This window comes from Ammodytes marinus (genome assembly GCF_949987685.1).
Source record: "Ammodytes marinus genome assembly, chromosome: 3".
NCBI classification, from domain to species: Eukaryota; Metazoa; Chordata; class Actinopteri; order Uranoscopiformes; family Ammodytidae; genus Ammodytes; species Ammodytes marinus.
Genome location: NC_137232.1, coordinates 24297915 through 24442093, shown reverse-complemented (window position 1 = coordinate 24442093; position 144179 = coordinate 24297915). Strand labels below are relative to the sequence as shown.

At 41.3% G+C, this 144179-nt stretch overlaps 5 protein-coding genes across 8 annotated transcripts in view; 3 read left to right on the top strand and 2 right to left on the bottom strand.

Moving 5' to 3' along the window:
• kmt2a (lysine (K)-specific methyltransferase 2A) overlaps positions 1-20201 on the top strand; it is a gene marked incomplete at its 5' end in the record, with an annotated part of 47035 nt that extends 26834 nt beyond the window's left edge. The window contains 15 exons of the mRNA XM_080025260.1: positions 1-34; positions 158-269; positions 369-447; positions 614-774; positions 1000-1146; positions 1283-3998; positions 4439-6970; positions 12587-12658; positions 12751-12977; positions 13327-13401; positions 13923-14097; positions 14585-14692; positions 14863-14943; positions 15199-15328; positions 15445-20201. The exon at positions 1-34 is cut by the window's left edge and continues 125 nt beyond it. Coding sequence (XP_079881386.1) covers positions 1-34; positions 158-269; positions 369-447; positions 614-774; positions 1000-1146; positions 1283-3998; positions 4439-6970; positions 12587-12658; positions 12751-12977; positions 13327-13401; positions 13923-14097; positions 14585-14692; positions 14863-14943; positions 15199-15328; positions 15445-15720 — 6925 coding nt within the window. The 3' untranslated portion in view covers positions 15721-20201. The remainder of the gene's footprint in view (positions 35-157; positions 270-368; positions 448-613; positions 775-999; positions 1147-1282; positions 3999-4438; positions 6971-12586; positions 12659-12750; positions 12978-13326; positions 13402-13922; positions 14098-14584; positions 14693-14862; positions 14944-15198; positions 15329-15444) is intronic.
• Positions 20202-23018: 2817 nt separating this feature from the next.
• On the top strand, positions 23019-28462 carry c1qtnf5 (C1q and TNF related 5). Its single transcript, XM_080024985.1, has 3 exons — positions 23019-23124; positions 26189-26436; positions 26810-28462. Exons 2-3 carry the CDS (start codon positions 26202-26204, stop codon positions 27331-27333), a joined length of 759 nt encoding a protein of 252 aa, XP_079881111.1. The 5' UTR covers positions 23019-23124; positions 26189-26201; the 3' UTR covers positions 27334-28462.
• Positions 28463-36817: 8355 nt separating this feature from the next.
• On the bottom strand, positions 36818-40424 carry rnf26 (ring finger protein 26). The gene has a single exon (XM_080053545.1). It carries the CDS (start codon positions 40013-40015, stop codon positions 38663-38665), a length of 1353 nt encoding a protein of 450 aa, XP_079909671.1. The 5' UTR covers positions 40016-40424; the 3' UTR covers positions 36818-38662.
• A 15260-nt stretch (positions 40425-55684) lies between these two features.
• On the top strand, positions 55685-87531 carry mcamb (melanoma cell adhesion molecule b). 4 transcript variants are annotated; one of them, XM_080053946.1, is made up of 17 exons: positions 55685-55822; positions 77308-77432; positions 77536-77764; positions 78199-78269; positions 78390-78474; positions 78592-78771; positions 78939-79066; positions 79286-79415; positions 79522-79634; positions 80166-80307; positions 80612-80739; positions 81201-81342; positions 81691-81774; positions 84361-84402; positions 84881-85004; positions 85509-85620; positions 85792-87531. In XM_080053946.1, exons 1-17 carry the CDS (start codon positions 55756-55758, stop codon positions 85819-85821), a joined length of 1932 nt encoding a protein of 643 aa, XP_079910072.1. In that variant the 5' UTR covers positions 55685-55755; the 3' UTR covers positions 85822-87531. The 4 variants fall into 4 exon arrangements, with proteins under 4 accessions (XP_079910072.1, XP_079910073.1, XP_079910074.1 ...); XM_080053947.1 differs by having other exon boundaries at positions 85787-87531; XM_080053948.1 differs by lacking the exon at positions 81691-81774.
• Positions 87532-92721: 5190 nt separating this feature from the next.
• cbl (Cbl proto-oncogene, E3 ubiquitin protein ligase) lies at positions 92722-128237 on the bottom strand. Its single transcript, XM_080053463.1, has 16 exons — positions 127541-128237; positions 121550-121797; positions 108481-108627; positions 108054-108210; positions 104339-104460; positions 102413-102550; positions 101577-101664; positions 100528-100659; positions 100107-100325; positions 98487-98618; positions 97269-97706; positions 96558-96646; positions 96178-96384; positions 95591-95679; positions 94912-95154; positions 92722-93848 (listed from the first exon to the last, which is right to left on the bottom strand). Exons 1-16 carry the CDS (start codon positions 127685-127687, stop codon positions 93556-93558), a joined length of 2889 nt encoding a protein of 962 aa, XP_079909589.1. The 5' UTR covers positions 127688-128237; the 3' UTR covers positions 92722-93555.
• Positions 128238-144179: the final 15942 nt, after the last annotated feature.

Here is a 144179-nt window from a genome sequence, read left to right as displayed (position 1 = left end):
TTGTCCAAAGCACAGGGACCTCATCAAGGGAGAAGTAAGAACATATATTCACTACATATTGGAGAGTTTAATAATACATTAAGATGGTCGCACACAAATAAATCTCCTTGTATATATGAACCATGTCTAGCAAGCTTGTGTATTTGTTTTTCTGTAGGTGGTGTCTGGGTTTGAGGTGACCCGCAGGATCCTGGTGGATCTGGAGGGCATTAGTTTCAAGAGGAAGTGGCTGGCAGGACTGGAGCCTGAAAATGTCCACATGAAAATAGGTACGACCCGATTGCTGGTAAATGTTGGTGGATGGACCATTTTCTTTTGACATACTCCAAGTGTCTTTTGAATGCTGATTTTTAACCCTATCAATGCAGGCTCCATGACAATTGATTGTTTGGGGATACTGACTGAACTCTCAGACTGCAAACGCAAACTCTTCCCTGTTGGATACCAGTAAGTTATTTATTTATTTATTTATTTATTTTTTACCTTTCTATTATCTCAAAGTCTTCTATTGCAATTTTAAGCAGCACCATTACAATTGAATTAAAATACACCTTACTTGCTGGATGAAATTTAATTATTTGAGTCAAGCTTAATCGATTAATTTTCTTTTCAGGTGTTCAAGGATGTACTGGAGTACGCTGGATGCTCGAAAGCGCTGTGTGTATACCTGTAGGATCCTAGTCTGTCATCCCCTTGTGGAAGAATTTGACCTAAAGAACATGATGGCTCCTGAGGAAAATCGCACCATAGTACACAACCCACCTTCCATAGCAGGTAACCTACAGACTACAAAGTCTATATATAGTTCATGTTTACTACTACTTGTTTGATTTGATTTATTGGGATCTCCATCAGCTGGGGCCGAAGCCACAGCTGTTCTTCCTGGAACCCAACACCTGTGCATCTATACATTGCAGTGTGTAATCACATTTAACAACAATCACATAACAACATTAAACTGTGATTTTTTTTGTCAATCTCTCCTTTTTCCATGTTTAGACTTTCCTGATCCATTTGAATCCCCAAGGCGCTCTGACACCCTTTCCCCCACCAACACCTCCAAGCTCAGGGTTTACACCAGGAACAGACACCCTAGCTACCCCCCATGTCAGCGCTCACTAGGCCCTAGGCCCATGCCCTCTCCAGGTACACAAAAATGCATTTATTTTTCAAATTTAAAAATAATTTGTCTATACATTTGATTTAGCTATTTAATTGCTGAAAGGAATAGTAGTCCACGAAGAAGTCACAACTTCAATTTATATTTCTTTTTCTTTTGCAGGAGGTACCTCTCAGCCCCAAAGCCATGAGATCGTGACAGTAGGAGACTCCCTGGTCAGCCCCAGCATGCGGAACATTGACTCGCGTCGTCACAGCTCCCCTTCTCTCTCTCCTCCACCCCACCTGCTGAACAGACAGAGAGGGGTGACCTGCCCGCCCCACATCTTGTCACGGCCCCTTACCTCCCCCCCTCCGCTCATCCCCTCACCCGCCAAAGATCCGGAAAAGTCCAAACACTTCAGCAAAGATTCAGCTAAGAGTTCGGTCCAGAGAGATGACGAACGAAGCAGAGCGTTCTCCACGGACAGAAACAGGCAGCAACCAACCAGAGACCAAGAGTCGAGAGACGCTGACAAGGGGAGGGCCTCGAGTCAAGACCAAGCTTCTAAGGATTCGGACAAGAACAGATCGTCCAGAGAAATCGGTCAAAAGGACTCTGACAACAAGGGTGAAATGCCAGCCAAAGAGCCAGAAAGGAGGAGACAGCTGAGTAAAGACCCGGGTGTGAAGGAATCCGAGAGGGGGAGACCTATCAGTCGAGATCCCTTAAGAGATCCGGACAAGGGGAGACAAGTCAACAGAGACTCTGAGAAGGGGAGACAGGCAAGCAAAGATTCAAGCAATAGAGACACAGACAGGAGCAAATCATCCTCTAGAGATCCCGCCTGTAAGGATGTGGAAAAAGCTCGGCTAGTCATTAGAGACGCAGGGTTAAGGGAGTCTGAGAAGCATAGACAATACAACAGGGAAACAGGAAAAGATGCAGGCCAAGGTAAAGAGAGATTGTCTAGCAGAGACTCTGACAAGGGGAGACCTGCCTCTAGAGATTCCAGTTATAGAAGCACAGAGAAAAACAAAGACTTTGGCTCAGCGAAAGATAATAACCAAGGCAGTCAATCCAAACAGGCCGGAGGTGAGAGTAAGAGCCCCAGACTGGCCCCTGCTGCAGCCTCAGGCCAGTCCTCCCCTCCAATGGTCACTGCAGTTCTAACGGGTCAGCAGCAGCTGAGAGGGGCCAACAACACCAAGCAAGGGAAACACGGAGGAGGAGGCAAAGATCAGGAAATGTCCACAGGTGTGTTGCCTCGTCAGCGGTCCACCCCCGCCTCTAGTGTCACCCAGTCGAAGGACAAGCTCAGCTCAGGGAAGGAGAGTAGTAGTAGTAGTAGTAGTAGTGGCACTGGAAATGTAACACCCACTTCCCTCCAGAGGGACCCTGTTCTTGGGAAATCTGGCTCGCCGCAGACTTCATTTCAGAAGTCCAACGCGCGGAAATCAAACGATTACTCATCGGGTCTAGCCACAGCAGCAGCTACGAAGCCTCTGTGGTCGTCAAGGACAACAGCAGCAGAAGATGAAGTGGTCAAGCGGGGACCCCTGCACTTGGCCTCCCAAGCTGCCAAAGAGAAACAGCCCAAAGTTAAGACGCCAGGCAGCAGAGAGGCCTCCAAAGACCGTGACAGAGAGAAGAGTCTCCAGGACAGCAACAACAGCAGCAGCACTAGCAACAAGATTCCCCTTCTTCTCAACAATAACACGAAAGCTACCGGCAGCTCTAACACGCACGCTCTCAACTCCAGCTCTCAAAATAGCAGCAATAGCAACAAGGCTACGGTGCTCGGGAACAGCACCAAAGCCCACGGGAAGGCTCAGGGGGAGAAGCTCGACAACCAGGGAGGGGACAGGTCATCCTCAAAGAGCAGGGAAAGTTACTCCACCGGTCCCGAGAGGAAGAACAGCTCAAGCGTGGACAACTTACAGCAGCTACAACATGGCGCCTTAGCTCCAGAGAAAGGAGTGAAGACCTCGTCCCAGTCTCACCAAAACAAACCGACAACTAACCAACTTCCGTTGTCTGCCTCTAGAGAGAAAAAGAGATCGGTCAAACTACCTACTGTAACTCCATTAAAGACTGATATCAATTCTGACCCCAATGGGACCAGCAATGTTGGTGGTGGTATTGCTTCCTCCTCCTGTCCCACCCCGACCACTACCGCCACTGTGGGTTGTCCTGTGGGCCAGGGAGCGTCCCGTCACTCGTCCCGCTCCGCTCTCTTCTCCTCTCCCTCCGCCAGCAGCAGCGAGGCCAGCTCAGAATCAGACGGCCACACTCCCATGGAAGAAGAAGAACGTTTGCACAAGGAGTGCTCACGAGGCGGCGAGCTCCGAGACCACCGTGGCCTCCTGGCTCCGGGCACGGAGGACGAGGGAGACGAGCACGACAGAGGCCTGGAGGACAAACACCAGGAGGACGACAGCGACGGCTCGGGGTCGGCCAAGCGGCGCTACCCGCGACGCAGCGCCCGCGCACGCTCCAACATGTTCTTCGGCCTCACGCCTTTCTACGGGGTTCGCTCGTACGGAGAAGAGGACCTTCCCTTCTACGGCAGCGGGGATGGGGCCGTGGTCAAGAGGAGGAGCGGGGGACGCAGGAAATCAGCCGAGGGCCAGGTGGACGGAGCGGACGATATGAGCACCTCCTCCTCGTCGGGGGACAGCGAGGACGATGACGACAGCGGATTGAAACAGAGGGGTAAAGACCCGTACTACTACAACTTCAGCCGGACGATAATTAACCCCGGTGAGGGCCTGCCGTCTATAGAGGGGATCGACCAGTGTCTGGGAAGGGGATCCCAGCTTCAGAGATTTCTCAAAGACGAGGAGCAGCAACAACAGAGGGCTCAAGGAAAAGCCGAAGAGGAAATGCTGAGCGCTTTGTAAGTAAACACAATTATTATGATAAAATAATTGTCTGGAGTGGAGCCAGTGATTCTGGATAATACTAGTTGTCATTTTTTTTTTATCAAATCAGTAATTGTCTCAGTATGTGCTACCTGTCTAAACTGTGTGCGCTGAAAAAAAATCTGGTGTTAATACACAGCCTTTGCTCTGTAAACTGGTATGTAAAGAAAGAGTATGTAAAGAAAGAGGCCCACTGTAGCTGGCCTGGCAACATATCAGTTTACAGAGCCTAGGATATGTATTAGCATTGGAATTGTGTGTGCGCTGGGAAAATATTTCAAACACATGAAGATACAGTATATTCACTCAATTTTACAAAAAGTTATTTTGACTGACTCCCCCTTTTTAAATGTATTTGTGTTTTTTTTCTGTTGTTGCTAACAGTTCAACTTGTTGTCTTTGCTGTGTATAACAGAACCATTGGCAAGCAGCATATTGGCCAGCTCGACGGCGTTGATGATGGCTCGGGGAGCGATACCAGTATCTGCACCACCAGCACTACAACCACCACAGCCACCTCCTCTTCCACCCCACATAAGAGCACTCCTAGGAGAAGGGCCAGAGAAAGGCACACTGAGAAACCTGACTCGCATGACTCAAGCAAGGACGCTGACAACAGTGGTGGAGCAGTAAGCGGCAACACACGAGAAAGCAGAAAGAACCAGAAAGAAAACTGTCTACCTATAGGAGGCGGGGTCAAGTCCCAGCCGCAGAGTCAGGGTCAGGATCCTCTCGAGGCTCAACTATCCCTCAGCACAGACCTGCTCAAGTCAGACTCTGACAACAACAACAGTGATGACTGTGGTAACATTTTGCCATCAGACATCATGGAGTTTGTCCTCAACACGCCTTCCATGTCAATGCAGGCTCTGGGTCAGCAGTCTGAGCCGTCCTCCTCAGAGCTGCTGCTCGATGAGAGCTATGTCGGAGTGGATGGCAACCGGCGCAAGGACATTTTGTTTGATGATTTTTCCCAGCCGCTGTCCAGCGCTGAGAGTGGAGGTGTAGTGGAGAGTAATGTGAATAGCTCCATATCTGTAGAGGAGCCATATCTTCCTCTTGAGCTGCCTTCTGACCTCTCTGTCCTCACCACACGCAGCCCTTCTGTCAGCAGCGGTCAGAATACCTCAGATCGCAGCATGCTGGGCTTGACCTCTGACCCTGAGACAATCAGTGGAGAAAAGAGTGGGGAAAAGAAAAGAACAGGGCCGGGTGTGTCACCGTCAGAGAATCAGCCCGATGCTGCAACTACACAAGTCACAGAAGGTCACATGACTCCTGAACAGTTCATTCCCAGCCCTGCCATTGGCCAGGTGGTTGAACCATCAGGTAACCAGGATGCTCCCAGGAGTTCTGGAACCCCTGGTTTGCCAAGTTCTCCCTCCCTGCCTCTTCAGGGTCAGAAGTATCTTGCGGCTGCAGCTGCAGGCATCCCCAATCCAGGTCCTGGCCCAGGGCCCTTGCAGGCCCAGGTGTCCAGCCCAGCAGTCATCAAACCAGGCCCTGACAAGCTCATTGTGGTCAATCAGCAGTTTCAGCCTCTCTACGTTCTTCAGACCGTCCCTAATGGCGTCACCCAAAAAATCACTGCTACAGGAGTCATGGACACTAGCTCTTCTGCAGTGTTGAGCTCTATGACACTTACCACAGGGCTGAACACCGGTTTATCCACGGCCCAGCCGATATTTCCTGCTGGCAAAGTCATAGGAACCATGGCTCACCCTTCTCAGATTCACACCTTTACAGGAGCGACACAGACGGGCTTCCAGACAGGAATCCCAAGCACCACCTCGGGGCTTCTGATTGGTTTGCCTCACGACCAGTCCCAGATACTGGTGTCGGAGGCCGGTCGAGCGTTGGGTCCCAGCGTCACTATAGTGTCTAGCCCGTCCTCTCTCGCTTCCTCTCCGACTATAATCGCCTCTGCTCATGGAAAGAAAAGGCCCATCTCTCGTCTCCAGCCGAGAAAAACCAAAAAGTTGGCCCGCTCCCGTAGCCAGCCCACTCTGGCCCCATCCGAGGTGGGCCCTCCCAACATGACCCTCATCAACTTGTCTTCCCCTCAGCTCACTGCCAGCATCCCCGGCCAACCTGGCAGCCTGGTCTCCACCTCTCAGCGAAAGGTCCCAAATATTATAAAGAGACCAAAATCAGGTAGTGTGATGTATTTGGATCCCACTACTCTCCTTCCGCAGAGGATTTCTCGCCCTGCCCACCAGCCTGGTCTCCTGGGTCACGATTCCTCCACTCACCTTCTACCGTGCACAGTCTCCGGTCTCAACCCCAGTCAGTCAGTGTTGAATGTTGTGTCTATGCCCCCTAGTGGCGCTACCGGCCTTCTGGCACCAGGATCGGTCTCCCTCTCCACCCCTGTCCTCAGCTCTACTGAGATCACGGGGCCAATTGGCAGCCTCCTGTTTAAAGCAAGTCCCCATGGCTTGGGCCTATCAGATCAGCCAATGGTCCTCCAATCAGCGGGAGGAGCCCCTCTCATGTCACAGCTCAGCTCCTCTGTGCAGACATGTATAGCCAGCAGCATCTGCGTCCTGCCCTCCCAACAGACTTTCACCATGGCGGTCAGCCATCAAGTGGAGACAGAAGCCAGTAACGTCCACCTTCAGCATCAGTCTCAGAGAGGCCAGATTATGGACTCTACTGTGACTTTAGCCCAAGTCCCAGCCAGCCCTATCAGCCCCGCCAAAGGACGTGTCGTTGGCGTGTTTACCCAAACCTCTTCTCGCGCCAAGAGCAGTAGAACAACTCCCATTTCTAGATCGTCAGAACAAAGGACGCCTAACTCCACCACAGTGTCAGGAGCAGAAAAGGGAAAACAGAAAACAAAACGGAGCAGGCAGACTGTAGACGTAATCAGCGGGAAGAAGCTCAAGACCTCTCGGACGGAAGATCCTCACAACAATCCGGCAGGACGACTTCACCCAAACCCAAGGTGAGATAGTTAGCATTTTGGCTTCTTTTAGATGTATGTGACATTTTTTGGGTTTATATAGCCATTTATTGATGATTAATTTCAACAGATTTTTATATTTTCTGTGGTGCTGTACAGTCACTGTAATGAGCATTATAATTCTGAATGCAAGAAGGGTTTGTTAGTTTATGCTTTATTCTTTAGATGCTCCTATCATAAACTGTACACACTGGCCCTCATTTATCAATCTTGCGTAGACCAGAAAAATGGGTGTACGTACATTTCCACGCAAATCTCGGCATTTATCAATATGGACGTGAGCGTAGGGTACGCTCAAATCCCACGCCAGCTCTCAGCTCGTGTACGCAAATTTGAAAACAGCTTGGACTCGCAGTGCAGGCTGTGCCGGGTAGCCGATGACTTTGTTGGACAATTATTAGAAGATAATACAAATGCAGTGCAAATAAGACCGAAATAAAGATATTAATCACTTAAAAATGAGCAGCTTATGGTGTGCAACTGAGTAGGAGAGCTGATTCAATAGTGTGCACACCGGCCACTTAGGAGGGCTGCATGGGACTGCGTAAGGGCAGTTGTCTCCGTCTTGGAGCAGCTGAGGGGACACTGAGGCACGGGGGCTGCATTCATTCAAAATGTTAGCCTAAGTATTAAATATGTAGTAGACATACACTGCTCTTTATGATACAAAAAAATACACGGCACAACATTCAGCTTAACATTTTATTTATTTGACGCACTTTGTAGATGTTAGTTCCTCTTTTAATGTGTCATTAATGCTAAAGCGAGCGATTTATTTCCACCGTTAACCGGCACGTTGTTCCTATCTGCTGGTGGAGCAGGACGGTGGGCGCTCTCACAGCTGACGGCCGGGCTGACCACTCGTGCCAAGCGCATGCTGTCATACAGTAAAACGCTAAATGTGTTATTTTTAGTTTTTAAAACCCTTTTGAATAGTGCTATCTAAAAGGGCCAATACATTCTAATCATTCAAATCTCTGCAGACGTGTATTTATTTTATGGGGACCATTATCGGACAGTTGGTGCGTCTTTTTCTCCTCCACCACTTATATTATGCCCGCAGCCCCGCACCCCCAGTTGGTTGCATTTCAGAACAGCAACACGCTTTTTTTAGTGGCGATTTTGAGTCACCAACGCTGTTGACCGCAGCAGTTATTTCCTTCCTAACTGCTGCCTTCTGTCGTTCTTTGATGCTGCTTGTAGGCTAATGCTCCGAAATGAAACTCTTTTTTTTTCTACTTTCGCTGTTATTCTGTCAATTTCTACTTCAGGGAAGTGCCGTATTGCGCATATCCATGTCGTAAAACCTCTGGGCGAGGCCTCTAAACTGAGAAAATATAGGGGCGTGATACGCTAGTTTTCATCCGCCGCATTTATCAATAATGGCCTGGCGTACGCTGAGATTGGCGAGATAGGGAGGTATTTGCGCCAGAATCTGCACCAGTTTCCAGGTGCGCCGAGATCGTTTTCCGGCATTTGGCCAGTGTCACGGCGACCACTGCCATACCATGGCTTGAGCCGTTCAGTAACGGTAAATGCCAGTCCAAAAGTGGTATTTTGCGACCGGCACGCCCCGCCTCCCCCCTATAATTTCACGACAGGTATTGCCTTTACGGCAGAGGCAGGTAAAGCTAAATATAGTTGGTCGTTATTGACACTATATCACAACATAACACCGTAAATAAATAGATTTATTCATGTCTCTGGTCCTTTCCGTTGTAAGGATATGTGCGATCTGTTTGTTGTTGCTTTTCAAATGACAGATGCTTTATAAAATAGTCGGACTTGCTCCGGTGACGGTAGTTAGCATAGCCTCCTGAGCAGGTTTGACTAATCGATGACAGAGAATTAGCCTTTAAGCCTTCGGGCTTTTTTGTGTCTATCCCTGGCTATTTTATGTATTTTAATGTGTGACAGAATGCTGTTCATGTTTTAATATCAAAATGGTCAAATAAAATCATTCATTCAAATCATTCATTCATTCATTCAGCCCTATATAGCGTTGGGTACAGCGGTAGGTTTATATATCTAGCAGGGGGTAACTTTGTTACCTAAGACTCCTTTAGCTCAGCTGGTAAGACAGTGTCTTATGGAACAGGCGACCGGAGTTCGCGTCCCGCCTGGGTTGATTCTTTAAAATGACTGTACTGTTTCCGAAAGGTCTTTACCGGTCTTTGAAATGGCTTTTACCTTTTGACAATGGTCTCTACCGGTCCATAAAATGGCTTTTACCTTTTGATAATGGTCTCTACCGGTCCATAAAATGGCTTTTACCTTTTGATAATGGTTTCTACCGGTCCATAAAATGGTTTTTACCTTTTGATAAAGGTCTCTACCAGTCCATAAAATGGTGTTTACCTTTTGCCAATGGTTTCAACCATTTCTACACTGACATGCCACTCATATCCTGTGGTATTTGCCGGTTCATACTGGCATAGCACTCGTGATCCAGCAGCAGAATCATTTTGATAACAACAAATATATGATTGGCAATAGGCTTACATGATGGAAACATAAATTAACAATGTCAAAAGTGTGAAAAATAAAATGCAAATTAAATAAGTCAGAAACAATTGAATAAAGAACTGTGTGAACAGATTTGTGTGCAGGTTAGAATGAGGGTTGTAAGATAGAATAGCCTATGTGATGGATCCAAATGTGTGGCAACAATCACTACTGAGTGTCCGATCAGAACACTAATAATGTTCAGGTGAAAGAAATAAAGGATGGAGCCCAGGTTTCCGTTTAAACTCTTTAGTGAGAGAATGTGAACATGTGTGTGGTTTTGTATCACGGACGCACACTCCAATATCAGTCCGGCGGAGGAGAGAATGGAAACAAAAGAGTTTTCCATTTCAGACACATTTCACAGCCACGTTCAAGGTACACTAACAGTGTAGGAAAAGCAGTACTAACATGAAAATCACTTAAACAACAAAACTAAAGGGGGAAAACAGAAACCGTTTTAACACGTATCAAACAAAGTACAAAGTGCTTTACAGTAAGACAATTAAGTAAAAACCACAGAGAAATTATATACATGTTGAACTCTGGTGCTCATGTTTATTAATGTGCACTATCACTTATACAAAAAATAAAATAAAAATCTTAATAGAAGTAGGCCTATAGAATGGACAATAAAATAACCATAAACCTGATTAAAAAATTATGAATTAAATTATCCACATTTAATTCTTAATTTACTTGCAATCGAAGCGGTGCAATTTAGGCCTTCACTGGATCCATGCGCGCTCACTTGTGGAATGAGGAACTGCTTTATTTTTGGGGGATGGTTGGGAGTACAGAGGGCGATGGTGAATGTGGCGGGCAGGCTGCTGGGTCTTCTTTTGTGAGACGGAAGTTCTACGATGATGAAAAACATAACATTACTATGTCTGAATTTACTGATTCAAAATTATCTATGCAAAAAGTTTGATAAGGCTGACCTCAACATTCACGCCTTTAATCATCTTCGATGAGTGGTGTCTCCTCAGAATCCCACAATCATCGATGGTCAAAGGTTCCCTGCTGACCTCCCGTTTTACTATCTCATTCTCTGCTGCCTTTTTGGGGGGTAATAACATAATAGTCACATAAGAAGCAGTTATTTATTTTTCTTATTGTGTGTAAGTAGTGAAAGTTTATACTACAGTTTTACAAATTTACTTACTGAGCACACAAAAATGCCACAGTTATCAGTTATCGAAGTCTGTCAGTGTAGAAATGTCAGTGTAGAAATGGTTGAAACCATTGGCAAAAGGTAAACACCATTTTATGGACTGGTAGAGACCTTTATCAAAAGGTAAAAACCATTTTATGGACCGGTAGAAACCATTATCAAAAGGTAAAAGCCATTTTATGGACCGGTAGAGACCATTGTCAAAAGGTAAAAGCCATTTTAAGGACCGGTAAAGACCTTTCGGAAACAGTACAGTCATTTTAAAGAATCAACCCGGGCGGGACGCGAGCTTAACTCCGATCTACTGTTCCATAAGACACTTTCTTACCGGCTGAGCTATAGGAGCCTTAGGTACAACTGTCACCCCCTGCTAGATATGTCAACCTGCCGCTGTACCCAAAGCTAGGGCTAATTCTCTGTTATCAATTAGTCAAACCTGCTCAGGAGGCTATGCTAACTACCATCACCGGAGCAAGTCCGACTGTTTTATAAAGCATCTGTCATTTGAAAAGCAACAACAAACAGATCGCACATATCCTTACAACGGAAAGGACCAGAGACATGAATAAATCCATTTATTTACGGTGTTATGTTGTGATATAGCGCCAATAAAGACCAACCCTCATTCTAACCTGCACACAAATCTGTTCACACAGTTCTTTATTCAATTGTTTCTGACTTATTTAATTAGCATTTTATTTTTCACACTTTTGACATTGTTAATTTATGTTTCCATCATGTAGGCCTATTGCCAATCATATATTTGTTGTTATCAAAATGATTCTGCAGCTGGATCACGAGTGCTATGCCAGTATGAACCGGCAAATACCACAGGATATGAGTGGCATGTCCGTGTAGAAATGGTTGAGACCATTGGCAAAAGGTAAACACCATTTTATGGACTGGTAGAGACCTTTATCAAAAGGTAAAAACCATTTTATGGACCGGTAGAAACCATTATCAAAAGGTAAAAGCCATTTTATGGACCGGTAGAGACCATTATCAAAAGGTAAAAGCCATTTTATGGACCGGTAGAGACCATTGTCAAAAGGTAAAAGCCATTTTAAGGACCGGTAAAGACCTTTCGGAAACAGTACAGTCATTATAAAGAATCAATCTAAGCGGGACGCGAACTCCGGTCGACTGTTCCATAAGACACTGTCTTACCAGCTGAGCTATAGGAGTATTAGTTAACAATGGTACCCCCTGCTAGATATATTAACCTGCCGCTGTACCCAACGCTATATAGGGCTGAATGAATGAATGATTTGAATGAATGATTTTATTTGACCATTTTGATATTAAAACATGAACAGCATTCTGTCACACATTAAAATACATAAAATAGCCAGGGATAGACACAAAAAAGCCCGAAGGCTTAAAGGCTAATTCTCTGTCATCGATTAGTCAAACCTGCTCAGGAGGCTATGCTAACTACCGTCACCGGAGCAAGTCCGACTATTTTATAAAGCATCTGTCATTTGAAAAGCAACAACAAACAGATCGCACATATCCTTACAACGGAAAGGACCAGAGACATGAATAAATCTATTTATTTACGGTGTTATGTTGTGATATAGTGTCAATAACGACCAACTATATTTAGCTTTACCTGCCTCTGCCGTAAAGGCAATACCTGTCGTGAAATTATAGGGGGGAGGCGGGGCGTGCCGGTCGCAGAATACCACTTTTGGACTGGCATTTACCGTTACTGAACGGCTCAAGCCATGGTATGGCAGTGGTCGCCGTGACACTGGCCAAATGCCGGAAAACGATCTCGGTGTCTCTCCCAGTTTCCACGCAAAATTGATAAATGAGGGCCATTATGTTTTCAGTTGCTGTGTTTGGTTCATACAGAGAACTGGAATAGAATCAAATATATATTCCCATTTTGAGCTTGTTTTATTTATCTTTGTTAGCAGTTCCAAAGAGTTGATCTCCCCTGAACCTATGGACACAGGCAAGCCCGCAGACAAGGCAACCAGCAAGAGGTATACAGTCATCCAGGCTAGGTTGCCATTTATTATTTTTGAATACAGACCATAGAAAAAGAGTTCTAATGCTTGCCACCGATATTTTACAGTGTGCTTGGTAAAAAGAAGACATCTGAAGGGGCTGTTTTACCCGGGAAAGTAGTAGGGAAAGACAAACCACCTGCAGCTGGGGGATTAGGGACTGTTGCTGTGGCTTCACCACCGGACCCGGACGGCAACAGCAGAGACACCGGCTTGGATAGCAAACCCAAGAAGGGCATCATCTTTGAAATCCGCAGTGAGGACGGCTTCCACATCCGCTGCGAGAGTATTGAAGGTGAGAGAAAACAACCTTACCATGACCACATTTGTTATGTAATAATGTTAATCTAATGGCTTTGGGAAGTAGTCTTATGATGCGTTTGTAGTAGAGCTGAAATTAGATGCTTGTTGTGCATATATTGCACAGGGCTGCTTGCAATTGCAAAGAAAAAAAATTCTAGGATTTTAGACAACACAACTCATTACTTTACATTTGCCATTGCCTGAGAGCATAGGCAGTGTTATTTTAACATACACCATGGTTACTTGAACAATTATTGTTTCACTTATACTCTATATACTCTATATACACTCATGAAAAGTTTATGAAATACTGACTGGCTGTCCTAACTGTCCCTCTGCAGAGGCGTGGAAGTCCCTGACTGATAAGGTGCAGGAAGCTCGCTCCAATGCACGACTCAAAACGCTCTCTTTTGAAGGTGAGGAATCACTCTTGACTGCATCAAAATAACAAAGATGAACAGATTATATATTTTTAGAATGTGCGTTACAGTGCCCACTGTTAACGTATTCTGCCCCTTGAATGGAAAAGTACAAAATGATTCATGGCGGATGTAGCGTCTTTCCATTAAGCCACTATGTTGCATGTCGGCTGGTTGTCCTGACGCGTGCCGTAGCACTAGATAACAAGCTCAAATTTAGAGAATGTCCACTCGTTCCTCAAGGGTTTATAATGCTTAGTTTATTTACACACACGCACACTGAACGTAAGACTTGAACATATAACTATTCACCGTTAAACTGGGCGAGCTCTGCGGACAAGGTCGAAAACATGTAAACACACCTGGCATCCCTGCTATGCCTGATAAGTAGACTTGCATCCGGTTTACAGTACTGCCACCAGGCGGTCAAATTGCGAATTAACAAACAATGAAAAGAAAGAAAGAAAGAAAGGGATAAATGGCTCTTACAGTGGATGTCTTCCTTTGCTCTGACCCAGGTGTGAATGGATTGCGGATGCTGGGAGTGGTCCATGAGGCAGTGGTCTTCCTGCTGGAGCAGCTGTACGGCTCCAGACACTGTCGGAGCTACCGCTTCCGCTTCCACAAACCAGAGGAAACTGATGAACCTCCCATCAACCCCCACGGATCGGCTCGGGCAGAGGTCCTCCACAGGTTAGAAAGGGAACCCGCACACACTCTTATGCACCGTTACAAAAGTGTTGGGTCGTGGTTGGTGTTCCAAAACGCTCCTGCATTCACCCCATTTCATTGCAGGGGTTGGATGCGCGGGTGGACGGGGGTAGTACGCTATCCACCAAAAAAATGTTGCAAACAGACGCATCATACGTTTTTTTTGTTTCTATATCTCAATCATTTAATCGAAGCACCAAAGCCCATAGGATTGATCGCACATATCCAATAAATACTGCTTACTTATTTTTTACTGTACATATTGTTAATGCACAATGAGAGAAATATAAGCATCACCCTGGGATAACTTTGGTTAATCATTCATCAGATATCAGGATAGCCAGGAACCTTCTTCCTTGTAACCATAGCTGTTCTGAATCTGGATCATGATTTCTGTAGGTCTAATGAAGTAATCATCTTGTTTAGTTGTGTTTTTGATTGATGTCCATCCCATCTGTTTGCCTTTCAGGAGGTCTGTATTTGACATGTTCAATTTCTTGGCTTCAAAACACCGACAGCCACCTGAGTACAGGGCGCAGGCAGATGATGATGACGAAGGGCAGCTCAGGACTGCCAGGTCAGTCACAACCAACACAAAATCCCATAAAAGAATCATCCTATTTTGTTGTATCTTCTATCCAAAATTGAGAGAGTTAACACTGTTCTAAGATATACATTTTGTCAAATGGTCCACTAAGTGTTTGAAGAAGTCACCATAACATTTTGTTTTTCATGCTGTTGTTGCAGGCGTGCCTCCATGGAGCTACCATTGGCAGTGAGATTCAAACAGCTCAAAGCCACCTCTAAGGAAACTGTTGGAGTGTACAGGTTAGATCACCAGGCGCCTAAACTGTTTATCTATTTTTTATGTAGATGATGCATGCTGGGACATTAACAGTTGGATATCCATGCTCACAGAGACCAGTTGCAATCAGCTTGGTCTTTATTGTTTTGTAATGTTGTTAACTATCGACCATTGTGGCTGTCCGTGATCAAGTTACAATTGAACCCAAAGGGAAAGTTTTGATCAACATCTACAAACACAGATTTAAATGACATCCCTGTGCATTTACCCCCCTGCAGGTCTCCTATTCATGGCCGAGGTCTGTTCTGCAAGAAAACCATCGATGCAGGGGAGATGCTCATTGAATACTCTGGAAATGTAATTCGGTCTGTGCTCACTGACAAACGGGAGAAATATTATGACGGAAAGGTGAAGTGGACTTGTCATTGAACTTTGAGTTTGAAGTGTATACATTATTTGCACAACTTGACTCAAAAAGTGTTGGTAGCATCAAACCTAAAGCTCTGTCTTTTCTCTCCTCTTAGGGGATTGGCTGTTACATGTTTCGTATTGATGACTACGAGGTGGTTGATGCCACGGTGCACGGCAACGCTGCCCGCTTCATCAACCACTCCTGTGAGCCCAACTGTTACTCTCGGGTCATCACCGTGGACGGCCAGAAGCACATTGTCATCTTTGCCTCTCGCCGCATCTACTGCGGAGAGGAGCTCACCTATGACTACAAGTTCCCTATTGAGGATGCCAGCAACAAGCTACCCTGCAACTGCAGTGCAAAGAAGTGCCGCAAGTTCCTCAACTGATACCTCTATCTTTACAATTTAAAGAGGTCTGCAAGTCCGCTGGGGGTTTTCTCTGGCGTATTACCGATTATGCGATTCCAGTCCACATAGGACCAAAGCTGCCAACAGGGCACAAGCTCTGTTAGTGTTTCTGCTGCCAGTGTGGGCAAAAACACAGCAGAGACGATGGTCGTGGGTCTTACTGTACATACAGGAAGAGCCATTTATGGAGGAGGGGCCATTTGTAGAAATTCCAACATAATGTGCCTCCTTTTGTCTCATTCTTATTTGGCATGGGAAGTTTCACCTTCAAAGGTGAGCAATGAAACGGTTTGAGCCTTCAAAACCTTGCAATATTAAACATTTGATTTATTTATAAAGTTACCCCTTCATAATATTTTTTACATTGGCCCATCCTCCTTAATTTTTCTAGATAATGTTATGGTCCACTGACGCTGAGATGTGAACATGGAAGAAAATACAAAATCAAAGAACTTGGTTCCGTTTTACACCAAAGTGCAATTTGTTAAAGGGACTTGGAAGAATAATTTTACTAGAAAGAGAAATTAGAACCTTGTTAGAATTTATTTTTTATTTTATTTAATTTTTTGATAAATCTCAGTGTCAGCTGTAATTGATGCACATATCCCTGTCTGAATGTGCCCTGATGTCTTCAGAACCGTTTTGATTTAGTGGAACGTTCCCCTAACTGGGCTTTTTTTTAAAAAGCTTTTAACAGTGTAAATAGGAGCTGCTGGTGTGTAGCAGCCTGATAAGAGCTGTACAGGTGGGGGCACTAGGGGGAGCAGTGGCCACAGAGAGAAAAAGAGACGAGAGGAGGTAGAAATGTAGATTTGTAAAAAATAATAAAAAAATAAACAAAAGAGCAATGGTTATTTTTGGCAGTTTGCGTAAAGGGTGATATCCGAGATCGATACCATCCGTTGTACTTCAATTGACTTGTAGTCTGACTGCATGTAGACTGATGAGTGGACTAGACGTTATTGATGGGATTAAGCTTCTGGCCTGAGAGAGTGAGGCAGCTAGAGATTCTGGTGGACTGACAGCCAAGGGACTGGAGAACCCTACAGATGTGCTTTAGTAGACATATTTATAATTGATTATTGATTGGGAGCTGTGATCCGTATACATCTGTGGATCTCACAGAAACACACAGACGGATGGGTTGCAAGTTTGTGCGTGCTGTTGTTTTCATCCGAGTTGCTTCTTTTGGTTATTGTATAAGCTCAGCATTTGAATCACGTTCCAAAATTACAGCAGCAAAAAGAACCAAACATCACGCCCTTGAATTGACTTTTCTTCTTGGCCTGTTGTGATAACCATTACTATTTTTTTTTCTTTTTTTTTGTATTAAGTCTTTTAAAGTCTTGTCTGTTATCTGTCTTTTTATTATGGGCGGAGAAATATCATGCTTGCTTTTAAAAAACAAATGTAAATAATGTATATTTTTCTACAAAAAGACTTTAAAAGCACTCACTAGTGAATAGCACTTAATGATGGTATTTATATTTTTTTAAAATCTTATTTATTTTATTGCCATTTTTGTAGGAAATAGAGGTTTACAAACACTAATGCTTGTTCTCTATGTTTTGTATTCCGCTGCCTTCTCAAAGTTGTTTTTTGTTGAAACTTTATTTTTAATTTGTAGCCTGAATGTTTTCTTTGATTCCAAAGACTGACACTGGTCTGTGGCTTGGTCCCCTTTTTTAGTTCAGTCCACCAGTAACTCTTTTTATTTATCCCAGGCCATTTGGGTCAGAGCTGATAGGTTCATTGTCGTTGTTCCAGTTATAGCTGGCAGTATGGCAGTTCACGCAAACGATTATTATGCACTTCAGAGAGTTCAGATTTGTTGATCCATAGCAGATATCTCCTCTCTCCAGCCTTATTGTCTCCACACCGCATCACACGAGAATCAATTCCACTTGTCACGCTGAAAGGATTTGTTTGTTCTTCCCACTGATCAATATTGAGTCGACAGCCAAATTTGGCACATGTGTAAAATCCAACAAGATTTCCTTCAGAATAAACAGTTATGTCCCTCTGCAGACTGGGTCTATAATAAAGAGGTGCCTTTAGTTTGGTGCGACCAACAGCATTCACTGTACCCCCGTTGAGCTGATCCGTTTTATCAACAACAAAAATAATTATCCTGGTTACCACACCAGCCTCTGTCCTGGGCTGAATATTTAATGACTCTTTAGACTAACTGGTCCCAATATGTGACTACAGTCACAGTTTTTGGTCTTTTTTTTAAATTAATTTATTGTTGTCCGCTGTTCATGCTGACTTTATCACCTAAAGGCCGTTAGCAGTTAACTCCAGCGCTGCTCCTTGTTGTTGAACTGAAACAGAAACACGACCCACACATGGTTTGCACTTTAGCTGCGACACAGGCACTGAATAGACATAGGAAAACTCTGCTCTTTCTCCAGACAGAACCGCTGAAAACCGCAAACACAGATAGTCGCTGAGGATACTTTTGAGTTTGTGTCAGGCCCTGATCTAAGAAGAAAACGATAGGATCTTGGTCAACTTGGCTTGGTCTTAAGGAGTCCTGAAAGTGGCGTTTGAGACTTAGCAAAGTGCACTTGACTGTTTTTTTTCTGCAACAAAGTGAAGGCAGGGACCACACCAGCAGCCCTTTCCTTCCTTGAAGATGTGGTGTGTACAGCCCCCCAGCTGTGCTTTTCCTTTTTAGGGCCTTGAGATCAGGCCCTCCTTACCCTTACTTACAGGCCAGTAAGTAACAGGCCAGTAAGTAACTTACAGGCTAGCTGCACCTACATTGGGCTAGCTGGGTTCTGCTGCTAAGGTCAACAATGAATGTATATTATAATCCTCTGCATCGTTACACTTCTTGAAGATGTTAATGACTTCCGTGGGCTGCATTTGTTTTCAGTTCTTGTGTCACCTGCCCTGGTAGATATGGAAGATGTGTAGAGCAGCAGCAGTTTAAGCACCAGGAATAATCCTGAAGTGTGAACAGTGGCGTCGTTTCAGTCTGCAGGACAACAGGTTCTCACTGGGTTAGCGCCTTCACGCTAGCATCGGCCATAACACGTTTACTGATGCCAAGGGCTCTGTCTGCCACTCTCACTTCCCAAGATCCACTTTCTAAACATGTTGAGGGTCAGAGGGTTTCAGTGAACAATAAGTCATTTATTTAACTGTTTAATAGCTTATATACAATAAGGAAATGGTCTCTGTTGTTTCTTTGGACATTTTACCACGCCACACCAGTGGCCCTTCTGTAATTATAGTATAAATACATAACAATATTATACAGAAAACATGCATAGTAATTTCTTGTACTTTAGTATCTATACAATATATGGAATGGACAGACAAACTTAGTTACAGTAGCAAAACAGCAGATTTATAATGGTTAATAGCAATGTTTCAATGTACTCTATAATGGTTTTGTGTTACAGTACTATCAGATGAAACTAACGTGCATCATTCTCTTTGTATATTGATATCCAGTACCAATTTTTCTGTGCCTGTATGTGTTCCTTCGTCAGCAAGGAAGGGTCACAGCTTTTCTTTTACATTTTCTTTATGGAAAGGAACTTTATCTTTTGTTTTTTATGTGATATGAAATGTAACTGTATTAATGTGGTTGTGAACATCTTTTTTTTTAGTTTTTCTCCCCCGGTTGTTGTAGTGAACGTTCCTCCGTCTATGTTTTGTTTGTTTTTTCTTTGTATGTTTTAACAGGGAATTTTATCTTTAATTTTTTAGACAGCTTACTTGATGTGGTATAAATGAAAGAGTTTGGTTTTGTGGAGACTGGCCAGGAGTTTTTAAAGATCCCCACCAAAATGTGTGTTTTATCATTTTGGCAATCTCTTGTGTCTCCCTGACCACCTCTCTTTCTCCTCCGAAGCTTTTGGTTGTACTTATCATGTACTGTTTTTATAGAAAAAAAAGTCATAATGCTGAGATAATGCTGACGTTGAAAACATTTAATTTATTTATTTTGTGGCAACATCCACCCTGAATTGTTCTTTTTACAAGTCAAGGTTTGGGAGCGAAGCGGATGAGTACGTAACATGTATTTGTAATTTTTTTAATTATTTCTTGTGTATAGAGGTTATCAGCCTGGGATGGATGTGGTGTCACAGAGGGAGCGGATGGTGGGACGTTCAAAAGAAAGAGAGATAGGGATCATGGGTCATGAACAGGCTCGTTTCTTATGCCTTGAATATACCTTTGTCTTATCAATATGCCTCCTGCTCTCTGTAATAATGGTATCCATAAGTTCAACAGTTACATATTTCTCCCGTTTTAACAGTGTTCTTTCAATACACAGCAACAAAATGAAGGAAAAAAAAACCACCACAGTGAAAATGAACCACAAACTACTTGGTTGAATGTATAATTAGGAAACAAAAGTTGTACATACGTGTAAAAAGAAAAGTTTCTAATCATGTTTATTTTCTATGCACTTTTTTTATTTAAGTGATAGTTTAAATAATAAACATGTCTCCTTTACTCTTTTTTGTCTCTTGCCTCGTTTAACTGTTTGAACTGACAGATTACATAAAAGCTTAAAGGAACACACTAGTCTTTTGGAAAATAATCTCACTACGAAGTTGCCTGTGAAGGTGGTGTGATGATCGAAGGCTCCGCGGCAAGTACTGAACACAACTCAAATACTGTTTCCAGTTTCAACAATTAACCTTGAACTTCACCGAATCTCATATTATTTACACCACAGCTAACAACTTTGCAATACAAGCCATTATGTTGTAAACTGTTGAGATGTTTTACTGGGAGTTAGGGAGCAATGATGCAATCTCTGTTCTAGAAGAATGCAATAATTACAGAATTGCTTCTTGCATCACATTTGATTTTTAATTTATGTATTTGCATCTCAATTTTTTTGAAAGTTCAGTGCCCTCCATGCTGCGCACACACACACACACACACACACACAGAAAATACATATATTTATCAATAGAACAAAGCATGTAAAAGTAGCACTAAATGTAAATTATATTAATATATTTGGCATTGTTTAGCCTATTTAATGTCATTTTAAACTCTTTAGTCTGTTACTTCTGGTTTTGGGCACAACAATGCGTTGTTTTTGAGCTCAAAACAGCTTTTTTCTCTCACCAGGAATAGACATTGTGGGAATTAAATGAATAATTGGATTGCAGCCTCTTTTTTTTAAGCAAAACATCTGTGTTTACAGCTTCTCCGTCCCTGATGTCTGCGTTTTTACTCTGAAAACCACTTAACTGTTTCTGGAACAGAGACTGAGATCAACTGCATTGTTATTCTACTAGCCAAATAACAATTTTTCTACAACTCCACCACCACCCACTGGAAATGAGCTCAAATTGTTACTTTTTTGAAAGTGTTCCAAATGACCCAGTAAATCCTCCAGGGAGCAGCAGCTTATGGGTTCTTAGTGCAGTAGACCTAAAATGTGCAGATTCTGGTGCCACTAATTAAAAACACGTCTCAGTCCAGTTATAGCTGGCTGCCTCCACAGGACCCGACTGGAGCCACTCCTCACGATTCCGATTCAAAGGAAAATCAGTTGCTTCAAAGAGCTGCTGCAAAGACCCTCCTCCCATCGCCATTCCCATAAAACCAGTGTTTCAGCGTTAAAGCGCTAAGCAGACCCATGTGCTCAGTCCGAAAGGCCGTGCATGACACAGCAAAAATGCTTTATTACTTTCTTTTCACTTTGCACATCACATGTTTACACATCTGGTTATTACACTACTATGTTATTGAATTTTCTGAATGTAAGGCGACCTTGAGAGCTTTTGAAAGGCGCCTCGAAATAAAATGTATTATTATTATTATTATTACTACTATACTAACATTTGCTTTTTAGTGCTAAACACAAAGTATAGCAGCTGCTGATTTGAACGTCATAAGTTTTGCAGGTATAGAATCCTAAATCCTTGTGTTAAACAATATAAAAAAAGTTTTGATCTGAAAATGATGGGCCATAATATAATTGCCATTCATCCTGAGGGGAACAGGACCATGTGTGTAGGCTACCAAATCCATCCATTAGTCAATGAGATATTCACTACAAAAAAACACAAACCATTTTTTTACTGGATACCACCATTAAAAAGTAACAAGATAAACAGGAACAATAAGCACACAGGTCAAAACTGGCCCATGGTTGAATGTAACCGCTAATTACAGTCCCTGCCTATCTTTCTGTTTTCTCTTCTCCCACTGAGATTAGACTCAATGGACCGTGCTCTCAAACTCCTCCACCATTTCCATTTTTTGGCACAGTCCTGGTCCATGATAACAGTGTAAACATGTTTTCATTGGCCTGATTTCCCTTGAGGTGGGAACTTTAACCAGCTCAAGTTTTGCCACCTTGCCAAAAAATATATTAAAAAACTCTATCTTTATCAATGTAACACTGCCATTGAAGGATTACAGGCATAGGGGAGGATTAACTGTCGGAGTCGCAGGAAGATGCTATCTGAACGGAGCAAATTGCCTCATCTCTGAGGCAGGTAATGAAACTCACAGCATAGAGAGAAGGATACGAGAACATCTGTTTGCCTTTATAGCGGTTGATATCTGTATTTGTCTTTGCTTTCCCATTCTTTTCTGTCCTTTTAAAGCTATAGTGCGTAACTTTTTCATACAAATGAATGTCGTTTACATTCATGACATCGACAAACAAGTTGAGACAAACTTGATTAAGCCTATCACCTCCACAGAACTCTCTGTATTTCTCAGTATGGCAACGTTAACAAACTGGTGTAAACCCCTGACACTGGCACAGGAGCTCAGCAAAATCCCAAGAAGCGCCTAATAAATGGTTCAGTTGTTGATTCTACTGCTAAGAAAAAACCTGGATGTTCAGCAGAAGGTAATAAATGCGATCACCGCAGGCTTTCAGCATGTAGATGAGCCAACAGTGTTATTGTTATTACTCAAAATTACTCATGGGCAATGCACTGTAGCTTTAAGCGGAAGTTTTCCTGCTTCAAAAAGAGAGGAGGACACTTATCTGTGGTTGTGTGTTGCAGTTTCCCAAAAACTGTCATGCAATCACCCAAAGCATTCCTACACCCTCGCCCCACACCCATCCACCCAAAAAAATCCCTCGCATATTTTGTTTATTTAGTAGTTAGTATATGTCTCTTTAATTTATGCTGATGGTAAACTTCAAATATTTCCCTCCGTCTCCCTCCCTGTTCTCTCTCTCTCTCCTCCACCCTCTGTTCCTCCTCTCCCACCCACTTTCTAATTGGATTTCATTTACCATTTCCTTTCAGTTTTTCCCCCAGTCAGACTTTGTGGCTGGCTAAAGGAAACAGCTTTCACTGGATACTCTTGTCCACATTCTCCAAGCATCAGCAACAGGAGCAGCAGCAGATCTCAGACACTTTACTACATCTTCTAGTAAGTCAAATTTCAGATTTTTTTTGTTCACCCTTGAACTGTGAATGTAATCTGCACGTGTCAGGGTGCAGGGCTGAGATATGTCCGTTGGCTTTTGTGTGGTCGTCACTTTTCAGATCCATTACTAAAGTAAAAGCAGCAATTACCAAAATCAAAGTCCTGCATTGGAAATCAGAAGTAAAAGTGATCATTATGCAACAGAATGGTGATAACTGAATTAATTTAAATAGATTTCATCAATTATTTATTAATTCAAGTTAAAGCAGTATTATAATGTTGTAGCTGTCTAACTAGGAAATGTAAATCTGTGAAATAAATCCTCACTATAGCTGTCAGATGAAAATGAGCAGAAATAATAAAAAAAAGTTCAAGAAATTGTACAGAAGTTGAGTAGTTGACCAACAAATAAGGGCATTACTCAGCAAAGACATAGGGCTGGAATAAACTGGGCAGCTTTGCTTTTAACAGCCTGCTACTGAGTTACAGTAAATGTGGATAATATCAGTCCTCTCCAGCTGGTCTCGAGGCAATAGCCAAACTCTTCCAAAAGGCAGCTGGGGCTTTGTACAGAGAAAACAGCGTGTAAACTAAACATTCATTCACCTCAATCATCCAGGTGGTATTAAAGCAAAGAAGATTCATCCAAATTGGCAGCACTAATTGCAATCAAATCTCCTATCCAGTGAGCGTTGAATTCATTACAGCAACCAAAGACAAAGGGCTGTTTTGGCAGTATTTACAACTGATATGCAGTTGTGCTGTAGTTCATGTTAGTTGATCAACAAAGAGGGTGATTCATCTGTTTTGCAGCTCCTACTCATCTGTGGGCTACAGAGGAGTTATGGTAGACAGCTGTTCAGACGATGCAGTATTTGTCCTCTTGTCTGCTCTCCTCTTCTGCCAAGAACGCTGACATGCGCTTTCCCCTCTCCCTTCTTCTTTTCCTATCAGTGTTTCTCTCTTTCTTTCTGTTTGCAGTCCACCACTCCTGAACTGCTACATTCTTTTTTTTACATATTCTTTTTTTTAAATGTAAGCTCTCACTTCCAATTAGGGGACCATTCATATCTAAGTGACACAAACATTCAAGGCTTTTCTCATCAGTGTTGCACACACCACATGCAGCAAGTTCTCATTAGTCAGCCACAAACATCTGTGTCCACAACTGTTAGACTAGAGTCCTGCTGCTGCTCAGCTCATCAGTGCACTTTATAGTCCCGTGACGCCTGCTCCGTCCTGCCCACAGAACGGGGCAGCACTGGAGACATGCTGGTTGGTCTCTTGGCACAAAAAAACTCCAAAAAGGAAACACACAGTGAGCAAGCTGCATGCTGTAATTCAAACATTTACAGATTTTGTATCCAGCCTCAGCAGAGGACTGAGCCTTCACGCACAAACAGGAAACAGAAAGCAGACGGGACGAGAGAGAGAGAGAGAGAGAGAGAGAGAGAGAGAGAGAGAGAGAGAGAAAGAGAGAGAAATGAACCTTTCAACTTTGAGGTGTGACTGTGAAGAGTGAAGGATAGGAGTAGGCCGTCTGGTATTCAGCATCTCCTTTTGCTTTTTTATTAGAAACGTGTGTTAAGAACCCATGCCATGTGCCATGTTTTGTTTCTGAAAATATGATTCATCAGTAGCTCAGAGACTATTTTCCTCTTTTCCCATCATTCTGAATTGACAAAAAATAGATTTTGTGATGGCCAGGACTGCGTGTCCCTCACAGAAACACTAGTAGCAATCATATAAATAGTCTACTAAAAACACACGGGTTTTATGTGAAATAATGCCAATGTATAATTTAAATCAGAGGGACGTTATTGAACCAAAAGAAAGAACGTTGTTTCGATGTTATATCAGTTTTGGACGTTGTTGGTTGTAGAATCTGCTTTTATTTAGTTAACATCTCTTACAGCCATGTGCCTGCCCCGAAGCAGAGCATGCTGTTCTTTGCTGTCATAACACTCCACACATTATTTCAGGAAGCTGATTCACCAGTTGGAACCAAAACATGCACCTGTGTTAATAAACGCCAGCCCCCTCAAGGGTGTAGTTAAAGTCATAAAATCTCCACTATCGTCTGTTCTGAATTTCTGGTTATAATTTTACCCTTTTGGCAATACCAATATCATATGACTGATGCCAATTAGGTGATGTAATACAGTTACTTCAGTTTAACTTTGGGAATAACAGGAAAGGAGAGGTATTATCATGTCTGTAAATACACTTAAAGTGCACGATTCAATAGATTTAAACGCTATGACATTTTGGTTAAAGAATTTTTATTGACAAATGTGTTTTTTTGTTTTGATTTTCATTCTACTACTTCTGGGACTAAAAGTCAGAGTCCTCGACTCCTTCACTCAGAAATATAGCAACAACTTCAGCTAGTCATAATTCTAACAAATTGTAGCCAATCACGGTCCAGTATTATAACAAGTCATTCACTATAACCCTTGTGTAGTCTTAGCACCTTGTTCTAAGGGTAGAAAATAAACCGCTTTGTAAAACATTTCTGGATTTCTCCTCTTTGCAGTGCAGAAAGACTGCATTCAGTCAGTGGACACACATGTCATAATGAGGTTCTTTAGTGTGAACTACAGGTTTATTATTATACCTTTATAGTGTCCGACTACAATATCCATTCTAGACAATGCTTTGAAGAACGTTTTCTATTGTCTGGGAGCTTGTGCCATGTTTGAGGTTGTGGAGGGAGATGCTGTACATGCAAAAAAAGATCAAAGAAATTCAAAAAGCTCAATCATTGGCACATACACATACTCTTGATCTTGTGTGTGTGTGTGTGTGTGTGTGTGTGTGTGTGTGTGTGTGTGTGTGTGTGTGTGTGTGTGTGTGTGTGTGTGTGTGTGTGTGTGTGTGTGTGTGTGTGGCATTTGTGTATTATCCCATCGCTTGCAGCCGGCCATGCAGTTGGAGCTTCGGTGTTATTCCTCCTCCACAGACTTGTTTATAAGACGTAATGTTTCCAATCCACGCATACTTTCCTTAATCTTTGCTAAATCTGGAGCTTGTTCTGTTTTGTCTCTCTCTTTTGTCTCCTCCTCAGCCCTGACACTGCAATGGCCTGGAGCCAGCTGTTGCCCTTTCTGCACACACTCTTTCTGGTCCTGCAGGTCCACTTCTCCTGCCAGTTAGAGGACAACAAGATCCCTGCCAGCCTGTGCTCGGGTCACCCTGGTATCCCCGGCTCTCCTGGAGGACACGGCAGCCCTGGTCACCCGGGCAGAGACGGGAGGGATGGGAGAGATGCTGCCCCTGGGGAGAGGGGAGAGAAAGGGGACGGGGGAAACCAAGGTATAGGCCTACTCTATCTTAGCAGTTGATGTTTATGATAAATGTGCAATATTTTAAATAATTTTTTAATATTTTTGTTTTGTTTGTCTTCAAGCATTTATTTTGTTTAGAATAATTAAATTATTGTTATCATACAAGTTTAATAATGTTCAGAATATTCTATAGGCCTACATTTAAAAAAAAGATTATTGTGTTCAGGCGGGAAGAAAATTGTAACACATTTGAGAGCTGTAATCGCAATACCGTGAAACCGTGGTATTTTTGCTCTAGGTTATCATGCCGTCAAAATATCATACCGGCCCATGCCTAAAATGTATATAAACCTGACCTTGACCTGGACCATATTGCCTGTGCTATTCTTCCTCTCCCAAAGGTGTGACAGGTTTGCGTGGCCTGACCGGGGACAGTGGGGACCAAGGAGTTAAAGGGGCGATGGGGCCGCCTGGAGAGTGCGCTGTTGCCCCTAAATCAGCCTTCAGTGCCAAGCTGACGGAGGGCCAGACTGTACCGCTCACTGTGGGTGGCGCAGTCCTGTTCGGCAAGGTCACGCTCAACGAGCAGGGGGATTACAACGCGGAGACGGGCCGCTTCACCTGCAAAGTCCCCGGCGTTTACTACTTCGCCGTGCACGCCACAGTCTACCGCGCCAGCCTCCAGTTTGAGCTGATGAAAAATGGACAGACGGTGGCATCTTATTTCCAGTACTATGGAAACTGGCCCAAGCCGGCGTCTCTGTCGGGTGGCTCCCTGCTCCACCTCATCCCCGGTGACCAGGTGTGGGTCCAGATGGCTGTGTCAGAGTACAATGGATTTTACTCCAGCACCAAGACAGACAGCACCTTCTCCGGCTTCCTGGTCTACTCGGACTGGAAAAACTCAGCTGTGTTTGCAATATGAACCAACAAAAAGTCAAATCCCCACTTTGGGACATGAACAACAACCTTTTTTTTTTACAATATTCTTTTCTTTTGCCTATTTCTTATTCAGAAGTTGTGGATGAAGTCAGGGGGATAAGATGTGCCGCGGTATCTGTATTTGTGTAATAAGTATGAAAACACAGCAGACAATGTTACTTTGCACATACTGGTGAAGTGTGAGGCACATCCACAAGAGCAGGGATGTTTATTCAGTGTCTTTATTTCTGTTGCAGCCTTTAAACTGTTGTGTGACACGTAATTCTTGTAGCAGATGTTGCGACAACAGCCTTCAGCCAACTCCAGCTTTCGTGCTAGGCTATATTGCACTTTGTTTGCCATCCCTTTCTGCACAGCGAACATGATAACAAAACAATAAATCCATGTAGTTTTTCAAACACACTGGAATGACTGGAATATTTTGGGCCATAATATCCATTCATACTAGGTACTGACACATGTAAGGGGATCAGTTTTACTAATGGTTTTAATAAGTAATATTTTCACTTTTAACTTAAAAAAATCAGTGAATATCTTCTCATGATCTGCTACCTGTCTGTACTGTGTGGGCTGCAAAAAATCCAGGGTTTATACTAGGGCCCGACCGATATATCGGCCGGCCGATTTAATCGGCCGATTATAGCACATCTCCGAAAAATCGGCAATTGGCAATCGGCAAAATGTCCGCCGATTTTTTTTTATTTTTTTTTATTCCAGCAATCATGTTGAGTGAGATGCATTGCTGCCCCAGAGGTAGCCTTATAGCCTATTAACAGCAGCAGCAGGTGTGTTGTAATACATTGGATTAATTCACACTTGACAGTTCCCCCTGACACCAATAGTAGAGTCATTGGTCATCTCTTGACTGTTAATAGTAGTTGATATTACTATAGTTATTATATAGAATTTATATAGTGCTTTATTGGAGGTAATCCAAAGACATTTTACATCAAACATATAGAAAATCATACTTATAGAAAAAGAAAACAAAATACAGACAAATTAAAGATAAGGTTTGGAGTGGATTCAGGTGTAATTATGCTTTCTTAAAGAGGTGAGTTTTGAGTTGACTTTTAAATGAGTTTATTCAGTCTGAGATGCTGATGTTTGGAGGGAGGGAGTTCCAGAGGGTTGGGTGCAGTTACATAAAATGCTTAATGTCTGAGTTTAAAAATGTGTCATGTCACTTTAGACATATTTGTAACACTTTTTTTTTTAGATAATGCATATTTCAATAAATAAAAAGTTCCTGTACACCTATCGACAGTAACAAGTATTTATATATATTTAAGGGTTCAAAAAAGTAAATTTTTTCAATATATATTTATGTTTTTTTTTTTTTATAATCGGCTGATTTAATCGTTATCGTAATTTTTCTCTGAAAATAATCGGCATCGGCACCCAAAAATCCATATCAGTCGGGCCCTAGTTTATACACAGCCTAGGGTCCCTTTTGTTTACATACCATTTGTTTATATAACTGTTTACAGAGCCTAGGCTATGTATTTACACAAGATTTTATAGAGGTAGAGTATCGTGAGGAGATATTCACTGAATGAAGTGATTTTGTCAACAAGTACTCTCCAGAATTGCTGACTCCACCTTTTAAATTAAACCATGAGCCTATACATAAAAAACACGACAAGGGGTCAATGTTTTTCAGTAAGGGGTCACGTGCCAAAAAAATTAAGAAACAAGCACTAAGTTAATTATTACCGAGTTACTTTTCCCCACTGCCTGAATGATCAACATTAACATGGCATTACTATTATATTAAATTCAACACCCATATCTCTGGTTTTCATCCCAAAAAGGCAAAGCACTACACTAGTAAATACCACAGTTAAAAAAAGGCTGGAAAATAACCATTTTCCACTGGAGTTACTCTGTTTACCCTAATGATTTCACCAAACGCTGTAAGTGCCCTGACTCATTTCAACACTGAGTGAGCTTGTTGATGCGCGTCCTCTCCATCTTCCTGTTGCTGGTGATCATTTAACAAAAACATAAATTATTTTACAGAGCTGGGCCCAATCAATGTCCTCTCTTCACGTTTATTTTTTAAGGATGATTTATTCATTTGGGCAAACAAACATTGACAAGACAGGAAATCCAAAGAAAGGCTTGCTGTACATGTATACTGCACACATGAGGAGATGTTATAATCCCTTCGCTCCCCTACACATCATTAGGCTTTAAATATCTCCTCATAACTTTCCCCTTAGGGTGGAATGGGAGAAGCAGGGAGTTAATCAATCTTCCCTTGCCACGAATGAGTTATTTCCATTAGTTCACTGTTAATCGCTCTCTCAACATGCTTTAAGGCGATGGCCAGGCAGACAGTGACATTACCCTGAAATTAGGATGTCTCATTGGTGGACAGCTGTCTCTTGAAGGAACGAGTTTGACATCTGGATTGAAGGGTTGAAGTGTGTGAAGATACAGAGTCGTTAAGATAGTGAGACCATACAAATGTGTACATACACTGTAGGCCTATGGAAAAAAGGGCCATAGCAAGGATTTTTCTTAAGAAAAATCATCAAAATTCCTTCACTGACTCATATGTTTGACTATACCCACCAATAATGTCTGTAAAGCTCAATTTAATTTGTTTATTTAAGTGGCATTATCAGGGGTACTACAGGTTAAGGTGAATAAGATTTAAGACTGCTTTTTTCTATCTTTCTTTCAAAGGTTTTTTTATTCAACAAACGATTTGTGAAGGAATTACAGTACAATGATTAAGTTTTTTCCCCTTTTTTCTTCCCCCGAACACACCCCGCCCATATCCCACCCCCACACCCAACTACAAACAATCCTGCATCAAAAAATCAGCACAAAAAACAATACACAATGTTAAAAATGACATAAACAAAATACACGCTACAAGAAACAAAAATAAACAATCAATATGAAAAAACAAAACAAAAAAAAAACATAAAGAAATAAAATTAAATCAAATAAAAGAGGGGAGGAGGTAGCTACTCTTCTATTGTTGTTGTTGGTTTTTTTAAATAATTTAGGAAGGGGCGCCAAATTCTGTCAAATGTATTCTCGGATCCCTGGGTAGTACAACGTATTTTCTCTAAATTCATACATGACATAATGTCTCTAATCCAATGTGAGTGGGAAGGAGGAGCAGGATCTTTACACTTGAGTAAGATAACCCTACGAGCAAGTAATGAGGTGAAGGCCAGTACCTTCAGCTTCACTTTAGGCAAGCCCGGATTTGGAGCAAGACTGCTTTTTTAAATTAAAAACCATTTTCACAACAACAAAAACTGTGGAGAAAAACAACATCAAATGCTTTGAAATTATTTGAAAAGTTAATGTGGGGATTTTTTATTTCTTTAGAACTATGAGACATATTTCACCCAAATCTCACACACGCACACACATACACACGCCCATGCATGCACACACACACACACACACACACACACACACACACACACACACACCCCACACACACACACACACACAAACACACACACACACACACACAGTTGCAAGTGTTATGACTTTTGACGGGAACCATTTATGTTCCCTTGGGAAAACTCCACCCACATTCAGTGGACACTCAAAAGGGGAGGGGCAAAACATATAAAATATTCTCTGCATGGGAGTCCTACCAACATTACACTCTGTCAGGCAGACCTTTACAAAATGAGCAGCAGAAACAAAGGGATGACAGTTCAGGAGGCTCTGGAAGTCATCATTGATCATGACAGTGAAATAGAGGAGGATGTGTCTAAATTCTGATTCTAATGATTCTGAATTTGAACCAGATGAGGGAATTGCTATTCCTATTCCTCAGCAAGACATTCATGTCAAAAAATTGTGAAATTCATCCCCAAATATGCGTCAGGCAAACCTGTCTGCAGAAAGCATACAGGTGAAACTCATATAATTAGAATATCATAAAAAATTAACTGGAATTGAGGCAATAAGTCATGCAAAATGGACCCAAACCAAGTACTGAGTACACATGCATGATTATACTTTATAGAGGGCTGATATTTCTGTATTAAAAATCCCTTTTTTTATTGATTTCATGTAATATTCAAATTTTCTGATATTTTAAATTTGGGGTTTTCATAAACTGTGTAAACCATAATAATCTAAATTATAACAAATAAAGGCTTTGAATATCTCACCTTTCATGTAATGGGTTTATATAATATATCACTTTTGCACGATATTCTAATTTTTCGGGTTTCACCTTAAAGATCCACTAGGATGGCACTGACTCGTGTGACTGACATCAAGTCAGCTTTTGAGCTGGTCATGCCAGATTCAATACAGAAAATCATTCTGGAAATGACTAATCTAGAAGGGAGGTGTGTTTTTGGGGAAAAGTGGAAGGAGCTGGACAAAACACATTTAGATGCGTATTTGGGGCTCCTCATCCTGGCTGCCTGGGGTCGAAGGATGAATCGATAGCCAGTCTGTGGGATGCAGAGACAGGCAGGGCTATATTTCAAGCCACAATGTCTCTGGAGACTTTTCACATTTTCTCCAGTGTTTCAAAAGTAATAAAGTGGTAAAACATTACAAAAAAAGTTTGAACATGTATTTTTTAAATTAAAAACAAGTGAATTATCCTTATTGAACCATTACCTGTTAGAGGTATGGAACACCACACTGCACTAAATATTGATAGAATAGTTAGTAATGGAGTTGGTGATGACATGTTCACACTGCTTGTTAGGATTTTTTTCGGTTTAGGCTTTTGGAGATTTAAACATGCACCGGGTCAAATTGACCCGGAACACCATTGCTGTTCCTGACAAATGAACATAACAGGAGGGTTAAAAGACATTTAGTCACTCTAAGGAAACAACAGAATCACCCATCAAAATCCACCATGTTTGATTTGAGTGTGATTGTAGAAACTTATTCTCAGGTCGTCAAAATCCACAAAAATGATCAGAAAAATTATACACTGTCTATAAACGAAAAAACATGACCTCGATTGGCGTCTATAAATTAAAATTAAAATGTGTGTAGGCGTGAACTGGATTCTGTCTCTATTTAAATAAAAATAAAAATATATATATGAAGACAAAGCCAAGGGTGCAGCTTGTATTCTTGACAGTGATTTGTAATAACAAAGATGTTTAAGCTGTAGAGCGAGTTGACACTCTGTCCAGAAGGGGGCAGTGTTGTATCATCGTTCAACTGCTGAAAACACTGCATAGCAGAGTATCAAGTATCATCACTTAGTGCTTCAGATTATCTGTTCACCTCAAGCAACTGTATCAACAGTCTCTGAGTCCTGAGGTGCCTTACTGATTACTGATGTGTGCAGCAGAGGCTGTGCACACAGAAATGAGGAAACATTAACATCTGTTCAACATATCAACATCTGTTCCAGTAGCTACTTGATGTCACAAAGAGGCCCCACTATTTATTGATCATGCTCTTCCTTTAACAGAATTTGCGGGCAAGAAATTAAATTAGTGTTTTTTTCCAGAATCAGATATTCACCATTTAAAATTTTAGACTTGCTCCCGAGAAATTATTAACACGAATTGAAAGGCAGTTATGCATATTAAAATCATAGATGAATAACTTAAATAACGGCCTTGACTGTCAAAATGTTGGACCTTACGTGGATGGCATTCTCTATTCAAGAAACAGTACATTCTAAACCAGAGGGCTTGTTTGCATGAAATATAGCTAGGGAGAAGCAGGAGACGGATCAATAATTAACTGAAAAGTCAGCGCACAGCTTACATCCGTTATATTAGAAACCACACCCCAAGCCAGAAATATTGGTGTTGTCGTAGACTCCGACTTGAATTTCAAGAAACACATTAAATCAATTAATAAATCAGCCTACTACCACCTAAAAAACATATCAAGAATTAAAGGGCTTATGTCTCAGCAAGATTTAGAAAAACTTGTCCATGCATTTATCTTTAGTAGACTTGACTACTGTAACAGTGTCCTTGCAGGCCTTCCAAAAAAATCTATCAGACAGCTTCAGCTAATTCAGAAAGCTGCTGCTCGAGTCCTCACTAGGACCAAAAAGGTGGATCACATTACCCAAGTTCTGAGGTCTTTACTCTGGCTTCCTGTCACTCAAAGAATTGATTTCAAAATACTGATGTTGGTTTATAAAGCACTAAATGGTTTAGGGCCAAAATACATTACTGATCTGCTGATACGTTATGAACCGTACAGAGCCCTTAGGTCGTCTGGGACAGGTCTACTTACAGTCCCTGGAGTTAGGACTAAACAAGGAGAAGCAGCTTTTAGTTATTATGCACCAAATATCTGGAACAAACTCCCAGCAAACTTGAGGTCTGCTGCAACTCTCAGTTCTTTTAAATCGAGTCTGAAGACTTTTTTGTTTCCATTTTAACCTGCAATTTTTATTTTATTTGCTTCTTTTATTCGCTTTTAAATGTTTTATAATGTGTTTTATGTATTCTAATCTTGCCCCTGTAAAGCACTTTGAGTGGCCTTGTGTCTGAATTGTGCTATATAAATAAACTTGCCTTGATCCGCCCTGTTCTTCTTCTATTCATTACAAATGTATGAAAGCTGCTGGTGCAACATTCAGACAGTTATTGTAAAATCTGTGAATTCTAAATGGAGTTTTTTACTACCTGCAGATGGGCATGCAATATAAATGACTCAATATTCACTGACGTGTGAGAAAGGTTTTATTTTATTGAACTCAAACATATTCTCATTTATTTGTCCCTTTAGGGGTTTTACAATAAAATGGGTTTACACATTTTCCAATGATGTTCTTAAGAGTAGTAACTAAGGATTACAATACCTAACTGTATATAAAGCAGTTATTTCTGTTTATCAGGATCAACAAAGCCAGATCCCTTTGATTCTCTGTTTTAAAACAAAGAAAAAGGGGCTGCACATATATTTTAGTCCCTGTATTTAAAAAAAGAAAAATCAAAAACAATGCATCTCTGTGTGTAGTATTGAAGCACTGGTCCATCCTTGTTTTAGTGTAGTAACAATGACACATTTCAGTACAAAGGTGAAAGTTCAAGTACCAAGGGTTGGGGTGGGGTGTGTGGGGAACTCTGACCTGATGTTATCATCATCCAGCCTCCTACTTCAGGAGTCACCAGCTTTAATCTCTGCATGGCTCATACACACACACACACACACACACACACACACACACACACACACACACACACACACACACACACACACACACACACACACACACACACACACACACACACACACACACACTCTCTCTCTCTCACAATGCATTTATTTAGGGTTATCAGGATTATCTGGATCAATTACAACACCCATCGTAATTATGTTGAGTCAGGGTTGGGTGAATGCCAGGACTGACAGAGTTGCCTGTCAAAGTGGCTTTAATTCAGTGACACTGTTATGGTGTTTTGGTCTCTTTTTTACCAACTGTATTTGCCTTATAGCATCACGTCATTATTAGGGATTGAAAACATGTCCAACAATGCAGCGACATTCTCTCATTGAATGAGATTAATGAGCTCCCCATAGGGAGGTCAGAGGTCAGGGTCCAATCCAAATATCAGCTCTGTTCTTAGCTGCTGTATAAATTTTTTAATTCTTGACATTTTAGCAGGGTAGATGAGGGCTTAAGGCAAACAAATAAGACATGATGGACAAATGAAGTGTCAGAGTACGGGAACGCAGACAGCGATCACAAAAAAATAAAAAAGTTTGGCGGGTAAGGGGAGCGCACTAAAGTCTGACATTTTCCCACACTGCTCCCCGGCCAGGACCACCAGGGGTCAAAAGGAAAGAGGTCGAATCCCCCGAGTCTAAAGTTCTCCTTGGTTTACTCTTCCCTGCTCTTCCCCTGACATTAAACTTCCTCTCCTCTGTTAGCACCATCCTCATTTACAACTAACACATAAACACTGCTGAGGCCAGAAGACAACAAACGACCCCTGGATTTGTTTTCTGATCTCTGACAGAGTTGCTTACTTTAAGGGTCACCCAGTAGGAAAAACCTGCGCACACCTTCATTTACTTAAACAGATGAGAAGATGTCACGCCCTCTATTGAGTCACAGACGGCTTCAGCAGCACAGATGAACCTACGAGAGGATCAATCCATAATGAATGATGTCAAGAAATTCATAAATAACGTCAAACTTAAAATTTTACTGCAAAAAAAAAATACACCAAATTTAAAACATTCTGCGGATTCAATGTCATTGAGTGCATTCTTTTATCTTAGCAGACGCCTGGTATGGGGCTGGGGATATTTTTAGAGGGGAACATTGGGAACGGGATTGTAGCTGTAAACCACAAAGCTCTGGTGGCGGGGAAGTGGTCCCATATGACCATTAGGGCCCCATACTCCTTTAACCCTGCGTCCCATCTGTATCCCCATGAAACCATCCTTATATCATAACAGATGTAGAGAAAGAAAAATGAGCTAAATCCCTAAACTCAACTGCTGCATTAGTTCTAGTTTCATATGCAATGTTGAGATGTAAAAAAAGGAATCTGTAATAATCCCAAGTGTCCAGCCCCCTACAGGGAAACACTGCACCACTGCATCGCCATCTACATTTGAAAGTCCAGGGGGGCGGGCTGCAAGCTTTTAGATAGCGTCATGAACAGATGGTAAAATAATTCAAACAAATTTGGTAAAATATGCAGCCATTTTTAGTAAAATATGTTGGTAGGAATGTCAAATGGAAATGTGGCTCTGTAATCGTTTTTACATAACCAATGCCGTCTACAATGGATTCTTGTACACAGTCGACATTTTGCCCTGTCATGGTAAGAACAGCACAGGGGTTAAGAATAACATTTATTATTCTGTTCAATTGTCCCAGTGAGCCAGGAGAGGTCAGGTCAATGCCCAAACTCCTGAAGGTGAAACAGGTCATTGGAATTCAGCCAACAACATTTTTTATTATATAATATATACTCCTGTGGTTCTCCTACTGTGACATTACAAAATGTCAATTAAAAGGGCCTTTTGTGATGGTCTTCCCTCTTTCCCCACAAATTCCATATATAAACTTGGCAAATCTGAATCTGTTTCAGACCACAAATGATTTTTTGTGGTCTGAAACACAAATACACTTTTTTTGATAAGCTGAGCTTTCACCTCTATTTTTTCATAGTGTTTTTATTGTACTACGACAATGATTCTACTCATTTATAAACAGAAAATTGTTTCGGCAACAACTCTGCTAAAGGTTTTTTGCAATTTGCTGACATTCTACAGTATAAATGATGAGGTAATCAATCAAGAAAATAATCTGCATTTTACTGCTAGTTCCAACCCAAACTGAGTTTATATAAATGTACCAGTTGATGGACCCATGTATTTCCAGTTTTTGATGGCAGACTGTGAATCCGGCTGTGACGTTAATAAGGATTGTGTTTTACTGAGAAAACAAGAGACAAGAGATTTTGGCGATTGTTTTATTATGAAGCTTTTAAAAAAAGTTACATTCATGTCTTCAAACCAACATCGTCCCACACTGTCTGGGCCAGACAAACTGCAGATAGCAACAGATAATGGAGCTGTTCTCAGTTCACAACAATCTTTAGCTGCTTACCTTTAAGGGAGAAGTCTATAAAGATTTAAGTCTGACCTTAAGAGATCATTAACAACCTTATCAAAAACCGATATTCAAACCACATCAATGAATGATATCTGTGTAATGCTGTGTCATTAGCTGCAGTCACAAAATCCAATGCAGAAATGTAATTTCTTCAAATAAAAGAAATGAATGAACACATCAAAAAGCCCAAATGACCCTGCACCACTCACCATGGATAATAATAATACATTAAGTGCTGTCCCATGATGCCCTGTAAACTTCACACATCGATCAAAATCAACACCTTCAGCTGCGACAGAAACAAATGAAAAAAACAAAACAAAAGCAAATTCAATTGAAAAGCCTTATTCATTTATGGTCCTTTTATACAACAAAATTCTATGTTTTATTACAAGGACAAAGGAAATGGAAAACCTTTTATGGATTACATGAGTGCATTACACCTCTGATGGAAGACCGGAATGAGGCCTTACAATAGAACAAATAGATGGAATAAAGCTGTGTTTTATCACACCTCCACTGGAATTATATACTTTGTAAAGCTTGTCTTTCTCTTGACATGGCTCTGAGTGATGCGGTCATCTTTTATAGAAGTACATTTAAACGGTAAAAGCTTTTATAAAGGAAGAAAAGGTTGTGGCATGTGTGTGTGTGGAATCCTGTCGTATATTCATGCATTAATGCACAGTGGAAGTTTTATCTTTTCACAGCTTGGCCCACTGAAAAACACAACATTTTTAAGACATGAGCGGTGGTAAACAATTCAGCATGAGGGAGGGCACTGACAGGGTTACCATGGCTATGAGACCTGAGACTTGATGGGGCAATATTCAAACATCTTAGTGGCAAAACAGAGGTTGTAAAACTGTGTCCCAAATCCACACTACAGAGAATAAAATATTACTTAAAGCAGTCACAAAAATGCATTCATAAAAAAAAATATTTTTGAGTGTACTATATTGATGCACAGTATTCTCCCACAATGCAATGCACAAGCATGGAAGAGCTGCTGACAGCTGAAAGATTGTGAAACAGTAGAGGAAAAACATTTTGCTGTCTCCTTATTTCCTAGTGGCATTTGTTGTAGTCTGATTTGACTGTACAAGTATTACATTAATTCCTGGTGTTTGAAACAGTTTAAGTATTTTGATTTCTTGTTTACTCATACTCACTCAAAAACAATGTACTATAAAGATTAGTATATAGTACATTCTGTATACAGTTTGTGTCTGTAGTATGGTATTGGGACACACAGCATGTGTTTTCTTAAGTATTTCTTTTCTCACAAAGTGCACATATCTGAAACCAAATGTTTATAGATAAGTCTGCTGATATCCTCTATTTTTTGGTTATTGTCAATAAACCACATAAATTCAAAAGCAACAAAGAAAGAATTGCTAAATAACAAGCACCGTCTGACAAGTCTTTTTTTTGGTTTGGTAACATTTGTTTAAAAACATCAGAGCCGAATCTCTTTTTTTTTTACATATTTGTAAGCATTATTCATAAAGGATGAACAACTTCAGGGGAAATGAATAGACTTGTGTCCATCAAGGTGCTTGACAGACTGAGGCGATGTCACTTTTGGTTTTATTGTGGAAAATGTAGAATATTACCAGACTTATCCTTTACCACAAACTACTAGTAAGAACACCTGTCATGACACAACATGACACAACATGACGTCAGTGGTGGTAAAACCTAAAGCGTAGAAACTGATAGACCCACTTCTTCCCTTGGTCCCTCAAAGATACACGTCCATAGTGTTGAGGATCATGTGGCGACAGAGAGGGCAGTTCTGTTGGTAGATGGGCTGCCTCAAAAGGATGTTGGTGCATTCTCTACACAGGCAGAGGTGCCTGCATGGCAGCAGCACCACCGTCTTGGTGCAGTCCTGACAGATGACACACTTCTTCCTCTCCTCCTGCTCCTTCAGTAGAGTCAGCAGGTTGTCAGCAGGTGGAGCTTTACCGTCTTTGCCCGCAGGCGTTTGCTTCTGCAGCGGTCTGTCTGTACTGGACGAGGGTAACACTACATCCATCAGCTCCTGGGGGGCTCCGTCTCCTGCTCTACCATCTGGTGGGTCCCTCCTCTCCTCTCCAGGGTCTCCGTCAGCGTTCCCTCTGTTGTTATCATGTTCCCTGTGGATCTGAGTCCTCAGCGCCAGGCCCAGCTGGCTGCTGACTCGAGGGAGATACTGCCACAGTCTTCTCTCTAACAGGTAGAGGTGATGGAGTATCCTGAGCAGGCGCTGCATGGCCATGCGTGCAAAATGCGGGGCGCGTCGCAACGCCAGAGTTTGTCTATGCACAGCCCAACACAGCCTGCGCAGGGCAGGGAAAGAGTTGACGTAATCCACAGTTCGTGCAGCGGCATGCCGGGTCAGCTCCGGGTTCAGGTAAGCGGTGGTTGTCAGGGCGATAGTGACGGTGAGCAGCAGGCCGTAGATGTTCAGGATGAAGATGCTGATGAACATGTGAACCAGCGAGAAGAGGAAGTTCAACAGCAGTTTACATGGTGACAGAAGGAACGCAGAGGTCCCCACCAGACTGCTGTACAGGAAGGTGAAGGAGGTCAGGGCCAGCTCCAGCACCTTCTGCAGCGGGCTGGACACTGTCTGCCACACGCCCACCAGAGCCACGTAAAGGTTCTGGGTGGCGATGAGCGCATAGTTGACCACGGTGTTGGTGAAATAGACCACCAGGCTGACGGCGATGCCACAGCCTTCCATCACCGACAGCAGACCCCGGCACAGGTGCTCTTTGCCCCGCAGCAGGACATGCATGGACAGGTAACCCACCATCTTCAGGCTCTCCAGCAGCCCCTGCAGCGCTAGCACCAAGCTCCCCAGCATGGTGACGGTGCCCTGGGCTACAGTTGTGGTCGCCTCTGCCATGGACACCAAACTAAACACCATCAAGTTGCCCATCTCCACCACTGAGTTGAGGAGAAGGACGGGCAGGCTGGTTATAAAGGTGATGACCGCCAGCAGAGTCTGCACCACAGAGTGGACGATGAGAAAATTCAGGTCCAGCAATAAGCAGAGTGCGTCCAGGCATTTTCCAAACGTGGAGAATACAAAGTTCAACAACCCCATGGTACAGTATGTGTCAGTATTTACCTCTCCACGTCAAAGTCCATGTTTATTTGTTCAGGATGAGAACAAAAACACGTCCAGTTACATCTTGTTCCGACTGTGGGGTTGTCCTTTGTGTCCCGTTAAATGTGTGTCTTATGTTTTCCTCATATTTGCTCGGTAACACGGTAAACACACATGCGCTACAGCCATGGGGCTACAGCGGCGGATGTTTAGGTTCAAAACGAGAGGCGGACACTTCCGCTTGTTTTCCTAGTTTCGTTTTATCTCTTCATCAGATAATAGGTCCAGAAAATAAACTTGACAAGTTACGCAGCCACTTTACAACCTGTGTGATCTGTAAAACCGGCAGGCGAATTCCAGAGAGACGAAGAAAAAACAAAGCGTCGATATGTTCACCAACCGTACTGTGTCCGCCATTTTTGTTTTGGTCGTGTCAGCTGACCTCTCCTCTCCTCTTCCTTCCGGTGAGTGCAGCAACGTAACTCCTGTTAGGATTTAATAAGAAAAAATAATAAGAAAGACATAGGCTATATAGCCCAATAAGATATATAAGAGATGAATATATAAATCAGTAAAATAAAATAATGTAAATAAATATAATATAGTCTGCATTTACGAAAATACAAATTAAATAAGCGTAGCATTTAGAGTATTTATAAAAAAAAATGTTTTCGGTTTTTACAATTTTGGTGAAAAATAAGGAGAACTGAGACTATGCATGATCTTTTTTTCTTTATCATATAAAATAACAAGTATTTAGGAAAATGTGCATACAAAATAAAAGCATAGCCTATAAATATAATTTCAAGTAAAGTAGCCTGATCTATAAAAGTGCAGAAATGTTATGGAAATATGTTTGCCTTCAAGATGGATAACTGTTGTTATTGTTGTTGTTACTATTGTTATTATAGTAATGTTTTTAATATTGTTTATTTGTTTAGCATTATACACATACTATTATGTATATTTTTTAAACATAGCATTTAGAGTAATTTATGCTTAGGCTTTTAAAATGTTGGTAAATAACTAACTGGATTAATAATAATAATAATAATTATTATTATAATATAATAATTGTAGCTATATATATATATATATATATATAGAGAGAGAGAGAGAGAGAGAGAGAGAGAGAGAGAGAGTGAGAGAGGACCAAGAAGAAAAGTAAAAAATTAAAAGGGCTGAACTGTTTTTCCCCCAGATTGGTTCATAAAAAGGGAAAACATGTTCTATGTTGTTAGATTTCTGTGTCTGTGTGAGAGAGACAAGTGAAAAGGACTGCAGTCGATACTCATCATTGTGATCTTCCAAGCATCACCAGGGTTTTCCAATTTCCTGAGACCCATTCAATTTACATTAGCACAATCCCACTCGTAAAGCCGCCCTCTCCCATTACCTCAACCACTTTACTGACAATGAAACACAAAAGCTTTGCAATCCTGAACAATATCAACAGAATTTCCTTCCTTGTCTTGTGCCTCATCCTCCCCATCTGAGCTGCAATGCTGAGCCTCTTTTTTCCCTTTTTTTCTTGCAAAGGGGAAACTGTCAGATACGATCATGGGAAATCCTGTTCCGGACCTTTTGACACTTGACAAACAGCATTTGTTAAAGCATTTAATGATACAACAGGGATACGTAGGCAGTGCAAGTAGCTATAAAAGGTCTTGTGCAGTTCTTTGTCTCTTGCAGAGAGCCTCTGGTCCTGCTCCTTTTATGGTATACCCCTCCCTTTGGTCCTACAGCAGACCAGTATTCAGCTTCCTTTGTTTGTTTTCTGGTCAACCCAATCCTTCCTCTCTAAATTATGTGATGCTTGCTTTCATCTGTATCCTTAAGCAGTGTTTCTTTAAGTGTCCTTAATGGATGCTACACCATTTTGTTTGTGGTTAGCTTGACCGCTTCTGTTTAAGACTAGGTAAATTACCTTCAAGGTATACAAATTTCCTTCACATAAATATATTTTTTAATGTGGCCATGCAAAGTCGATTGAGGCTCTATGGAATCAGGATAACTTGTCCCTTTAAACTATTGATCTGCTGAAGTACAACATGCAATCCTCATTTCATCTCAGAAAAACATTGGTTTCAACATCTGCCATTCGTCAATGATGACAAGTCTTTCAAATCAATTTTCTTCTTCAGGAAGCTGTCTCTTTAGAGCAACACAGTGTCAAAAATAAAGGGCAGAAAAAAGTCACACAGTGGCACCAACATGGGAAACGAGATGCTCGCACAGGATGAAACGGAGACAGCAGGAAAAACCAACCCCTTGACGTCTTTCCTACAAGGAGCTGAGGGCCCACTGTGGCAATTGGGCTTCACACCCGCTGGGTCATTTCCACCTTTTAAAGAAATATAAGTATCTGACCCAGCCTTGCACCTCTTTGTCTGCTGTTTCCACTCACCAGAAACAACATGTTTACCACTCTGTGTCAGTAAAGCTACCATACTGAGCGTACTCACTGTACACGTTCAAAGCTCCTTTTTAAGGAAACAGCTAGCCTGTGTTCAGAAATATCAGACTTTTAAAGGATTGACTTAAATTAAAACTAAATTGTGTTAATTGTTTATTAACACAATACAAAATAATTTAAAAAAAAATTACCTTGTCATCATTACAATATAACCCTATCATCAGAGAGCTTAGAAATTCTGCATGCCGGCAAACAGTACAGACTGCAGTTAGACTTTTGTTCTAAGTCTTGTCGGTTAATTTATGCTGTGCAGTTATGAGAGGGATATTGATCTTCCCAATTAACTCTCGGCAAGAAAGCAAATAAGAACATTTGGTAAGATGTTGAACTACTCTCTCACAGTCTCCTTAACACAGCGGTGGTCATTCTTGTTTATATAATTAAATTATATACTTTGGTCACCTTCATGAAGATCTTATGCTTTCGGATTCTATTTGAAATATTGGTTGAAGTTCAGGTTTTTCAAGATTAGTTTGAATATGTTTAATACGACAGGACGTAGCCTATATTAATGGTAAGCAGCAAACTCCAACAGACTACATGTTAGTGTTGTCAACTGTCCATAGTGATCAGCCTCCCCGCAATCAGGAACATCTGACCTTGTAGTTGTAAATATACATTTTGTGATGTGTTCCCAGATTTTGGTCGTTTATTTTGGGGACTTGAGAGGTCACATTCTCTAATTTAATGATGACTTTGGCTGCTAGCCAGTACACTGGACTCACATAAATTTACATTAAAAACACATCTCTGATTGTTCACGGACAAGAAGCATGTCTGGGAAAACACAAACTCCAAACAGTAGAAAATCACCGGAGTGCAGACTCTGGTTGAGACCCGGATCAGGACCCCTGCATTCCACAGAAACCCTCAAGCCCGCTGCCACCGCACTGAGAGAGGGAGGCGGTGGGGAGTGGGGACAAAAGGTGTAGAAATGATGAACGGGACAAAGGACTCAGTACTACAGATAAAGACACAGTGATGATGAGATAGGAATGGGATGACTAAGGCCATGGGGGTCCCTCAGCGTGACATTCCTGCTCTCTGACTTGTCTTCTCAGGCCCTTGTCTGTGCATCTGCAGGATGTCCATGAGTGTGTGCAGGCAGCAGAAGCAGCTTCCTGCTTCATGAGTCATCGGTTTTAAATAAAAAGAAGAAAAAAAGAAGCAAACTGAGATCTTTTTTTAAATCTCCAATCGAGATGTTTAAAGTTAACATAAGGTACATGTTTAAAAGTGTTAACTCACTTTGTCCATCAGCCAAAACCCACAAAAAACATTTTAAATTAAAGGTGAAGTAAGCGGTTTATTTATGTTAATAGAAGTGTTTAATCGCTCTTTATTCATACAGTGATCACTTACATAATGTGCGCGTTTCATAAAGCCGATCTCTCAGTCAGCTGCTTTGCATGTAATCGGCAAATAAACTTATTGGAGGATCCCGAAATTCTTATCCGATCACAAGAGAGAACGCTACAAACCGACACCCGTGTCACTCATGGTCTCACTGCCGGTGCACGCCAGAGCAACAGATGGGTGAATGTTTATGTGCCTACAATGGCGGAGCAGGTAAAAATCCTACCCAATGTCTGTTTTGATGGTTTTTATCATGTTTTATCACACTTATGGATCTGAGATGATGCTAGATAACTCGCTGCTTGAAGACCGCAGAGATATAAAGGGCAACGTCTTCAAAATATTTTCCTGGAAATAGTCAGTGACCTTTCTTATTTGACAAAGACAAGCCACAAATTCTCACACTGAACATTTGGCAGTTGAGCTTGAAAAATGTCTAGAAAAATTAATTAGTTAAAAAAATTGTTATAGATAGATTAACTTTCTGTGTTCTTCAACTAATCTATTAATTGAAAATACATTATTTAGCTACACATGCTTTTTTTAAGAATAAAAGCTGCACAACAAAAATGTACTTACAACAATCAATGCGCCTCTTTTTTCTTCTGAAACTAACTGAAAAAGTGTTGGAACAATTGATCTATTTTTTTCTAATACAAACCATCATTCAGACACTTTATTCAATAAAATAAGATCATTTCCATTGAAAACGGGTTGAAACAATCCCTCTGCTCTGACATTTTGTTTCACTTGTTAAAAGAACCCCAAGCGTTCTATTCATCTTCTTTTTTGTCTTCTCATCAAACTCTTCTCAGGCTGAAACACTGAAGAAACATGTCGGTGGGTGGATTTAATATGATTAATGCCCTCTATTACATTAATCACCATGGAGAAGCGATGTTCATTTCTTGGCCCATGTCTCAATCAAAGTGTCTCTTTGTCACAATCACTGTTGCTGTGACGTAGTTCGGCAGAAATTCAAATTTCTCTCCTACTCTTCCCCCGAGCCCCCTCACCATACCAGTATACACTCAGAAAGCCCCCCGTCCTCCAGCCACTCGGACAATAGCCGTCTCTCATGCCGGGCAGACTAAACCCCAAATCAACTTGCTCTCGGGTCTGGCCTCGGAAAGAATGACTTCTTTTCCTCCCTTTCCTTCCTTCAGGCTTGCATTAGCCCTTGAACACAGCACTGGGAGCCCTGGTGAGATAAACAGAAGTCGTGTACAGTCATCAATCACAAACAGGCACACACAGGGGTTCATGGTCAAGACGCTCAGGTCAGTGGAAATCTTAATGGAGCCAAGTTGAAAGGAAACCTATGACTTTTAGGTGTTTGCCTGACGGGCCCGAGGTTGAACCTCAAATGACATACTTCTTTATGAAGAACAGTTTGTGTGCAACTGCTCATTCTATTTTAAAGAAATAGTTTGACATTCAGTAAATATGCTTCTTCATTTTCTTGCAAAGAGTTAGATGAAAAGAGGAATACCACTCTCTTATCTGTATAATAAGCATAGAGCCACAGCCATCTTAGCATTAAGACTGGAATTAGAGGTAAAAAGCTAGCCTGGCAGTGTCAAAGGTTAAATAAACCTGACTAACAGCACCTCTAAAGCTGCTTATTGATGGCAGTAGATGGTCTCCATTTACTGCTCACTTTAGGCCGGGTTAACTAGATAGGAATTAGAGACACAGTGCAAGAAGCTATTGCTCTCAGCCAAGAAATAGTTTCATAAATAACTTCCCATTAAACAGCAATTTAATGTTTTTACACTTCTGTTCTTGATTAGATGAAAAGGTCTAACATTTCAATGAGTGAGCTTTGGTTGATAAAATTCAGATTTTGATAGATGGAGCCTTATCTATCTTTCCCCATGAATCAAATAAGTGTATTTCCCAAAACGTTTTATTTAAAGGAGCTTAGTGCAAGGGTAAAATCAAGTAGAAATACTCCCAATACAGATAAAGCACTACTACTTGTTTATATTGGAACTCATAAATCAATTGAACCATTTAGAGAAAAAAAAGGTAACAGATTTTGATGGTGGTTGATTAGGGCTGTTTTGCGGTTGATTGCTGAAGGTTTTTACCTTGTCAGCAGGTTGTAAAACATGCTCTCATGAAATGTTTCAGGGCTTTGCAGTGCCTGGGAACTCTGTGGGGAAGGGGGTGTTGCTTTTCCTGCTTCTGTTTTTCTTTTTCAGTCTCATTCCCAAACCATTGCCCCCTGATATTCCCAAACGCCCTATCCAGGATGTATCATATTAAATAAAGGGTGAAAAGGGGACATTCCTGACAAAAATTGTCCTCAAGGAATTTTTGAGAGGGATCTTGAAAAAAATTAAGGAAAAAAAGGAGTTGTACTGTATATGTTGAAATATGAACCCATTCACCTTGTGCCACGCCAAGTCACATGGCAGCCTTAAAGATTTGGTAACTATTCACTGACTTTGAGTGGCTGAAAAATGCTGTTTTGAGAAGAGCTAGTGCTCTGCTATCGCTACAAACCATAAGGACTTTGTCCGACCCCAAAGGAAATGAATGCATCAACCGAATGATTTCACATTGACCAGCATCTCTGCTGTTTTGCTGTCTGTCACATGTTAGTTTACTGATACGCAGTGTAATCTAGTTAGGAAATGATAATGCACATATCACAGGAAACTTCTCTGTATAAACTACATTGTCAGGGGGTCAAACAATAGCATTTTCCCCTTCTGTGGCAGCATTAAACCAGTCCAGAGAGGACAATGTGTTCATTTGTATTCAACATCAGAACCATTTACCTCAGAGGGAAGAGACAGATGTTAGGATGTGTTATCAGTCGGCCTCACATTTCCATCAAAACAGAGTCTCTGATCGCTTCTGGATGGAAGGATAAACAGTGATACACCAGAGGAAGTTTCAAATAAAAGCAGCCATAAAAGCAGACACACTTTCTTTCTGACTTGCTGTTTATACTGCTCACATGCTCTGAACAAGTGGAAACCACAGAGATGTAATGTGAATGTAATTATTTTAAATGATTAATTAAAGGAATAGGTTTACAATTTTCAGGAAGTACGCTTATTTGGTTGCTTTTAGGATAGTTAGATGAGAAGAATAAAACCGCATTCATGTTGGTAAAGTTAATGCACGGCTATAGCCATAGTTGGTTAACTCAGCTTAGTATATTAGATATATAAGATATAAAGATGTATATAGATTTTGTTACTTTTGGACATTTTTACGAATGATTGCTGTATACTGTATATGTGCTCTAAGTGATATCCCTGTATTTATGCTTTTGACTATTCTTTGACTAAAATAAAAATAATTTTCAAGACAGGAACAATTAAAATGCGGTTGATTCCGAGATGAGACCAAGACCAGTCTAGAATACTACAACACTGCTATTTCTGTAGACATTAAGTAAGTCTGTCAAACATGTTAACATTTTAAGCTCACGGTGAAGCTTTTCACCAACTTTATGTTCAATTATTTTTTATAAATTTTTGCTTGTATGTTTTAAAAATCAATATAAAAATTCCATCCTTCAAACTTTCATAAAGCCCCATGCAAAGCATTTCAGTAGCCTATGTGGAGAAATGTAAAGTTTGACAGAGTTGTCGTTCTTAGAAATAATTGCTAAGGTAATAGTAGATATAGATAATATACCTAGTGTCACACGGAATTCTTGGCACAACTTTTCGAGCAAACAATTCTATGAATAAATTACCACTAGGAGAAACTAAAGACGTTGCCCTTTTCTCCACAGTTAAACAATAACATGTTCCTCCCTCTTGATAACTTTTCGGGCCACCTTCCTCTACAACATGTTGTATGAACCACATCTTCTTTGGTATATTCTGTTGGTATGTGCGTGGACTCACGAAAACGAGCTTGTAGTGTTGCGATTGCTCTTTTTTCACCATTAAAAGAAATTGAGCAAACCATTAATCTCTGTCCTCCAAGGCCTTTTGCAGGACAAAGACTGTGGATCAGGCTGTGATTCTTAATTAATTTAGAAACATGGCTGTCAGTGTGTTTTTGCCTGATACACCCCAGACTTCTCTACCTCACACAGAGGGCTTTCACATTCACCATGCAACAGTTTGGCAGAGAAATACGCAGAGAAAAGCTCCCTGACGGTCTCTCACGGCCTCTTTATTTGGTCACCACCAAATGAAAATAAAGAAACAACATCTTAAAATAGAGCGAGAGTAACCTTGACTAAATGCCATGATCCGACCAGAAAAGCCCATAGAGTATAACCATTGCGTGCTGGCCAGTGTCCTATTGGCCTTCCTTTTTTCCCCGACACTCAACACCACAACAAGGTGGAAAAGGCTTGAACAAAACCAACTATAACCGCTCCATCCTTGAGAAGACATGCCTCCTCCTCTGAGAATTGTTTTCACATTCCAGCTGTCTGTGCACTGCTGTCACAAGCGGTCCTCGTCTACTTTGTACACAAGGTCTGGAGTGAATTTTGTATCATTGCCTGCTCCTTCCTATGTGGCTCTGACCTGCGCTCAGAGGCAGTCCACTTGGCAGGCAGCGATGGCAGACAGTGGCTTTTTCCATTAGGGAAGTTCACAGAGATGAGTGGACATGACATGATGTCCCACTGCTCTTTGGTCTTCACAGTCTTTGATTGTTCACACGGGATCAAATAATGCTACGATTAAACCACTGTTGTAACTGTACAGACAGTATTTATCACTGTCTGCGCAAAAGTTTGGGGAAATGATGTGACATTTTCTGCACACACAGTAGGCCTTCTGTGTATTTTTGCTACTGCAGCACCAGAAAGAGGATCAACCCACATTAAATATGTTTGATCATTTGCCATATCAAAATCATCAAAGACTTATTGGGCCGGTTTCACAGACAAGGCTTAAGCCTAGTCCGAGAATGCCTGTCTAAGCTGGATTAATTCAAAGCTACTTGCACAGACTCAGTTTAAAATAGTCCTAGATTAAAACTATTCTGAATTAAACTAAGACAATTGCAATACGGACAACTAGAGCTACTCAAGGTCTAAAATTGATCTTAAATTAATCCTCCAAAGAGGCAGGTTTAACTTCAGTTTAGTGGTGTTTGTGAGAGAGCATGGACTATTTGGAATATCTAAATGAAGACCAACTCCCACTGCAGAGGCCAGCTAGAGAAGTACTTGTGGATAGGTCTTATCCAAAACATTTATTTACTGAACTTACATTTCGAGACCGCTTTCGATATGGAAATGCACTGAAAATAACAACTTTGCTTGAGTTTATTAGATGGATGCATTTAAATTGAAGATCAGTATTCAGCATAATAAAATTAGTGTCTAAAACAATTCTGTTTTCAATGTGGTTGTTGTGATTTAAAATACTGACACACATGAATAATAAAATGACAAACACAACATGAACACCTTTTATTTTCTACTTATATCTTCACTGTGATTAGTAATCACAGTTGTCTCAGTACTGTATCTTGTTTGAATCATAGCTCTCTCTTCCAACTTCATTTCCAATTCCACCTGTAGAATTTTCATTTTCATGTCATACTTCCTTCAGGTATTGCATTTTTTGTTCATGGAATTATCAGGCTAACTTTCATGCAACGTCATCTTTTTTGTCCTTTGTTGAAAGGTTGTGGCACGCTCTTCTTAAAGTGAGATTTGGGTTTTTCTACAGAGTCTATCAGTGCAGATATCATTAAATATAATGTCAAAATTATAAATGAGAAAGATGTGAAATACCGATAATAATGAAGATAACCTGAAGTTGGTGTATTGTTCTCTTAGTAACATTTTCATTAGTATTGAATTTGTTGCAAATTGCGGCCCAACTATTTATTTGCTCAGTCTCAGCAGTATGGCTTTTAGATTCAATAACCGGATGGTTTCAAACTATTTTTTTCTTTCAAAGGTTTTTTTATTAAATCGCAAAGTAGCAAAGCAACTGCAGTACAATGGATTACAACTTTTTTCCCCTTTTTTCCCCCCCCGAACATACCCCACCCATATCCCACCCTCACACCCAATCACAAACAATCCTGCATTAAAAAATTAGTACAAAAAATAATACATAATGTTAAAAATAGCAGAAACGAAACAGAAACACACACTTCAAGAAACAAAAACAAACAACCAATATGAAACAAAAAACAAAGAAATAAAATTTAATCAAACTAAAGAGGGGAGGGGGTAGCTACTCTTCAACTATTGTGGTCGGTTTCTTAAAATAGTCTAGGAAGGGGCGCCATATTTTATGAAATTTAGTCTCAGATCCCTGGGTAGTGCAACAAATTTTCTCCAGATTCATACATGACATAATGTCTCTAATCCAATGTGAGTGGGAAGGAGGAGCAGGATCTTTCCATTTAAGAAAGATAGCCCTACGAGCAAGTAAAGAGGTGAAGGCCAGTACCTTTAGCTTCACTTTAGGCAAGCCTGAATTGGGAGCAATGCCAAAAATTGCAGTGAAAGGGTTCGGCTCAATTTGATGCTGAAGTACTTCAGAAATTGTTTGAAAAACTGATGTCCAGAACTCAGTCAAGGTGGGACACAACCAGTACATGTGAAAGAGTGATGCCGGTGCGCTCTTACAGCTATCACAGGTCGGGTCTACATCAGGGAACATGCGAGCTAATTTAGTTTTAGATACAGTATGTGGATACGATGTACTACTTTAAATTGCACAAGAGCATGTCGGGCGCACATGGAGGTAGAGTGTATTCGATCCAGGACTGAATCCCACATGTGATCTGTGAAGGCAGAACCTAGGTCCTGCTCCCACAGGGTTCTTATAGCTGCTAAAGAGGGGCTATGCAAATTTGAAATGAGGTTGAAAAACACAGAAATTGAGCCTTTTAATGTGGGGTTTACAGAAAGAAACAAATCGACATGATTGGCTGGTGGTTTATAAGGAAATTGGGGACTTCTGCGTAAAATGCCTGATTTGCAGAAATCGGAAAAAATTAGTCTTTTCGATACCAAAATGTTTTGTCAATTGAGAAAAACTAGCAAATAGATCATTAATAAATAAATCACCGATGCATTTGAATGCACCATCCGAGGGAGTAAACAAATGATTAGCTGCAATTGGGCTGAAAAGTGAAAAATTCTGCATTCCGAAATTCTTCCTAAATTGGGTCCAAATTCGAAGGGAGTGCTTAATCACGGAACTACTGTTGGGAATAGCCGAAGAGAGTGGAAGTGCGGCGCTTAAGAGGGCAGATGGAGACAATGGGCTAATAGCGCTGGACTCCATTGTTACCCAGACTGGGGCTGAGTCGTCAAGGTGAAAATGCACCCAATACACTAAAGAACGGATATTAGCAGCCTAGTAATAGTATTGGAAATTAGGGAGGGCCATTCCACCTGTTTGTTTGGGTCTTTGAAGAAAAGCTTTCCGTAACCGAGGGTGTTTACCATTCCAAATATAATTTATCATTAACGAGTCAAGGGCCTGAAAAAAGGATTTGGGGAGAAAGATGGGGAGACATTGGAATAGATATAGGAACTTTGGGAGTAATGTCATTTTAATTGAATTTATTCTACCTATGAGAGAGAAAGCCAGAGGAGACCACTTCGATAATATTTGCTTCGCCTGATCCAATAATTTGAGGAAGTTCGATTTAAATAGGTTTTTCAAATTTCTGGTAAAATATACCCCAAGGTAACTCAGCTGATCTGTCACCACTTTGAGTGGGAGAGCCGTATAATCAAGTTTAAGAGCTTCTTTATTAATCGGAAAGAGTTCGCTCTTACTCAGGTTAAGTTTATAGCCAGAAAACTGACTAAAGACCTCCAACACAGGAAGTGCCTCTGGTAAAGAGGTGGCTGGCTTGGCGACAAACAAAAGTAAATCATCGGCGTATAATGATACCTTATGTTCAATTCCTCCTCTCCATATCCCCTGAATCTGTTTGTTACCTCTGATGGCAATCGCAAGTGGTTCGATTGCAATAGCAAAAAGGAGCGGGCTCAAAGGACAACCCTGTCGGGTCCCACGGTGCAGATCAAAACTACTTGAGTAACGGCTGTTTGTTAATACTGAGGCAGAAGGGCATGCATATAATAATTTAACCCAAGAAGTGAAAACAGGACCCAAACCGAATTTTTCAAGGGTGAAAAACAAATAATTCCATTCTACTCTATCAAATGCTTTTTCAGCATCCATAGAAGCGAGGCATTCTGATTCAATATTTCTGGGGGAATATAAAATGTTCATTAGCAGGCGTATATTATAAAATGATTGGCGTCCCTTTATAAACCCAGTTTGGTCGGGGGATATGATAGAGGGGAGAACATCCTCCAATCTGTGGGCGAGAATTTTAACAAGTATCTTCACATCTGTATTTAATAGTGAAATTGGTCGGTATGATGCACAATCTAGAGGATCTTTATCCTTTTTTAACAACAGGGAAATACAGGCCTGATAGAACGAAGACGGGAGTTTACCTGAGTCAAATGAGTCTGAGAATACTGAGCATAAAAAAGGCGACAATTCGGCTGAAAATTCCTTAAAAAAGTCAGATGGAAGTCTGTCTGGACCAGGAGATTTGCCTGATTGCATAGATGTTATTACTGCAATTATTTCCTTCTGAGTAATAGGTGCCTCAAGGCTATGTCTCAGGTCTTGAGAAAGGGAAGGCATGTTTAGGTTACTGAAAAAGGTTTCCATCACCGTTGCGTCTACTGTACAATCAGAACTATACAAATTTTAATAGAATGTTTTGAACTTTTCGTTTATCAATTTCTGATCTGATGTTGTACACCCACTGTCTGTCCGTATTCCAGGGATGAGTTGCTTCGCTCTAAATCCGCGCAGTTGATTGGCCAGGAGTTTACCAATCTTGTCACCATGCTCGTAAAAAGTACTTCTGCTCCTAAGCAACTGGTCTGCAACCTGACGAGAGGAAAGAAGGTTGAATTCTGTCTGAAGTTTTAAACATTCTTTGTAAAGTTCAGATGAAGGTGAATTAGCATATTGTCTGTCTATGTTCCGAATCTGATCAGCAATTTCAGTTTGTTTCTGTTTTGTACACTTATTTTTGTATAATAAATACAAATAGGCTTTCAGGGCTTCCCAAATTGTTGCATTGGACACATCTGGTGTTTTATTTATACTCAAAAAAGTGTTAATATGTGTAGAGATGTGTGAAAGAAAACTCTCATCTGTGAGCAACAATGGATCCAGTCTCCACTGCCTTTTTGTATACTCAACGTCAGGGAAAGCCAGTTGAAGGAGCAGAGGAGCGTGATCTGAGATCACAATACTTTCATAACTGCATGACTTAAGGTCTGACATCAATGAATTATCAACAAAAAAATAATCAATCCCCTCTCTCTTTCCCCGCCTGCTTTTGCTGAGATGCAATATTAGGTTACAATAATAACTTTCTACTTAGATTCTTATCTTGACACCTGCTTATACAGGATGCTGCCAGCTTCCTGTGCCGTGCCCTGTCACCTGAACGCTTGACAGCACTTGTCTGACTATACTTCCTGTGTCGTACTCTGTCACTTAAACACTTGAGAGTACTTGTCTGACTATACTTCTAACATAAGGACACATCATAGTACTTCTAAATCATATTATTCATTAATACATCAATCAACCATTTCATGGTAACAACATAATTCATTACATTTTTACTTCATAGCTTTAGCTTGCATGCGGTTACATATGGTTATATTCTCTGTGTTTACATAGCATGATTATATACTACCTTTAAGTTGCTTGGTATATTCAGAGCCTTGTCCCGGGCCTTAGAAAGAGGCCTACTGGTAAGAAAGCATTATTATGGCTTTCTCCCAGAGGTGCTGAGGAGCAGTTAGGGATTCAGATTACTTGACAGCAGGTGTTAACAATCAGGTTTACTTACCTTACTCCAGGACTTCATAGTCTCAGACTAACTAAACCAAACTTAAGCCATATCCATGAAAGTGACTTAAACGTCCCAGTTTAACTAGTCCACATTAAGGTCTACTCCTGGCTTAATCTAGGCCCTGTCTGTGAAACCGGCCCATTAAAGGCTAAATTAAACTCTTTTCTTTCCAGTGTCTTTGTTTTTTTGTGTCTATTTAATTTGTCTACAGTTCCGTTTGGCTGTTTCTCATGTCTACATGTCGGGCAAAAAAGAAGAAATACATTACTTAAGCATTTAGTAATTCAGAAAAAGTACCTTATGAATTTTTTTTTACATATTATGGTCACAAGTCTTATCATCAGAATTTTGGTTTGAGTGACATGTCTGTTAAAAAAACAAATATTGGTAGATGAATTTTTGTTACTCTCAAATGTAAATAACAGCCTACTTTCTGTCATTATTCCCCTCTTGAGAAAGTTGAATTCATGTAAAATGTTTACTGTGTTTATGTGTTATTCTCCAGTCTGGGCAGACTAAATATTGAAATTATGTTGACTTGTGATGGAGCAAGTCACAAAGCCTGGTATCTGACCAGAGTGTCAACAGCTCAGCATATCATGTCATTTTCCTGCCGCCCTTTGCTACTCGGATAATTTGTTGACATTACGTACATCCTAATAATATGTGGGAGCTGTCTTAGTCTTACAGTTTGGCAAACACTGCAGATGACTATCAGAGACTCGCGTCCTGCAACCAGAGTGCAGGATGTGATAGATGATAGATGTCCTCTAGCAGGCATCGTGGTTTGACATGGTTTGTTTAGGTAATCTGTCTGATTCAACTCCCTATTATGTACATATTAAGCTTGGCAACAAGCACAGAGAGGGAGTCGTATGAACGGTTTTTACATGGGGTCTGGATGTAGATAAAGATTATCTTTGTAACAGTTGTTGATGGAGAACACATTCAGCTGCGGGGCACTGATGTGTGTTATATCATGAGTGAGCTGATCGGTTCTTATTGAACTGTTTCAAAGTCATTTAAAACTTTAAAATATTGGGGCGCCCTTAGCTCAGTTGGTAGGGCGTCCCCCCCATGGGCCTCGGCCAGCAGCGGATCCGGGTTCGATTCCAGCCCGCGGTCGTTCTCTGCATGTCACTCCCCTCTAACCCCCCCCCCCCAAAAAAAAAACACCTGACATCACCCTGATCCAATTCATCTCGGTGAAATAATAATAACAATAATAATAATATATGGTATTTATAAAGTGCTAATCTTGTAGTGAGTTGGAGGTTGAAGATGCACTGCAGCCGGAGCAGTTCGAGGTTTGGTCCAGCAAGTTAAGTTTAATTCTCCAGCCTCAGCACCATCCAACTCACTACTGTAAGATTGCACACACGGACACACACACACGCACACACACACTCAGAGGGAGAGGAGAGGAGAGACAGAACTGATAGGCCTAAATATCATATGACTTTTCATGTCATGCCCAACTTGTTTTCACCAGTTTCCTATACTGTGAAAACACAAGTGATATTAATGCAGTCTTGGGAACATCATAGAAAGCTGTAAATCATAACTTTCCACTTTTAACCTAGGCTATTTCACATCGACCAGACCACCGCCCTCGCACTTCTTTCACTCAAGTTCCTCCTTGTTTTTTTGCACACTGCAAAAAATATCCCTCTCGATTATCCATTTTGGACTCATGTCCTGAACTCCTGTAAGTCTATTTGTTCACATATACAAGCAAACAAAAGAGCAGGGGCCGAGTCCTTTGAAGCAAACCGTATGTCGAGAAATTTGGCGCATTTTAGAGCGACTGTGCGAACGAAAACTCGTAGGAACTGACATTTTTTGCAGAGGGCAGGACCGTCCGTCTGTGCGTGCCCCTGCCCCTCGTGCATCATTTGCCTCCCCGCGCTGCACCGCCGCTCCTCCCCGGCTCTCTCACACAGGACCAGTCCCTGTCGCGTTCCCTTTGCACTTACACACACACACTCTCACACACCAGCGCGGACAGCTGCAGTAGCCTATCGAGCAACAAACCATGGCTGTAGTACGGGACTGTGCCTCTCTGCTCATCGGACTTCTGGTCTTCTTTCACACATGGGGAGGTGAGTGTCCGAGGAAACATTTGGTACTCGGGTGGGTTGGACCGTTGTTGTTTGGGATGTAGATTACAGGAGATGTAACAAACTTGGTCTGTGTGGAGAAAGTTTGTAAATGAAAGTAGGAGTGATGCAAAGTGTGTAATGTGGGAACAGTTCGGACTGGTTTCTATAATGGAAATTGTACTTTTCATCATTAATGTGGGGTCCAGGAACCATTCAGGACTAAATAATTCCCAGGTGTTGCCTCAATATAAATTCTACCTCATCTTGGCTTTGGTGCAGCTCCTTTGCACTACATGTGAAACTACACAGTCCTTCCCTTGCTTACATAACTTTTTCAGTAAAAACTTTTGTACCCAGGGCAGTAAAGCCATCCAGCCATTTCCATACCATATGATGATGTAAACAATCATGCACTTGTTTTCTTATATACCCTCCCTGTCTTTTGAAATTCCTCACAGGAAGTGGATTTTTTGAATTATGAGACTTTTATCAATCAAAAATGTACTTTTTTCAGCCCTTCTTTCTTAATTCGATTGTTATGTCCTCATAGACTGAATGTAAACTCTCTCCAGTGTAAAAGATGGAAGGATTTGAGGCAATCACATTGCAGCGTTGTTGTTCACACTATAACTAAACTTTGTCAGGATTGTTGAAAAGAATTCCAATAGAATGGATTGTAACAAGACAAAATACTTTTTAAAATTCCTTGGTGTTTGAAGTTAGTCATGGTTGGTTTTGAATAGCTGCCTGGCTGCATGTATTTTTAGCCACTGACGTCCACAGAGGTCCGGTTGTAGTCGCTGATCTCTCTCTCTCTCTCTCTCTGCTTTCTGTCAACTCTCTCTCGTCTCCTCGGTGAGCGTGTTTCTATCACACACACAAACACACTCAGTTCAACACATTCCCACAGATAAACAGCTCCCCCTGCACAGGTTTACAGCAGGGATCTCTGTCGGGTAGTGTTTCTGTGTGAAGCCAATGGAAAGAAGAGAAAATGTGTAGTTTTTATCGTCTCGTTTATTGTTAATCAGAACACCTCTTAAAATCGGCGCTGTGAGAGACTATAATAAAACAAAGTTGGATGGCAACTCACTGGTGAGGTGCAGATGAGTGCTTATTTTTAGACAGGAGCGTGTGAGCGTATGGTTTTATATGTTTGGTGAGAAGGGCACGCATTCTCAATCTCAGCTGAGGACTTTTCATTATGTGTAGCAGTGCTCTTACATGTTTATACAAGACAGGTCCTCCCCATGCCTTTCTCTTCAGGAGCCCCTCTTTCCTCCCTGCTCTTCACCTTTCTCCTCCTACCTTTCATTAGCCTTGTTTGTCCTCCACCGCATGAACCTTCCCTGTCCGCCCCAGTATTGTGCTGATCTCCTGTTTTGAGTTCAGCCTTTACCACTGTCCGTGATGTCACTCCCAGCCCTCTCTGCTCTTATCAGGGTCCACTTCCTGTGCTTCTCCTTCTTTGGCTTTCTTCTTGTCTGTGCTGCTGCTGACCCTCCAATCCATATCTACCCTGCCCTCCATCATATTTCATCTTTTATCACTTAAGTCTTAAGGCATTAGAGCTTTCCTATTAGAGCTTTTTTGCAGTGTATTGGGTTTCAAAATTGTGAAATTAATACATTGATTAGTCTGTCAAACATGGGAAAGCTCTCCACCTGTCACCTATAGGGGAAGAATTGTTTGTTGATTTCCAAAAAGATGAATATGTGAACATTTGAGAAGCTGGAACCATAAAATCATCGGTTTATAAATGACCATATATAGATGATCAAGTGCTGCATATTAACTTTTGGTCCATGTATTAATTGACCAATCATTTCCATTCTTAGTGTTTTCAGAAATACTATTCATTTGAGTTAAACTCAAAAGAAACAAACCAGATTACTAGTTCACTGTAGCATTGAGTTGGTGGTCAGTTGTTCGCCCCCTCCAAATCTTTTTAATGGTTGCCATCTCAAGCATTTGATGATGTTGGTTAACACCCACTCGGTCCCGCTGCCTGCACACATATGTGCACGATGAGCACGAATGAGCACTACTGTGTCTGTGCCAGATCTCTGGCTCCGGGCCCTCGTTGACTTCTGATGGAAAGACGGACGTGCTCTCAAACTGCAAGGGCGACCCCCTGATAAGGATACCATTCACTTCCTGTGACATGCCGTAATCAAGCCAGGCCAAAGAGCAGAAACATTAGACCTCGATCATTTAAAGGTCATCACTGTCTTCTGAGACCGGCAGTGCAGTTTCATATGCTCAAAGCAACTGCTGCTCTTCAGAAAAATGGAGTTGGTCGCAGACAATAAATGCCCTTGTTTTGTCTCCACCGCAGCATAAAAAATTGAGGCCCAGTAATCTGGCAGAGAATCAGCAGAGCAGAGCGGGGTTTGAAATATAAGTCCCTTAATTCAGACTTCTCTTCCGGCGCATATTCACACTGAGAGGACTGTGTCATGTCAATGCATATGATATGAGCAGCTGTTTGTGGTGCAAGTTGGAGCAATTCTTGGAGTTTTTAGCTCTTGCTTCTTATTTTTGTCTTTTTAACTGTTTATACCTACATTTCTTCAATGCTGGAAATGTTTCTCTTGATTTGACTCACATAATAACTATGTCGCAAATACCAGCTCCCTGTCATGGGCACATGGTGTCTTATCTTGGTTTCCTGAAATAAAACCTTGAGCTGTTTGAGCGCTATGTTTATGTGTTCCCATGCAACAGAATACTCAGGACGCCACACAGAAAAGGAGCAGTCCGCCACTGTTTTTGATCTGGGCCGTGACAGTGCAACATCAATCTGGAGGATGTCTACTGTCTACTATTGTTTTGGCGAATTCATGGTTGTTAGGATTAGTGTAACATAATCCAGATCCCCAGTGAAACCTGGAAAGGAAACAGTATGTAGAGCGAATATCAGTCTTGTCCCATAGGAACTCAAAAGTGCAATGGAATTGAATAGAAAGGCGAAGGAAAATAAATCTCAAACAACAGGAAATCCTATGCACATATCTTGACAATTGCTCGGGAACATAGAATTCTAGGTTTAAGAGGCATGCTTTTCTCCCTCTTACTTTTAAAGAACTCAGACTAGGGGGCGCCCTTAGCTCAGTTGGTAGGGCGTCCCCCCATGGGCCTTGGCCAGCAGCGGACCCGGGTTCGATTCCAGCCCGCGGTCGTGCTCTGCATGTCACTCCCCTCTCTGCCCCATTTCAACTCTGTCTCTACACTAACAATAAAAGCATAAAAATGCCAAAAAAAATATATATTTTTTGTACTCTATCTATAACTATTTAACTGTCTAACAAGTCATTAAGGTAACCTTACAAATGCTTTTAAAAATAGACCCTCCGCAACTCGAAGAAAATGCATCAATGTTTTTTCAGAGATTTAAGCAAATCTCAGACTACGATTTAGCTCCTCACATAAACATTTCGGTGGTTAAAAACCTCACTTAAAGACCTATTTGGTCTGGTTTGACCCGCTCTGAGCCAGGATGGCAAATGAAACCATCCGGCGACTGCCCTTAAGAATACAGGGACATTTAGCGAGCCATTATCCGGTAATCCATACAGTAATTACCATTTGTGGCCACAGCTGTTGCAGTTCAGCAAAACATACATTTGAAACAGCTTTGAAAGATTACTGTGAGATTATTACTGTAATTCTGTAGCGATGATGTAACCTTATATTAGCCCTCAGTACCAGAATCATTAATAATAATAATAATAATAATAATAATTGATAGGTTTTATATAGCGCTTTATTGCCTAGGCACTCAAAGACGCTTTACAGGGTTCCTGGTTCAATTCGTTCACACACAGTCATACCGGTGGTGGTAAACTACGAGAGTAGCCACAGCTGCCCTGGGGCAGACTGACGGAAGCGTGGCTGCCATTCAGCGCCAACGGCCCCTCCGACCACCACCTCAAACATACAGCAATCATACACATTCACACAATAAAAAGTTTAACGTCACAAAGGCATTGAAGATGTTGGAGTATTTTGAAAAGTGACTAAATAATGAAAAAACCCAGCTGTGTGAACCGCTCACCATTGAATATCAGGTATAAAACAAAAAAATACATAGAATAAAACAAACAAATGTATATTTGTTGACTGTCAGAGTGAAAACAGGGTTGCCCTTGTCTCTCTCTCCATCATGCATACTGTATAAGCCAGGTTGTCTCCCAAAAAAGGTTGTTGGTCTTCAGTAAATCCTCAGCCTTGCATTGTCGTTGGAACCATAAGGGGAAATGAAAATGTACACTTCACTAATCAAGTGGAAGAACAGCTGCATTTGCTTTCAGGAGTTTTTATGGAAATGGCTCTTTGACCTGGTGTTTTCCTGCTGGACCTTTATAATGTGTTTGAAGCTTTGCACGTTGGAGCACGAATTGAAGAAGCAAAAAGGTTTCCTTTTACTGTTTGATCTTCCCTATTGATGTGAATAACATCCATTATCACCATTACCTGGGTCAATATAGCAAACCAATGATGCAGAGGGTGTAGTGGAGGGGGGAGTGCTGTTACTGGTCGAGAAAGCTCCCAGGACTTTGTGCTATTGTCATCGGGTCTATTCTGTGGACGTCCACCAACAAGCAGCTAACGTTTGTTTGTATATTATAGCTCAAGCAAAGAAACAATCTGCAGCCAAGCCGTGATGAATGATATATAAATGTCAACACTTTTTGTTGTTGTTGCCAAAGCAAGTGGTCAAACACTTGTTTATTGTGTAAAAAAGGAAGGAAGGAAGTGTTTATTCTTATTTGCTTATCAGGACAATTGTAAAATACATTGATTTGGTCCGCATATTCTGACCCAAATAATTTTTTTTGTCTTACTCACATTTACACAAAAATCTCCACTTAAAGTCACTTTGTAAATGCCACTTACTAATTGCTTTCAGAAAAATAACATTTTTCCTGATAACTCACTGCTTCTTGCAACATCTTTTTCAACCCAGTTTGGTATTCCTAAGAAACACACCCACAGGGATGACCAACGCAAAGCCTTTACACAGTATCGGCCTTGTCTGCAGATGTGCAGCGAGGCATTTCATCTGTAAGTCATATTGGAGGGCCTCAACACACATTGGACAGCTTTAGTGTACTCTGATGTATGGCTCCGTGTTTGGCTTGTGAGGCAGATCCACTCATATCGCTCACCTTGAGCTAACACAGCAGTCTGAAGAGCCCCTTCTCCTCTGACTGTTAACACTCACTGCTGCTCTCTTTGAAGTGACCTGATCAGATGGACAGCTGCGTACACCTGGTGCCTCCTGACAACACCCGGGACAAGTCCCTGAGACCCCAGACTCAAAGACAAACACACACACACACACACACACACACACAAGAAAAACACACACAAAACACACACACACACACACAAAAAACACATGCTCACTCAGGTAACTCTCACTGCTACTACTTAGTAGCTTGTTGTCATCATGTGTTATTTTGGGTTACTGTTTCACTGCTGGTGACACTGACAAACTGTCTGAATTCACTGTTGCATACACTTTACATGTGTGCGATATGAAAGCATGTAATTATTGAGGTTTTCTTTTGGCAGAGGGGTGCTGAGATGCTGTCATCACTACTGTACTGTTACGGTATCTTCAACTGCGGTTTTTATTGCGCTGTAAACATAACCCCAGCCCCCAAACAGAAGAGCCTGATTCAGCCACCAGCTGGTGACAAAAGGGAAGTTCTGATGTCTAGTTAGTTTATAACAATCAACTGTTTATTCAAATGTGTCTTCTCGAGAAAAAAAAACTTGAAAAACAATCTTTCAAACTGCACAAGGGGAAAAGCTTCTTGGACCACTAGGCCAAGACACACCCAAGCTCTATTGTTTGGTGTCTTGTTTGTTCATATTTTGCAATCTTACACTCATTACATGTTTGTCATTTTTGGCAGCCTTAGAATAAATGTTACTCCTCAAACAAGTTTGGATCTGTGATGTTGACGCTGCTAATGGTATGTTATCTTTAATGCGCAACATCTGCCCATTTAGGGAAAAGTATTCTCTATGTCCACGATATGGGTATTTATAAAGTCAAAAATTCCATTACTAATGAATACATGAGATATTATCGCATGTCCTGTTTACAGTCGCAGTCACTGAAAATGTGTATGCATTGTCCTAAAAAAGTAGTTCCAAACTATGATGTAATTCCCTGTGAACAGAAAAAAACATTAAGACAAGACTAATGAGCATACAATATAAAAGCCTCCTTTGCACTGGGGAAGGCATTTTACCTTTAACAGGAGGTGCTACCTGATCCTTTTAACAACCAGAAATTGTAGCAGAAGAGGGCAAGAAGGCCGTTAAACCTGTGTGCAAATTGTGACTTAAAACACGTTAAATGTTCTCTTGTTTATCTGACCCTGGGAAAGCAGGTACCTTCCTCCAATATTATGTATCCTGTTCATTTCTTCTTATGACCTCAGACCTTTTTTCACCAGAGAGGTTAAGAGATCATTGTGGTGCTTTCAAAGCCACTTGAGTCACAATGAAAGAAAAACAAACAGGATGACTGGCCTTGTTGCATTCTACGAGTGTTCGGCTGAGTCGTTTGTAGGTGTGAACCTTGTACACTGTACAAAAGCAGGATGTGGGCCTGTTCTCCCGCTGACATGACGTATTTGCGGCAACATTCACGCAGTCACTCATTTAAAAGTCATGGAGCTGCTTATTATGAGAAAGCTGATATGCACTCCCCCCTTAAACTGTCCTGGTTGAGCAAGGCACTAAAACTGCTATTCTATTGTATTCTATTCTATTGTATTCTATTCTTTTTTAAAGATATTTTTTGGGGCATTTTTATGCTTTATTGATAGTGCAGAGAGACAGAGGTGAAATGGGGCAGAGAGGGGAGTGACATGCAGAGAACGACCGCGGGTGGGAATCGAACCCGGGTCTGCTGCTGGGCCCTGCCCGGGAGGGGGACGCCTTACCAACTGAGCTAAAGGCGCCCCCTATTCTATTCTATTCTATTCTATTCTATTCTATTCTATTCTATTCTAGCATTGGGCTAATAGAATAATAGGTTGTTAATCAAGGGTCCAGACAGCAGCTGTTAACAGGCTGGCCTACAGGAGGGAAACAGCTTTACAAACAAAACTTTCTTTCACTCAGTCCATTTGATCCATCTACAAATCACTGCTTCTCTCAAAGGTTTGAGATCTTTTTTGTCGCAGAAATGCGATTACATTGTTTGGTGGCCCCCATTCGACCCAGCTGTTCCTTCCACTCAGTCACACTGACTCTAATTTCAAAATGATGGTTTATACATTGGCGGTTTTGGCTTTAAGAAATAGCGATCATTCTTAGGCTGACAGGGGTGTGGAGTTTTTCCTTTTCACCAAAATGTTGAAATCGACACCATTCATCCACACTGCCTGATGGGATATAGTATGTGTAAATTATATGGGCCATCTGTGGGTTATAATATGCATCCGGGGGAACAATAATTACCTCAACATCATTGCAAAACTGACAATTTGCACACTGCCAAAAACAAATCAAGTAATTTATGTCCACTGAAACCACAAAACCCACACATGACAAACATTAAGATGCTCAGTGTCTGCACTGTATGACAAAGTACAAAAACTCTTGTTATATTAGTAACAACTACAAGTACTGTTTTTACATTTAGCTTGACCACTGGAGAGTTTGGGACTCACATTTCTGTCTTATGTTACTAAGCCACTGTGTATAAAACCTCTCAAACCTGAGATGGAAATCACGTAAAGTTGTGTGTGCATCCTCTTGAAACCGCTGCCTTTAAATACAAAAATGTTGGTTGTGCGTACAGTGTCCTCCTACCCAAACCTGTTTTCATGGTTGAGGATGATGAGAGCTGATGTTGTTTGCCTCAGACTATTTAAGGAATTAAATATAAGAAGATTATACAGTATGTGTCAAATTAAATACAGTGCTGCTCCCCACAGGGAGTAACTGCACATACAAGCACACACAAACACGTCATGGGGAGATTTAATGAGAAGTGATACTTCGTAAAAGCCTCTTTGCTCATAATTCTCTTGTGCCAGGTTGACAATAAACCCTGGAATAATATAAACTCTGGCAGCTCTTATACCAGGGCATTGAATGATAAAAACCTGTTATCTTTTAACATTATTTGTGGCTTTTTATATTTGATGGACAAAGGGCCAAAAGTAGGTAGATGTAGAAGAGGGACTCGAACAATTGAGTTTGTGTGAATTAATGTGACAAGGTGTCAGGCCACTAAGACTCCTTAGAGGAAGAAGTTTTCTCTTAATCCACTCTCAGATTTTTATCTTTAAAATGTTGTCAGAGGAGAGACGTTTTTAACACGAGCCGCAGAGCTGCAGGACACTCAGCCGGAAAATCTGTGATGGTGGAAAGCATCAATGGGACGTTAATGCAGCAGAATACACAATCTTTTAGAACAAAGCCGGCACCTGAGGAAATGGTTTATGATACTGATAACAAGACACATTGGGCTCGAAAGACGTGCTCGAATCTTCCACACCCAGATGTACTGTATGAGATGTGGTTTCCAGACTTTGGCGTGACATATCTACAAAGCTGTTGTCGTTAAAGCTGGGCGAAGACCTCGCTGTTTGATTGATCTTTTCCAGTATGATAAATGGTCAGGTGCATTCACGAGAACACTTCATGGCATTGAGGAGAAAACACCATGCATGTGCTTTAGATTTGTGATGTGACTGAAGTTGGATTTGAAAACAGAGCAGAGATGGACCGCTTCAAACTTTCTCAGCTCTCGGGGACATTTTTTCGCCCCCCGTTCACTTTGGTGGTCAAATTACTACACAGCCATTTGAACTGTTGTTAGATAATATTATAATAATGTAATATACAATGAGGAAGCTCTATAAAATGTTATTTTGTTGGGCTGAGTTCAGATCATTGATTAGCAGCCATGGCAGCAGAGGAATGCAGAATGGTATCACCCATAGACATCTCTACTCCATCACTGGCTGTTGGTGGTGGACAAGTCATCTCTTTTTCACTATGACACATGTGATTTATGTTCTACTTCCCTTCTTGTCTCTGCTCTGATTTCAGTCCCACACAGAGCCCTCTCTGTCCTGCTGGCAAAGTGTTGCCTATGTGAGAAAACCCACTTACTGCTCTGCCGAAGGGGCTCTTGCTTTTGCCCTCTGGTCTCTTTTGCCTTTTTAGTGTGATAGAGATGAGGCTGCTGCAGTGCTGCTTACCAGAAACCGTGGCTGATTGCTGCAAAGGGGTTATTGTCAAGGGAAAGTTATAATACTAATAAACCAATCATCTCTGCTCCCGTGCCTCCTTTTGTGGGAAGTGACCAAAGAAGTATGGCAAAAGGGTGCGGTTAAAGCAGGAGGATTTAGTCTGTGGTTTGCTGACGGTCACAAGAGATTAAACTAGCATTGAATGTGGACTCAATTTTGAGGCACATCTAAAGTGGAAACCCAACAAAAATTCAAAATGAAGTTACTAGGGGACCCTAAGACCTGATGAACATGCCAGAACACACACTGTTTTATGGAGTTAGCCTTCTTACTAAGCATTACAAGGGCTAACATAGCATCTATCAAGGTTATGGAGTTAGCCTATACAGCAGATAATTGAGCTCTAACGCGTGCAGAGCTTGAGCTGCTGGGATACTGGCCGATCCTCGGATCTGAAGTGGACCTCTGGGAGCTGCTGTGGCACAAGTGCAGACTAGCGGCCTGTCAGGATCTCTGTCTATGCTTTGATAGTTCAACACCCTGCTTAATAATGGATGTTGTTTTCCTGAAATAATGCTCTGTGCTGATCTAATGCACATTAGGATCCTTTTAACCCTAATGCAACCTGTCAAGCCCTCAGCCATGACACTGTGCCGCTGACTCCACAGCGCAGTCGGATGTGTTCGCTGTGGCTTCACAGTGTTTGGTTACGGCAGATCCCCATTAACTTTTATGGTTTGCTATTCTTTCTGGCTTTGGCATACGGGATAATTAAGGCCTCAATTTATTGTCTTTTCTGTCATCTCACAGTCTTGCCAATCTCAAGGCTTCAGTTCGGCATCAGTTTTATTTTTCCGGTTCATTATTTGTGTGCTTGGAGTTCTTTCTCCTCCGTTGAAACATCAATCACTGAAATATTCTTTCCATTAAGAGGAAATAGCTGATACAGTAACTAGAGATCATTGTTTTCATGGCTCCATTGCTTCATGCTGCGACATGTGAGATATTTTAAGTCGATCTTTTTATCTGTCCTGTGGTAAATAGAAAACGCTTTTGGCGAGTGGAGCATGTGAGCAGAGATATGAGTCTGCATCAACACTGGTAGTGTTGTGTTTGTTGTTGTTTTTTTGCAAGAACCTGAGATGAAGTGTGTGTGATTAAGAACACATTTCTTCCACAGAACAGGGGATTGGAATTTGAGCATTAAAACAGGATGCTGTGGTATATAATTAATGCATGATGGTACCTATAAATGTACACAAACGTACGAGATTCCGATTTGTAAACATGTTTTAGGTGAACATTTAAGTTGTATCACTTTTCTAAAAGTTCAGTTCTATAATAATAAATTAGTGTCTGAAAGTCGAGTACGTAGGATGCCTTGTGTCAGCTAAAGTACACAGATAAACCCAAATTTAATGGATATGATTCATGTAAGTAAGTTAGTTACTTTATTGTCAATGTACACAGAATATAGTCAAAGCAAATATAACTCACTTGGCCAACTTTGTAATCATTCTGTACACACAACCTCCTCGAGTCGTCATGTTATGTGAATACTTGCAAGTGTTAAACATTTGGTATTCTTTCCTATCTCTACCATCCGTCCCATATGGCGTGAATGCTGCATTAGGTCAACACCACTGAAGATGCACTGTTTCCCATGACGTTAAATTTCCCACTTCATGGCATCTTTAGCTCTTTTAACTCTTAAATAGCAAAGCATTTGATCAATTGACCAGATTGCATGTAAAAACCTGTTAAGGGCGACACATACTGATGGTGGCGTGTTTAAATACACTCACGGCAACTGTTTAGATGTAAAATCACACATGCAGCCGCTGTTTGAAACCTTTTAGCCATCGGATAATTTGTCTCAATAACACTGGCCCTTTAACAAAGGTCATTTTAATATAAGTCACTTTGATATAAGTCAACATAAGACTTTGGTGTTGCATATCACACATACTTACCTGTGCACAAACAAATGAACAAAGTTTATGTTTATGTAAATTCAAATGGATGTCTTGACATGAAAGGGAAATAAATTATTTTGCCGTCAATAATTGCCACTTGCTGGACTCACCAAAAAAGGAGAGAGCTGCTGAGAGTGCCCTATCCCATGAGTCAATGGCTGAAAAGCTTTCAGTGTATGTGTTTGTGTGTATCTGCAGTCTATCTTTAGCCATAAAATGCCAGCAGCAATCAACGCACATCTCATACTTTTGAAACCATGTCATGGGACCTCTCTCTCTCTCTCTCTCTCTCTCTCTCTCTCTCTCTCTCTCTCTCTCTCTCTCTGAGTTTATGTACCGTTGGAATCTGTATCTCGTACAAAAATACTGTCCCTGTTGGCCTTTCCCATACTTTCAAGAAGCTTGTGTTATTTTACTTCTGCCTGCTCACTGAGTGGCTGATATGGAGACCATTTTGTCATCTTGGACGTGGGAAAGAGGATGGAGGGGGCGTTTGTACCACCATGGGAGCATGCATGAGGAAATGGCCCACAGAGATTCCCTCACACACACACACACACACACACACACACACACACACACACACACACACACACACACACACACACTAACTGTATATACATAGACACGCTTTTAGGCATACTCATAGCCATTTCACAGATTGTGGGAGTAATTCAACAAAACATTTTAAATATTGTGGCTGTCGTGTACTTGGACATGGGAAGTTGACCGTATCCCACATGATGTCATAAATCATATATTCTACACATATTTATGTGTGTGTGGGGGCATTTGAAAATAGCTGAGTATGGAAACTTTGTGTAAAGTGGGAGAAGGTTTTGTCTATTTGCCAAGTATGTATCAAAGGCCAGGGAACAGAGTGAACTCTCTTTGGACTGTAGCTGTTGAGGGAAGACCAAAGAGTTGCTTACTAAAGAGGGATTGGCCTCAGGTCAGTGAACCTGTGCTGCTCTTCATCTGTATTGGGATCTCCACAGCTGTGGACTGCTCAGAAATGCTTTCGAGTAGCAGTAGAGAAAAAGTTGGGCATATAACTTGTTAAAACACTTTGGTTTTGAACGAAAAAACATGACACATTTTCACAAGTGAGCTTTAGAGGCAGGTGCAAGATAACCAACTGTTGGCTTTAACCTTAAATGGTCGATTGACATTTAGCCAGGCAGCAGTTTAGGCTTTAATTCAAGAAGTGGGCTTCGAATAGTTTTGGAGAACTGTCCCCTTTAACACATTCCCAAACTTCATCTAATGACTGAATTCTTCTGGTTGTCAATGAGCTGCTCTGCTGGACTCATTGGGCAACTTTAGTCACACACCTTAAGGGTATCGCCAACATTGTTGTTCAAAGTAACCTTATAAGAGTCCCTATTAAAGCTTTATGACTCTTGTGTTGTAACAGTAATACAGAGCCCCCCTTTGAAACATGGACTGGAGCCTGACATGCTGAGAGCAGAGCCAGGTCTAGCCGGCTATGATCTCTACAACAGGTGGTCTGTTGAAATGGAATATAGCGTCAGATCATCAGGAGAAATCAGAGAGTGATGAGACTCCCTCCTTTTTTACCCCGTTGTGTGGTCCCCTCTGATCCTCTCCACTGTATTTACATTCTTTGTATCCTCCGTCTCCTCTGCCTTTTAGAAACCGTTAATTCTGATGGCATGTTGAGTGTACACTGCCGGCATTTGGCTCCAGCACCCTGGGGATGTGTGTGTGTGTGTGTGTGTGTGTGTGTGTGTGTGTGTGTGTGTGTGTGTGTGTGTGTGTGTGTGTATGTGTGTGTGTGTGTGTGTGTGTGTGTGTGTGTGTGTGTGTGTGTGTGTGTGTGTGTGTGGGTGGGTGTGCATGCGTGTGTGTGTGTTAAGGAAAGTGTCTGGCAGGTCAGTGTGACAAGTTGACCTTGTTTTCTCCCAGGCATCGTGGGAATGTGCAGTTTGGTTGCTGCAGCTGCCACTGTCCATCTCATTGTCTCTGCACGCAGCAATTTAAACATCACCTGAACCACACACAGGCTCCATTACTGAGCAGCACTATGCTCTTGTATCCTTTGTACAGTGTGTTAGAGTCGCGTATAATGATTATTTGTACTATCAAGGAAACTGTTTTCAGAAAGTGATTAAAACGGGGCAGCTTGGTTAGCCAAGTGGTTAAGAAGCAAACCATATAACTTCAACATTCTCGCTTCAGATGACCCTGGTTGAATGTCATACCCCTGTCTCTCCCTCACACAGACTTAAGATCTCTCTGAGACTAGACCATTGGTGCAGCAGGGTTGCCAACGCAAGTTTGCTCTGGCCAAAACAACATAGGGTTGTCTTTCAAAAAAGCTGAAGCAGGCTCAACATTTTGCTGCTATTTTTGTTTGGTGCTGTATACCAGTCCTCTGTACTACAGTAGAGTTTGTGTGCGGCCAAATAGCAGTAATGGAGCTGACCACCCGACCCAAGGATGCAGGAATGGGGCTAGTTTTAGAAATGTGTTGCTGTAACCTGCATAGGGTCAATGGAGTAGTTAATAAATTAAATTCTTGCTAAGTGTTAACAACTACTGCTAGTAAACTGGATAATAGGAAGCATGCATGAAATACACTTGGGTCAAAGAGCCTGGTGTTTACAGGTTCATTGGAAAACCCCAACATGCGCCATTGGAGTGGCAAACCCTTTGCTCACCTTTCTTGCTCCATTGGTGGTTAAAGGCTGAGATTGTCCGAAACATTTCCGTGAATGCACGCACAGAAAGTGTTTGACTTGATATTAAATTATTCATAGTACTGTTGATAAAATAAGTTACGAATTCTATGCATAATTGCAGACATTATTATTGTTAGGTGGACCTTTTAAAATGGTGCAACAACATTTTAATTAGTGCAAGATAAAGGTTACACAAAAATCATGTATATTTATTAGTGTCATCTGTAGACAGATCTGTCATTCATTTATGTGAGTGGCTCATTCATGGCATTGTAAACCTGCTACATGTAGAGTTTAGAGAAATGTGTGTGCTGAGCTAGGAGCTGTGGGGGATTCTTGCGTCAGGAAGTGTCCCTTTTGTTATGACTTGGAGCCCTGTGTGATGCGTGTTAAAATGTCTTGCAGGGCGTCACAGTTAAGGACGGATTTGATTGATGCATGTGACAAGGCCTTCAGTGAATGCATTTTAAAGAGTTTCTCATAACATTCCTTTGCACCATTTAGCCAAGCTGAGTCGACCCAAACTAAGTAGGGCTACTGTTCTGGTAATGGATCTCTGAAGGGGGGGTGGGTTGGCGGGGGCAAAAATGTAACGGTGTCTGCCTGCACGTCCCTCGAATATGTCTGTAAAGACTCAGTCTTCCGGAGGACCTGTTCTAATTGCAAACATTTGAGTCACTAAGTGCATTCTTGTCAGCTTGAACCTTGATTTTTCCTGTAACTAGTTTTACATTTTGAAAAGAGGGGAACATTTTTTATATTTTGAAAAACTCAAAATAGTCCCCAGTTTGGTTCAAGCTCCAAAATCACTGGGTCCTGTGTTATTCGATAAGTGCAACCCAATAGCAGCTTTTGTGAGAGCGTCGTTGTCTTTTATCATTTTCAGCTCTCCACAAGATTAGATAATCCTGACGACATCTTTCGGGTCATTTTCTCAGACCTCTGTAATTGCCACAAAGTACATTGTACAGGGTGATTACTGCTGCCCACGGTGAGAAAACTGTTCCTCATGTGTGAAACGTGCAAAAAAACAGTACTGTACTTTCATTACAAAGCAAGACCCAAAATGTCTTGCACATAGTACTTCTTCGGGTTTAGGTCAAATTTATTACACAGATATCATTTGATGTGGTGCTACTGCGACACCTTCATATTCCCACTGGTGAAGTAGGCCTTTAATTATACAAAATGGCTTGTGGCACGGACAGATCTGCTCTCAGTTCCAGTTGCACCTTAGTCCAGCTATTCTCTTGTTAAAAATAAGAGGTGTTACGGTTTTTAGGTACCTTACATTGACTTATTCTCATCCAGGCCAAAGAGAAGTATTGGTTTGTCGACATTTTGAACCTCCCTCTGAACATCTTGTCATGTGGTGAGAGTTGTTATCTCCAGCCTGATAACATTTATTTCTCCCTGCAAGATACTATAAGTGTGCCATTGGGAGATTAGTGTGATAAATGTCAGAGGCCACAGCGACTGACTGAGAACCAAAGACCCGCTTCTTAACACCTCTCTGCGGGCCACCTCCACTTCTCCCCTCCGACCTGCCCGTCTTTTTTCTGTCCTCTCTCGCCTTTTGTCGCTTTATCTCATGTTAACTCTTCTACTCACTATTCACTGGTCCCAGATCTGTTTTAATGCTTTCAAATGGCGTCCTCCTGACTGTGGCACTGTTTTCCCATGCCCCCTCTCTCTCTCTCTCTGTGTCTCTCTCTCTCTCTCTCTCTCACCCTGCCCTCAAGTTGGACTGCTATTCTGGTGCCAGTCGGGTCAGTGCTCTGCAATTCTGCTGTATCATGTAAGCAAACAAGCTTGATAGGCCATTGTTATTCTTAGATGTGACACGGCTGGAGACATGTCCTCGGAGCTGTCACTCCATTGTACTGGTATGTTTTGAGGGTAAATATTTGGTTCCAACCAAGTAATATAACCCATGCATGCTGTGTTTCAGAACAAACTGTCTGCCAGCAAGTATATTTGTTGTATTAATTAAATGTAATACAGACCTCATTATTTTTTAGGATGATTACACTCCAAAGTGTTGTCTGATTTTCCCTGCTTTTATGCTCGCACTGTTTTTCAGCTTTGCTAGCGCCTGGCAGGATCATAGATAGTAAATAATATGGATGTAGCATCCGGGCTGACCTCAGTTATTCACACGGCATCCAATAATCCTGGTTTGTGCGCGTCGCCATCTTGTGAGATTTTTACTCCGCCTCACTCCTCTTGCCGAAAAGGGGAATCGACGTCACGTCGGGGGGAGGGAGATAGCTGACGTATACCTCCGAGGCAAAGTGAGGGACAACGGGCGGAGAGCTGTCACTCAAGAGATCGCGGCAATACATTTTAACCTCCAAAAGAATAAAAACTAGCGTGGGCCAAACAAATTCACCCCCCTCAGTGTTGTCATGGAGATATGACCTAAACATACAGACTAAAATGGTTTTGTGGCCCAGGCTGTAAATAGGTTTAATAAGACTTTGAAAACGGCCTATCTAACAAGTGAGTCAAAGAAAAACTGCTCGTCTTGGCGCCACCCCCAGTGGCACTTCCTGGTTACTACAGTTGTGGTCACTTCCTTATTGGATGCTGGTAAAAATCGCTGAGGTTGGCGCTTGGGCAGGATAAACTAGTGGGTGAATGCAAGCAATTAAAGCCAGGTTCACACACACATGGGCAGGGTAACTCTGCTGTCTCGATATCTCCTACCTTTTAATATTATATTTATACTCATCCTTTCATGTCTTCAGTCAGTGGAGCCTCAGCCTTTTCTTTGGGTGACACGCCTGAAGTAAATAAAACATGAATTACAGTCACAGTGGGGCATCCTTGGTATGTAAATATTAATACAGTACCTTAAAGTCTGACCTTGCGATGGAAATAGGTTATATAAAGACTCTGCAATGCAAACGTGCTGTCGTTTAGATTAGTCCGTTCTGGCCTGCATGGATTCTTTTTTACATAGAGCAGAAAGGCTCAAATAATTGGTTGGAAACTAGTGAATGAAACATAACATAGTAGGATGTGGGTCATGGGCTTTTTGTGCTCTGAGACATTTGTAAACCACGTGATAATGTGTTTTGTGTTGGTGTCGAGTCTCAAGTTCAGATCACTGTGTGTGTGTGTGTTTGTTTGTGTGTGTGTGTTTGTGTGTGTGTAAGTGCGTGTGTGTAACACATCTTGTTGCACATCTGATGGGCTCGTCCCACATCACCTCTCCCAGCTGTAATATATCTAAGCTGTGTGTGTGTGTGTGTATGCGTGTGTTTGACAGTCGCTTCAGCTGCTTTGATCTGATTAATTTTCTATGAAAGATATCTTGACAGGAAACAAGTGGCCAGATGACCCGGAATTCGTTATGGATCATTCACAATTATTTTGGTGAAAAAGATCAAAACTGCAGGCAAGATGTTTCTGGGTCTGTGCAAGTATATCAGCTTGTTCCATTATACAACTTGCATCACCACTTTCCTAAATAAATAAATAAATATCGTGACATAAACATAAAACAAATTTATGTCACGATGACTCTTGAATAAATATATATATATATATATATATATATATATATATATATGTATATATATATATAGAGAGAGCCATCGTGAGTCATCGTGACATAAACATTTTCTTAGTCCTAAATGCATAAATGCCAGTCGAGGTGGACGTCCTTCTCCTCTCCCCTTACCTATGACCATGTGGTCTCTGGGCCTGTTGCCAGAGCAGACGGGAGGTTTGTGGTTAGAAAATTCAAACAGATTCCAGCCTTTAAACAAACACATGCCATGTCTCATCTGTCTACTGTACCGGTCAGAGGCAGGGCTGAAGTGTCAGTTTAACATACACACTCAAATGTTTAAAAATAAATTGTCCTGAATGATATAAGATTGTCCACGCTGGTCGGCAGACAATCATTTTCTGTGTTCTGTAAATGTTCTCATATAAGAGGACTTAATAAAGAGATTGTAATAGGTTTGGATAAGCAGCCACAGAAGCTCAGAGCCTGGCAGGAAGTTGTGTTATCATTGCTGCCTGTCTCCACAGACAGAAACTGATTGTGTATCATGACAATAGACTTTGACTTCATTGTAGACAAAACAATGTCTTTAATAGGACTTCCCCCAGGAGATTATCTTATCCTCTCTCCCCTCTGATCTCCTTTATGACGGGTGTGTTGTGGGGCTTATTTTGTTTTATCTTTAAGTGCACCTAATTCTGCAGAGCCTTTGAATACAATCCGTTCTATTTCTGGGATATGCCGTATTTTCTTTTTTTGTTTTTGTTTTTTTAGGGGGGAATGCTGAACTGAGACATGTATATCTGTTGAGAGATAAGCTTTGGCCTCTTTGAAGTTTGATTGAGATGCGAATGTGTGTGACCCAGACCCGATTAGTTTAATAAATCATAGCAAAATAACCCTTTTCACTGCATTTTTCTCTGGTATGAGTCCTGCTTGTTGAAAGATACATATTTTTCTTTCTCTGGTTTGTGAATCATTTTAATAACTGAATGCATTCTTGGGAATTTGAGCCATTTATGGGTTTTCTTCTTAAAATTAAAACACTCCCCCCCCACAATTTTAGACAATATCAATCACACATGGCATGCTATATTTACTGTATGTGTCACAAAACTTCACTGAAGTTTTTAAGTGATTTTTACTGACTAAAATATTGAATCTTCCAGGAACAGTTTAAAGTTTTGGGAAATAGACTCATTTGTTCTCTGGCCGAGAGGAATGATCGATACCTCTCTCATGTCTGCATGCATTGAGCTTATTAGCTTTTCATGGCTCCATACAAAGGCGCCAAAATCTACCAGCCAGCACTTCTAAAGCTCACTTATTAACACCCACTGACTTCCAGCCTTTATGCTAATCTAATCACCTGCTGGCTCTGACACCATATTTAGCATGAAGCTTGTAGTTATTATACATCTTCTCTGCTGCACCTTCACATCAAGTAAAACAAATGTTAAAGCTCATTTGTTAATTGCCTATAGTTCACATCGATACAGTTGGCAACTTTATACAGCAAAATAAAGTGTTGGTTTGAACACTGAGTTGTCCTGCTCGGTAGTAGAGGTTTTGTTCCTTTCAGTTCTAATTGTTAGATGACACGCACACACACACACACACACACACACACACACACACACACACACACACACACACACACACACACACACACACACACACACACACACACACACACACACACACACACACACACATACACACACACACATACACACACACACACACAGGCGTACATGCATTCTTCAGCGTGCTGCTGTCAGAGGGGATACTGATTTGGGACTATTATCCAATGTTGTGCCTGACTCCAATAGCTTCTTCATATCGATCTGCCAGCCTCTCTTGAGTGATGCACTGTGGAGTTGAATACTGGTCAAATTACTAATGAGGTTTTGATTGAGATTCCCTTGAGCAAATAGTTTCCAGCTGTCACTGTCAGACTGGACGGGGTTGGTGTTTGCAAACATTTGACCTAATACAAACTTAGAAACAGAACAGAATCCCAGTTGGTAGGTAAGTCGTCAGGTGGGGGGATGGCACGAGGGTGAGTCAGCATTGTGGTCCCATCGCTAATGGCCAGGAAATGTCTATGTTAGAGAGACTAATTGGATTTTCTTTAACAGGAAAGCATCCGTCCAGCTCCATTAGCCGAATGGTAAACAGCAACACACAGCAGAGGGAGAGGCAGGTGGGGGAAGGTGGGGTGTGTGAAGGAGGGAATTTGAGAGGGGAGGAAGCAAAGGGGGAAACATGTTTATTGTTGATGATGAAGGTCAAGGAAAATTCAGATGTTTAGTTTTTTTTTGGGGGGGGGATGTGTGTATGTTTAGGCCAAGGTAAATGTTTGTTAGCTGTGCAGGTGTTGATGGAATGAAACGCAGCAGTGAAGCTAATGAGGCCCATCAGCAGGCAGCTCTGGTGTTAAGATAATTCAATTAAGATGCATCTGATCATTTGTCCTGCATGAAGATTCTTTCAATGCCAGAAACACTATGGTAGCTCCTCGATTCTGTCATGCTTTTCCGTCTGACAATTTTATGAAAAAAATAAAAGAAATGTAAAACTTTTATTAAATTAAAATTGGATTAGTTTTTTTTGCAGAGCTTTGCTCCACACCAAAAGCTGAAAATGACTCAGTTTTTATCCATTGTTCAGTAAGTAGCTTTGTTGGAGTCCTGTTTTTCCGGAGGGCGGCTCAGCAAGTTCTGGTCAGACTTATTCTTTATGCTTAAAAAAAACTTCTGAAAGTGAGATTTTTCTTTTTTTGAAACCGTTGATGACAATCATGTTATAATGGTAAAATACTGTAGTGTAACCGAAAGATCATGTACAAAAATAAATGAATATCAGCTGCTTAATCAAGAGTTGTCTACCAAATCTCATGGATTTATTCAGTATCGAATTTTATTTTGTCAAATGATTGCTTCCAAGTCAAGAGTGAAATTCCACACAAATCCTGTTTTCATTACGAAATAATATAACCATGCAAACAAACTTTTTTCTGTTCTGTTTCTTTATGAGACTCAACTGCGCACTGTGCGTTTTATTGTGCATTGTCTTTTGTGCTCTCGAGCTTAATATGAAAAAAAGAAGGTCATCGCGGGACACGGATGAACCCAATTTACATTATTCTGAACAGCACTTGACATAAACCCAGACATTTCACATGGTCACTAATTCTTTCAAACCCAACATTCACTAACACAATGAACATACACACTTGGAAAAGTCTGAATCAAACCTGGCAGCCTCGTTACCTCCAGGCTACAGCTCCCATTGGCATCTTGTTCATCTCAAACACTGCGATGCAAATAGTAATTGGGGTCCCTCCTATAGACTGGGATGCGCCTCGGCCAGCGACCCTGGAAGGGGAAAACCACTCATTCCTCGGACACGGATGGTGAAGGAACAGTGGGGCTACTATGCTGCCTGTAAATTGAGCCTTTCTTCCTGTGAGAGGGTGACACGGTGGAATGCAGCACATTAATGTGGACATGGGTGGGCTTCTCATTCCTGTCATAGCATCTGTCTCTTCCCTTTGACCCACCATGGCTTTTTCTTTTCTCTCTCTTTTTTGCCTCCATGCCTCCTTTCAGTTTGTGTCAACAGGGTGTGAATGCAGACACCGTGTGTTTCTTCAACACATTTCAGTTTCATCGGTTGTAGTATCACCTTCAAGTCATTGTTTGGGTTCAGCTCACTAAAGCGTTAGTAGCCTTATGTTTCAATGGGCCAGATACAGGCCAATATGAGCCTGTCGCACATGTATTTGTATTGTCATGCATTTTGACGGGTACATTGGGAGAAATTTCAGCTGAGAAAAGTTTGAGGTAACTTTGACTTTTCACTGCGGAAATGGACGACTAATCGCAATTACAGTTGAAAATCAATAAAGTCAGAACTGCTCTGAATAAGCAAAAGAAAGAGGACAAATGGTACTGATTTTTTTCTCAGCTCTGCCGCAAATGTTAAGCTGGTGATAAAAAACAACTCAAACATTCTGAAGAAACAACCTTTTTCTCTTTTTCCTTTTCAGCATGGGCTGCTGTGGACATTGAAATGGAGGACAAAGTGAATGTAGTAAAGGGAGGAACGGCTCAGATCACCGGCGTGTTGACAACGGACGAAGGCGTCGGCAGCATGATCATACAGTGGTTATATGTGAGTTCTATCAAGCCTGATGCACACACATGCAGAGAGGTGCGCTGAGGTGTTTATAATGCATGTGATGTTTCATGCCTTTGAATTATGATCCCTTTTTAAGGTGAAAAAGTCGGGTGAGAAGCAGAGAATCTACTATCAAGATTCCACCAGTAAGCTCATAGACCGAGGAACGCCGTTCACAGACCGGATCAGTGTGAATGGTACCGGAGCCCCTGGAGATTTGGTGTTGACTATCACAGATGTGCAGCTCTCAGACGAAACACAATTCATCTGTATCGTCAGAACTATCGACATGACTGCAGAGGGACGCACATCGCTATATGTGTACGGTAAGATTCAATCTGAGATGGCATGCCTTTTATCTTCAAATGGTCTAAGTAATCATTTTCCAACTTCTATTACTACCTCGGTTTCTATTCATGAATCACCATGTTCACAAACTCATCGTGATGTGTTTTTGGTTTCTGGCCTTCAAAGGAGAACCACTCAACCGTCTCATCAACTTAGACCAATGCGTCCAGCGCTGTCCTTGCTTATACTTGTACCAGTGCTTTTACCTATACAATATCAATCAATACTTTAATTGTCGGATTTGGAATTCTCTCAGTTCTTAAACTCTTAACCATCAAAGTGAAATAGCAACTGCTGTCAGTGCTTACATGTCAAAGCAACTGTTTAAACCTGCATATAAGTGAACACACACATTTCATTTTGAGAATTTAGAATGTTCTAGTGTCTGATTCAGTTCTAACTTCTAATGCAGATACTCCAGCCTATCCCACCATTGATGTTGTGCAAACAGGGATCTCAGTTACAGACGATGACCTATCCAAGGTAAACAAGCTTTAAAACATGGGCGTCGGAGTATAACTTTGATCAAATGACTAAAGGGCTACAATTGAATGCCTTGAGTGTGATCCTCTCTCATTCTGTCTTCTCTCTTGCCTGACGTAGATAGGGACCTGCGAGGTCAAAAACGGTTACCCCAAACCCAACATCACCTGGTACAGAAACGACACGCCCCTACGCAATAACAATGGTAAGACGGATTGACACCAACTTCTTCAATGCACTTTTTGAGTTTGTGTTTTCTCCATTGCCCTCCCCTCCCTTCCCTTGTCCTGTGGGTTAACATACTGTTTTATGCGTCTTCTAGAGGTGAAGATAGTGGCCAGCACCACCACTGAATCCAGCGGTCTGGTCTCAGTTAAGAGTGAGCTGAGCATGAAGGTGATGAAGGAGGATAAAGACGCTAAGTTCTACTGCGAGAGCTCCTACCAGGTTCCTGAAGGAATTAAGTTCTCTGAGACCAAACGTTTTAACATCACTGTAATCTGTGAGTATACAATCTAACGATAAAATTAGATAAATACATCTCACACACACACAGGTTTCCCATCCGTGTTCGCTGAAGAACACATCCTTGCCAGGAGCACAGCAGGTGGACATTTAGCCCAGTTCAAGTCCTTGGTTCTTGACATTGAATTCCTATTTCTGTTTCAGACCCCTCCACAGCTGTAAGCGTTTGGGTGGAATCGCCAAAGGGCAAAATCAAGGAGGGGGACTCGGTCGAGCTTCACTGTCAGGGTGACGGGAACATGGCATCAATTATTACAATCAGTCATAAAGATGTAAGAAAATCAAGTTTTTTGGTTGTTGTTGTGCGCTCAATATTGATGAGCCAAAGGTATACACTATTGTTTATATCAACATGTGTGGATATCTATAGCTTTTCAGGAGCCTTCGATGGCAGATTTTTAAAATTTCCTCAGCGCTTTAAGGACTTCCCACCAATGTTGAGTTTAAAGTTATATGTTCATGTGTTTTGACTTTGGCTTTTCTTTTAATAGAAATCGTGGGAGACTCCCGTATTGATGCTGGATAATGTGAAGCGTCTAGACTCTGGGGATTATCAATGTACCTATATGGAGACGGAGACCTTTTCGGAAATCTATGGAAAAACCAATTTGTTTGTCCACTGTAAGGAGTTCTGCACTGATGTGATTGTAACCGTGACCACAGATACTATTTACCAGCAGCACGCCTGTACATCTAATTCCCTTATCCCTCGTGTGTTTGTGTGTAGATCTCGATGAGGCTGTGGTGTCGCCTTCAGACCTTGAACTGGAAAAAGGGGCTAAGCTAGAGGCCACCTGCAACGCCCTCTCCTCCCTCCAGACACACGTAGTCTGGTTCAAGGTCACGTACACACATATAGCACAATACACACAAGTCAAAAGTATTCCCAGGCATTTGAGGTGCAATATAAAACATATGATTTTAATCCCCCCCGCTATTTTTATGGTTATGCAGAAAGCAGTGTTCTGTGCCTTTATGGGTCAACTGCACAAACATCTTGTTATGTTAAACTAGTCAAGAAAGGACAGAAAAATTCTGACAAGGTAGTATTTTCTATCGGGATACTGTGAGAGGTCCATGTGAGAGCCAGCCAATCAGCTTTCATAAAGGTTTTTTCATCTTTTATTATTATTTCTTGTTGAAGTTGATATAGTTTACACAGTTTAGGATGGTCTGACATTTCTCTGCAAACCTTTTGTGTAAGAAGTGTGTCGAAGCAGCCAATGGATCAACTGTGTGTGTGTGTGTGTGTGTGTGTGTGTGTGTGTGTGTGTGTGTGTGTGTGTGTGTGTGTGTGTGTGTGTGTGTGTGTGTTGTGTGTGTGTGTGTGTATATATATTAAAAGTGCTTCTTGTGTTCTGGTGTGTGTAGAACGGAGAGGAGGTTTCGAAGGGGAACACCTTGATGCTGAAAGACACCATGTTCGAAAGCTCTGGGACATACGTGTGTGTGGTGACTGTTCCTGAGATTGAGGGAATGAAAACCAACGGGACACTCCTTGTTAAAATCAACGGTAAATCTAATCATTAATACGTTATATGCTCAATCTTACTTTGCTTTCTCGTCAAATATTTATCTTTTTATTCCTTATGAAATATTATTATATATAATGTATGTTTTAATTGTAGTTTATAGTGCGTGTTTATGTGTGTGTTTGTTCCATTGTTTCCTTCTTCACATTTTAGTGTATTCCAGCTGTATTTTGTGTGTGGCAGGAATGCATATTGTATTTGTATGATAGTAACAGGTAGCTACTGTGAGTAGCTGTGGTCATGCATCAAGATGAAACATTCTTGCTCCTCTCTCTCTCTCTGCAGGCCAACCAGAGATCTCCAACCCCAAACATACAGAGATGGAAGAGAGTTCTGGGAACATGGTGGAGCTGACCTGCAGTATCAAAGGTTTTCCTACACCCACAGTCGACTGGAGCACCTCCGAAGGAAAGGTACAGCAGAGGGAAGCCTCCTGATCCTGGATAAGCTACAACTGCAACAATATAGCACACTGTTTTCCAAATGTGATGATCACTAGATCTTAACCCCCTCAGTCCTGACACCTTCAACTGTCAGGCCCATCATGACAAACTCATATCATTCACAATTCGGTCTACACTGTTATTAGTACAGAAGATTAAAGTCTTATCTAACGTGAAAGCTTCAAATGAGGAAGCTTATATTAGGGAATACTGGGTTCAAATGATCCTCAGTTGTTTGTGCCTTTTATTCTAAATATGACAGTAGTATGATTTCTTACTGTGTTTCTGCCAAATCCCAGAAAGAGGTCCTTTTAAGCTCCCACCAAAGACACACCTTTCCTCAGTCTGTGACAGCATGTCTGAGTCATGTTGGACTGACTGTTTATGCTGGTGGTCTTGACTTCCTCTGCTACTCTGTGTATTTGTGCCAGGTCCTCATGGGGGCACACGAAGAAGAGACCGAGCAGGGCATGGTGAGCCGGCTCAGTGTCCAGGTGGACTCTGACACCTTAATTTTCTGCAACGCCTCCAACACATACGGCACTGATGGGGTGGCCTTCAACATCAAAACCAGTGAGTTCCTCCCGCTTCTTGCGTTTCCCGTCTGTGCTCTTTGTATTAAAATACATACTGTATATATAAAGGCTACACATGTACGTCTCTATCGGTTGTCACCTTCTTGTCCACGTCACTTTGTTGTTTGTTTTTGCTTTCGTCCTTCGGCCATGAGCTCTGCCATGTGCTTTAACCGTGTTGCCTGTGATTCATGACATGTCAATAACTGTGGTTGTTGTTGTTGTTGTTGTTGTTGTTGTTTCTAACGAGACGCTGCAAAGCTGTGCGGCTGTTAAATGTTTCCCCCTCCCCAGTGTGTTTAACAGGAAATGTCCTCCTTCCTTCTGTGCCTCTACCTGTTTTCAGTAATGCACACCACATCACCAGCCACCACAACCACCATCACTACTTCTAGCACAGCAACTCCCACTATTATTTCCTCTTCAACAGGTAAGACTGCAGTCATTCGTCCCTGCCTATGGCACACCACTCCAGTCAAATTGACTCCACAAAAAAAATATATATAGGGGAGAACGGGGGAATCTGAGGCATCGGGTAATGTGAGCCACCCCCTGTATCTAGGCAACGGAAAACATTTGTGGTCATGTGAGATATATGTTTTCAAGCCCCTCTCATTTCCCCTTGGCCCTGAAAGAGAGGACCTCATGGTGCTGTGGTAAGCATGTTTTTTTCACCAAAATAGGTATTTTGCATGTAAAAGTAAATTTTCTTGCTGTCAACTTAATCAACTGTTGTGCCAAAGCAAATGTATACACGTAGAAAAACTTCTATTATACGTGTTGATGAACTACCAACATATAAAAACCATGTGATGATATTAGCTAAAGATTAGCCTGAAATGCTGAGAGTTAGTTAGTTTTTTTCTCAAATTGTGGTGGTGGGGGAAAGTGAGCCAAATGCCATGAGGCACAAGTAAAGTTTAGTCTTAAACATATTTTAATGTAATATTACATAACATGTTTTATTTTAATGTCATACACATTGTAGAAAAGCCATCATGCCAAGGAAAAACACCAGGAAGACAACCTGGGGCAACCACACGGAAAGAGCACCTTCTCATCTTTCCCTGTAACCTTCAGGGCTGGAATGTAGAGTAGGCCTAGTTGTAGAGTATGAAAGGCTGATGTTATAATCCAGTTGGGTCTTCTCCTGTGTTCTGAGTCCCAGGCTGTTCTCGCTGGTTCTGATTTTCCTATGCTTTGACCCCCAGACACAAGCTGGCTCTAAGGGTCCTGTGTTCTGACCCCCAGACTGTGTTCTAATCTAACTGGTTCTATCTTTCATTTGAATCTCATTAAAACCTTTTGAATTATAATATGTTGTATTTGATTTTGTTCAGAGTTACTTTCAAGTGTTTAGAAAATTTGCTTTGCTTAATTGACCAAACCCCATCATTCTTTTACTAGTCCGACATTAGTTCTGGAATGTGTGGCTAGCTTTCAGTATTCTAACTGTTACAATATGTGTTGTTATGGAGTGGAAAAAGTAAGTGGATCAGTTTAACCCCAGCTGTTTCACTTTACCCCCTTGATTCTTCTGGTCTGACTCAGTTTACCCCACAGCTGGGGTAAAGTGAGCCACATGACAACTTTTTTTAAAACAATCATATTTTCACTGCCCTTTGTCTTGAAAAAATTCTGCTAATGCCCTTTTCTAGGAAACAACCTGAATTAATGGGAAATGTGTAAATTTGAGTGATAAATCATTTTAGCTCGCTTAAAGGGTAGCAAATGTAAAAAGTGGCTCAGATTACCCTGTTCTCCCCTACTATATTTCCAATGAAATCCAATGAAAATTACTAGTTTTAGAGCGAGATTAACTCTGCAGTTGGCAGTAAAAGTTATTATCTGCATGTTGGGTAATTGGTGGTTTCGGGGTCTCTGGCTGGGCTGCTTTTCTGTGAGTCAGGCCAAAGGAATATGAGCAAAAGAAGAAAACTAAAAAACACACAAAGGCGAAGGATGCAGCAGTTAGCACAACCGTGGGACTGGAAGGCCATAAGAGCTGTGTTGGTTAGTGATTGCTCTGATTAAAAAAGCTGTGGCATCTATAAAGCATTTATACTTAACGTTACTTCATCCAAAAAGAAAATGTGCAAATAATCACTCTAAATAAGACTGAGTAGAAATTCATTAGCTTCCAACGTTACTATGACAACCAGCTAGGTGGTATTACCATGGGTACTATCTCGCAATGGAAAACAACCTCCAGAAGACCCGATACCTAAGTAGAGTAGAGTGATGCAGACTAGAGTAGAGTAGGAGTAGGTACCATGCAATGGAAAAGCCCCAATAGTTTCATATGGGTGAGACTACTGAGGGCTGTTATCACTGCGATATGTCTTATTGACTAATTTGTTGGCACAGTTTATCTTATTTTCTGCTTGCAAAGTTATGTGGCATTTTTAATGAGTTAAAAAAAAATTGCAGCATGAGAGGAGGTTTCTTTCCCAGAAACATAATCAATTATATCAGATAAAAACGATTGCCACACTTCACCAGTTATGATTAGAGAGTGTTGCATTTCTGTTAGTATTATGATGTGCAGCTGCATACACAACCACAGAGACACACGTGCATCAGTGTGACTCTAGGAAGCAGCTGATGCTTTAAATGCACTCAGAGCAAGTCTCCTGACTCCCATTACGGAGGCTGTCTTGTGTTTGCTCTCCCCTCTCTCTCCTGTACGTCATGCCAGGAAATTTCCAGACCCTAAGAGGGAAACTGTCCTGGGTTGTCGTTTCTGGCAAAGGGCTGGTTAAATGAGATTAAACAGGGCTGCTGCGGGTGATGACTGTTGTGCTACTGACCACAGTAGGCCTATCAGGCTGGATGTTTGAGCTTCACATCGCAGATACTGCTCCCAAAACTAAACAATTATTGTATTCACTTCAGGCCTCTGCTGTAGGTCTAAACTGTTTTGTTTGTGTGTGTGTTTGTATGTGTCTGTGTGTGTTCTTTAATACTTCCAACAAACACACACACTGATAATTGTGCTCATGTGGTTTTTTCTCAGTTAAAGCCAACACAGAAACCCCACAAAAGAAGATCAAGAAAGGTTTGTGTGCTGCGCTGCTGAAGACTCTCCCTCACCTCTCTTTTCTCAAAAGGCAAAAAAGCTTCTGTGCACTTCTCCTCCAGAGCCATCCATCTTTCTGGCCTCCCAGCATTCAGTCGACACCCCCCTCCTCCCCTCCTATCCCCTGATGATCAAAACAGCCACCCACCCGTCATCTCTTCCTGTGCACGTTGTCATGCCGTTATGCATAAGCACACCTGTCCTTCTCCACCTTTTGCACCTACCTCATCTTTTCTTACAGTTGCCAGGTTTAGGTCACCTGAATGATGCTGGGGCTGCACTCTCTTTTAGATGCTTTGGTAAAATTGCCATATACTGCACATACATCCTGTGGAATGCTGCTGCTGCTGCTGCACCTTCCTGTATTGGATTCCTCCTCCTGCCCGTCCCATTCTTCTTCATGATCTAAGTTACAGCCAGTGACTGTGTGGCTGTTGTTGTGCTTGCTCTCCACCAGAGGGCAGTGGCGTGATCATTGCTGTCATCATCATCTGCATCCTGCTGCTGGCCATCCTGGGGAGCGTGCTCTACTTCCTCTACAAGAAGGGAAAGATCTGCGGCCGATCCGGCAAGCAAGACCTGTAAGCACAAATCGAGAGACACTCTGTGTGATGTTTATTTAAAGCCCTTTGGACGCGGCATCAAGTGTGCAAATGTGAAAATGCACTGTTGAAAAAATTAATAAAAAAAAAGTACCTTCATCCCAGTAACTAATAGACACTAACTAGCTTTGTTTTTGGGATATAATAATACACACATGTAAAATGGGGCTAAAGGGGAGTAAGGTGAATGATCATTGTCATAGGCCGTTTACCACCATGCCTACTACATTTTTACATCATATGAGTTGAATGTTATGTCAGGTGTATTTGACCTGATGAAATGAAACCAAAATGAAAGATACTGTCTGCTGGAACGGACAGGCAACAGAGCCGCCATATCTACATAAAAGATAATAATACATATGATATGTGATAAAACTATAGCTAAAAAAATCAGCAAATCAGCAACAGTATTGTTAGATAGAGAAACAGGCTTTTTCGATATGTTTCTGACTTCAGGGAGTTTTTATTTTTGTTTTGCAGCACCAAGGAGAAGTCCAACAAAGACAGCATTGTGGTGGAGATGAAGAGCGACAACACAGAGGAAGCTGTGCTCCTGGGGGTCAACGGAGAGAAGCAGCCTCCCAGCGACCAGGTAGATATCTATTCTCTTTACTCCAACTGAACGGGCTGTGGCTAATGACAAAATGCATTTTTTTTTCTGCTGATCTGATTACACCATTAACATATATGCGCTTCTTTTTCTGTGTGTGTGTGTGTGTCTTATCGTGTGTCTTCATGTCTGTCTTTGCCCTCTGGAGTAAAGGGCGGCGAGTACCTGGACGTGCAGAAGTGAAGAGGTGACCGCTGCTGACTGAAGCCTTGTTAACTTCCCTCTCAGACACAGACCCGCTTGATGCCTTCAAACTTTCACCACAGCTCTTTATCCCAGAACTACTTCACAGAAAAGCTCCGTTGTCCCTCGTTGGTTAATATCACTATGGACGGCCGACACTCAAGATTATTCCAAGCTGCAAGCTTTTGCTCACCGTCCTTCACATCCCAGCAATTTTTTTCTGTTGGAATGCAACTTTAGCTTTTCAGTGATTTGAGCGATCCATGACGCAACTCTACTCTACACTACTAAACCTCCCACCTCCATACCAAAGGACTGTCCTTTAGCCCGTAGCTCCCATTGCCACCCGCCCTGTACACTGCTGATTGTCCTTTAAAACTATAGTTAGAGCACAATGTTGACCAGGGACTGTTTTTAAACCTTGACGTATAAGCATCACCTCAGGCAAAGCAATCAGTGAAGAGCAGCCCGAAACAGCTCTCTATCAAAGTGTATATATTATAATCTATGTATATATTTCTTTATTTAAAATAACACCATAGAAAAAAAAAAAACAGATAGTGTTATTATTTTGTTGGGGTGCTCTTTACTGAAAGCGAAAAGAGCTTAGGTAGACGTCTTGTTGGTTTTTAGACTTTTCTTTTCTTTTTTTTTGTTCGATATTTCCTGTTGCTTCAGTCTGCACACTGAAATGTTTGGGGTCATGCAATGATGTTAGCCAGTTACAGCCTCACCAAAATGTTGCCTTTTTAGCTTTAGCTGTGAAAAACACACTTGCAGGTCATTTTAACCACACATCATGTATTGATGTAGTCTACAACAACATGCTTGTCTCTACACTCCCAGGTTTCTCTTCAGCGTTTGACATAAAGGGTTTGATATTATTTGTTGTTCACTGTATTTTATCGTTTCTCTCCTTCACGGATTAGTTTTGATGTTTTTAAGTGTGTGAATGTGTGTTCGAGTTTGAGCGTTGCCAACAGCCGAGTCGCAAAGCTTTCAGATGCCTTTTTAGAAATCCAATCAAAGCCTGTAGAAAAGATCAGCAATCCTGACGTTTTGTATTGTTAGTTGTGTTTAAATTTGAATGTCCAGTGCACTGATTTATTTGTGTTTATTGTTCATGCAGTTGTGTTTCTACAAAAGTTTAGTGAAATGTGACTGTTTGTGAATGAAAGCGATTTTTATTCCCTTTTTTTTCAAGAGGAAGTGCGAGGGCAGACAGATGATTGGCCCATGGTAAATATGGTTCACAGCATGACGTTTCCCTCCCTGTAAGGAAAAGACCAACTTCTCCATTTAAATAATTCATTGATGTGTCGAGCGAAACTTGAAAAAATCTGTGGGACGCAGAATCCCCCTCAGCCTATTGACTGGGGTGGCTACAGCATATGACTACTGAAGAGGGGGAGAATGACTGTGACTCCACATATATGCAAATTCAGTTTGTAGACAATCAACAATGACCACTGTTCCTAGTGAGTGATGTGCAGGTATCGTCTGTACCTGGTCCATACTTACCGCTCCTACCTTTTTATTGGTTGTGTGTTCCCCCTGTTGTTTTGAGAACTACCAATGTTAAAAAATGTTTTTTTTTTTTTTTTTTTTTTTTTTTGGAGCCCCCCTTTGAAATCTGTTAAATGCCTTTTAATGCCTTGACGATGTAAAATGTAATATTACCAAAACAAATGTTTTTTTGTTTTTTTTTAATGATACCAAATAAAAAATTGACTGTTAAATGAGAAGAAAAGCTTCAAAATGTCTCAATGTGTTAAAACCGAGCAAAACTATTCAAAGACCATTTTCAGATGCAACAGTTTCAATTCAGATTTCTGTTCTGTGGATTTAGAGCTACCTACTTTATTAAATATTTCTTATTTATTACCTGCATGCCATTTGTTAGGACTACTAATTAGAGGAAAAGTAAAAACTGAATTGTGAACCACATCCACAGGGCAGCATACAAATTCAAAACAACGTGGGTAATTGTTTCTGATCATAATTGAGTAATTAAATGTATGAATGTTTACTTGGGGCTTAAATAAAGCTAAGTTATTTCAATTAAATATAAATGTTCCTCTAATTAGAACAACATGAAAGTTCTTTCCATTTAATTAAGAGCCTTAAATTAAAGCTCTACCTATTCTGTTATTGTAACTTGCAGACAACTAAAGCCAGGTATTATCTCGCTGCTGCACACACATTAATCATTCTACCTTTAACAATACTTCTGTACACAGAAGGCTTCATTAAGTTACATCAGAGTTTTAAAAATGGCTCAGATATGAGGCTGATTTGATTTACAGCGTCAAATTAGATCTGGGCTTTTAATGCAGTTTCCAAAATGCATTACGGAACTTTACCAGAATATCGGATACAACATTTGAAAAGAAACAGGGCCGAAGCATTGAACATGTCTGTAGTTCTGCCCATTCGGTATCGTTAGGCAAACATTCCAAAACCCTTGTGCATTTCATCAGACCTCCAGGCTGCTGCCAGAGGCATTTCTGCTCCTGTTCAGTCCCTCACCTCTCCTGCTTTACTTCAATAGGTCCTTTTCACAGCTGACATTTTGACTAGTCAAAGCAGAAAACACACATTGGTGAATAATAAGATTAATGATGAGCTGCGTTTCATTGAATGCCAGTGAGTGAGCAGGAACAATGCCAGAACACAGGGGCTTGCTGCTGGCTCACCCTGATGGCATGCAGACATCATGAATTTTGTTAACACCACATGTGCCCCTTTTTTCCTGCACTGAAGATGCATTACTAATACAACTACTGCAATCCAAGCAGTTGTTTGAATTGAACTCTTCTAGACTCTTCTATCTAGAAATAGAACATCGGTTAAGTCTTGGTACTTCAATGCTGTGCAGTGTTACACCAGTCAGGACTATAGTGGATCAATGAATTTACTCTCTAATAGACGACTGAGTCATCATAACTGTGTAAGTAGAATTTCAAGTATGGATAGGCAATTGCTTAGTTTTTACTGCGATAACAACTGCATGTGCTCATCAATTTATTTAATAATGTTAACTCTGTAGCAGTTTACAATAAGGGTTCACTAAGTAACTGTTAGTTGATGCTAGTAAATTCTATGCATGGTTAGTTAATGCTTATTTAGCTTTAACTGATAATGCTTACTTATTAGTTAGTTAAGCATTAACTATGCTTAGTTAACTAATGCATAGTTAAGCATTAAGTAAGCATAACCGTTAGTAATTCTTAGACAATGCTTATTAACCACTAACTAAGCATTAACTAACAGTTAATGAATGAACCCTTATTGTAAACCCTTATTCACTTTATATAAACAACCTTCCGTCGGTCTGTTCTGATGTTTCTGTGCAGATGTATGCTGATGACACTGTAGTCTATGTCCATGGTAGTAATATCTCTCAAGTGGCAGAGAAGCTCACTAATGCTATGGTTACTATCTCAGCTTGGTTGAAGCAATCCTGCCTTCAGTTGAACACTTCAAAAACAGTAGCAATGTTCTTCACCAAGTCCCACAGACATGTCGATGTTGAGCCGAATGTTTTGGTTTCAGGGGAAAGGCTGCAGATTGTATCCGAATATAAATATCTGGGAGTTTTATTTGATTCAAAGTTGTCATTTACATCACATGTAAAAAGGGTCTGTAATCGAATCAAATTCAACCTCAGGAACTTTAGACACATTCACCATCAAATGTCTATAGAGGCAGCAAAAATGTTCATGCACTCTATGATTTTCTCACACATCACTTACTGTTTACCTATTTGGTCACAAGCTGCTGTTACATCCCTGAAACCTATACAATCACTTTACAAACGAACTGTTAAAATCCTGGATAAGAAACCTTGTAGATTTAATCATTGTCCAATATTACAAAAGCACAGATTACTCAACTGGGAAAACATGGTCAAATATTCAAATCTATGTCTTGTCTATAAAATCATTCACGGTTTATCATCCCCTCCGCTCCATCAGTTTGTCAACATCCGAACAGCTGATCACAGCAGAACTAGAGCTTCAGCGAGGGGAGATTGTATTATCCCTTTTAGGGCGAGTGTATTTGGCCATACTTCTTTCTCTGTTCGTGCAGCTACTGAGTGGAACCTCACCCCCATAGCCATCAGAAATCTGAACACATATAGGTCATTTAAATTCCAGTTAAAGAAATGTCTCATTGATAATCAGAGCTGTCTACATTACCATTAACCTGTTCATGTCATTGTCTGCTGTTGTCCGATTGTTGCTCTGCTGTGTTTTTATTGTATATTTTAGCTTAATAGTACTTTTTACTTTACTTACTTTATAATAGTACGTTTTACTATAGGTATGTTGTGTTATGTAAATGTGTAACTTTATTTTCTTTTAGGGTGACTTTTACCATCGGTCTAGGGACTGCAGATGAAAAATAGCCTTCTGGCTAATTCTGGCATATTGACAGAAATGTTTGATAATATGCACTGTCCCTGTATTAAAAAAAAAATAATAATAATAAAAAAAAAAAAAAAAAAAAAGTGTTACCGTTAACTCTTACTGGAATGCACAGATTAAACCCTTGTTGAATATCTTTGTAGAGAAGAGACCTGTGTTGGCTTTTTGCTAATCATTTTTATTAACAGCACTGTGCATACTTCCAACGTGATATAAGCTTTAAAAACCATCAAAAAGTTAATGAATGCCTTTTACTGACGAGAAGCAAACAGCTAGCCTACATGGAACAACAGCTCCCTCCTCTGGCAGAAAGGTTGAAGTACCCCAAAACACAGGGACCAAGGGCGTCGACACTTCCCAGCTTCTCCCAGGCTGAGCGCTGCCTGATCCCAGACCTGCTTTATCTTTGCAGGTAAAAAGGGTAAAACAAAACAAACTAAAAATAAGCCAGGAGACTTTCACAGATCAGCACTTGTGCTCACAGATGAGGCCTGATGCGGCTGACAAGGCAGAGAGAGGACAGATTTATACAAGAAATACCTATACAGTCTTGCCTTCAGCAATCAACAGGAACAAATGAATCCCTACATAATCTCTTAAAAAAACAAGGCCTTATTCTAAACACGGTAAGGATCTCTAAACGTATGGCACTGCTCGCAGAATTATTCACACAAGTAAACAAAACCTTTGGAACAAAATACAATGTACAGGAATGCAAAATGAAATAAAACAGCCATTTTTTTTTTCATATAACTAACTTTATACAATAAGCTTTTCTTTAAAGTGACAGTATCGAAGCACAAATTGGTTTATACTGCGCGTAAACAAAACAAAACAAAACAAACAAACAAAAAAGCGAAATAATACAACATGCTCTCCTCCTAAAGAAACATTGGTACAGTATTTAGGATTGGGCATCTCTCCGTTCATTGCCCATCATTCAAGAAGTTTCTCAAGGCAACTAGGAACAGAAAAAAAGAGAAAAGAAGTAGAAAATGGCCAGACAGCGCAGGAGATAGCTTCCAGTCAACAGACATCTTCTTCATATACTGGGCGAGGTTCAAGTCTCCTTGCATTTTATTTGCCTTACTAATTCATAGTACCTGGAAAATGAAGCTGCCGTATCTAGTCCTGCGAACATTTGGAAATAATACGAAAAAATGTATAATGTAACAATGAAAAAAGAGAGAAAAAAAAGTGATAGGCTACTTGTGTGACTTCATTAAACAGATACTTTTGGTTACATGTCACCTGGATGAAGGCGAGCTGCGGTCTCTCTCTGTTTTTTTTTTAAGGCTGAACGCCACTTGTTTGGATAAACATTATTCCTGAGTTAGTCCTTACTGTTGTCCCAAACACTGATTTTAATGTAGGCTTGGTGGTGGGGCCAGCAAACCCAAATCCTACTTTTTTTGTTGTTGTTGAAAAGCCTTATCACTCCCCTTCAGTGGGGAGAAAGGAAATTTGATGTGAACAAGAGGCCTGAACTTATTACAAAATTGCTGGTTTCCACACCAAAAGCATTTTGTTTGCTTTATTATTGTTGCTATGCAGAGTCTACAGAGAGGGAATCATCATTGAGAATATATAATTTAAAAAGAAACATTTTTTAAAACACTGAAGAGTCGACAGCTTGAGAGGGCTGCACGTTCACAAGCTGCTTGTACTTTCAAGTATGCTACATACATTACAGACTAGAGAAACACAGATGATACTGTCACTTTAAAGAAACAGGATGACGGTTTTAACACAATATTCACAAATGTACATTTAAGGCGTAATTGTTTAGCACTAACAATAGTAGCAGCAGTGAAGCACTTCTGAATTAATTATAACAATATTTATGATCATATTACAATAATATATTACCAGAGTAAATCAATTACAACTTTTTTTTTGTTTGTTTGTTTCATAACACCGGACTGAGCTGGAGATAGAAATCTGTATCCAGCCAGCCAATAAAGTTAGATGAAAGACAGAACGTTTCAGCCACCACAGATCACACAACACTAGCCTGTGTGGTACTGCAGGGTCGTCAACATTAGCACGTCCTCTAATAATCTCACTGCCAGGCTCTACAGCTAAACTAGGCTCTGCCATATGAGATAGAGCAGTAGTACGTTCACAGCGCAACGCGTCTTTAGTATACTGACTGGAATTCCACATTCATGTTGTACAGGAACAGGGGGTTCATTTAAGAGCAGGTCATGAATAGTAGGTCTGGCTGACACACACACATGCATGCATGCTCACATACAGACACAGACACAGACACACACACACACACACACACACACACACACACACACAGACACACAGACACACAGACACACACACACACACACACACACACACACACACACACACACACACACACACACACACACACACACACACACACACACACACACACACACACACACACACACACACACACACACACACACACACACACACACACACACACACACACACGTCAAGACCTGAAACCATCGTCATGCCACTTTGAAAAATGCAACACGACAAAAACAACAAGCATGTTTTTCTTTAAAAAAAGAAAAAGTACCAAAGCAACATCATTAATCAAAGGCCATAATAAACAGACTGAAATCGTTGTGAAAAAGCTCTGCTGCACGTCTCCTAAGCTGCTGCTGACCAACACATCCTGATGAGGAAGACACTCAGAGTCTTCCTCACGTGTTCTCTCACATCCGTCTACTAGAAAGGGCCAAAGCCCTCTGGTCCCAGTTTACCCACATCACCTGTACCAACAGAGACCCTCAGAGCTGGACTCATTTTTTACATACTGTATATATGCACGTACTGTATATATATTACACACATTTAATATATATTTACTCATATATTAAATTTTCATATAGACATACATTTTTTTGTTTTATTTGTGAGGTGTTGGTTACATTTTCAGCAAGAGGCTTGTAAAATGAAAAGTAAGAATCATTCTTCCCAGGATTCCTACAAAAGTCTGGCATCATGTGGCGTTCCGTCATTGTCATTGTCCCGCCGAGATGTTCTTGAAAACAAAGAGGCCGGCAGTTTGAAGAAAGCCAGACACTGTTTGAAAGCGCATGGAGTGCAGGGTGCGGCCTCCGAGAGATGGCTGTCAGTTACAGCAAGTTAAAAAATCCACAGTGGGGCGTGGGACGTCAGCCAGCACCGGAGGTAGTGCTGCAGGCAATGGGCTTTGAGCTTCGGGGCCGGGGCCGTGCCAAACTAAACCCAACCAGGCCGGGCCAAGCTAGGGCGAGAGAGCAAACACCAGAAGGAGGCACTGGGAAGTGTGCTATGTGAGAACATGTGCAGTGGAGGGAATGGAGACAAACTCCCGTAGGATATTCTTGGCCATTTCGATATTGTTCTGTGCAATCAACAGTGCTTTCTGGATGTCCTGGTGAGAGTATCCCTGACTCATGAGGTGCTCGATCTCGCTGCTGATCTGAGGGTCGTCTTCTGCTGCTGTGGCCGCGCTGCAGGGCGCAGCACAGAGGGGCGGGACGGGGCTGGGCCGGCGCTCGGAGTTGATTCGTCGGGGGAGAGGCTTTGGAGGTCTCTCTGGAGCTTCCACCTCTGAGAAGGCTGAAGAAACCAGGAGAGCATTTTGTATTTTAACACCAACAGCTCTGGAACAATCTTGTTTTAGGTTCTGGTTAAACAACATACACTCCTTTTAAATACATAAAAAGTGATAAAGGTCAATGTGAATGACAATTTACTTTACTGGAATTAGTTTAGATGATCACTATATGTGTAGCAGACGGCACACATAACATTTGTTTTCAATCATAAGGTGAAGTGGTTGACCTCTCCATTGCGGCGACCTTTAATGAAGCACCCACAGAGTCTAATTATGTGAGAGCTTGTCAGCTGGTCTGAGAGCCAGACAAAAAATAGTCCTCCGATGCAAAGATTTACATCTTTAGTGGAACACACTCACAGCAATTATCATAGAGGGTAAATGTCACATCACTGCGGAGAAAATGAGCATTTAAATAAGAAAGGCTGCTTCATGAAGAAACCAACCAATGCTGCATTAGTTGCCACCTGTCTGCTCGACTCAAGATTCTGACATTACTCTTTAACTCTACATCTGATATTCAACATCCTGAGATCACTTACTGTTTTTAAAAAGGTCGCTGACGTGACTGAACAGCTCTCTATAATTACCGATATTTAGGCCTCTCTGTGCACTGTGATTGCAAATGATGTGCAGCAATTGATTCATGATGAACTAAGTCCAAACTTGAGTCGAACACCAACTTCAGAGAGCCTCTGTCTGTATTATGTCTGGCCCCATACCAGGTTGCAGCAGAATACTTTAGTCTACTTTTCAGGCTGCTCACAGGACTTTTCTGCTACTTCAAGATATTGATTCAACCGCACTTAATTGCTTTTTGGCCAGGCACGGCCTGAACAGAAAAGCTGCCGTTTAGCATTTTTACATCCAAGTTATTTAATGAAACCTTCTTGCCTAGAATGCCAACTGTACATGCTTTTAGGTAACAAGTCTCTTAACAAATGCCCATGTTTTAAAAAGGTCAGTTCACACAAATCACAGAAATTATTTCTCCTATGGTATTTATCTAATCAGGTAGTTGGCGAAAGGATAATTTGTTTTGTCATAAAACAGAAGTATACTTACATGCTGCAGCTCCAGCGTCTGAATCTAGCGAGAGGCGGCTGAGAGCAGCTGTGGAGGATGAGCAGGATGAGGAAGATGAGGAGGAGGAAGAGGACCCCCCCAGCTCTGAGAGGGTGCGTCTGGCGGGGGGCATGGGCAGCCGCGGTTTGGGGAAGTCATATCCGTTCTCCTCCTCTTCCCTGTCCTCCGCCGCATGCTCTCTGGGACCGTTGGTCAACGCCAGAGGGGGCAACTCTGAATAGTCTAGATTGAAAACAATGCATCAGCATTACAGTATCTGACACACAGAACTACGTATAGTTGACTACAGATTTAGCACATGTCTGCTTTCATTCGCGATATGAAGATACATATATATATACAGTATATCTTCTAGAACAGCTTCAGAAGAGTCATGACTACAACCAATAATATCATTTACATCCATGCTAGCACAGAGAGTAGATGTACTTTTTCCAGATGCTGGGGATATTGTTTTTGTGTTGAAACTAAGAAATTCCGATTGACTAGTGAGAGTGAATTGTTCCATCAGCAGTTCATTTTAAAGCTGAGATAACACAAATACATCTTTACAGGTTGATTGACCAAAAGGTTCTGCATTATGGTGGCACAGAGGTTAAAATGTGTTGGCATCAAAACGCCTCATGTATGTGTACAAAGGGTTGGTGAATCTAAATACCTGAATCTCTGGCTTGTTTTGACCTGGCCTGGACGTGGTACATGGCTTCATACATTTGAGGTCCGTCCTCTAGTTCAGTCAGTGTCAGCCTACAACAACAAACAATGATTGCAAAATAATAATAATGAAAGAACAGACACAGTAAAGCAATCAACAAATACCATCCATGCAGACGTGCCGCTGGAAATGGATTCACTTATAGGTACACTATGCAGTTTCAGGGGAGGGGAGTTTGTTTACATTTGCAGAGCCTGCAGTTAGTTTACAAAACATATTTAGGCCTACTCTACACGTAATTCTTAGTATTGATAATTATCGTATAATTCTACCTAGCTCATCATAAATCAAAACTAAATTATTTTGAGGAACCTGGAACGAAACGTAAGACCACAATACAAACAAAATATGTTTGAAAACCAAACTGTGGGCCCTGCTAATGTAAACAACAACAGTTAAACAGTAACTTTTCAGGAAGCTTTCAAACTTCAAACTTCCAGGGATCAAATTTTCAGTTATGAGATTATTACTTAGAAAATGTTCACTTCTCTTACACACCCAAAGTTAACACCTTTAAGAGTTTCAAATACCGTGAGTTGAGTGTGGAGGCTTGTTGCTGTGTGTGGAGTGCTGAGAGAGGCTGTGTGTGTGAAGGCCTGGGCACAGGTGAGGTGTCCCCTACAGGGGGGGTCGTGATGGGGGGCAGGACGGGCCGAGACGAGGGGATCATGTACTCTGACTCCTCCTCACTGTCACGTGCCTCTTCTCCTGTCAGCTGCCTCGGCACCGGAGAAGGTCTGCCAAACAAACAACCCAAGATTAATCACAGAAAGAAATGGAAATTTTAATTAATATAAAATACACTTATTTTATTGTGTGGCATTTATGATCTGCAAAAGAGAAAATATCATGTCAGTCTTCATGGATGGGATGCTCCTCTAAAGGTCAGTATAGAGCTATTACATCGTACCTAATTGCGAGTGAATAGATGGCGTTGGCTGAAGATGACGGCTTGACTGTGGGGTTGTCGTAATCTTGACTGCCCACTGCTGCGAAATTCTGGAAAGGAAGCAGAAGCTGATATTTCAGGAACTTTAAAAGGGCAAGATATTTTAACAACCAAAATCTAGGAACCAAATAATAATCGCATTAAAGGAATGGCTTGGCATTCTGGGTAATGAATTTACTCCATTTCTTGCTGAACGTTAGAAGAGAAGATGGATTCTACTGTCATGTCTGTGCTGTTAATATAAAAGCTAGTGCCAGCAACTGGTTAGCTCATTAGAAAAAGCTAACTGCAACTTTTCATTCCAACAGCTCACTTTTTATAAAACAAATGAGTTGGTGAGACGTGTTAATGAGGGAGCTCTGGAGGTGCTGGCAGGTGGATTTTGTCATGAAAGCCAATACTCATAAAATGTTCCAATAAACATAATATATAACATAATAAATGCACTTTTCATTTCCCTGTTTTAAATGATCCAACAGTTGCTGTGTATTTAGTGACTAAGATAAAACCCCACACTTCCTCTAACCCACATGTAATTCAAAGTGTACTGGATAATTATAAAGGTGGTGCCACAATTAGTCTTTTCAGTTTTCTTGCTTGGACAGTCCCTATTAAAACACTGTGTGCCTGTAGCTGTTGATGTGAGTGTTTGTGTGTTTGATTTCCACTGACCAGCTGGTGGTCCAGACTGAGGGAGCTGTTGTTCTTGTGCGAGTCGGAGCGAGTGTCCAGGGCGGAGGGCAGTGCCAGGGGGAGGGAGTGTCTGTTGGAGAGCTCCCTGACACCTGACCGCAGACTGTCCCCTCCTCCCAGACTGGAGACCTGGGTGGACGAGGAGGAGGAGGAGGAGGACGAAGAAGAGGAAGAGGAAGAGGTGGGGGCCTTGGGTACAGGCCTGGAGTTCCAGTCACCCAGGAGCCTGTTGGGAGGTGCAGGAGGGAGCTTCTCTCTCGGAGGCTCCCCGGGAGTGCAGGGTAAAGGCCGCCTCTGCAGCCTGCCGTCGGGGGCGGGGCCTATGGCTGTGTGGGCGCGGTCAGGAGGAGGAGGAGGGGGGAGATCCCTCAGAGCAGGGGGCAGGGGGAGCGGCTTGTCTTTGTGGTGAGAGGTTGCCTGGACGGAGGGGAGAAACCGAGACCCGATGGTTTTAGACTTCATACAATATGGATGAGGAATCAAAGAAAACTTCTGGAGCTGGGAATAATCCATCCAGCAAAACGTGCAGCTCTATGAATGGATTGAGCGTAATCATCAATAACATGGCGCTACCGGAACATGCTGTTTGTCTTTTGATGCAGCCAATTCCTGCTTCCCATCTAATGGTTTCATTTATCTACATTAAGGCGGATATATGTGGTAATATCAATGTGTGAGTGAGTGGAAATGCACTATAAAATAAGTTATTTGCAGAATATAAAAACACACTGAAAACTGTAACTGTCACTTTAATACCTTAATGTGTATCAAGGGAGCAATAGGAGCAAGCTTAATTTGAATAACAGAGCTGGGTTACATGTGAAATTATTCTTAAATTTTAGTCTGGTTGTGCTCTCGACTCTATGCATCAACAGCAACTTTATTTCTATATAAAATTTCATACGCAAAGCAAAAAGTCGAACTACCAACCATCTACACAGCAGAATGTTTAAGCACTGAATATTTAGGTAATAGGAAAATATCTTTAATATTGCAAAAAAAAACATGGTTACTAATTAAGTTTGCATTATTTATTTGTAAATGTTATCTTAGAAAAAGTCATTAAAACCACATCCTCACATTTGACTATTTCCTGTTGACCTAAATGAGTGACCTATCTTAAAGACATAAACTCAAATTATTTTGTAACATCCCTTATTGCCCTGAGCAAAGTGTTAACTTGGTTTTGTGAGTTACCTTAGTGGTGGCCCCGGGGCTGGAGGCTCCAGGAGGGTTGGCGGGTCTGTGTGGGAGCAGGTCTAGTCTGGGTGGAACAGGGGGAAGAGAGGCCTGGGGAGCCATGGACATGGGTGACGGAGGGCGCTCCACCTTAATCACACAACAAAACAACCCGCCACGTCTCAAAAGCTACATTTGAACATAACCATTTACCTTTTTCTCTAATGGCGACTTTTCATGACGCAATTCATCAATAACTGAAAATCTAACTAAGTCCTGTCAGAAGTTCAAACCAGCTGTATATGTGCTGTATCCAGCAGTGCACCGCATTGTCAACAAATACTAACATATGCAAAACTATATATTAATATATGTATATAGAAATATTAGGGCTGTCAAGTGATTAAAAAAATTAATCTAATTAATTACAGGCTCTGTGATTAATTAATAAAAATTAATCGCATACTTTAATGACACTTTTATGCCTGTTTATAAACAGCTGTATAGCCTACTACAGTTTGTTTCTCTCTCTCTCCGTCTCTCATAACTTCTGTCTCCTCCCCTCAGCCTACATGAAATAAAATTAGGAACTAGCGCCAAATTTTCTCAAAAAAACAAGCAGACTAAATGACGACTTTCCATCAGACAGCACTGCACTGCCACAGATGCGCATAGCCTATGCCGATTCATTCACCATCGTCGTACTCATAGGCAAAAATATTGACACACACACACACAGGGCGGGTGTCCGTTTATGCAGGAGACGAGACAGCTAGCTAACAAAATTGAGACACACGGAGGAAGATTGAGAGATACTGTTTTGAACCTATATTGTTGCACCCACTAAATCAATAATGCACGGACACTGCGGAGAATAAAGTAAGATGTCTTCCTACCTTCATGCTTATTTGCCCGAAGCATCCCATAAACCGTCCATAGAGCCCTCGGCCCCTTTCCCCTGCTTCTCTCTTTACTTTTCTCCCTTTTACCCGTGCGGGCCGTGTCTGCAAGCTACAAGTGCAGCTGCGCACCACTTTTGCACCGGGTCAAAGGGCATTATAGAAGTGCGATTAATCTGCGTTAATCTTTTTAATCGCGTTCATTTTTCTGTGATTAACGCGTTAATTTGACAGCCCTAATAAATATATACATATATGTTCTTCACACTGTACATTTAAAGTAATGGTCAGAGATGAGAATGAGGCAGAGGCTGCAATAAAAAACAAAGAAATTCAAGGCAGGCAGCACATCAAAGTGTGCATGATCTCAGGTGCTCACCAACTCTTCATGCAATCATAGTTTTTCAGAGGCACATCAAAGATGGAATATCGGAGAATGCCCCACATATCAAATACCGAGAGGCATAAGAAAATAAAAAAGAAAGCTGCTACATTGGCACCGTGAAAGTTGGAGATGAAAGACTTGAGATATGAGCCTTGAGCTTGAAGCTCACAAAAAGTGAAAAGGGCAAGACAGGGAGTGTTTTAACTGTACAGAGACTGGTCTCTCACAGTAGAGAAGAAGACAGTAGGGGCCCATGAGATGCACCCAGGGTGTCAAACTAACGTTTCATTATTAGAAATACCTCATCATGGAAACTCTGAGCAAGCTGAGACTACTTTTACTCCATCATTTTACCTTTGAACAGGCAAGTTTGCTCATCATGAGTGGTGGGTCTTCAAGTCTGTCATCATCATCATCGTCATAGCTGGGTGATGGCGCCCCCTCTGCTCCATAGGGGTCCCTGCAGGAGCCCCTGCTAGGGTCCTTTGGGTCAAAAGGATCCACTACAATGGGCTCTGTACCCTTAATCTCACAGCGACAGAAGGGACATCCCGTACCCTGACCCTCCGACTCCTGGAACACAGGCAGAAAGGTAGATGTAACCACAAACTAGAGATTAACACAGGTTTCATATTTTTCTTTCACGACTGCAGAAAGAAGAGAAAAAAAACACTGCAGCAGTGAGCATCTCCTTTCAAACATATATGTGTTTTGACACTTTACTCGGAGCAATCAACCCACACAAACCCCCTATTCCATCCGCCCACTCCCGTACCTGCCAGGCAGTGAGACAGGAGGTGCACATGAGATGACCACAGGGCTCAATCTTCACATCCTTGTCATTCTCTGCACAGATCTTACACAGCTGGAAAGTGGAGCCCATCTCACAGTACAGCTCATATTGCTCCTAAAGGGGGAAAGAGATGAGACAACGGTGAGTTTTTAAAAGAGCCTAAGTACAGAGTAACATCATACGCTACTAACACCGAGATAATTTGGCAAGAGCCCCAAGGGATCTGGAGCAGAGTTAAAATGTGGGGGTGTATTTTTAGTTTTATGTTTATAAACAGCTTCACAAAACTCTGAGAAGATAGAGATATAAATGGGTTAACATACACCAGAGTGTATATTCTTTAACAATATTTCACAATTCACTGTTATGTATCTTGCTTATATAACACTGTATGTTGTGTCCTTTAATGTGATGCCAGAATGACCTACTGCAGGATATATGGACTTTCTTATGAAGCTAAACTATTAAGGTTTTAACTATAAAAAAAGATATGAATACATTTTTATTATAGTTATTACTTTATTAACACTCAGCTAAAAGCTAGGGGTCTGACATTTTATATGGGAGCATGACGGAGAGGAAGATCCAACATTAAAGCCCAAATATCCAGTTCAAAATATGAGTATCTAAAAATTAAACATATGAAGTTCTACATGAATCTTTCATGTCAATGCAAATACTTTAGAACCGACAACTTCACTGCATTTAGGTCATAGCTCGGACTGACTGTTTATTAAACACAGTGCAGACAAAATGTATCCTGTTTATTTTACTGAGTTGACAAAACATATTAAATATAATGCCGGAAAGAAAAAGTTATCCAATTTAAATGTATTAGATGCACTTTTTTCACTTCTTTTTTCCCCTTCTATATCTGCTACGTTATGACCATGCACTGCAAATTACTTACAACTGGGATCTTTACTGATATGCATCAGTCAACCAAAAAAAAGCATATTGACCTTTACCATAACATGCCAAAGAACAGCAAGAATGAATAAGCTATTAAAGACAGAGGGATGTCGTCTGACCTGTGTGACTTTGATGTGGTCTTGAGGCGAAGGCTCACACAGTCCTGTCAGGTCTGGGTTTTGGGTCCGGCCGTCAGGGAATAAATAGCTGCAACATACAATTAGAAAATGAAAGTTTCCCTGAGCATTTGGACAGGCATATTCATTTTCAAATGTACCATCATTATCATTAGTTTGTATGATTTAACTGCATGTATACCTTACTACCCCAAGGCTGCATGTTAATGAAAACATCTGTTCTGTTCATTCACTCATTATGGCTCTGTGTTTTAATATCATTCTGAGTGGGTGCTATTAGAGTAAGAGACTATTTTACAGATGGGTCATATGCTGTAATTATTGTTTGATAAATGTTTTGTAAATGCAGGCGATATACTGTAGATGGCTTTTCCGGTTTAAAGCAGGATATTATAATTACAGGTTGGGACAGGCCAACCATAGCTTTTCATTAAACAAAGGAATCAAGGCTGGCATTAAAAGATGAGTTTCACGCCAGCCACCTTAACCACTGACTGAGCTGCACTTTATAATGTAACAGTTATATTCTGGTTATGATAACACTGCAATGATGGGAACAGGCAATATGATATGGCTGGACTGGTTTAGAGCTAAAAGGCAGACTCGTTTGTGGGATGCACAAACAGAGCGGAATTGAATTCACGGTGATGCATGAAGAGAGGAAGAAAGAAAAAGAGAAATGGCAGAAAAGGAGAAAACATATGATGGGAGGCTTGACTCATAGATCATTTATTTTTTTAAATGAAGAGCAATCCCTAGCCACAGATCAGAGGTTCAGATATTAAAAAATAAAATAAATAAAATGCCAGTGGACTTACAACCCTTCCCTGAAGCCATCTATGAGGGCCTGGAAGAGGGGTTTGTTGTGGGGAATGGTCTGGAGTATGTTCCCATCTGCTGTCACGTAGCCGATGGCCCACTGGCCTAGCCGTGTACAGCTTAGTCGGAAGATGTAACTGAGGAGAGAGACGTAAGACTGTAAAACATGCTGAAGTTGTCAGTGGTTCACTCTTTGTTAAGCTATAAAACAAAAGGGTGCAAACTTTTTGTTTTGCAAATTGTGCACACTTAAGGTAAAGTAAGCGATTTATTTATGTTAATATAAGTGTTATATCGCTCTTTATTCATACAGTGATCACTTACATAATGTGCGCGTTTCATAAAGCCAATCTCTCAGTCAGCTGCTCTGCATGTAATCGGCAAATAAACTTTTCGGGGATCCCGAAATTAATATCCAATCAAAAGAGAGAACAAACCGCTACAAACCGACACCCGTCTCACTCATGGTCTCACTGCCGGTGCACGCCAGAGCGACAGATGGGTGAATGTTTATGCGCCTACAATGGCAGAGCAGGTAAAAATCCTTCCCAATGTCTGTTTTGATGGTTTTTAATCATGTTTTATCACACTTATGGATCTGAGATGATGCTAGATAACTCGCTGCTTGAAGACCACAGTGCATTAATGTGGTGACGAAGGGATGAGCGAGGGGACTGCTAACTGCAGTAACTGACAGGAAGTTAGCTAAAAGAACCATTCCGCTTACAGCCCCTTTAAGAAACATTTTGTTGTGAGCATGTACTCGTTTAAGAAAAATAAAACGTTTCTTGTGAAAGCTTGAAAAGATACGATATCCCATTCAAACATAAGCAGACATAAAAGCGATTGATAAAACAGCACATAAAGATCATACACATAATGTCAACGAGGTATATGTATAAAAACAGTAAAGTGGTCACAGTTACAACATTATCACAGTTATTATCGAAACTGGCTAAAGAAGAATAAAGTTTAAATAAAAAATATCTATTTGTTGTGTGGATTTAAGGACTGTGACAAAGCCAGGTAAATAAAAAGGTCATCAAGTGTGATATGGTGCATGTTTAGATTGCTAAAATAGGTGACATGATAGACATTATATCAATGGTTTCATACAACTCCACTGATCTACTGGTGGCTGGAACATGCCAAGATATGCAACAATGAGAAACAAAGACAGGGGAGAAGAAGCCTACACGCTAATACACAGGCATGTAACCTATGCTGGATTTTTAACCTATACTGGATTGACTTTAGAGATAGTACACAAGTGGAAAAACAGTAGTCTTGGCGATGGCCTCTTTGTTTAGCTCAAAGTGGAATCACAGCTCTACCTGTAATACAAACATGACACTCCTTACAGTAAGCTGTAATGTATAGTGTCAGAGTGCTGCTCTTGCATTGACCAATAACCGCTCGGATGTCAATGTGGCCATACTCAAGCCAGGCAAACACAGTGACATCAGCAGCTCAGTATACAATCAGGCCATTGATGCAGTACCATGCTGCCCTCGGTCCTCTCCACACACACGCACCAAAGTTTGACCATTTGCATATATTTGCATGCGAGTGGTAGCAATAATCCCTACTTGATTTGACTATGTACATTCCACACTTACATATACATTAATCATCTCCTGCGTGGTGATGAAAATAGCGCCTGAGAGCTACAGTTAACTCACAACCATGCTTGAGTCCATGGAGACACATGAACATGGGTACATGATGTGTCTCGTTTAGTTTCAATAATGCAAATCAAAGTGTGTAGCTCACAATGTGAAAACCTGTGCTAATAGAAACTGATGATGATGATGTACATTGAATATAGATTTCAAGTAAACAGTTGTCATGGCACTCACACCAAGAAGCACCAAATGACATCATATTGTTTTGTCTGTTGGCATGTCATTCGGTTTCTTTCTCACCTCCCAGGTTTGTGAATGAACTTCTGTAGCCGAGCTTTCACCTCGTCGTAAGTCAGGAAGGCCATGTAGCCCGGGTGAGTAACTGCCAAGCTGTTCCAGTTCCGGAGTAGGGACGACCAAGGCTAGAAACACAGACACAGACAGACAGACAGACAGACAGACAGACGGACGGACGGACAGACAGACAAGAAAGAGAGAACGTGACTCATCTGATGGTGAGTGAACGGACATGGCAATAACAATGTGAGCAGAGTAATGGAGAAATAAAATGTATTAAGGATAATGCGTCTACTGAACTTGAGTGTGATTTATAATATAATGGCCATTTCAACCTGGGTCAAGCAATGTAAAGAAGGTAAATTTGCAACGCCTAAAATAGCCTGCAACTCATTTGGTTCCATCAGGAGCAACAGAATGTGGGAGGTTAAAATGAAACTAGCATGCCGCTTCACAAACTGTGTAATAAAGCAGGCAGAGGGCAACTTTACAGGTGCTTATGTTAGTTCATTTTAAGACTACTAGAGTTAAATCTTGTCAATAAGCCAAAAAGGGGGCGAGGACTTCAGCAAAAAGTATTTGAAAATTCATACTACTCCATTACTGACGGTGCGGTAGTGAGTAGGTGGTTCTGCAATTGCTATCAGTATGGTGTGTGAAAGGAAATTGAATTAACATATACAACATCGAAAATAAGCTGCAAAAGTCACAACCACAGATGAATCAGCAAATGGTTCTCATGTTAAAAACATACCTTTTTGCATTAAAAAAGGTGCTACAAGGAACTTTTTTATATTTCTGAAAGTCTTATTTTTCCTCTGATGATCATAATTGACAACAACAGCAAAAGAGACCATCAGTGCTGCAAATAATGTTATTTTTATATAGTTTTTCTGAATCCCTTTGTCATGGGTTTGCTCACCCAGGAACTACAGCTGCCTTAGTAAAAAACACCATTGCTTTTATCCAAAGGGGGTGCAAGAATGAACACAAACTGAAAGTTCCTCAGAGCACCTTTAAGGTTGAATCACTAAAAAGAACTGTCGCTCTACCAAATAAAATGTTGATGTTGTTATTTATACTATTTTCATGCAGGACAAGTGGATGCTGTCCCCTCTGGTGGACTCAAGTTACATATATTGTATCTCATCGCTCTTCTGCCCTTTAGTGGAATGTGATCACAGACTGGTTAGGTAGGTAAACAAAGGAGTGCTGTTGACTTCATGTTACATTGTTGTTGGGTAATTTGGCATTTGTACATGTATTCTTTAGTCTAACCACTTGGACATACATTCACCTGCTCTGTTTAAACTTAACTGAACAGAATAGAGCAGAGGAGGTAAACTATTTGGAATAAATTAATTGGTTTATAATCCCACAGCGTCACTCAGCCTAAAGTTACTGCACACATTTGAAGGGCTTTTTATAGTAATAAAAAAAAAAGAAACACATCACCCCTCAGTCTACTGCATATCAAGGACAGAGCTCAAAATGGCCACAGACTCACTTCCTCTCCTAAGTTCGAGGACATTTAGAGGGGGGCTTTTTCTATATGAGGGAGTGACATAGGAAACGTCTGTAATATGTTTAGGCTTCATTAAGCCTTTCAGTGCCCTGTACAAGTAGCCAGGGATAATTTCACAGAGGGAATAAACAACAAACACTACAGCATAAGAGATATGATGCAAGGGTTTTAGATAATACCATTTAATATGAGTTACGTTCATACAAGGGAGGTATGACTAGGGATGGGGATCGTTAATATTTATTGATATCGATACCTTTATCGATACGCCTTATCGATCCGGGTCTTTATTGATACCACTATCGATACTTTTCTATTATTATTATATATTTTGAAGAAAATATTATTTTTGGTTTTAAAAAATCAAGTGTATACTATCTATGAAAAAAATATATAAATGTTCGCACTTGTTGGTTAATGTATTGTCTTCTGTCACTTTATCATGTTTTAGTGATTAGGAAAATATTTAGGAAATAAATAATTGTATTTTAAATTAAATTAAATTTCTAATAAATATTGGCATCAGTAGTTTAAATATATATTTTAAAATGATGAGAGCACTAATACAACTGTATTACTCATGTTTCTCGCCAAAAACTCAATTTCCCATTCCTTTACGTTACACTTGAACGCATCATGATAACCTAATAGTCGTTTTACTGAGCCATCCTGAACACATCATCACGCAGCACGTCTGAAAACTTTGTTTACTTTTTAAGCTAACTAGCTTGTATGCTGCCGATTACAACACGGATTTCACAATTGGATTACTATTTTTAACTGACGGGACAACAAGCTACACAGTCTGTCTGTGTGCGTTTACCGCTGGTACTTTGTGGATGATGAAGACGGGCCCGTCTGTGGTGCGGAGGAGGAGGAGGAGTCTTTTCAATCCGGAGACAGTCGAAGGTACTGCATTTGGCCTTTATTTGATGCACAATGCTGATGTGCTTGGCCATTGAGGTTGTGTTCCCCCCTTTACAAGAAGTTATTTTGCAACATAAGTTGCATTTCGCTTCTGCTTTATCTTCGAACTTGGTAAAATAAAGCCAAACCATAGACCTTTTCGCCCGTTCAGCCATCCTCGCGAGCGAAGTTAACTGCCAGACTTCTCTTGTTTTACTTTTAATACCTGTTTGCATATCATTCATAAACATTGGCGGACATGCAGCAGTGATTGGTTTGATTTGATTTAAATGCCGTGACGCGACTCGAGGGACACACAATTGCGTTACAGGACCTACAGGAGAAAAAAAACGACGAGACTCGATAGTGGTATCGATAAGCCCAAACGTTATTGATTTTCGTGTTTTGAAAAAAGTGGAACCGGGTCCTTGATAGAACCGGGTTTCGATCCCCATCCCTAGGTATGACACATTATTTGTTACTGTGGTAATAACAGTGTCGATATAGCATTATGTACTATAGGTGAACTCTGAAGATGACCCCTGGTTAACCCGCCCTCTGCTCTCTCTCTACCTCCATTTTATATATTTTTCACAGGCCTCCTCTTTCCTGCTGCTTCTTTCCATGTTGCTGAGGAGAGGGAGCTTCTAAAGTGCTATTCAGCACCTGCACCACTAGGAATATACAATAAACTACTGCCAAATACTTCCTGCTGCCTTGTGTATATAATTGCAAAATATAAATGGTTAGCTGCATTTAGCCCTTTACTTCACCACAACTCACTGCGCATGAGCAGTATGTCAGTACTGTGGTCTATCAATTACAAAGTTGAGTTAGGTTTTGGCAAAGTGAAACAACTCATAAACTGACAACGTACAACACAGCCCCAAAATGCATGCTTATTTAGAGTCCTGGCAAGGGAATTATTCTAAAAAAAATGAAAGAATAATCTTAGGGAGGCAAATATATAATGATTACTGTCAATGAGAATGATATTATATGAAGAAAACAGACACACCATAAAGAGGAAAAACACATTGCCAAACAAACATTTTCCCGGGGTGAGCAGAGCAGAGAAAAGTTTCAACTTCAGTCAAAAAAGATGTGGCAGGTAGATTAGTTTAAGTTCCTTTTGTGCAGCTCAAATTAAAATGGGTTTCTAAATTTTTTCCATCACTCTCTTCTTTGTACAATTCTCTGTGAACAGACAAGAGAAAAGGTGTTGTGTGTGTGTGTGTGTGTGTGTGTGTGTGTGTGCGTGCGTGCGTGCGTGCGTGTAATCACTACCTGGAATAGCCTGGTGAATATGTCAAACTCAAAGACAGAGATGTAGTCATTGCAGGTGAGGTCTATGGTGGACTTGAGGGCCATGGCCTCCAGTCCCGAGCTGATGGCATGAAACTCATGTAGAGACTGACGGAACACTTTCCAAGGCACAATGGTCCTGGAACACACACACAACAAAACAGATGACGACATCACCTCGCGTTCACTGAAATCCATAATTAGTGTTGACTGTTAGACCGCCTGCAGGCTGCCTCGGGGCACACCCTAGGCACATTAAAGTTGCAGTGTGAGTTTTGATTATGACTTTCTGTCAGTTGGTTGCGCTGCATATTGCATGTCCTCAATCGCAAACTTTTTTTATTTGGTAATTGCAAAGGGGGTAATAGACTTATTCAATGCATATTAAGGTACATGAAACTGGGCTCACTTGTCACCAAAGGCGCGCCTCCAGAACTCTGCAGCGTCAGCCTTGGTGATGCGGAAGTTGTCGCCCTGAAACAGACCGTTGGGGAAGATGGCCTTCAGCTCAGCCAGCATGTGACTGAAGATCAACGACAGCTTCGTGAGGTTCCTCCTGTCAAAGTCAAGAGAAGAGGGCAGGGTGTGAGATCTCGTCTCTTTCATTGTATTGAGGCCACAGTTTCGTCATTTGAACAGTGAGAAATGCAGAGCAACATTTTTCATTTGTATTACATGAGTGGATTTAAATCACATGGGACATGATTTACTGTGTTAACATTGGATGAATATCAATTCCTGGTAATTTTTAGGAAAAGTTAACTGGATGCTGGTTGTTGATGTAATTGGTATTCTGGATGGTATTAGCCTTGGTGTAAAGAATGTATCTACATGCAAGTGATAGGATACACACACACAGAGAGAGAGAGAGAGAGAGAGATGAGAGAGAGAGAGAGAGAGAGAGAGAGAGAGAGAGAGAGAGAGAGAGAGAGAGAGAGAGAGAGAGAGAGAGAGAGAGAGAGAGAGAGAGAGAGAGAGAGAGAGAGAGAGAGAGAGAGAGAGAGAGAGAGAGAGAGAGAGAGAGAGAGGAGAGAGAGAGAGAGAGAGAGAGAGAGAGAGAAGCAAGGTAATACTAGGTTAGCGCTCTGATTCTAGTTGGAAAGAGCTGGTCAACAAGCAAAGAGGAGAGGATAATGACTGACGACTACAAAAATAAATAATAAATAATACAGAAGAAGAGGAGAGGAGTAGAATTGAGGAATCAAAGGTGAGATGGGAGTACACCCACAAAACAAACCCACTCTTTATCAGCATAGCCAGGCCTGCACCCCATCACTGCATTTAGGAGTGTTATGCTGAGAAGAGCAATGATTTACGAGGCGGCACAGAGGGAGATTGTGCTTGGGCTGCCGGGGCAGGGTGAATTGACATGCACAAGAGAGACAGAAAAGCAAAGTATGGCTACACTGCAGCTGCCCCACACTACACTACGCACCCTATGAGTGGAGAAAATAAAGGGGGGATGGAAACACTGAATGAGGAAGGAGGAGGACAGTGACTGAAGATGGATGAATAAGATTAGTGTATGTTGAGAACCTGCCAAACGAGACCAGCGCTTGTTAGGAGGATGGTGCCTCAGAGGAGAGCGGACAAGAATCTGAAAGGGAAAAATGCAACGCTCGCAATCTCCAATAAAAGCGTTGTAATAATACCCTCTCCTCAGCAGTAAATGATCCTCAAAGAGTGAACACTCTAGTAGCTGGATCATGTCTAATCTTTTTGAACTGCTCTGCCCACTTGCAATCTACAGCAAAAGGGCTTGAAGCAGCAAGATGCAGGGACCGTCTGGTCTTTGAAGTCAGGGCTACCCCTCATTAGTGATACAATGTGGAATATGAGCCTTCTTCAAGTACTCTCTGTATTTCCCAAATGAGTTCATAGCCACCATAGCTGTGACCATTTTCACCCAAGCTAAGGCCTGGCATTTGTGACACTGCATGTAAGTGCGTTTTCTTCAGCAGCTACCATCTCAGCAGGGAGGGCCTCCTCTGGTTCTTCTGCTCCCTAGCCCTACTGGCCCACTAAGCCTTAAAGCTGCAGTCTCACACATTCTCCCTTCAACCTCTGTCTATCTAGACTTTTATTTCCTCCTGCTATACTTTCATCTACTATGTGTTATCATATGGAGACAGTTATCCCCTCTTCAGCTTTGAATTAATCTCTTCTCACTTAAACCTTTTTATGATTCCCACATCTAGGTCGGTTTTAGAGTCTAATAAATCCACTTAACTGCTCTTCTTCTCATCTCTGAAGTTGAAACATTCATGAAGGCTACTTAAAGACTTTCAGCTTAAATATTCTTCTCTTCCCACCCATTAAATTTCATTTTCCAATTCACCAGCCAATGCTAATGATACGTTTGAAGATTCTGACCTGGAGTCTTAGTTTCTATGGACACAAAGTGCACGGAAATGTTGTGATGTGAAGGTGTCTTAAGCTGTATGGATTGTACATGTATTGGGGCCGTCAATTACGATTTTAAGATGACACATTTTTTTAATTGGGAAAAAAAAGGCTTAGAGATAGGCATTCATATACAAATTAAGGTAAGGTCATAATGTGTGTTTGTAGAGTTGAATGACTGCATTAATGTACAGACGCAAGAGCAAAGAAGGGATCCAGTGGAAAAACTCTCTGTGCAAATGATAGACAGTCATGCTGCTGTACCTACAAAAGCAGAGGAAGCGTCATAATAAGTAGCATACATACACAATCCCCAAACATGTGACTGTGCACTTGCTTGTTGACTAGGTTTGTGATGTTACAACAATGCCACAAGGAGTCACAAGCCCTGTGTTGAAATCATTTAGGAGACAGAAAAAGCCAAACTGTTTTATATCCAACCTTTTTTACACATAATGTACAAACAGACAAGTCCACATAGAAATCCATGTATCTGTGACCAGTGTTCGCTTTCACATTCAATCTTTCTCCCCAACTGGCATCAAGCTCACAGGGTGGCACAGCTGTCTCTGGCAAGAGATTTGCACAGTGAATGAGACTTTGTTGGGTCTTTTTGTCTGTATGACAAAGAGAGAGATTGACCAAAGGGAGGCTGAATATTACTTAAAACTCAACAGGAAGATACAGGTTCAACCATAATCTTATACATAGCAGGGCAAGCTAATATACGTTTATAACTTCTCTCTCCATCCTACAAAAACAGGCCAGTACTGTGTGTGTGTGTGTGCCTGTCTATGTGTGCGTGTGTGTGTGCCTGTGTGTGCGTGTGCGTGTGTGCATGTACTGGGCAGTGGCCAGTGCTCTTACAACCGCAATTCAAGCTGCTGTGCCAACACGGACAATAAAGAGTCAGTAGGCTACTGACTTGCAGAGAATGGTTTGCTTTGGACTGTCAAACGTCTACGGTCTTTTCTTTTTCTGTCTCTCCCTCAATCTTAACCACCGTAACAGGCCAAACCTTTTCTTCCAAACACTAGGTTTTTGTCCACCATCCCCCTCATGCTATAGATTGACCTGTGACCTTGCAGCTGGCTGCTCCCTTCCTGTTTCCTGCTGGCTGTGATAAAGTAGCGCAGCTAGCCACCCAGCACTGCACTGCGCTAATACACCGCTGCACAGCCAGCAAGGGTCAAGCTTACTGAATGAGAGCCTGTCTGGATTGGCAAGAGACTATCACAAGTAGCTGTAATAGTATCATGCAGCTGTATTGTCTTTTTCTGCTCAAGGCTTAAAAGGAAAAAAATCAAATCATCAAACACGAACTGAGCCCAGCAACAAAAGCTTAATGTTATTTTGAACAATTTATAAGATGAGCTAAGAATCTTGAGGACAGCTAATATTAGAAACCAGAAAAATCAAAACACAAATTCCACTACGGCCCTATGGATACTATTTTAATGTGATCTGAGGGTTACTATATCAATTGCAATTAATCACATAACAGGTCTCCACAACATTGTTTGAACATACTTTAGGAAAAAAACACCACTACAGCCATTATTATTATTTTTTTTTAAGATATATATATATATTTTTAAGATATTTTTTGGCATTTTTATGCTTTATTGATAGTGTAGAGACAGAGTTGAAATGGGGCAGAGAGGGGAGTGACATGCAGAGAACGACCGCGGGCGGGAATCGAACCCGGGTCCGCTGCTGGCCGAGGCCCATGGGGGGGACGCCCTACCAACTGAGCTAAGGGTGCCCCCCGCCATTTGTCTTTTAAATAAAACATTTAAATAATGCACACAGGAGGTATGGTAAGCGCGAAATAGAAAAAAGTATGCTGATTGGATCAAGAGGTGCACTTGAAAGGGCATTTTCTACATGTACCGGGATGGAACTTCCAACACATCAGCACAGTGAGTGTCACGTTTCACCGTCCCATTCTGGTCGTATGCAAAGCACTCACACTGTACATAGGCTCTGAACTCAGTTGCTTATGGTAGGCTACAGCCCTGAGATCCAACTGGAGGAATGTCATTTGAGGGATGGACACACCTTATGAAAATAAAATTAATTCCCAATGTTCCATCCCAGTGAGAAATTATTCAATGTTGGGAATACAAACAAAACAAAATGAAAACCTTCATTAAACAAAAAGGAATAAAAAAGCTTTTAACAAATCTTTTTGGTGTTACCCATCCTCCAACCGTTTTCATGCCTTTTATCGATGTCTGTCAGGAAGATCGTGAACATGAGCTGAGAATACTTGGATGCATCTGTTTATATTGTGACACATGCAAAGGGAAAGGGAGAACCTGATTCGAAAGGCCATCGTTAATGTCCTGAATGTAATAATGTGGCCAATGCTTACGCACACACAACAAATATATATTTATTAGTGGTGGGCCGATAACGGCGTTAACGGCTGCGTTAACGCCAAACTCTTATCGGGCGATAAAAAAAATATCGCCGTTAATCTCTTAATTCCACCTCCTGTTCGGCTCAGGGGAGATGCTGTTCGCCGTCGGGGTGAACCCCCTTCCGCACGTGAAGGCTCGCTTCACGTGCGGGAAAGCTATAGTGTGAGCGGCCACAGCTTGTATTTTGGTCATATCTAACACTGGACTGCAGGCCTATATAAAAGTGTTGTACCTTTGCTTTCTTTGGGTTAAAAAAAACTCCATCAACTCAGTATCCGTCTAGTCCAAAAAAACTCTGTCAGCTGCTGCTGCAGACGGTGTGCAGACGTGCTCGGAGAATCGGCATCGGCGCATCAACAGTCATTCAATGCAGCGGCAGTAATCATACAACCGAACGGTGTAGAAAGTCCCGTCAGTTAAAAATAGTGATCCAGATTTTAAATCCATGTTAAAATCGGAAGGATATAAAGCTAGTTAGCTTAAAAAAAGTAGCAAACATGTCAACTGTGATGTGTTCAGGCCGGCTCAGTAATATGATTGATGTGTTCAAATGCAACACAAAAAAAAAGAAATTTGAGATTTTGGCGAAACTTGTTTTCCCAGCAAGATAAAATAGATAGTAAAGATGGAATGGAATTATGACCTGTTTAATGTCCTATCTAGAGCTATGATCATATCAGCAATTAAAGCAATAATACAAGTTCTATTTCAACAAAATAATAGAAAATTATCAATTTTGATATCAATAAAGACTTGGATCGTTAAGGAGTCTTGAAAATGGTATCAATATCAATACAAATTAACTCTCCTGTCATCTGAGAGAAATTAAGATGATTTAATTTTTTTAACCGTTAGTATTTACCGGTTAAAAATATTATCGGTTGACTGGTTTACCATGGACATCCCTTATACTGTATAAATGTATATCATACATTGTATGTTTTTTTTTGTGTTATCCCAGTTAAGTTTATTATTAATTTTTTATCATTTAATATTACTTTTAATAGTTCCGGGACGTTGGAGCAATAACCTGGTGTTTTGACACTTCAGTGTGCACTGTGAATTTGAAGTAATGTTCAGTTTTTGAATAAAGATGCAGCATTTACAAATGTTTATTTTTTTTATCCGATTCATCGATTAATCGAAAAAATAATCGACCGATTAATCGATTATTGAAATAATCGTTAGTTGCAGCCCTAAACAATTCATCGTTACCTCTTATGGCCTACAGTTCAAAGTTCATGTTTAACTGAATAAACAGTTTGTAAACACAAGTACATCTTGTTGAACATTATTTATTTTCATCACCAATTATCATAGTAGAACAGCTTCCTCAAGCAGTTTGTGATGCATGTTGGAAACAGGAGATGAGCCCCTGGTCTGATGCGCCACCTGGCTTGAGAAACACGTTCTCAAAGACTTACTTTGAGTCATTATTTAGGGAGCACACGCATATTATGAATGAATTCAAATGAGCCATTTTAATCTAGATTAATCTAGATTAATTTCAAAATTAATCTAGATTAATCTAGATTAAAAAAATTAATCTATGCCCACCTCTAATATTTATATATATTAATCAATAAATAAATAAAAATGTATGTAGTTGTTGGACTGGAAAACACGGTGGATTATGTGTTTTAAATTCTGGCATACCATTTTGCTTTAGTCATCTTATAAATGTAACTCCCCGGAACTGACTTCTCTCCATCTCATTCAGGAAACAGCCATGACCGGACACGGACACGGACACGGACACGGACACGGACACGGACACGGACACGGACACACACACACACACACACACACACACACACACACACACACACACACACACACACACACACACACACACACACACACACACACACACACACACACACACACACACACACACACACACACACACACACACACACACACACACACACACACACACACACACACACACACACACACACACACACACACACACACACACACACACACACACACACACACACTACATTGACTGCACTTAAGCAATGATACACATATACTTAAACTCTTCTAGAATAATAAAAGCTTAAATAACAATAGAATATCTAAAATGAAAAACAGCTATGTGCAAAACCCAGTCCAACTGCACTTTTATTAAATGTCCCTTTAAGCGCTCCTATCGTCTTCGTCAGACAGGCTTAAACTCAGATTATAATAAAAGGAGAAAATAAAGATTGTTAAAAACAACTGAAAACCAGCCGTGTTTTCGCTTAATAGCCATATCTTCAAAATTAATGAGATCAGATATGCAATTTGGGCATAAACAAGTGCCTGTTGTTCCCTGCAGAGCAGATAGGCTAGAGGGTTGCGTCATGCTAATCACCATAATCTAATATTGTGAGGACTACATGAGTCGGCTGCTTGCTGATGCCGCAGTGATATAAATAATCATGATGCGCAGCTATTTGAGTGTGTGTCTGTCTGTGTACGTGTGTGTGTGTGTGTGTGTGTGTGTGTGTGTCTGTGTGTCTGTGTGTTACTTAAGTCACTTTCAGGGATACATAGTATCTGTCCATACAGCTACAAGTGTAATCAGATGTAACACCTTGCCAGTGTTACTGTTGTTAACTGTGTTTTCCATTCTCAGCGTCCCCTAAAAAACTCCCAACTCCATCACAACCAGCTAGATGCCAATTCATCTTGGTTTTTGTGCAGAACAATTAACCCAAAAGGCATTGCATTCAGTTTGATTCGAATCAAAGAGTGAATGCAGCAGAAAACAGAAGTGGTATGAAACATGAGAGCTTCCCTGCACTAAAATCACCTTGAGAATGAGACACTGTTGCTACTATTCACTGTAGGCACTGGAGTAAGTATAAGGCCTAAACGGGTGCTACATACAGCCAATTATTTCGGAGATATACGTTGTAAACTTCAAGTATTCATCCCCTCACTTGTAAAGTACATACATAAGTAACCTAATATGAACAAAGAGGTATCTAATAAAACTGAGTTCTTCACTTTAATGAGAAAGTACTTTTTCTATTATCACCTTAATAATCTTGAACCCTCAACAATACAGGACTCTGTTGTATTAGCTTACTGAATGATCTACTTGAACTTTACTTCGACATGTGAGGCATATCCAAATGTATCAATATCCAAAAATCACTGATTGTATTTTCTGTTTTTAAAAAATTAGTGGGAGTAGCTAAATCAACAAACTAATATTAGCCCAACAGCTTCCTCTGATAAAACAGCAATGAATGATATTCATGCAAACATACTTGTGTAATCAATTTGATCTGACATCATTGTAATGCACCCGTGCATTTCCTCATGGCTCCATTCAAAACTGCATACACAGACCTTTCCTACAGTATCATAGCTGCAGTGATAATATCGCTTTTCAGATAGTCAAAGAGCTGTGCTCTCAGAGACGAACCTTTGTGTCACATGAATGCCAAGTACATTTACAGAAAATAGGAAGTATATTTTAGGACAAGGCTCTCCTGGTGAACCAAAATAGGAATGGGTGCAAATGACATTTGCAAATACCAAGGGTACTGTACCGTACAATGACATGTTTTTTTCACTTCACAATGGCTTAACTACTTGAATCAGTGATGACACAGCACTGTACTGTAAACAGCTGCAGAATGAAGTTCATGTGCTGATATTTTGGCTAGGATTGGTAGCATTAACACGATGTGACCTGAGCAACAAATAATCTAAACCTGAAAACTGAGAATAACATGTAAAATAGAAATGTGCAGACAGCCAGGTGCTGTGATGTAGCAACAGCAACTAACGTAGTGCGCAGTGGCATTAGACAAAACAGCACCAAGCACCTGTGCCAACCCGCTGAACAAAATGTTTTACAAGCACCACACTTCACATGAAGACAACACAGTTCTCTGGCCATTTCTAAATAAAGAATACCATTTAAATTGTTACAAAATATAAAGAAACTAACAACAATGATACATGTTTGATTATACTAGTAAAAAAACTCCAAATGTTCATCTTAGCACTAGCAGTTAGCATTTTGGTGGTTCATGCAAGCCGCTTAACAACATCACAAGTTCTTTGCAAATTTTATACAGCAGGCTCTCCATGGCACCTGCTACTGAAGCCTGAGCAGTAGTTGAGCTGTTGGGAACACTGAATGAGAAGAAACTTGAGGAAGTTGTTCCTACCGACAATTGTAAAAATATCACTGAAGCATTTATGGAATGCATTTCTCTATTGTGCAAAGGATCGGCGCAACAATCTGTCAGTTAAGGAAGGTAGGGATGATGGAAGCGGGGTAGCAGTGACGTGTAGGGCTAAACTATGTGAGGACTCAACTGATAACTGTGTGGATGAAAGGCTGAAAGTAAGGATAATTGTGTCGATTAAGCTGCTAATTATTGTCCTGGTTCATCAATTAAATGGTTAGTCTTCACAATATTAGACAATTCAAAAGATTGAGACAGGCAATAAAAAAATAAATAAAAAATAAAAATCAACACTACATCATGACAACTGCAATATTAAATATGAAGATATTGACTCGTGAAAATCTAGTTTTAGATTTTACATCACCATTTTTGTCAGGAAATGAAAATATTGGCCCCACTGAGCTACAAAAAACCAACACACATTAAACCTTTTACTAGCAAAAGATGAGGTGTGTTAAGTTTACACACAAAACAAATTATACCCATGATGCCACCACTGTATAAAACGAACTACTATCAGTCTCCAGGTCGCACACTTTCTGCAGTGTAGACTGTCTGTCCCACAATGCAGAGTTGCATCACCCTGCAGCCTATAAGCCCACCACTTCCTGTGACCAGCTGGACGGCTATCAACGGTGGTCAGGATGCAATGGCAGCCTAGCCCGGGAAGACACATCAAACACATGCTCAAAGAGAGGTCAAAGCAGTATCCGGTTTGGACCCATGGAGGAGGGGGTGCAATTTCTGAGGACACATTGATCAACCACTCTACTGTATAACTCTGCTTAGGGACCGTAGATTGTGTAATGTTTAACACATCTAGGTTTCCTATCTGACTAGTTAAGTAAATTAACACACGGGCCACAGACAAAGCAGTGGTGTTAAAAAACTAGAAGATACTCCCTCAATAACGCGCTCATTTCTCAACAAAGAACAATAACCAAACCTTATTAGCAAACAACAACTCAATGATCGCAGAAACCGAAGTCTGCTGCACTGAACCACCACACTCTTATACTGAGTGGATAGAGTGGACAAGTGAGCAGGTCACAACTAAGTGTCTGCCAGCTTTTGTTTTATTTAAAACTATGCTGATTCTGATTTTGTCCCCATGAAAAAAATTCAAATTTCAGCTTTTGAAATATGCGTATAAGTGTTTCTTAGTCAGATACGATAGTAAACTGAGTACATTTGAAATTTTTATATAACAATACGATATGATCATGTCACTAACTAACAGGCAATCTTTTTTTTTTACATTATATAAAGTTAGATATAGTTCTCTAAAAACCGAATTAGTTTATGGTTATAAAAATGTTTCAATGATTAAAATGAACCTTAGCTACAAATCTATAAATGTCCTATCCTGGGTTTCAAACAGTTCTAACTAGGGCAGCCTACAACGGATGATTATTCTCATAATTGAGATGAATATCAAAATAGCTACAGATATATTCTTGTTGATTAATCAACTAAATTGTTTTTGAATTCTGAGACTAGAAAATGTCTTGGCTGTTCTGTGCAAAGCCAGAAAAGGAAGTAAGTAAGGCTGACATAGAGGAAGTGCTGAATGTTGAATGTGACTGAATATGGGCTGTCAGTGTTAGTATAATTACGTTTTACCCACAGTAGAGTCACTTTCATCCTCACAAAAAAAAGAAGAAAAACAGCAAACACCTCTTACTCAAGCGTCTTAGAAAGTCATGATCAAGCTTACCAGACTGTTGCTCAACAAAAAACAAACACAGGGTTTGACTGCATTACCTCAGCTCGACTCCATCTCTAAAGCTATACAATCTGTGTGGGACATATGGGAGTGGGGGGCTATATAAACAAAGGGTCTAAATCTCTGGGGAAGACATTGTGGAGTAGCCTGTACGGCATCACAACATAGCATGTCCACCCACGCTGCATTCAGGGCTCTCATGAGAAGCTCAGATTCTTCACTCTGACTTTAACTATTGAGCCACAGAGGAGTCCAGTTGATCGTCATTTGAGTCGATAACTATCAAGTCCTAATGCAAGTCATACAGGTAGAAATAATAATAGGTGCAAACAATTTCATATTTTAGTTAAGGTTGAACAAAAGGGAAAGCAGTGTATGATTACACTTTCTGCATTCAGAGAGATTATCGTTACCCTCACTGTTCGACTTTTTAGTCTAAGCCATGTGCTGAGCTCAGCTGCAGCCTAACCACATACTAGTCTCTATAACGGCTCAACGCCATTGGTTGATCCTAGAGCATTCTTAAGTGGGCTGATCCCTATTGGTTAGTGTCACGGCCACTGCACACAAACAATAGCAGTCTTTGTGTGTAATGCCTGGCTAGCTAGCTAGCTAGCTAGCGAGCGAGTGAGTGAGTGAGTGAGTGAGTGAGTGAGTGAGTGAGTGAGTGAGTGAGTGAGTGAGTGAGTGCCCTCTGCTTTAACCAGGAATCTTCTTACTACGCAGCCTCTTGCTCCAATCAAGTGATGAAGAAAATTAATTTCACACAGAAATGTTTAAATGGCAAGAAAACCCACTTTTTCAGTTTATGGTAAATACAGGGGCGTTTTTGATAGAAGCTTCCTCTTCTCTCTCCATGTCTGTAAAATGATGGTCATCGTAGCTGACAGAAAACAATCTCACTGAGGAACCGGGCAGTAAGATGAGGATGTATCACTTAGTACTGGGCTGGCTATATCAAACTATTACATAACACTCAAGACAAACTTCTTTTTAAAAAGATATTCAGAGAAAGCAACTCAGTTATAGTAGTTTTGGTATTAAAAAAATAAAAGGACGTAATTAATGAAAACTATAAACGGTAAGATTATACATTTACATTATTAAGAAAGAGTATTATTACTATTTACTAAAGCGCAAATTAAATACATGTCCGCTTACGGTAATTCTTTCTGGTGATTTAATGTAAATATCTAGACTATGTACACTGAAGGGAGGGACAGAGGAGCAGAAAAAGGCTCCACCCTGCTGTAAGTCTGTAGCTTCACTGCAACACATCAACCATCTGTTCACGACAATTGACCTTCTCCACAGAGATAAAGTGGATCACTTCTTCAACTTTAAGGTTAAATGCCGAAAAACATGCAAACTCTTTCACTCAATGTGCATCAACATTGATGAAGGACATGGACAGTCCCTTGCAAAGCCCATATGGTGGCTCAAATAACAGTAACAAGGAAGTAAGGGCTTAATTCTAATACTTGATCGGTTATTCAATATGTAGTAAACTCTGTCAACAGCGCAGGAAATATATATAGCAAAAACAGTAGCACAGCAACACAGTGCTTTTGGTATAGATGTGGTAAAAACGCTTCAGAATAGAAACTTTGTACAGTAAAAAATATCAAAAATAAATAACAGTTACCTACAGCAGCCAGACATAAAAAGACATCTGAAAAACACACAGGGTTTAAAAAAAATATTTGCCACTGCCAGTGCATCAAGAGAATCTCCCACCCCAGAGGCAGTTCTGGAGAAAGCCTTCACTTGGATTATATTTGATACCGGCTCACATCTGGTATGAAAGACTCTCTAGGGCAACCCTAATAAAGACCATCTTACTATTGCATTACATACTGTACAGCATGACACCTGTTATCCCTATGTCTGACTGCATTTGCCCATAGCATGCAGTGAACCAAAAGACATTAGACAAAAAAAGAGGTAAGCATCCAGCAGCTAATTGCACCTCATTAATGCAACAATAACGTTGTGCTTATAAAAAGCTCCATTATGTCTCGAGGTCTGTTATGGTATATTTTGTCTTCAAAGGAATGCCCTTCTCCTTTGGTATTTATTAAGACAAGGGAAACGAGAGGAATACTCCCATTAATTACATATCCACAAGTCCCTTCACACATTAAAACAGCTCATTTCAAACACAGACTCTACACTTGGGTCTCTGTGTTCTGAGAGAAAGAGACAGATTACTGAATATGAGAGAAGAGAGAGAGAGAGAGAGATATATGGAGGCCCCGTTGCAATTTCACAAAAGGGAAAAACCTCACAGTAAGACAGCCGCAGCTACATCGGGAGACAATGTTCAAGTAGATGGTAGAGATATGGAGAGGGCACGAAAACAATGTGACAGACAGGCAGGCAGCTGTAGATTAAGCACATTCTGACCACAGAAAGAGCTCACATGCTCAAACCACAGCACACCCCCCTTTTGTTTTGATATATCTCAAGCTACAACCACCCCGAGGGCTTTAGCATGGGAGCACTTGTTCACTCTGCGCCCTGCACAGTTGTAATTATTCAGAATGGGTGAACGAATTTGAGGTGTGTGTGTGTAGCCTTCTTGATAGAGCGTTTCAGATTGGTTCATTAAAGAAAATAAAACTAGGAAATCTTTTTTTAAACAGTTATCCTATAGAATCATATCCACTGAATTAATATTAAGCTAGGTAAGGTGATATCATTTTTATTCACTTCATTCACCTGGGTTGTGAGTTCTCCTCGTACATGCGTTCCTTGCCCTCCTTAAACAAGCTGATGGTCTGCTTGGTTTTCTTGGTGAGGTTCTCCATGAAGACCCGGAAGTACTCGTTGTCCCCCAGCATTTCCATTTTGCCCTCGTAGCGTGACAGGATGGTGCGCAGGTGCTGGTAGGTGTCTGGCAGCAGGTCCAGGATGTAAGGGGGGCTGTTCTTCAGAGCCAACTTGGGGTTTTGGCATAGACGCACCACCTGCAGAAAAGGGAGGATGTGAGGGGGGGGGGCAGGGGGGGAGAGAAGTTACGGTTATAGACAAAGACGAGTGTATGAGATAGACAGTGGAGGAGATGAAAGACAGAAATAAGATGTGTGGCGAGGTTGTGAGCGACAGAGAAAAGAACTTGAGTTTGAGTTATCTAAAAATGCCGCTATGCATTTGGAGTCTGTACATCAGCAAGACATTATTTATATTTTTCGCATGACATAGCTCTCTGCTGTATTATAGCACTTTTCTTCAGTGCAGAATGCTGTCAGTGAACCCTGATAGAAGACATGCATAATGGAAAACACCAACAAGGGCCAGAGACAGACAGAAAATCCCTTCAAAGCCCCCGTCAGTGTCCAGTTTGGAGCTTGGCGAGTGGCAAGTCAAATAATAGAATACAGAAAGTCTTACTGATTGAATCCCTTACATAATCAATAGTTATTTCAGCCACTGTCATACTACTTCTTATTATATTTACACACAATAAGATGGAAGGAGGAACAGGACAAAGGCCTATCAACATTCTTGCACACAGTGTTCGTTCTCATTGTGAAGCCAATTATCGTTTGGTTTCTTATTATTAGACGTACATGAATCTTTTTTCTAGACACGCACAAAAATGCTCACACCACGTCAATAATCATGGGTCCCCGCAGTCTTGTTCTCTACATCTTCGGCATGTTTAGAGAAGCGGTTGATATGTTTACACTTCCTCATTTCGATCCGCACAACCTAAACCACTTCTGCCTTACAAATACAAATGCTCTTTACTCAACATTTGAGCAGGATTGTCTTGCAAGTTTGAACTGCTGAAGCACTGGCTGCGAGACTCAGAACATTCAGAATGAGCTTCAACTACAGTGACATTTCATGAATTTTTAGTAGAAGAGAGACAAAAAGAAAAACTTGCTGAACCCCCCCCCCCTCCCGACCCTCCAAAGCTTCAAATCAAATGGCTTGACTTAAACCAATCATTGACTCAACAGAGGGCGAGTTCTGTAATGGGTGAGCTGGGAGAGACAATCTTCTGTTAGATAACCTTATAAAACATGGACATGTAGGGCTACGTGCTCCAGTTAAACATACATTTTAAACATGCTGCACTCTGTGTCTGAGTCACTTTGTTGACCATTACAAAAGGACACTGGCGAACATGAGGCTCTGTGTAGACATGGCAGTGGTCATATTTATGCTGTATTCAAGTCTTACTTACTATTGTGATTGCAATCTACACTTCCATGTCGCTAATTTAGACCTAAGCTGATGTAGAGGGCTAAGCGGTCAGCTTCAAAAGGTGACCAGACAATTGCAGGACACGACTCATTCTCTTGTAGACCAGGCACAATGACTGTCTAGTAATCATGATGAGTCACAATAAGACTTCAAAATGGTGAAGTTGGATGGGTAAAATCAATCAGCCTATGATTTAAGTATGCCTGAAACCACATAGATTGAGCAATTACATCAATTTCATGTTACTATGGTAAAATCCCCTCTTATAAAAAGTGAACTATTTGTTTAGCCATTAGGTATAACATGGTCGTATATTTTCTGCATTCAATTATTTCATCAGAATTTCTTCTTGATTTGACAAGGATTAATATGCAATTATTGGGTATATTGAGTATCCCTCAACATCTGGGAGGTAGCTGACTTAAAAAGGGAAACCTAAATGAGCCGGGCTTTTTATACTGAGAGTATTCCTAACATATTAGAAAGATTTGATCTGGGTTAGTAAATGGGCCATTTTGCTCAGACAGGTCGGTCCATCATCATCACTGTATCAAATGCCTCTCGAAAAGAATGAGGTCACACTTGACCGGTAGGATATTTTAAGCAGGACGGATTTCACAACACGCAAAATGTTTTTAGCAAGTGGGCCTTCATTGGTGTCTCAGTTTCCAGCGTCCTACTGGTAGGGAGTGTAAATGGATCACAGGTGAAATATTTTGAGTGTCAATATAATTACTTTAAATCTTCACTCACAGGTATAAATTTAAAAGATTTAAATCAATTTGTCAGCAGACATCAAGGATCACCAGGGTGTATAAAGCCATGCTGGATTGGATACTTCAAGATTGTACATGGATGTTTTAAGCAGCAGGAAAGGAGACTAGCATGATTAAAATGATTGCATTCAGCATTAGAATGACCAGTTACGACTGGCAATGCACTGATGATTTTGTTTATTTAAATAATTTAAATTAGATTAATCTGAAGGTAAAAGAAGAGCTTTAACACAATGGTGTGTAGAAGTTATAACGATAGTGCTTCTATTTTTTGTATCTTCTGTGTATTTTTTGCAAATTGCCCAGTGTTTAATTTAAAAGCAAATATTTCATTTGACTACTTGGGCTTCTGAACCTAAAGATAATATGCTGTCTGCATCATTGCCAACAGTTTGCCCTCTTTCCTAAAGGCTCTAAACGCAGAAAGTCTAAACTGGTCATGTCTGGGACCAGATAAGAGTCTGTTGCCAAGGTTACACCATTTAACATTATCGTCTATCGTCCTTACACTTCTACCCATAACTAAGCCATACAAACACGTTCATGCACACACATGTACAGTGCTCCCGTACGTAAACGTCAATCACGGCTAGAGGGTCCTGAAGTAAAATGTCGATCCGAGCTAAACTGCATTCCACTCTCCGTCTAAGTCTCAGTCTCTCTTGGCTCATTTTTACACCTGGCGTAGACCTGAAAGTTTTGTACATCCAGTTCATGTCGTTTAAAGTTTAACTAGCTCGAAGGAAAGTTGGCCTTGGATCAATTTTTTGTTAGGCTTTAGTAGTAAACAGGCAATGTGTTTGCTTCCTTGTTGGAATGCCATTAGTCTAGCAAATATAGCATAAGATTCTCGCAATATGTTTACGCAAGACAGTCTTATGACAAACTATTGTGTGCAACTAAAGTTCCCATTTATCTTCCAAACACATAGTGAAACTAATTTAAAAGTTGTTTGGTGACTACACTTAAAAAACTCTTAACTGAATGGATTATAGAACTGTTTCAGACACAGAGGTGACTGATGTCTTACTACACTTGTTTAAGCTCAAAAAGCAAATAAGAGACAAAAACACAGGATAAAACCAAAACAACCCCCAACATTTATATTTTAACTGCTGGAAAACCTAATGAGAAAAATACAATGTATTGATACTTTTAACAATAGCCCTCCCTCCTTCCTACCATCTGTGATTTTAGACAAAGCCTGAATCATGTTTTAAACTCGATGCATGTAGCTAAACCAAGAACAACAGCAGTGTTCACCCCAGCGCTTTATGGCTAAGGCGGCCGCCTTAGCAACGCCAGCACCCCGCCTTGACTACCGACTACTTTTTTTTTAGTGCTGCACAATAAATGTACTAGCAAGCGCAATGTGTGTGCTAACTGCACGAAAGGCCGCGATTTGCGGTAAATAAATGTGCGCATGTGTCTCCAACGACCATGCCGCGCGCGTGACTACGGCATGCACGCGGGAAAAGGGGAAAACACATTGTATTTATTATTTCAACTATTTTTAAAACAGCATGCTAGTGTAGGCCAAGAATATTTATTTTCTCAATTTTCAATGCTGCTTTATTTTTATGTTTTAAATTGGGAAATACATGTTCCAAAACGACCAATAACCTCTGCATTTAAAAAGAAATCAAGCAAGTAGGCTAATAATAACCATTAATGAATTATAGGCTATCGCATCACAGTAGGCCTATTGTCCACAATAATCGCACAACAGCCCCGCATCCAAAAAGGAACTTTAAAAAGTTGAATTTGCACTTTGATGTGCATACACATGTTAGTGTATGGTATATTATTTGTATTTAGTTTGTCTGCATAGTATCACACCAAAACAGTAGAAGTTTTCTTTAATTGTGCTTTGTACTGTCTGCATGTTTGCACAAAATGTGTACCTGCACATAGCAAACAAAATTGCACAACTGTAAGGTCAGTGTCAGTTGTATTTTTGTATTCAAATAAACAGTTGTTTATTTCTTTACTGTGCATTGGCATCTTTGAGCAAAATACCCCCAAAATGTTTGCCTCCTGTAACCTTGACTAAAGACATTTTCTGGGGGAAACACTGAACAGTGTTAGTTAAAAGCTAAAAAAAACCAAGGACTTGATAATTGAGGTTTGTGATGCTGAACCCTTGAAGAACAGATAATGTAGGCAATTCTAAAGAAAGAAAATGAATGTCATGCTTCTGATCAAATGTAACCGAGTCCTGTGCAGGAGGTGTTTTCAAAGAGAAACTGCATTATTATACTGCAGATGTTGGTCTACACTAGTCTACACTACACTATATGTTGGGCTGTGGTTTTCGTTTCACCACTGAACGATATTTCCGCTGCTATTTTAAAACAACCTGGTGGAGTAAAAATACTTTTGGTCTAATATCCTTTTCAAAAGGTAAGACGACAGTTTTATTTTCACCTCGTTGGTGCATTCCCCTAAACGGTTTCACTGGATCAAATGAGCATAATACATTATTCTCATGCTGGTGTAAGTGATGTAAAAGGACGTAGGGCAGTAGTCAACTGCTCCCGATATTTCGCTTGAACCCTGCATGGTAGCTGCTGCTATCGTCAATGAATGTGTGTGTGTGAATGGGTGAATATGTACAAAACAATATAAAGCGCTTTGGGTCTGTAAAAAAAAACAGGGTAAAGCGCTATATAAATGGAGTTCTATTTTTCCATCTGTCCTGTCATCTTGTCTGGATTGCATTTCAAGATGTATGAATAAAAGGCATGGACATTTTCTAGAAGAGTGGACACTCACCAATAAAAATAAAGACTGACTATGCTGTGTTGCTTTCGTTGTCTTATTTGTGCTATAGGTAAACTAACCCCTCTTTTGTGTACAACAGTCCATCCAGACAAATTTAACGGCTTAAGGGGGCAACATATGTGGTTTCTTAATTATAGCTTTGTATAAAAGGACAAGGTCTTTTAACATCAGAGCTCTAAACTAAGGCCTCAAAGAGGAAGAGGAGACACAAAAGACTGTCTTGTCTTCCTAGTCACTCTAATATTGCTGTGTGAATCTCACAGGAAACTGGGGGTCAAACTGCTACAGACTTTTCCAAGAGTTGAAGCCGTGAAATGAGTCTCCCTTGTGAAAGATCATTATTGGCCTGGTTAAATTTACACATTTATTTTCTTGTGTCCCCCCCTAAATGCTTTATTGTTGTTTCCAAAGGGCTGACAGACAGTCAACTGCAGAAATTGTACAGGAGTGACTGTTGCTGTACTTTCAGCACACTGCCACAACTTCGCCTATTTCAACTCCTGTATAGCATTCGTGAACATCCAGTTTAGTCTTTGTTGAGGCTAATGTTTACAATGCACTTTAGAATGTAAAGGTGGCCAAACAAACTACATTCACCATGGTATGACAACTAGTTGGAATCGGAATACAGTGGCACAGCAGAAACAGATGTGTCAAAAAAAACAGGGGCTATCGTTGATTTTGGGCTGTGTTTTTAGAGTGGTTCGAGATATATCACATACCACATATGGTACCAAACAACAACACATTTCATGTTAGCAAATTAGCTCACGTTGGCTAAACATGTCTTCTGCCCGAACTGACTAGCTAACTGCAGCAGGCGGAAGATTAGCTAGCTTATCGCTAGTTAGCTGCGGTTAGCTAGCAGTCGCCCTGGGCATTCACCGCGCGAGCTAACGTAAACGGCCAGTTTACAGTAAATCGATGACTTACGAACCTTATCCATCAGTTTCCAGCATTTCTCCACGGTCTTTTTGTCCACGGCCCCGGGCTGGTGATGGGAGTGGAGGTGGTGATGGTGGGGCTGGAAGGCATCCTTCATCATCCCGATGAGCCCTCCGCCTTTCTTCAGGTTCCCGGCCATTATTCGGGCTCGGCCGGGACAGGCGAGGCAGGGCAGGGGTCAGGGGGGACCGAGCCGCCGCCGCCGCGAGTTAGCTGCACCGGGAGATGGTGATCCGGCACCCCCCGGCGAGGACAGCGCCCGAGTGGCGAATTCGAGCCAGGGTCCGACAGGGGGTAGAGGCAGGGAGGGATGACTATCGCATAAAGGCTCCCATAAGTAAACCCAATACCAATTTGACAGATAAACGTCCAGGTTGTGGCTAAAACAAGCCCCCTCCAGTCAGTCCGTACTGCAGCTAGCTTCTGCGCTGCTGCCCTCCGTCTCTCTCTGCAGGCTAATTAGCAGAGCACCAGACCTGTCTCTGCTCGCCCTCAGCTGGAGGACAATGGCACCGTTTCTGTGCCCAGAAGCCTTGTGGACTGGAGTGTGTCCTGTCCTCTTTACAACCCTCGACGTCGTCCCCCCTGCTTTTTTTTTCTCGTCAGCGGCAGCTCGTTTCACCCGTGCTGTGTCTTGTCGGGAAGTTCAGTGTCTGTGTGTGTGAGTGACTGACAGTGTCAGCGCTCCTCTGTGGACTGACGACTGAGCACGCACCGTTGACCGAGGGGAGGAAGTTGCACCTAAAGTGCGAAAGTTTCACCGACATACATCGGTGTATAAATAAATGGGGCAAATAAACATTGCCTAGTATTTTTCTGTCCCCCTGCCCCCTCCACCCCCCGTGACGTGTAAATGAGGCCTTTTCTTTTCCTGTACGTCCCCTTCCCTTCGCCCCCCTCTCAGAATCAAAATTCTACGCCTACTCGTGCGCGTTAACGAGCCATGAATGTGGTCGGGCGCGCGCCTCTGCTTGTACAGCATTCATAAAAACGAGTATGGAGGACCATTACAAAATGAAGAACAAATAGGCCTACATTAATCACAATAAATTAATTAACCCTTATGCCTTGTTAAAAAAAAGTTACACTGGGTATGTTAAGTACACGATTTGTATTTTGAACTTTAAACTGCAATAAAATTATGAAATTTTTTTCCCAATTTTTTTTTCATTTTCTTCACGAAGGGGTTGTTGTTCAATCTATGTTATGGTTTAATAAATGATGATTATAAATCAACCCTTTAGATGCCAGTTTTGATCATATACCACCAACCGCTTTTTTGAAAAATACATTACAATTCAATATTCCAATTTTTTTTAACTTTGATTATAATTAGTATCACCGGCTCACCCATCTGAATAATAGGTGAGAAAATTGATTTTGGTGCATTATTACTTTTTGCATAATGTCAGTTTGAAAAAAAAAAGTTTGATTTCTACCATTGACTTACATTATAACAACTTTTTTGGCAACCCACCTGTAAATTAAAGTGAATTTTTTTTTTGCCTTTGATTTCCCATTTTACTTCAGAAAACACAATGCAATTGGGTAAAATGAAAGATAATAGTAAAATTTACCCATTTTATCACCTTTTATCATCGTCTTTATTTCAAAATATGAGTTTTTATGATGCAAACCACTGACTAAAACTACAAAATAACAGCTTTTTTAATTATTTTTAGTGTGTGTGTGTGCATGTGTCTGTGTGTGTGTGTCTGTGTGTGTGTGTGTGTGTGTGTGTGTGTGTGTGTGTGTGTGTGTGTGTGTGTGTATGTGTGTGTGTGTGTGTGTGTGCGTGTGCCAGTTCGTGTGTGTGTGTGTGTGTGTGTGTGTGTGTGTGTGAAAGTGGGCATGTGTGTGAGAGGAGAGAAATTACAAGGGGTACAGATTTGCAGCCCTAATAAGCCTATGACACATGCAAACACCCCCCACACACACATACAGTATCTCACAAAAGTGAGTACACCCCTCACATTTCTTCAAATATTTCATTATATCTTTCCATGGGACAACACTGAATAAATGACACTTTGATACAATGTAAAGTAGCCAGTGTACAGCTTGTATAACAGTGTACATTTACCCTCAAAACACAGCCATTAATGTCTAAACTGCTGGCAACAAAAGTGAGTACACCCCTAAGAAAAAATTTCCAAATTGGGCCCAAAGTGTCAATATTTTGTGTGGCCATTATTTTCCAGCACTGCCTTAACCCTCTTGGGCATGGAGTTCACCAGAGCTTCACAGGTTGAAACTGGAACCCTCTTCCACCCATTCATGACAGAACCACGGAGCTGGTGGATATTAGAGACCTTGCGCTCCTCCACCTTCTGTTTGAGGATGCCCCAAAGATGCTCAATAGGGTTTAAGTCTGGAGACATGCTTAGCCAGGCCATAACCTTTACCCTCAGCTTTTTTAGCAAGCCACTTGTCGTCTTGGAGGTGTGTTTGGGGTCGTTATCATGTTGCAATACTGCCCTGCGGCTCAGTTTACGAAGGTTGAGTGCACGTGGTCAGCGTCATACACAGAGGTTGGCTTTGGAAAATAGACGTATGAGTGCTGCCAGCATTGCTGAAGGGCTTGAAGGGGTGGGGGGTCAACCTGTCAGTGCTCAGACCATACGCCACACACTGCATCATACTGGTCTGCATGGCTGTCGTCCCAGAAGAAAGCCTATTCTAAAGATGATGCACAAGAAACCCCACAACAAGTTTGCTGAAGACAAGCAGACTACGGACATGGATTACTGCAACCATGTCCTGTGGTCTGATGAGACCAAGATACATTTATTTGGTTCAGATGGTGTTAAGAGTGTGGGGCGGCAACCAGGTGAGGAGTACAAAGACAAGTGTGTCTTGCCTATAGTCAAGCATGGTGGTTGGAGTGTCATGGTCTGGGGCTGCATGAGTGCTGCCAGCACTGGGGAACTACAGTTCATTGAATTATAACATGTACTGTGACATACTGAAGCAGAGCATTATCCCCTCCCTTCATAAACTGGGCCGCAGGGCAGTACTGCAACATGATAACGACCCCAAACACACCTCCGAACGACCACTGGCTTGCTAAAGAAGCTGAGGGTAGAGGTTATGGACTGGCCAAGCATGTCTCCAGACCTAAACCCTATTGAGCATCTTTGGGGCATCCTCAAACAGGAGAAGGAGGAGCGCAAGGACTCTAATATCCACCATCTCCTTGATGTCGTCATGAATGAGTGGAAGAGGATTCCTGTGGCAACCTGTGAAGCTCTGGTGAACTCCATGCCCAAGAGGGTTGAGGCAGTGCTGGAAAATAACGATGGCAAAACAAAATATTGACACTTTGGGCCCAATTTGGACATTTTCACTTAGGGGTGTACTCACTTTTGTTGCGAGGAGCTTAGACATTAATGGCTGTGTGTCGAGTTATTTTGAGGGGACAGTACATTTACACTGTTATACAAGCTGTACACTGAATACTTAACATTGCATCAAAGTGTCATTTATTCAGTGTTGTCCCATGGAAAGATATAATGAAATATTTGAAGAAATGTTAGGGGGTGTACTCACTTTTGTGAGATACTGTACAGACACAATCTTATTTTGTCATGGACATGCAGACAGCAGTCTATACTATCCATATCAGAACACCTTTGACATTTTTCTTTTGATTTTTTTGTCGCAGTTGCCAGTAATCCGGAAGTTTGACAGAAAATATGAAAATGTATATTTGTTTCTCGTTTGTGTCATGAGGCATGTTTGCTCCTCAGTTGGAGACCATATGAAATGCATAAATCTACTAGATATGAGTGATAAAAATGTGATGCCTCTCCTTCAAGATAAGTGCAACACATGATATAAATCCTGATTATATCTTGCCATGGCCAAGGAATCAAAAATAATGGTTTTATGGCTTTCTATGAGTTTACGAAATAGCCTATTTTTACACAAGGATTTCAGTGTCTGTGATTTGAGTACACACAGACTAACTCCTGGAAAAAAAATTCACTTCAACCATTCTGACTAAAAGAGGTATTCACTAACTACACATCAAAACCATTTTAATGTTTTCTATCTTATTTTTTAACTGGTTTGCAGTAGGGATGTGAACAATGTGTCGATTCTCGGCTCGATTTTCGACACGTGCTCAAGACGACTCGAAAAATAGAAATCGATAAATCGGGTGTTTCACTTTATTAGATGTTTTGGGCACATGGGAGACGTCCGTCATGCGAGTTCACGAGTGGTCGCGAGCGCGCGCTGCAGGTCCGGTGTGTGTGGGTCAACAGTGCAGTGCAACATATGCAGCATAAAGTTAAATTAACATCACGGTCGTAGACGAATATTAAAACGTTATGCTTTATATGTTGCACTGCACTGTTGACCCGGGCCACACCAGATGTAAATCACCTTCACTCAAAGCCTCCGCCCGAGCAAAGCAGCGAGTAGCGCTGTGACGGTGACTATCACCGGGAGACCTCGCAAGGCGCCGTGCAGAAAAACTCTGTGGTTTGATGGATAACATGATAACGTCAACGGGAACGGCTTCCGCGATCTGTTTTTATGTACACAGATCCATGTCTGCAAGCTGACAGCGCGACTGAAGGGACTGTACAGTGAGCCGTCTCCCTAGTTTCTGTTTTCAGCCGAGTAAGTTACATTCACCTCCGACGCATGGACAGCGTTTTTAAAATTAAAGCCTCTCTTTATTATCAAAAAGGCTTTGATGCAGATGAAGTCTGAACACACACAGCGAGCGACAGCAGTGTTTTTTTAAAGGAACAGTTTATCAGCACCACAACTACGTGCTGCCGCAAAAAAAGGCACACTGTCTTTTTTTTCTTTTTTTTTAATGGCACAGTAAATCGATCGATTTGTCGATTCATGCCTCCGACACGTCGACACGCAAACAATGAGTCGTTTAACATCCCTAGTTTGCAGGCAGCCATGAATTACACAAGGATGCAAATTTGTTGTAAAGGGTCACCATAGAGGTCAGTGGGGGAGGGGCTAAAATGGGGCATTTTTTAATTGAGCTTATTCTTACATAACTTTATCAAGTTTGCTACAGAGAAATTGGAAATTACATTCAAAATAATGTTTCACTTTAATTTAAAGGTGGGGGTCAAAACATTTCGTTATAATGGAAGTCAATGGTACAAATTGTGTACTTAACATAACCAGTGTAACAAAAACATCTCACAAATTTCCACTAAGGCATGAGGGTTAATATGCCATTCAATGCAGCAATAAATTAATTGATAAAATAAACTGGTACACAGCCTGGCATAGATTTATAGAGCTATTCCTTATTTCTTAAATTTTATTTACTTATTTTTTCATTTTACAGATTGATTAATTAATTTTTAGTTATTTGTATATTAATATTTAATGTGTTTTCGTCTGTGTTATCTTCCCTTTACATTTTCTGCCCATTTTTATTTGCAAAATTATTTAGGCTAATTCTATGTTTGCTTATAACATTTCTCTAGGCCTATTCCTCATCATGCAAATGACGGAGGAGATCGCTCAAGTGGTGCATTTAATTAATGAATTGTGTCATTTATTTCTAGACTTAGCCTTTAGGCCTATGTATTTTTGATTGTGGCAGGTAGGTCCTTCATATAATACTAGAGATGCTGAATGCAGCCTTAAATTCTCCCAACGCTGGCTATGGTCACTCTGGACAACAAAGGGGCGCTTTGAAATCTCTCACCAAATGTAAGGATCCAATTACATGGCTTGTATGCACGAGCTGAAAAGACAACGGTGCCCCAGTCAAGTTGTGATTGGCTGTTGTTAAAGTCACTCAACTATCAATCAAGCTGGACAGTTGGTTTCATGGCAACTCACTCAGCAACCAGGGCCTAGCAACAAAGGCTCATCCCAGTTGTAGTGAGTGTATGTATGTATGCCCAGTTAGTGTATTGCTCAAAGGTCTGAACAGGAAGCCTCACAACAAGCAAACATGCCTTCAAAGAGAAAAACAAAAAAGAGCACAAAGAAGAAGCCAGAAAAAGTAACCTTGTGAATGAAGTTACAGATTTTTTGCTTTTGGGATGCCAAAATGTGCATTATTGTGTTTTATTGTCTGTTGTAGCAGGTCTTGTTGTAGCAGGTGAAAATGACTTGGAAGCAAAGTATAGGCGCAGTATTCTGGATATAGCCATCCTGCAGGACCGCGTGGGTGAGCAGCAATTTTAAGTTGAGTTGGTTTATGTGATGTAACCTGTACAATTACTTAGTCATTCAAATAATAGTAGGCTAAGTGATTTATTATCTGTTCATCAATTAATTGGTTAATAGACAAATCAATATATCACTTCCATGTTCAGTCTCTAAATAGCCTACCTGACTGTGGTCCAGTATATGCTGTGAAACCAATAAATATCATGCATCCACAGTAATATTGCCAAGACCTTTTTATTTGGGTATGATTCAATGCAGGGCAATTACTTGGAATGGAATATGTTTGTTGTAGTTTTACTTTTACTGCAGTGTAGGATCTAACCACCCACCAGTGGAAGCTAGACTAGCACCATCTGTAACACCTACTGCAGTGAATTACAGCTTAAAGCATATTTAGATACTAATGAGGCTTTTAATTTATCGTAGTAAAACATTGGCAACCGGTGTGGTTATAGCTACTTCTGCCAAAGAAAAATTCTACCACTGAACATCCATCCATGCCTGCCTGTGTTTATGTCATAACCACAGCCTTACAGTGTGAGTCTGTAACAACGGTCCAGTCGGACAGAGTTGACCTGCGGAGACGTATGAGAGACATGGAGCAGAAGCTGCAGCACGAGAGGCAAGACCATAGGGACGTCAACTCTGGTATGCTACAGTCGGGGCAATAATCAACAATTAACCTCTCTATTAATAGCCTGAGATAAAGCCAGGATCCCTGTGGGAGCGAGGACAAGGGCTGTGTTTGCAGAGGTTAGGGCCATTTTTGAAGAACAATAAGTCTAATTAGCTGGGTGGCTAAGCTGATTGCTGCATTAGCTTTACAAAAAAAAAAGAATCAGCAATGAAAGCTAAGCTTGACGCATATGTCAAAAAATGTCATACTAGACCTCATTCACCAGTTCAAAACCATGCAGGCAGAGCTGAGCAAACAAGTGAATAGGCTGGATAAAGAGGTCAGCCAGCTGAAGGAAGAACTTGGCATGAATCAATCTTATTTTAACGTTGATACATAAATGAATAAAGAAATAGGAGTGCCAGTTAATTTCCAAATCAAAAGGGATGGCATGCCACTATGCATTTGTGTGCACAGATCTGCCTCAGGAGGTGAAAGAGAAAAAAGAGCGTGAGCAGGTGGCAAAGGAGAAGGACTCCATCATCACTGACCAACAAAACAAGCTGGACAACATGGAAACGGACTATGAGAGGATCCTGCATGTGAGTTGCAACACAAGCCTAATCGAATGAAAACTAAGTGATTAAAAAAAAGGAGCCACTAACCGGCCTAACTGTTTGAAGCCCCATGTACTGTGATCCTGCATGTACAGGTACTGTATGTGCCAACCTCCTGCAGCCTGTGGAGCTAGCTCTGTTAAAAGGTTGTGTTGCATTTTTCCTCCACTTTTTCCATAGTGACTTAAAGTGGTTTAGTATCGCTCCCATTGTCCACTTGTTTTTAATGGTCCACCCTTCAACTGTCAAAATGTGGTATTTGGACACCTAAGCAAAAGTGAATATTAAAGCTTGGAACTCAAATAATTTGTTTCTGATGTTACAGAGCCACAGGAGAGGTTCAATATGGATGAACACCACTGTTTTGTTCAAAGTTGCCTGAGAAGTCATATAGTTGATCCAAACTGAAGCACAGGAAGGTATTTTATTGTTGGTTTAACGATCATATTTCCTTGGTCCTATTGGACTCTATTGTAGATCTGTTCCAAGCGGCGCTGTGTGAACAAATACTTGAGTTTACAATATCCACAATGATGACATACAATGTCATCCGATCAATATATTACTTTAGATGAGGACAATGAGACATGACGGTTTTAAACTTTTCTGACTTTTGTTGCAAGATATAACGGATGAGGAATGGGTTCTGTATTGACTCTTTGAAGGTGCAGCCCAATTCCCTCAGCACATAAATTATGCAAATTTCCAGGGTGCAGTTCTTCAAAAAGATAAGCCCGGAGCTTTGACTCAGCCTGTGATTACAGAACTTGGGTTTAATATGTGATTATCATTATTTCTGTCTTTCCCCGTATGACACAGAATCTAATTATGCCTCTTCTCCCATCTGCATGCTGTCGAAACTCATCAGGGTAAAAGGTAGTTAACGGTTGTGATTTAAATTGGGAGATTTTAGCTTGCGTGTCACTTACACTGATGTTTTTTCCACAAGAGACTCTGGACAGCCTGACTTCCCAGCTGTCTGCGGATCTGCGGGGACGGATAAAGGACAAGAGCTCGATGCTTCCTCAGAATTACAAGGAACTGCTCTCTGGAATTGGCCTGAATGCTCTAGACATCTAAAAGGCTCCATGCTAATGAAAAAAGGCTGCTTGTTTGGTTTCAAATACACTCGGTTTTTATTGGATCAGACTGTCCCATTTGTGTTTGGTTCAAATTAAATTGACGTCTGCGACAGCATCAATTTGCAGCCCGCTATTTAATATTCCTTACACCCAGATGGATGTAGTTATTATATTATACTGTACCATCAGATTACAAACTAGGCTGATTTATCCATGCATGTATTCAGCAGTTTACCATGTAGCATCTGTAATGTTGTCCAATGCCCACTAGATGTAGCAAATGGCTTTTTGCGGTCGGGGGGAGATAGTGAAGTGCTATTAGTATTCAGTATTTTATTTCACATGTTAATAGGCTACATGGTAAATTGTTTTTTAAGATATGTCTTAAATAAAAGTCCATGAGGACTACACTAAGGTAGTGTCAGATGAATGAAACTGTATGAGAGTTTGCTGTGCTGTATAAACAACAGTAGGGACTATCATGACATGACCTTACAAAGAGGCATGTTAGCAAAGATGGTGAAGTAGATACACAACTTGGTTTTATGCTGAGTTAGAGGAGCAGAGGCCAAAAATGGTAACAGGCATAAAGGCATGAGTTAAAACTGGCCACATGAACATCAGAGACATAAGAGCAATTACTGCAGCAGTGTTTTCATTCAACCAAAGAATCAAAACAGTAATCATCAGGAAGGAAAATTTATGGAAAAAAGTCAACGAAAATGAATGCTCAATATTAAGGTAGGCTAACAATAGAGATATAACAAGATAAAGGCAAAATCCCAGTTAATGATGCAGGAAATATGATTTAGCGGCCCATCGTCAACAAAACCCTACATCCCCGCGGGGAGAGGGATAAACGGATTTTACTTTCAAAGCCGTCGTGTGTGTCTCTTTCTTGGCGCAGCCCTTTATTTTTTAGTCTCTCATCTGTGGGGTAATGACTCATTTACTTGGGGATTAAGTTAATTCTGTCATCTAATGACCAATTACAGTTTTTCACAATTGTTTAAACACATTTTTTGGAACATCAGACACAATGTGCACAATCTGAAACTAATTTACCAACTGCTTAGCCAATTCTGCTGAACTACAAACACATTTCCTGCCTTAGACTCATATTCTCATTCGAAAACACATTTTTCACAACACTACACTCAATTCTCTATATCTTGCACACTCTTCCTGAATTCTCTCTCATGGTATTCACACAGAACACACTGCCAATCAAATTTCTAAACTCAAAAGGCTTTTGTGCAGGTCAGAGATGAGCTCCTGTTTGCTGTGATTTACAGTAGACTGCATATTTTGGTACAAATACAGTTTTTGCCGAATACTGTAAACACTAAAAGTGACTGCTATGACCACAACCTCTAACTTTTGTAACCATGCCCTAAAGCAAAGCACCAACCAAACACGATATACTGTATGCTTTGCACTGTGTCTGAAATTCTCCAACACACTTCTTGAAAAAAATGTAACTAATTGAATACCAATCAGTCTAAACCTGAGCACTACAAATAGACCCCAGGTGAGCTCAGCTCCTTTCTGAGACAGTAAGAGTCAGGGGAAGAGGAGGAGAGAGAGCGACAGGAGTACAAGGACAAATAAGGCAACAGACGGAGACACATACAACAGGAACACTATAGTGGACTATGTTATAGATCATGGCCTATCAATGAGGGAGCCTGGACAGAGAGTGCAGCCCAACCTGAGTCGCTCCATAATTAGGGGATTTAGACTGGATATCAGGTGATCATTTCCCTGTTGCTTCTCAAAGGATGACATTGAGTGTGATGTTGATGAGGCGATGTGGCCAGACGCAAACAGGAGGTGGTATCCATAAAAGGATTCATAATCCAACCACCCAATTCCTTACAACGCTGTTTTTTTATACCATTGTTCCCCAATTTTACTGTAATTGTTTCTTAGTTTATACTGAGACACTGAATTGCTTGAACTGCAGTCCTACCTATTCATTGTGTTTGTTTGAAATGGCAAAATAAACTATTCTGCAACATGTGTGTTAGAATTTGGCAAAGGGTTAGGGTTGTTAAGTATTTGTTGTTACTGTAGGTGAAAGTGTATGAACATGCAAAGGCATAATTCTACTGATAAAGCATTCATATAGTGTTTTGCATTTATACTATAGTGTTTTCCATTCTGCACACCAGTGTTCAATGAGTGCTAGACATGTCTAATCATAAGATGTGTGTTTGTCATATGAAAAGAAAACACCATTTAGTGAAGAGTTAACATTGTTTTGAGGGTAAAGTGTGCTTTTGCAAGAGAAGTGAAGGATTTTGCATTTTGTGTTTGAGTTTTGAGATTTGTGTTTAGGGTTTTGAAAAAGTGAGGTAGTCTATCAGGAAATGTGTTTAAGCAATTGTGAAAAACTGTAACACAGGATTTCAAGAGGCCTTTATCTGAAAACCAATATTTTTCTACACAAACCACAAGGAGTTTGTTGCCCTCAGAGAGTATTTTTTTTTTCAGTTTGTTCAGGATTTAATGGGGCTGGCTATCATTCCCCAGTGTATTGAATGAGATGTAAAATATATATATAAGCAGTGTGCCTTATAGTAATATCCCCATAATGGAAATGTTACCTTAAAAATACTCTATAGTAGTCATTACTTCAGTAAAAGTAGCAGCCCATCATTTCTGCTGAGCAACCGCAAAGTGAAAATTCTGCATTCTGCAAGTAAAAGCCCTGCAGTCAAAGCTCCTAGTTTGGGCCCAACTAGACACTGCTTTATGTTCTAGAGAAGCCAAGGGAAGCACTAGTTTAAGGTTTAACAAATGATAAGCTGGTCATGGGTTTTTATGTAAGATATGAATCTAAAAAAATAATTAGTAATTGGAGCAGTCAAATAAAGTATACAGTGGAGTAAAACTCTCAATTTACCCATGTGAAATGTAGGGGAGTAGAATTATAAAATAGCATTAAATGGTACTTACGATGAACTTAATGGAAAAATACCCCCAGGGGTGCCCGAGAGGGGGGGAGGATGAGCACCCCAGTCGGACGGACACAACGGTTACAGACCCAGGCAACGGACAATCGACTTTGAGTAAGACGTGTACATGCGGCAAAGTCTGCAAGAACATCCATGGCTTGAAGATCCACCGAGCGAGGATGAAGTGCCCGTTGGGAGCAGAAACAACACAACGCACAGGTGTTACACCTGGTGAGACGCAGGAGGTGCCAGGCCCGGAGTCACCCCACAGTGCCCAGAACCTCCATGTGTTGCAAACTAATCCCTCGAGCATCAAGCCTGAAAGGAGGCGGATCAAATGGCCTGCAGCTAGCATGACCTCTCTCTGGAAGCAATTCGACGACGATGTCGACCAAATTCTGGAGGCAACGGTGAAGGGACACGCCGACGGGAAGCTACAAGCTATGACAGCAGTCATTGTCAGCTTCGCAGCAGAAAGGTTTGGCGAGGAGGAGAAGAAAAGCTCTGGAACAACTTACGCAAAGAATCAAAGAGCTGTAAGGATCCACAACATCAGGCAGGAGATGAAAACGCTGAAGTCCCAGTACAAGGCGGCAGGACAAGAGGAACGCACTGGCCTGGCCCAGCTAATGTGCATCCTTCGGAATAAGATCAGAGTTCTCCGCCGTGCAGAGTGGCACCGGAGGCGGCGACGCGAGAGGGCACGCAAGCGTGCTGCTTTCATCGCTAACCCCTTCAAGTTCACGAAGGATTTGCTGGGGCAGAAGCGGAGTGGCAATCTGGTCTCCTCGCAGGAAATCATAGACCAACATCTGAAGCAGACATACAGCGACCCCGCAAGAGAGCAGGAGCTGGGAGAGTCCAACATCCTCATAGACCCCCCTGAACCTGAAGAGCAGTTCGACATGTCGGAGCTGCAGCTAAAGGAAGTCAGGGAGGTTGTCCGCAGAGCAAGGGCGAGCTCTGCTCCAGGACCGAGTGGCACTTCATACAAAGTGTACAAGAACTGTCCCAAACTCCTGCTGCGTCTGTGGACAATCCTGAGAGTCTTCTGGAGAAGGGGAAGGATCCCTGAACAATGGAGAGTGGCCGAAGGGGTATGGATACCGAAGGAGGAAAACTCCACTCAGCTAGACCAGTTCCGCATCATCTCCCTGCTGTGTGTTGAGGCAAAGGTTTTCTTCAGTGCTGTTTCCAAGCGGCTGTGTACCTACCTGGCAAAGAACTCCTACATCGATACATCTGTCCAGAAAGGTGGCATTTCAGGAATTTCAGGATGTATGGAACATACCGGTGTGGTCACACAGCTTATTCGGGAGGCCAGAGAGAACAAGGGTAACCTATCAGTGCTGTGGCTTGACCTGGCAAATGCATTCGGCTCCATTCCACACAAGCTCGTCCAGCTCACTCTGATGAAACATCATGTACCCAGCAGATGCAGAGATCTCATCGCTGATTATTACAGCAATTTCAGGATGAGGGTCTCTTCAGGAGCAATAACATCCAGTTGGCACAAGGTGGAGATCGGCATCATCACAGGGTGTACTATCTCTGTGACACTGTTCTCGCTAGCCATGAACATGCTCACAAAATCTGCTGAGCCGGAGTGCAGAGGGCCCCGCACGAACTCCGGACAACGGCAACCACCCATCAGGGCATTCATGGATGACCTCACAGTCACGACAGAATCAGTCCCAGGATGCCGTTGGATTCTGAAGGGACTTGAAAAGCTGGTGGCGTGGGCCCGGATGCGTTTTAAACCCGCCAAATCAAGATCTATGGTGCTGAGGAAAGGGAAGGTGGAAGACAAGTTCCGGTTCACCATCTCAGGCACAGCCATTCCATCGATCTCAGAGAAGCCGGTCAAGAGCTTAGGGAAGGTTTTCGACTGCTCTCTGAGAGACACAAAATCCATCCAGTCAACATGCACGGAGTTGGATGGCTGGCTGAAATCCGTGGACAAGTCGGGCCTACCGGGGAAGTTTAAAGCCTGGGTTTACCAGCACGGCATTCTTCCCAGGATCCTGTGGCCCCTCCTGGTCTACTCCATCCCCATCTCGACAGTTGAGACCTTAGAGAGGAAAGTCAGCAGCCACCTCCGGAGATGGCTAGGACTGCCAAAGTGCCTGAGCAGCATCGCTCTCTACGGTAACAGCAACAAACTGCAACTGCCCTTCAAATCCTTGGAGGAGGAATTTAAGGTCACCAGAGCCAGAGAAGTGGTTCAATACAGGGACTCAAGAGATCCGAAGGTGGCTAAGGCAGGGATCCAAGTGAGGACTGGCAGGAAATGGAGGGCTGAGGAAGCGGTGGAAGAGGCAGATGCAAGGCTCCGGCACAGGTGTCTGGTTGGAGTGGTCACACGAGGCCGAGCTGGGCTAGGATCGTTTCCATCTCCCCAGCTGAACGCCAAGGGGAAGGAGGGGCGACGTCTTGTCCAGGACGAGGTGAGGGCAGCAGTGGAGGATGCGAGAACCTGCAAGGCTGTGGGAATGAAGCAACAGGGTGCTTGGACAAGATGGGAGAATGCAGTGGAGAGGAAAGTGACCTGGGCAGAGCTTTGGAAAGCAGAGCCTCAACGCATCAAATTCCTCATCCAGGCAGTTTATGATGTGCTCCCAAGCCCGTCAAATCTGCACACATGGGGCATAGCAGAGACACCGGCATGCCCACTGTGCTCCAAGCGAGGAACCCTGGAACACATCCTCAGTGGCTGCACAAGGGCACTTGGAGATGGTCGGTACAGGTGGAGGCATGATCAAGTCCTTAAGACTATCGCGGAAGCCATTACCGCAGGACTGGCATGGGCTAAACAGTTCCGCCCCTCCAATAAAACCATCGCCTTTGTCAGAGCTGGGGACAAGCCTTCCACGGCCAGTAGAACATCATCTGCAGGCATCCTGACGTCTGCAAGAGACTGGCAGTTGTTGGTGGATCTTGAAAAACAGCTGAAGTTCCCCAGCCATATTGCAGTTACCACCCTGCGACCTGACATTGTCCTCGTGTCTGTGTCCACCAAACAAGCAGTGCTACTGGAGCTGACAGTCCCGTGGGAAGATCGCTTGGAAGAAGCCTTTGAGAGGAAGCTCTCCAAGTATGCAGGACTGGTCAGCGACTGCCAGCTGGCTGGTTGGAGAGCAAGGTGTTTCCCTGTGGAGGTTGGTTGCAGAGGATTTGCAGCCCGTTCCTTGGCCAGAGCCTACAGTAGTTTAGGCATCAATGGAGAGAGGAGAAGGAGAGCCATCCGCAGTACCACTGAAGCGGCAGAAAGAGCCTCAAGGTGGCTGTGGCTCAAAAGAGGAGATCCATGGAGTCATGGTAGCTAGCTAGCCGTCTGGACACAAGCCGGGACTTGATCAACCCTGGCTGGGTCACCTGGAGGAGGGCGTCTGATAGTTGAAAGACCCGAAACGTCCAGTGAATCCAGGAACATCACTGAAGATGTGTCCAGACTAGGCATCAGTAGATGTATGTACACAGTACTTAAGTGCCAATATGTAAATGTGCTGGGTTATATTCTTTTTTTTCTACTAGCAGGCAGGAAAACCAATTTGAACATGATCCACATGATTAATGAACTGATTCTAATTTGAGCCCTGCTAATGTTTATCTACCTTTCACTCTGGATAAATGATGCTCTGTACAAAAGCGGAGTCAGGTATTTTTCCAGTCACTTAAAACAGCTTCAGTCATGCCCTTGCTGAAGAAAAATAATCTTGACCCTTCTGTGCTAAACAATTACAGACCTATATCAAACCTGCCTTTTTTGGGAAAGATTTTGGAGAAAGTTGTCTTAAAACAATTAACTGTATTTTTACATGAGAACAATGTTCATGATAAATTTCAGTCCAGTTTCAGGAAAGGCCACAGCACTGAAACTGCGCTCATTTAAGTAGTTAATGACCTGAGAGAATATGGATCACAAACACATTTCTGTCCTCATAATCCTTGATCTTTCAGCCGCATTTGATACGATCACAACATACTCCTAAAACGCCTTAATAACTGTATCTGCCTTTCAGACACAGTCCTCTCATGGTTCCAAACGTATCTCACAGGCAGAAGTTATTTTATCAATCTTGCTGACCGAGTCTCGGACACACATGAAATATTCTCCGGTGTTCCTCAGGGTTCCATTCTTGGACCATTATTGTTTTCATTGTGTATGGTGCCACTTGGCAAACTCATCTGTGATCACGGAATCAACTATCATTTCTATGCTGACGATACTCAGTTGTACTTATCTGTAGCCCCAGACAATCCCAATTCTCTTACTTCCCTCACCAATTGTCTGTCCACAATCAAACAGTGGATGAGTGAAAACTTTCTTAAATTAAATGAGGACAAAACTGATATTCTTATCATTGGTACTGAGGTGCAAAGAGAAACAATTTTAAGAAAATTGGGAAGTCTGATTGTACAAAACAAGAATACTGTAAAAAGTCTGGGTGTCATTATTGATTCAGAGTTGGATTTTAAATCACATATCAACAATACTGTCAAGATTGCATTTTTTCACCTGAGGAACATTGCTAGAGTCAGACCTTACCTTTCCTTGGAAGATGCAAAAAAAATAATGCATGCATTTGTATTTTCATGTCTGGACTACTGCAATGCACTTCTCACTGGTTTACCCCAAAAAAATATTGAGAAACTGCAACTTGTACAAAACGCAGCCGCCAGAGTTTTAACAAAAACAAAGCTGAGAAATCACATTACGCCAGTTTTAGCCTCACTTCACGGGCTCCCTGTAGCATTCCGGATTGATTTTTAAATTATTTTACTTGTTTTTAAAGCACTACATTGTTTAGCACCTTTGTACTTATCTGACTGCTTGTCTGTATATGTTCCAACTCGACCTCTCAGATCCTCTGGTACCGGCCTGCTTAACCCTCTGAGGTCTATTCACGCGCTGCGTGCGCGCATATCTTTATTAATATCTCCCTGAAGATATGGCTGAAAAATAAAATTAAAACATCATCTCAAACTAGAGGTCCTCCTGTTTCCAGGGAATGTTCTTGTGATACTGTCAGTCCCTTACAGGCTTAGAAAACACTGTGAGAAGCAAGACCCAGAAGCTCACCAGCTACCACTTAGCTTGTAAATAGTGCATATATATACATAGTGTGAAAATAGTTTGTTATTATTGTTTTTATATTTACTTAATGGTTTGTTTGAAAAATGTTTT

Coding starts and splice junctions, on each gene's coding strand:
- c1qtnf5 (XM_080024985.1), top strand. CDS start 26,202: ATGGCCTGGAGCCAGCTGTTGCCCTTTCTGCACACACTCTTTCTGGTC. Junction 26,437..26,809: donor AGGGGACGGGGGAAACCAAG/GTATAGGCCTAC, acceptor CCTCTCCCAAAG/GTGTGACAGGTTTGCGTGGC.
- rnf26 (XM_080053545.1), bottom strand. CDS start 40,015: ATGGGGTTGTTGAACTTTGTATTCTCCACGTTTGGAAAATGCCTGGAC.
- mcamb (XM_080053946.1), top strand. CDS start 55,756: ATGGCTGTAGTACGGGACTGTGCCTCTCTGCTCATCGGACTTCTGGTC. Junction 77,433..77,535: donor TGATCATACAGTGGTTATAT/GTGAGTTCTATC, acceptor TCCCTTTTTAAG/GTGAAAAAGTCGGGTGAGAA. Junction 79,416..79,521: donor AACCAATTTGTTTGTCCACT/GTAAGGAGTTCT, acceptor GTTTGTGTGTAG/ATCTCGATGAGGCTGTGGTG.
- cbl (XM_080053463.1), bottom strand. CDS start 127,687: ATGGCCGGGAACCTGAAGAAAGGCGGAGGGCTCATCGGGATGATGAAG. Junction 102,551..104,338: donor TTCATTCACAAACCTGGGAG/GTGAGAAAGAAA, acceptor CTCTCTCCTCAG/TTACATCTTCCGACTAAGCT. Junction 100,660..101,576: donor ACCACATCAAAGTCACACAG/GTCAGACGACAT, acceptor TTCCCCCTTTAG/GAGCAATATGAGCTGTACTG.